This window comes from Styela clava, chromosome 5, assembly GCF_964204865.1.
Source record: "Styela clava chromosome 5, kaStyClav1.hap1.2, whole genome shotgun sequence".
In the NCBI taxonomy this organism is placed as follows: domain Eukaryota; kingdom Metazoa; phylum Chordata; class Ascidiacea; order Stolidobranchia; family Styelidae; genus Styela; species Styela clava.
In genome coordinates, this window is record NC_135254.1 from 15,049,680 (window position 1) to 15,178,122 (window position 128,443).

The window sequence follows — 128,443 nt, forward strand, 5'->3', positions numbered from 1 at the left end:
GCAAATGAAAGAGTTTCCCATCAGTTGTGAACGTGAACGAAAAAATGTGGATAATTTTGAATCTAGAATTCTTCAACTTGAAAACGAAGTGGGCAGTTTAAAAAAAGGTAGGTTATGATGTGGTTTACTTTCGAAACGATAATAAAAAACATCAAAATCTGTCTCAAAATTTACTTGCTGATTGAAACTTTTATTTTAATCGTAGAAATAAAACAATCGAATGCAGCTATGAAATTTGCACTTGCAGTAATTGCTGAGAGATTGAAATCAATATCACAACCCGCTTCTAGATTGCTTGTTGCGCGATCTGGAAAAAAGGAGAAGACAGGTATAAATATCGTGATCGTGTACATTAATTTGACGTTATGGTTTTATGATGAAGTGTAAAAAAAACAATGTCTGAATAGGCGTTTCCTAAATATGCAGTTTACTACCGCTGACAGCCAAATATTTCGTTGAATATAATTCTTTCGACCGGTTTTTCCCACATTAGTTAATCTTTAAAAAAGCGATATATGTTCAAACGATGGTTCAATGACAAATGGCAGTACCGGTAGCATTGAAACTTAAACTGTAAGGCACTGACTTTGCTTTGCTGTAAAGGCTGACAAACAAGTGCACGATAGAATAAAAACTGTTCGATTTTAATTTAAATACAAAATATTGATTGCAAAAATACCGAGTTCTATTAGACTCAGAAAGAAAATTTCGAAAAATCTATATATTTTTAAAATGACCTTCCAACGGTTAGACCATGTTTAATTAAGTTCTCGAAATTTGAAATCGATTTGTCCATTAGTCGCAGAAAAAGGAGAATTTCACCACCAACAACAATAATCCCAAAATTAACAACATCAACAATAATTTAGCAAAACGATCTATAGGTCTATTTCGTGTCCAATAAGTATATTTTTAGACATTTTGTTGTAATTACTGAATAATGACAATCATGAAACAAATGCCTCAGCATTTTTTTTCGCTTGTATAATATATTATCTTTTCAGGATGTGACCGTCCGCCTCCAATTCCATATGGGAAGTTAAATTGTACAGATAGAAGGTATTCCATTGGATCCAACTGCAGTGTTGCTTGTACACAAAATCATATCTTAGAGGTAGGATTTACAACATTCACGATTTTATCACAATCATTCACATCCCTGCCTGTATTATGGGTAGCGCGTCGCTCAAACTTCAAAAATGTTTATCCCCGAAACTTGTTTGGACTTAAAAGTATAATTCGAACTAGTTTTTTTTTATTATTATTATGTTTTACGCTTTATAAGAACTATTGTTAAAACTACTACCTACATTTCAACGACTTTGAATACAACCTTAACTGCTATAACTGTAGCAGATTCTAGCAGAGATGAGTTATGACTGCCGATTGATTCAATTGTTATAGTACAGGGATTATCGTGTCCCAGCAGATATCATCAGAGTCCATATGGAAAGCTCCAATCTCTCATTACCAACCATGAATTACATGGCTTGCGGAAAATCTCATTGATTAAATTTTATGACTCACATTTTACTTCCCCTAGATAAAAATATAGTTTTTGAACCGTTCATTAAAAAAAGGTGCGCCATCACTAGTATATATGGTAGTTTCTCAGACGTTAGTAAGTACTGATTGTCACCAAATTTGAAACAGTTGAAACGATATCGGTTATGGCGTCTGTAGTGAATATGACTTCATTGGTTATGAAATTTATGACGTTATTCAATAAAATATATATATATAATAGGGAGAAACTGATATCGTCTGTATGAACAATTCACAATGGTCAAGTGCATTTGGGAGATGCAATTGTCAAGAATGTGAAACGGGCGAATATTGCGAACAAACTACATCTTGGATTCAATTCAAATCGAGAATAATGCAAAAAGAAGGACAAATGACCGATGTTCAATTTCTGGTAAGTATAACAAAATTTGATCAAATATGTTTGTTCAAAATATTGTGAAATTGGTATATGAAAATTGCAAACGCACTCAAGTGTATAAAATAAAAACGCCAAATTCCAAGTAGTGCCCAGTGCTGGATTATTCATTAGACAAAATAAGCATATGCTTGGGAAATGCCATTTAAGTATTCAAGGACTGCCGATTTTTGACAGTAATACTGTTAGAAAGCGCCAGTCGTTAAACGTTCAAACAGCATTTCACCGTAACTTTTAACACTATTAAAAAGCGTCAGTCATTTAACGTTCAAATAGCATTTCATCGTAACTTCAATACTGTTAATATTCGATTTTACTGAAAGTATTATTTTGGGTTACAACGCGAGACTTGATCCATTTAGTCTAGCTCTAATATGCTGACGGATTTGTAGGTGTATAATAATGCAGGAATATTGTAGACAGGGCTAAAATAAGCATGTGCTCAGGTACCACGGAAAAGGGGACCACAGAAATTTTCATCGTCGGGTTTGAAATAGAGTCTCAGTGTTTAATGAAATGATTTGTCAAATTAGTCAGACGATTCAGACCTCAATAATGGTTCGGTTGAAATGAATTTTGATTGTTTCTCTACATCAAGTACCATCTTAAACCGCTATAAATGTTTATAGGCGTGAGAAATATTTTTAAAAAATATGTGAATTGATCATATTTCAGCTTTTGATTAGCAATGAATACTGAGACTTAATTTCAATTTCTAAGATTACGGAACACTTGTTACATTCATATTTCTATATTTTAAACAAGCTCGCGTATAGAGAACCAAAGTCTTCAGTACTTAGGGCCTCTAAAGGCCATGATCCAACGCTGCGGTAGTAGTAGTCTTTACGAGCAGATCATTCAAATCAAAAGACGATTGCGGAATATATTTTTGGAAGGAAAATATATATTTCAAATATTTTCGTTTTATTTAAAACGTGTATAAAAGAGCATATTACTGTTGATGTTAAAAATATGCCTAATTCAGTGTGTTGCTGTGAGTTATTCATCATCAAATGTCTAGTAGTGGATTTCAACTTTTTTTGAGCGGAACCCCAAGGAAACATTCCAGAGGATCGAGGATAGCGATGGAGTACGATAGTTCCATCGCATTTTATTGTCTGAATTGTATTACTCTCGAATTTGAGTGCAAATTTCCGGAATCCCAAGAGCTGGACTGTGATGGCGGGATTTCGATTTAAAATCACTGATCTAGAACAGGGCTACTCAACTGACGGGCCGCGGGTCGAATCCGGACCTTCCGAGTATTCGATTCGGACCGCGCCAAATTCTTTATTTTGGATCACTGGAGGTGAAGGTTTCTTTTCATTAAATTACTCATAGTTTTGAAGGTTATTACTTATCGATCTTAAGATCGGTAAGTATATTGATAGGTATTTGTCTGTATGTATGTCTGTCTGTATGTATGTATGTCTGTCTGTCTGTATGTATGTCTGTCTGTATGTATGTCTGTCTGTGCGTCTGTTAGATGCACGCGATATCTCACGAAAGCGAGATTGAATCTGCTCCAGATTTTGCATGTGCATTCATCTTATCTCGGACCAGAAGCCTATTGATTTTGGGCGAATTATGTCGTATAATTAGCGAGTTATCAATCAATTATTGATATAGTGATCTAGATTTTTGTAAAGCGAGAGAATTTTGAAACCCGCAGAGTGTGTGTGTGCAATGCGCAGTGCGCAAGTTACAAGAGCGGATGAATCGAAACTGCAGTTTCTCTTTTGGGGGATCCCCTAACTATCGATCGATAAGTCTTCGGTTTCCAACCGATATTCTCGTTTTATAATTTGCTCATATTTGCACCTATATATGAAAAGAACTTTAACGCCATAATAAACAATGCAAATAGCGCTATCTTGATCATTGATCGGCCGAAGTTCGTGTTTAAGGATGTATCAATATATTTTCTGTAGAGACCGGACCCCAGTAATTTTGAAGTTTTGTTCACGGATTTCTGGTAAAATAGTTGAATAGCTCAGATCTAGCCCAATATTGAAATTGATATGAAATGTAGCAACGAAATGCACTATATTTGGCGGAAAGTCCGAGCGTAAAAATAGTAATCCCTTTTATTTTCAATTCGTATGAAACGGCAATTTCCAAGTGGTTTCCCGGTTGATATTGGAAAGCTTGACTTGATCTGATTGCATACAAATGGAAACAGTCCTATTTCGACTTCGCATTTTCGATCACATGTGAGAGAAGAGGAAAGAAGTACAAATGAGAGAATAAAATATTCAAAATAAAATAAGGATCAAAACGTTCATAATGTAAATGCAAACCTCGTAAAAATGCGTGTTTTCCATGAGAACATTTTCGTCGATATACGTTTTTAAACGATCGAAACATTGTTGCGGCCATAATTGGAAGTTTGGCGAATGAAAACTTTCGGCAACATGTTTTAGTGTGTAATGTCTATATACATTCAAAGACAATTGAATTGTGATTGTTGATCAGATTACAAACGAAGTATTTTGTTCGTTGCACATGAGTAAACAATTCTGGTATAATGTTAAATTCAACATTTTCCAGGAATACTATGCCGAGCATCAGATAAATTGTTCGTCGTGGGATGCCTGGCACGATCGAAACTGCGGCTGCACGGACATGGAGACTGGGCATATAGTGACCTGTTTAGGATATTCAAGAAGAGAAGTTGCTTGTGAACATGCAAGTGCTGAAATGATTAGGCAAATGATAAAAAAGAACATATACCCAACACCGTGTGATCTACACAAGATGACGAAGGGATGCTAGTTAATATCATTATCGTTGCGATTTATTGATGTTTTTCTACACTAACCGAAAAACACTTATAATCTATGTATGTACGCATGAAATATAAACTAATTATTCACTAAGCGAATACTGTGTGGAAATATTGTTGTGTGCGCTTATGTTTATAATATCTTACTTGAATGTTGTTAGCGTTGTACCTGCTGTGTTGGCGACGCCGGTTCCCTTGGTGTCGCAGGGTGTAAAAAATTAGTAGGTAATGAATGTGTCCGTGGTGTCAAGGGATGTGAAAAATTGGTTAGGTAATGCGAAACTAGGAAAATTTCAAATTTCAGGACTTTGCTTCTTGCGTATTCAGTGGCTGCAATTAATGATCCTTGTTTATAAAGAGGATGTAAAAAAACTTGAAAAAATGTTCAACTGTCTCCTAGGTCCGGGACAAAACCCTGAATTTTATTCAAAACCCTGTTGTTCTAAATCTGTCGTTGAATTTTAAAACTGCTTTTTTGACCCTAATCCATAAAAAAAATTCCAAAGTTTCATTTTTGTTGATATGCAACAATTCAATAAAAATACCGTGGAAAAATGTAGACGTTAGAAAATTCAAAGAAGTTCCAAGTACGTAATTCGTTCATAAAAAAATTTATTTTTCCCAATGATGCCCAAACCTTAACTTCATTTTTCAAGTCCGTACGATATTTATTAATATTGAATGAATGTCCTGGAATTTTCACGTTCCAATTTTACGTAATAAGTAATAACAATATGTAATGAAACTGTCATTTGGGTAATCATTCAAATCGTTGATTACTTGAATGATTTCCTGTCTCGGACAATGCCGCCTATACTATTGTTCTGTACTGTAAACGATGAAAATGTTTATGCACCATTCTGCTTTGGTCGGTAACTGAATGAAGACAATATTATACGGTCAGGGAAACCAGTTGGAAAACTACCAAACAGGGGATAAACCATGTAAAAAACACCGCATGTAAATCTTGATATATATATATATGATCATGAATATATATGACTGATCATGAAACAGACTGCGGTAATTTAAATGAGTTATGCAAATCGCCTTATTGGAATAGAAAATCTTGCTTCTTAGAACAACATGAATTTGGTGACAAGATTTCTATACTTAACAATAGTTTTGAAATATTGTACTTGCTCGCCTGTAAAAGATCATGTTGGTAAAAATCGCTTTTCAAACAAAATGAATTTGAATTATCCTCTACGTGTAAAGAAGGTCATTCCGAGCAACAGAAAGTACAAATGTCCTTCGCCTGGCAATGGATATAATTTTAATATGAAAAGTACATCTCCGTGGGTGTTCGAAAAAAACATCGATCCAAACAGGTATTTCCTACTTCCTATTCAATTGATGTTATTTTTTGCGATCACGAACTTTATCAAAGCACTTGGCATATATATCAAACGTGTTTGTGGAATAAAAAAAGCATTTAGTGATATATATATATATATATCATTGATTATCGAGGTTCCGTTTTTAGATGCCGTGGGCAATAAACGCTGTCCATATTGTCTTGTTAGAGGTTTTTTGTTTAGTGGAAAAATTCAAGTGTTTTATTTGTTATCCCTAAACTAAAGTCCCCGTGGTTCACGTAATATTGTTGGGTCATTTTTTCTCAAATACAGATATTTTATTAAATTAGTGGAACATCACTGATATCAAATACAGGAGTCACAATCAAATGTTATGTTATTTAAAACAGATTACATTTTACAGACGCCCGAGGGTAATTTTAAGCGCAAAATGTCTCGCAAAGGCGCAAAGGATGTATAGATCCGGCAACTCGTCAAGAAGACTTAAGTCTAGCAAGTGTCCAAGTTAAGGTCTCGGTTCAAGTATATTTTCGGAAAAAGAAACGCTGGATTAGAGAGAAGGTGATAAATTCTACTGGATGCACTTGTGTTATGCCCAAATATAACAATTGAATAATGTAAGATGTTTTATTGGGGTGTTGTGAAACATTTTGCAATGACGACGTAATCTACGTTAAAGGACCATACGAAACAACGATGCAGATGAACTTAAAATATTAAAACTACCTAAAATGTAAATTCATTTCTCAGTGCTTGTAATATTTATTCAATTTATTCTGTAATACAAAAATATTTTATATATATTTAATTCTACATCTTTCTTGCTGTTTGCTTGATGTTTCCTATGTAGAAATAAAGCTCTTTAAATTCTCCTTGCGATTCAATTGCAGAATTATGGTGAAAAGTATTATGCATCACTGAGAGGAAATCATCTCAAGATCTATAAAGATGACGCCCGACGCGAAGTTTTCCGCCGCGAAGTATGGGGCAATGACTGCAAATGGCAGCCTATGCGAGTTTAATCTACATTAGTGTTTACAAATAAACATGGGTAGAAAAGATAAGTAGCATGAAGTATATTGTGTTCGGAAACACAAGCCGTTTTCTAGCAATGGGTATGCGGGAGTCATAACATAACCTATTACAGTGCATTAATTTATATTCAATTACATGTTCGTGATTACATGAGGTTCGTCAAGGCTCAGGAAAATTCCATATGATTACAAGATTATTAGGGTCCGGTATTTCTGTACCTACATGATATAGACCCCATTTCAGCATTTTCAGTTAATCATGATATATGTCAAATTGAATAGAGCAAATTATGGCCTACATCTGTCTGTCTGTACATTCTGACATTGTGTATTTGCTGTTAATTGATCAATTTGGAATATCCCAAATGAACTGTAGTCAGGTACGGTACCGCAGTGCATAGTCAGATAGTGGACAATTCCACACTACTAAGCCAAATTAGGCATGGCATTTAATACTCACCACCCTGCTGCCCTAACACAAATCCAAAATGACTACCGGTACCCACTTACAAAAACAACTTACAGGGCTACTCAACTGGCGGGCCGCGGGTCGAATCCGGACCTTCCGAGTATTCGATTCGGACCGCACCGAATGGAGGCGAAGGTTTCTTTTCATTAAATTACTCATAGTTTTGAAGGTTGTTTTATAATTTGCTCATATTTGCACTTATATATGACAAGAACTTTAACGCCATAATAAACAATGCAAATAGCGCTATCTTGATCATTAACGGCCGAAGAAGTTCGTGTTTAAGGATGTATCAATATATTTTCTGTAAAGACCGGACCCCAGTAATTTTGAAGTTTTGTTTACGGATTTCTGGTAAAATAGTTGAGTAGCTCAGATCTAGCCCAATATGGAAATTGATACTAAATGTAGCACCGAAATGCACTATATTTGGCGGAAAGTCCGAGCGTAAAAATAGTAATCCCTTTTATTTTCAATTCGTATGAAACGATGCAATTTTCAAGTGGTTTCCCTGTTGATATTGGAAAGCTTGACTTGATCTGATTGCATATAAATGGAAACAGTCCTATTTCGACTTCACATTTTCGATCACACGTGAGAGAAGAGGAAAGAAGTACAAATGAGAGAATAAAATATTCAAAATAAAATAAGGATCAAAACGTTCATAATGTGAATGCAAACCTCGAAAAGGCGTTTTAGTAATAATTTTTCAAAAAGAATCGAAAGGCAGGATAAAATTGAGATGGGGCGATAATTTGACACATAATTCTTGTTACCAGATTTATACACAGGTACTACTTTGGCAACCTTTAGATGGGATGGAAATATTCCTATAGTCATACGCAGTGGCGGCGCGTGGTCATTTTGACAACCGGGGCAAGCTACTGCGGGACCAAGTCACCCTCATCTACGGGGACAGGATGAGCGCTGTAAGTTCTCCCATCATTTTATGAGTATAAAAACCATTCCATCGGTAACAACCAATCGGCAAAAGCGACAATTTTTAACGATAGGAAAGTGTCTTTAAAACCGGTCCAAGTCAAGGGATTAATAAATATAGACATGGTTTATTTTGAAACCTCTTTTAAAAGGAAAGGCAATATTTACCCAGATAAATACAATGACATATTAACAGAAACTTCGGGAAAGCAGACAAAACCTAAAATAAGGTTTAAAACGTTACTATGAAGAAAGGAAAGTTATGGCAAAGATAAGGACATGCGTCGCTCACTCATAGATATATATGCTGCTAGACTTCTACTGCTTGAACATATATGCAACACGCCGCGGTTTCTTGGAAGCAAAATGCTCAATAACGCGCTGATTAAAGTCATGCATCCCAGAAATAACGTCTCTGTGAATGGATAAAACAGCCAAGGAATTTAATCTATCTTGCTTCATTGTGTTTCTGAGATACGTTTTAATACGCTTCAGCGTGCTGAATGTTCGCTCTGCGTCGGCGGAAGAAATAGGCGTCGTCAAAATGATGTCCAGAAATTTTGCAGACGCCGCAAAGGTAGTTACTAGAGTGTTATCTATGAGGAACCCATAGAGCGCGCAAGTTGATGTGATGTTCAAAAAAGTTTGATTGGTGTGTATACATCGCAATTCATTTTCCAATTTACCCACGTTTATCATGGGGTAAAATTTGGAGACAGTAGACAACAAATGGATGGAAAATTGACGTGCAAATTTTGAAAAATTTTTGGGGTTCATCAAAGACAACGCGGCAAGGTGTTCAGTGCGCAGACGATCGCCTATTTGATTCACCAGAATGTCACAGCATTCCTTTGCAGACAAAATGAATAGTACATCTCCGTGGGTTTTCGAAAAAAACATCGATCCAAACAGGTATCTCCTACTTCCTATTCAATTGATGTTTTTTTTTTGCGATCACGAACTTAATCAAAGCATTTGGCATATATATCAAACGTGTTTGTGTGATAAAAAAAAGCATTTAGTGATATATAATTGATTATCGAGTTCCCGTTTTTGGATGCCGTGGGCAATACACGCTGTCCATATTGTCTTGTCTAGGGGAAAAATTCAAGTGTTTTACTTGTTATCCCCAAACTAAAGTCCCCGTGATTCACGTAATATTATTGGGTCATTTTTAATCAAATACAGGTATTTTATATAATTAGTGGAACATCACTGATACCAAATACAGGAGTCAAAATCAAATGTTAGGTTATTTAAAACAAATTGCATTTTACAGACGCCCGAGGGTAATTTTAAGCGCAAAATGTCTCTGCAAGGGATGCATAGATCCGGCAACTCGCCAGGAAGACTTAAGTCTAGCAAGTGTCCAAATTAAGGTCCCGGTTCAAGTATATTTTCGGAAAAAGAAACGCTGGATTAGAGAGAAGGTGATAAATTCTACGGGATGCACTTGTATTATGCCCAAATATAACAATTGAATAATGTAAGATGTTTTATTGGGGTGTTGTGAAACATTTTGCAATGACGACGTAATCTACGTTAAAGGACCATACGAAACAACGATGCAGATGAACTTAAAATATTAAAACTACCTAAAATGTAAATTCATTTCTCAGTGCTTGTAATATTTATTCAATTTATTCTGTAATACAAAAATATTTTATATATATATATTTAATTCTACATCTTTCTTGCTGTTTGCTTGATGTTTCCTATGTAGAAATAAAGCTCTTTAAATTCTCCTTGCGATTCAATTGCAGAATTATGGTGAAAAGTATTATGCATCACTGAGAGGAAATCATCTCAAGATCTATAAAGATGACGCCCGACGCGAAGTTTTCCGCCGCGAAGTATGGGGCAATGACTGCAAATGGCAGCCTATGCGAGTTTAATCTACATTAGTGTTTACAAATAAACATGGGTAGAAAAGATAAGTAGCATGAGGTATACTGTGTTCGGAAACACAAGCCGTTTTCTAGCAATGGGTATGCGGGAGTCATAACATAACCTATTACAGTGCATTAATTTATATTCAATTACATGTTCGTGATTACATGAGGTTCGTCAAGGCTCAGGAAAATTCCATATGATTACAAGATTATTAGGGTCCGGTATTTCTGTAGCTACATGATATAGACCCCATTTCAGCATTTTCAGTTAATCATGATATATGTCAAATTGAATAGAGCAAATTATGGCCTACATCTGTCTGTCTGTACATTCTGACATTGTGTATTTGCTGTTAATTGATCAATTTGGAATATCCCAAATGAACTGTAGTCAGGTACGGTACCGCAGTGCATAGTCAGATAGTGGACAATTCCACACTACTAAGCCAAATTAGGCATGGCATTTAATACTCACCACCCTGCTGCCCTAACACAAATCCAAAATGACTACCGGTACCCACTTACAAAAACAACTTACAGGGCTACTCAACTGGCGGGCCGCGGGTCGAATCCGGACCTTCCGAGTATTCGATTCGGACCGCACCGAATGGAGGTGAAGGTTTCTTTTCATTAAATTACTCATAGTTTTGAAGGTTGTTTTATAATTTGCTCATATTTGCACTTATATATGACAAGAACTTTAACGCCATAATAAACAATGCAAATAGCGCTATCTTGATCATTAATCGGCCGAAGAAGTTCGTGTTTAAGGATGTATCAATATATTTTCTGTAAAGACCGGACCCCAGTAATTTTGAAGTTTTGTTTACGGATTTCTGGTAAAATAGTTGAGTAGCTCAGATCTAGCCCAATATGGAAATTGATACTAAATGTAGCACCGAAATGCACTATATTTGGCGGAAAGTCCGAGCGTAAAAATAGTAATCCCTTTTATTTTCAATTCGTATGAAACGATGCAATTTTCAAGTGGTTTCCCTGTTGATATTGGAAAGCTTGACTTGATCTGATTGCATATAAATGGAAACAGTCCTATTTCGACTTCACATTTTCGATCACACGTGAGAGAAGAGGAAAGAAGTACAAATGAGAGAATAAAATATTCAAAATAAAATAAGGATCAAAACGTTCATAATGTGAATGCAAACCTCGAAAAGGCGTTTTAGTAATAATTTTTCAAAAAGAATCGAAAGGCAGGATAAAATTGAGATGGGGCGATAATTTGACACATAATTCTTGTTACCAGATTTATACACAGGTACTACTTTGGCAACCTTTAGATGGGATGGAAATATTCCTATAGTCATACGCAGTGGCGGCGCGTGGTCATTTTGACAACCGGGGCAAGCTACTGCGGGACCAAGTCACCCTCATCTACGGGGACAGGATGAGCGCTGTAAGTTCTCCCATCATTTTATGAGTATAAAAACCATTCCATCGGTAACAACCAATCGGCAAAAGCGACAATTTTTAACGATAGGAAAGTGTCTTTAAAACCGGTCCAAGTCAAGGGATTAATAAATATAGACATGGTTTATTTTGAAACCTCTTTTAAAAGGAAAGGCAATATTTACCCAGATAAATACAATGACATATTAACAGAAACTTCGGGAAAGCAGACAAAACCTAAAATAAGGTTTAAAACGTTACTATGAAGAAAGGAAAGTTATGGCAAAGATAAGGACATGCGTCGCTCACTCATAGATATATATGCTGCTAGACTTCTACTGCTTGAACATATATGCAACACGCCGCGGTTTCTTGGAAGCAAAATGCTCAATAACGCGCTGATTAAAGTCATGCATCCCAGAAATAACGTCTCTGTGAATGGATAAAACAGCCAAGGAATTTAATCTATCTTGCTTCATTGTGTTTCTGAGATACGTTTTAATACGCTTCAGCGTGCTGAATGTTCGCTCTGCGTCGGCGGAAGAAATAGGCGTCGTCAAAATGATGTCCAGAAATTTTGCAGACGCCGCAAAGGTAGTTACTAGAGTGTTATCTATGAGGAACCCATAGAGCGCGCAAGTTGATGTGATGTTCAAAAAAGTTTGATTGGTGTGTATACATCGCAATTCATTTTCCAATTTACCCACGTTTATCATGGGGTAAAATTTGGAGACAGTAGACAACAAATGGATGGGAAATTGACGTGCAAATTTTGAAAAATTTTTGGGGTTCATCAAAGACAACGCGGCAAGGTGTTCAGTGCGCAGACGATCGCCTATTTGATTCACCAGAATGTCACAGCATTCCTTTGCAGACAAAATCAAACGCTGCGTTGTTTGCCCGCGGCGTAAAGAAGCACTCCATGTGTCGTCGTATTTTATTGTTTCCCGGATACGAGATACAGCATCGCAGAAGTCTGAAATACACGACTGCACAGACGCTCCATCCATTAGCCTTGACTGCGCCGTATAATACATCCACGTGATAGAATATTGTGGAGAAAAAAGCGAGAAAAAATGAAAACTCACCATCTTCCAGCAGACGCTTTAGACCTGCCGCCTCCCTCACAGAGCGTTCGTCCCAAACCAGAGAGCTCTGAATGCCATTGAAACACTCAATGAGCTCAGACCTAATTTTAGACACGCCCTGCACCACGCGTGATTGGAAGTTCCAACGTGTTGGTGCACAAGCTGGGAGACGGCGGCTACATATCTGGCGAAGGAGGTCAGAGCGCTTCGGCGAAACGGAAAAAAATGAAGAAAACCCCGAAACATTTGCAAAAAATATACGGACGAGAGGGGTATCAAGACACATATTTTTAATAACGAGGTTAAATTGGTGTGCATAACAATGTAAAAAATGCGCATGAGGAAAATCTTCTTTTATATAAACTTGAACACCATGTTTCGACCCACTCATGACTGCCGCGCCGTCATAAGTTTGAGCTATCAATTTTGACTTCGCGTTGTAAGGCTGTAACACTTCTTTCAGTACAGCCGATATCCCGCAAGCCGTGCGATCAACGATTGGTACAAAGCTATGAAATCTCTCGGTGGGTTTACCATCTTTCACAAACCGAAAAATCACAGCCAGTTGGGAAACGCACGTGATGTCAGTTGTCTCGTCAGACTGAATCGAAAGGAACTGGCAATTCTCAATTTCCAGAGCCAAATGTTGTAAATAAATTTTATACATTGAGTCGAGCAAATCATTTTGGATATCCTTAGATGTCCCTTTCGAAACAGTTGCGGCATCAAGATGTTCTCTCAATACTGTATCTAGGGATGCGGTGTATTCCACCATATCCAAAAATACCCCTCTATTAGAAGAGCCAGCCCGTTCATCGTGCCCACGGAGGGACAGCTCGTGACAACCAATGAACTTCAAAACATCTATCAATCGACCGAGAACATGGCGGTTTTTCTCGACGTTTTGGTTGTGCCGACGAATAGAAACCGCGCGTCCTTCATCCAACTGTGCTGCAATATTAACATTTCCGAATGTTCGGTATTTTACTGCATTGTCCAGATGCTCCATAGAAGATTGATGATCCCTGACACGCTCGGAAAGATGTTTAAGATCTCTAAAACCAAATTTACACCAACGTGAGTCACGGGCGGTAGCAAAAAGTAGGCAATAAAAACAAAAAAGTGCATTTTTGTCCTCGCTGTAACACAATCATTCGTGTTTTTTATACCAAGTTTCTGCGCAGAATGTACGCCGACGCTTTCCTCCGTCATGGGATTGTTCCAGTGAACAATTTTTTGGTTGATAAGGCCCAAGACGTTGTACCTCTAATTTTTGTTCCAGCGGCAGCTGTGAAAACGGAGTGCGAAGTAGTGCATCAACCTTATTCATTATGAGGTCTAAGGCTAAGAAATGCGAAGCCGGAAAGAAGTGAGGAGCTCAAAAGGAATGTGGAAAATCGAAAGCAAATGGACTAAAGGTCTCTAACTGATTCAAATAGCGAAACAAGCGACAAAAACGAAGGCGAGGAAACTATCAACTCTTCAAGGAACCAACGAACGAGAAGGAATGCGAGAATATGTCAACACGTTGTTGTAAGAAACGTCGGCATTGTGTCGTCATAATTTCGGGGCTAGCCCCGATCGGCCCCGATGATTTAGTAAAAGAAACAGAAAACAGACGAGACAAACGCGGCGAGTGGAAGATAAAAGAGAGAATACGATATACAATGAGCAACCGGGGCAAAATCGGCGTCGCCCCGTCGACGTTCGGCGAAGGCTTTGCGAGCGAAAATGAACCATGTCGGGAGAATATGGCTAGTGTAGACAGTCTGTGCAACCGATATTGAGGTATTTTTCGAATATTTTTTATTATACCGAAAAAACAACCGGGGCATTGCCCCGTTGGCCCTATTGACGCGCCGCCACTGAGTCATAGAGGTATTGAAAAATCTACATAAAATTGGACTGACAATAGTTTTTAACATTTTGAGTAAGTATATGGAGATATGGTCATGTCCCTCAGCTTTTCCAGTTTGAAGAGAATTAAAAACAGCTTCAATCTCAGAAGGGGTGGTGTCCTCCAAGAACATAGATGATCTATTAGGGGGATTCAAATACTTAAAAAACTCATGTTTGTTATTATTGGAGAATAAGGAGGCAAGAGAAGGACCAATTTGAGAAAAATATCTATTAAAAAGGTTACACATGTCATTTGGATCTTGAATGGATTTATTTCGATTCACATCATATAACGAGTTAGGATGGGATTTATTACTTTTTTGATTGATAATAGAGTTTATGGTATTCCAGGTCATTTTAGAGTCATTCTTATGTTTGTCAAAACATTTAGCATAATAATTATCTTTGGCTCTATTTTCAATATGAGACAGGGTATTGGAGTATTTTTTATACTGTCGCTTTTCAACATCAGTGCCATTTATGAACAAAGATTTGTGCATTTTGACTCGAATTTTAGCAGATCGTAAAATCCCAGGAGTGATCCACGGTTTTTGCATCAAGTGCCGTTTTTTTCGATTTAATTTTTTTAATGGGGTATGTTTGTCAAATAAATATACGAGTTTGTTGATGAATTCATCAAATAATGTGTTAAAATTATCAGCTCCAATTGGTGGGGAAGAGATTTCATTATCAACTACGGTTTGAGCTTCGTTCACAAAATTTTCAGGATTGAACTGTTTCATATCTCGCCTACTCTCTTGGACCCGCTTGGGAGGTATATGTTCTACTTCAGTGTGGCAGAATATGGGATAGTGATCAGTTAAATTATCAACTAACACAATTGGCTTCATAGTCTTATCATATATATTAGTGTATATATGATCGAGTAAGGTTGCAGAACTGCTAGTAACTCTGGTTGGGTGTGTGATTAATGGAATTGTGGCATGGGACCGAAGATTCAGGGATTTAAACTCGGCAGCTCTGTATGTCATATATTAGCACATGGTGACTCCCTGAATAGTCACCCGCTAAGGGAAACACACTAATAGTATATATCTAACGTATAGAAATGGTAGACTTACCTTTATTAGCCATAATAGCCACTTATTATATAATAACTCCAGCTCGTGAGTCCGATGCGACCAACTGATATGGTGAAACTGCAGCAAAAAGCTGGGAACTCGAGTGGGCGTTAACGAATCCAGGGGAGGTCGCTTCGCTACCCGCGAGGGGAAATGTAAAAAAAGGATTTCAGTAGTAAAAAAGTGGATGTTTGATTATGAGTTTGATGGTTGCACAAGGCTCGTTGCGCCGGACGAATGGCATACATAACACGTCAAAAACTGATCATTTCTGATGGAAGTCGATTTCTATCAATTTTAGGGTCCGTGTCCACTCAACCGTGACGAATTTTTTTCGTCATGAACTTCACTTTAATTACCTTGTATAGCCCAAATATAACATCTCTATCTATTACCATTCTCGACATATGACCTAAAATCACTGGAGCGTGACTGAGATGTGAGAGGGAAAAAAAAAACCCGATTCTGAAACTGATTCAAATAATTTTTCTAGTCACGCCTCTGCCTTCAGATTATTCACAAGACCTTTCAGAGGCCTGCAATAGGCCGAAATCACTGTAGCGGGGGTAGAAAAAAAATTCCATCCAAAACGTATTCAAATAATTTTTCGATTTATGCCCATGTCTTAAGATTCTTTATAAGACCTTTCATATTGACGCAATAGGCCAAAATCCCTGTAGCGTGACTGGGGGGTGGGTGAAAACTGGGTGGGGTGTAGAACCTAAGTGGGCGTGGCTTTGCACGAGTTTTCTCACCACAGAGGGCGCCAAAAGTACTTGAAAAAATTCCCAATACTCGGGCAAACGCTTTCTGGCCCCGGAAACAAAGGTAAACGGCCTCCAAACCGCAATGGAGCGTATCGCGTCAGACACTCCTCATTGGCTAAGGCTTTAGTTGCGCATCATGGTATGTTAGGCGTTGGTATGTACGCATGATATATATTAGTTAATTATTCACTAAACGAATACTGTGTGGAAATATTGTTGTGTGGTTAGCTTTGTACCTAGCTGCGTTGGCGACGCCGGTTCCCGTGGTGTCGCAGGGTGTAAAAAATTAGTAAGTAATGAATGTGTCCGTGGTGTCAAGGGATGTAAAAAAATGGTTAGGTAATGCGAAACTAGGGAAATTTCAGAATTTTGCTTCTTGCGTATTTAGTGGCTGCAATTAATGACCCTCGTTAAAAAGAGGATGTAAAAAACTCATAAAAATGTTCAACTGTTTCATAGGTCCGGAACAAAACCACGTTCCAATTTTACGTAAAAAGTAATAACAATATGTAATGAAACTGTCATTTGGGTAATCATTCAAATCGTTGATTACTTGAATGATTTCCTGTCTCGGACAATGCCGCCTATACTATTGTTCTATATTGTAAACGATGAAAATGTTTATGCACCATTCGGCTTTGGTCGGTAACTGAATAAAGACAATATTATACGGTCAGGGAAACCAGTTGGAAAACTACCAAACAGGGGATAAACCATGTAAAAAACACCGCATGTAAATCTTGATATATATATATATATATGATCATGAATATATATGACTGAGCATGAAACAGACTGCGGTAATTTAAATGAGTTATGCAAATCGCCTTATTGAAATAAAAAAATCTTTCTTCTTAGAACAACATGGATTTGGTGACAAGATTTCTATACTTAATAATAGTTTTGAAATATTGTACTTGCTCGCCTGTAAAAGATCATGTTGGTGAAAATCGCTTTTCAAACAAAATGAATTTGAATTATCCTCTACGTGTAAAGAAAGTCATTCCGGGCAACAGAAAGTACAAATGTCCTTCGCCTGGCAATGGATATAAATTTAATATGAAAAGTACATCTCCGTGGGTGTTCGAAAAAAACATCGATCCAAACAGGTATTTCCTACTTCTTATTCAATTGATGTTATTTTTTGCGATCACGAACTTTATCAAAGCACTTGGCATATATATATCAAACGTGTTTGTGGAATAAAAAAAGCATTTAGTGATATATATATATATATATCATTGATTATCGAGGTTCCGTTTTTAGATGCCGTGGGCAATAAACGCTGTCCATATTGTCTTGTTAGAGGTTTTTTGTTTAGTGGAAAAATTCAAGTGTTTTACTTGTTATCCCTAAACTAAAGTCCCCGTGGTTCACGTAATATTATTGGGTCATTTTTAATCAGATACAGATATTTTATTAAATTAGTGGAACATCACTGATATCAAATACAGGAGTCACAATCAAATGTTATGTTATTTAAAACAGATTACATTTTACAGACGCCCGAGGGTAATTTTAAGCGCAAAATGTCTCTGCAAAGGATGCATAGATCCGGCAACTCGTCAAGAAGACTTAAGTCTAGCAAGTGTCCAAGTTAAGGTCTCGGTTCAAGTATATTTCCGGAAAAAGAAACGCTGGATTAGAGAGACGGTGATAAATTCTACAGGATGCACTTGTGTTATGCCCAAATATAACAATTGAATAATGTAAGATGTTTTATTGGGGTGTTGTGAAACATTTTGCAATGACGACGTAATCTACGTTAAAGGACCATACGAAACAACGATGCAGATGAACTTAAAATATTAAAACTACCTAAAATGTAAATTCATTTCTCAGTGCTTGTAATATTTATTCAATTTATTCTGTAATACAAAAATATTTTATATATATATATTTAATTCTACATCTTTCTTGCTGTTTCCTATGTAGAAATAAAGCTCTTTAAATTCTCCTTGCGATTCAATTGCAGAATTATGGTGAAAAGTATTATGCATCACTGAGAGGAAATCATCTCAAGATCTATAAAGATGACGCCCGGCGCGAAGTTTGCCGCCGCGAAGTATGGGGCAATGGCTGCAAATGGCAGCCTATGCGAGTTTAATCTACATTAGTGTTTACAAATAAACATGGGTAGAAAAGTTAGCAGCATGAGGTATATTGTGTTCAAAAATGCAAGCCGTTTTCTAGCAATGGGTATGCGGGAGTCGTAACATATTACCGTGCATTCATTTTATATTCAATTACATGTTCGTGATTACATGAGGTTTGTCAAGGCTCAAGAAAATTCCATATGATTACAAGATTATTAGGGTCCGGTATTTCTGTACCTACATGATATAGACCACATTTCAGCATTTTCAGTTAAATCATGAAAAATGTCAAATTGAATAGAGCAAATTATGGCCTACATCTGTCTGCCTGTACATTCTGACATTGTGGATTTGCTGTTCATTGATCAATTTGGAATATCCCAAATGAACTGTAGTCAGGTACGGTACCTTAGTGCATAGTCAGATAGTGGACAATTCCACACTACTAAGCCAAATTAGGCATGGCATTTAATACTCACCACCCTGCTGCCCTAACACAAATCCAAAATGGCTACCGGTGCCCACTTACAAAAACAACTTACAGGGCTACTCAACTGGCGGGCCGCGGGTCGAATCCGGACCTTCCGAGTATTCGATTCGGACCGCACCGAATGGAGGTGAAGATTTCTTTTCATTAAATTACTCATAGTTTTGAAGGTTGTTTAATAATTTGCTCATATTTGCACCTATATATGACAAGAACTTTAACGCCATAATAAACAATGCAAATAGCGCTATCTTGATCATTAATCGGCCGAAGAAGTTCGTGTTTAAGGATGTATCAATATATTTTCTGTAAAGACCGGACCCCAGTAATTTTGAAGTTTTGTTTACGGATTTCTGGTAAAATAGTTGAGTAGCTCAGATCTAGCCCAATATGGAAATTGATACGAAATGTAGCACCGAAATGCACTATATTTGGCGGAAAGTCCGAGCGTAAAAATAGTAATCCCTTTTATTTTCAATTCGTATGAAACGATGCAATTTTCAAGTGGTTTCCCTGTTGATATTGGAAAGCTTGACTTGATCTGATTGCATATAAATGGAAACTGTCCTATTTCGACTTCACATTTTCGATCACACGTGAGAGAAGAGGAAAGAAGTACAAATGAGAGAATAAAATATTCAAAATAAAATAAGGATCAAAACGTTCATAATGTGAATGCAAACCTCGAAAAGGCGTTTTAGTAATAATTTTTCAAAAGGAATCGAAAGGCAGGATAAAATTGAGATGGGGCGATAATTTGACACATAATTCTTGTTACCAGATTTATACACAGGTACTACTTTGGCAACCTTTAGATGGGATGGAAATATTCCTATAGTCATACGCAGTGGCGGCGCGTGGTCATTTTGACAACCGGGGCAAGCTACTGCGGGACCAAGTCACCCCCATCTACGGGGACAGGATGAGCGCTGTAAGTTCTCCCATCATTTTATGAGTATAAAAACCATTCCATCGGTAACAACCAATCGGCAAAAGCGACAATTTTTAACGATAAGAAAGTGTCTTTAAAACCGGTCCAAGTCAAGGGATTAATAAATATAGACATAGTTTGTTTTGAAACCTCTTTTAAAAGGAAAGGCAATATTTACCCAGATAAATACAATGACATATTAACAGAAACTTCGGGAAAGCAGACAAAACCTAAAATAAGGTTTAAAACGTTACTATGAAGAAAGGAAAGTTATGGCAAAGATAAGGACATGCGTCGCTCACTCATAGATATATATGCTGCTAGACTTCTACTGCTTGAACATATATGCAACACGCCGCGGTTTCTTGGAAGCAAAATGCTCAATAACGCGCTGATTAAAGTCATGCATCCCAGAAATAACGTCTCTGTGAATGGATAAAACAGCCAAGAAATTTAATCTATCTTGCTTCATTGTGTTTCTGAGATACGTTTTAATACGCTTCAGCGTGCTGAATGTTCGCTCTGCGTCGGCGGAAGAAATAGGCGTCGTCAAAATGATGTCCAGAAATTTTGCAGACGCCGCAAAAGTAGTTACTAGAGTGTTATCTATGAGGAACCCATAGAGCGCGCAAGTTGATGTGATGTTCAAAAAAGTTTGATTGGTGTGTATATATCGCAATTCATTTTCCAATTTACCCACGTTTATCATGGGGTAAAATTTGGAGACAGTAGACAACAAATGGATGGGAAATTGACGTGCAAATTTTGAAAAATTTTTGGGGTTCATCAAAGACAACGCGGCAAGGTGTTCAGTGCGCAGACGATCGCCTATTTGATTCACCAGAATGTCACAGCATTCCTTTGCAGACAAAATCAAACGCTGCGTTGTTTGCCCGCGGCGTAAAGAAGCACTCCATGTGTCGTCGTATTTTATTGTTTCCCGGATACGAGATACAGCATCGCAGAAGTCTGAAATACACGACTGCATAGACGCTCCATCCATTAGCCTTGACTGCGCCGTATAATACATCCACGTGATAGAATATTGTGGAGAAAAAAGCGAGAAAAAATGAAAACTCACCATCTTCCAGCAGACGCTTTAGACCTGCCGCCTCCCTCACAGAGCGTTCGTCCCAAACCAGAGAGCTCTGAATGCCATTGAAACACTCAATGAGCTCAGACCTAATTTTGGACACGCCCTGCACCACGCGTGATTGGAAGTTCCAACGTGTTGGTGCACAAGCTGGGAGACGGCGGCTACATATCTGGCGAAGGAGGTCAGAGCGCTTCGGCGAAACGGAAAAAAATGAAGAAAACCCCGAAACATTTGCAAAAAATATACGGACGAGAGGGGTATCAAGACACATATTTTTAATAACGAGGTTAAATTGGTGTGCATAACAATGTAAAAAATGCGCATGAGGAAAATCTTCTTTTATATAAACTTGAACACCATGTTTCGACCCACTCATGACTGCCGCGCCGTCATAAGTTTGAGCTATCAATTTTGACTTCGCGTTGTAAGGCTGTAACACTTCTTTCAGTACAGCCGATATCCCGCAAGCCGTGCGATCAACGATTGGTACAAAGCTATGAAATCTCTCGGTAGGTTTACCATCTTTCACAAACCGAAAAATCACAGCCAGTTGGGAAACGCACGTGATGTCAGTTGTCTCGTCAGACTGAATCGAAAGGAACTGGCAATTCTCAATTTCCAGAGCCAAATGTTGTAAATAAATTTTATACATTGAGTCGAGCAAATCATTTTGGATATCCTTAGATGTCCCTTTCGAAACAGTTGCGGCATCAAGATGTTCTCTCAATACTGTATCTAGGGATGCGGTGTATTCCACCATATCCAAAAATACCCCTCTATTAAAAGAGCCAGCCCGTTCATCGTGCCCACGGAGGGACAGCTCGTGACAACAAATGAACTTCAAAACATCTATCAATCGACCGAGAACATGGCGGTTTTTCTCGACGTTTTGGTTGTGCCGTCGAATAGAAACCGCGCGTCCTTCATCCAACTGTGCTGCAATATTAACATTTCCGAATGTTCGGTATTTTACTGCATTGTCCAGATGCTCCATTGAAGATTGATGATCCCTGGCACGCTCGGAAAGATGTTTAAGATCTCTAAAACCAAATTTACACCAACGTGGCAATAAGTAGGCAATAAAAACAAAAAAGTGCATTTTTGTCCTCGCTGTAACACAACCATTCGTGTTTTTTATACCAAGTTTCTGCGCAGAATGTACGCCGACGCTTTCCTCCGTCATGGGATTGTTCCAGTGAACAATTTTTTGGTTGATAAGGCCCAAGACGTTGTACCTCTAATTTTTGTTCCAGCGGCAGCTGTGAAAACGGAGTGCGAAGTAGTGCATCAACCTTATTCATTATGAGGTCTAAGGCTAAGAAATGCGAAGCCGGAAAGAAGTGAGGAGCTCAAAAGGAATGTGGAAAATCGAAAGCAAATGGACTAAAGGTCTCTAACTGATTCAAATAGCGAAACAAGCGACAAAAACGAAGGCGAGGAAACTATCAACTCTTCAAGGAACCAACGAACGAGAAGGAATGCGAGAATATGTCAACACGTTGTTGTAAGAAACGTCGGCATTGTGTCGTCATAATTTCGGGGCTAGCCCCGATGATTTAGTAAAAGAAACAGAAAACAAACGAGACAAACGCGGCGAGTGGAAGATAAAAGAGAGAATACGATATACAATGAGCAACCGGGGCAAAATCGGCGTCGCCCCGTCGACGTTCGGCGAAGGCTTTGCGAGCGAAAAATGAACCATGTCTGGAGAATATGGCTAGTGTAGACAGTCTGTGCAACCGATATTGAGGTATTTTTCGAATATTTTTTATTATACCGAAAAACAACCGGGGCATTGCCCCGTTGGCCCTATTGACGCGCCGCCACTGAGTCATAGAGGTATTGAAAAATCTACATAAAATTGGACTAACAATAGTTTTTAACATTTTGAGTAAGTATATGGAGATATGGTCATGTTCCTCAGCTTTTCCAGTTTGAAGAGAATTAATAACAGCTTCAATCTCAGAAGGGGTGGTGTCCTCCAAGAACATAGATGATCTATTAGGGGGATTCAAATACTTAAAAAACTCATGTTTGTTATTATTGGAGAATAAGGAGGCAAGAGAAGGACCAATTTGAGAAAAATATCTATTAAAAAGGTTACACATGTCATTTGGATCTTGAATGGATTTATTTCGATTCACATCATATAACGAGTTAGGATGGGATTTATTACTTTTTTGATTGATAATAGAGTTTATGGTATTCCAGGTCATTTTAGAGTCATTCTTATGTTTGTCAAAACATTTAGCATAATAATTATCTTTGGCTCTATTTTCAATATGAGACAGGGTATTGGAGTATTTTTTATACTGTCGCTTTTCAACATCAGTGCCATTTATGAATAAAGATTTGTGCATTTTGACTCGAATTTTAGCAGATCGTAAAATCCCAGGAGTGATCCACGGTTTTTGCATCAAGCGCCGTTTTTTTCGACTTAATTTTTTTAATGGGGTATGTTTGTCAATTAAATATACGAGTTTGTTGATGAATTCATCAAATAATGTGTTAAAATTATCAGCTCCAATTGGTGGGGAAGAGATTTCATTATCAAGTACGGTTTGAGCTTCGTTCACAAAATTTTCAGGATTGAACTGTTTCATATCTCGCCTACTCTCTTGGACCCGCTTGGAAGGTATATGTTCTACTTCAGTGTGGCAGAATATGGGATAGTGATCAGTTAAATTATCAACTAACACAATTGGCTTCATAGTCTTATCATATATATTAGTGTATATATGATCGAGTAAGGTTGCAGAACTGCTAGTAACTCTGGTTGGGTGTGTGATTAATGGAATTGTGGCATGGGACCGAAGATTCAGGGATTTAAACTCGGCAGCTCTGTATGTCATATATTAGCACATGGTGACTCCCTGAATAGTCACCCGCTAAGGGAAACACACTAATAGTATATATCTAACGTATAGAAATGGTAGACTTACCTTTATTAGCCATAATAGCCACTTATTATATAATAACTCCAGCTCGTGAGTCCGATGCGACCAACAGATATGGTGAAACTGCAGCAAAAAGCTGGGAACTCGAGTGGGCGTTAACGAATCCAGGGGAGGTCGCTTCGCTACCCGCGAGGGGAAATGTAAAAAAAGGATTTCAGTAGTAAAAAAGTGGATGTTTGATTATGAGTTTGATGGTTGCACAAGGCTCGTTGCGCCGGACGAATGGCATACATAACACGTCAAAAACTGATCTTTTCTGATGGAAGTCGATTTCTATCAATTTTAGGGTCCGTGTCCACTCAACCGTGACGAATTTTTTTCTTCATGAACTTCACTTTAATTACCTTGTATAGCCCAAATATAACATCTCTATCTATTACCATTCTCGACATATGACCTAAAATCACTGGAGCGTGACTGAGATGTGAGAGAAAAAAATTCCACCTGAAACTGATTCAAATAATTTTTCTAGTCACGCCTCTGCCTTCAGATTATTCACAAGACCTTTCAGAGGCCTGCAATAGGCCGAAATCACTGTAGCGTGACTTGGGGGGGGGGTAGAAAAAAAATTCCATCCAAAACGTATTCAAATAATTTTTCGATTTATGCCCATGTCTTAAGATTCTTTATAAGACCTTTCATATTGACGCAATAGGCCAAAATCCCTGTAGCGTGACTGGGGGGTGGGTGAAAACTGGGTGGGGTGTAGAACCTAAGTGGGCGTGGCTTTTCACGAGTTTTCTCACCACAGAGGGCGCCAAAAGTACTTGAAAAAATTCCCAATACTCGGGCAAACGCTTTCTGGCCCCGGAAACAAAGGTAAACGGCCTCCAAACCGCAATGGAGCGTATCGCGTCAGACACTCCTCATTGGCTAAGGCTTTAGTTGCGCATCGTGGTATGTTAGTCGTTGGTATGTACGCTTGATATATATTAGTTAATTATTCACTAAACGAATACTGTGTGGAAATATTGTTGTGTGGTTAGCTTTGTACCTAGCTGCGTTGGCGACGCCGGTTCCCGTGGTGTCGCAGGGTGTAAAAAATTAGTAAGTAATGAATGTGTCCGTGGTGTCAAGGGATGTAAAAAAATGGTTAGGTAATGCAAAACTAGGGAAATTTCAGGACCTTGCTTCTTGCGTATTTAGTGGCTGCAATTAATGACCCTCGTTAAAATGAGGATGTAAAAAACTCATAAAAATGTTCAACTGTCTCATAGGTCCGGAACAAAACCACGTTCCAATTTTACGTAAAAAGTAATAACAATATGTAATGAAACTGTCTCGGACAATGCCGCCTATACTATTGTTCTGTATTGTAAACGATGAAAATGTTTATGCACCATTCGGCTTTGGTCGGTAACTGAATAAAGACAATATTATACGGTCAGGGAAACCAGTTGGAAAACTACCAAACAGGGGATAAACCATGTAAAAAACACCGCATGTAAATCTTGATATATATATATGATCATGAATATATATGACTGAGCATGAAACAGACTGCGGTAATTTAAATGAGTTATGCAAATCGCCTTATTGAAATAAAAAAATCTTTCTTCTTAGAACAACATGAATTTGGTGACAAGATTTCTATACTTAATAATAGTTTTGAAATATTGTACTTGCTCGCCTGTAAAAGATCATGTTGGTGAAAATCGCTTTTCAAACAAAATGAATTTGAATTATCCTCTACGTGTAAAGAAAGTCATTCCGAGCAACAGAAAGTACAAATGTCCTTCGCCTGGCAATGGATATAAATTTAATATGAAAAGTACATCTCCGTGGGTGATCGAAAAAAACATCGATCCAAACAGGTATTTCCTACTTCTTATTCAACTGATGTTATTTTTTGCGATCACGAACTTTATCAAAGCACTTGGCATATATATCAAACGTGTTTGTGTAATAAAAAAGCATTTAGTGATATATATATATTTGATTATCGAGGTTCCGTTTTTAGATGCCGTGGGCAATACACGCTGTTCATATTGTCTTGTTAGAGGTTTTTTGTTTAGTGGAACAATTCAAGTGTTTTACTTGTTACCCCTAAACTAAAGTCCCCGTGGTTCACGTAATATTTATTATTGGGTCATTTTTAATCAAATACAGGTATTTTATTAAATTAGTGAAACATCACCGATAGCAAATACAGGAGTCACAATCAAATGTTATTTTATTTAAAACAAATTACATTTTACAGACGCCCGAGGGTAATTTTAAGCGCAAAATGTCTCTGCAAGGGATGCATAGATCCGGCAACTCGCCAAGAAAATTTAAGTCTAGCAAGTGTCCAAGTTAAGGCCCCGGTTCAAGTATATTTTCGGAAAAAGAGACGCTGGATTAGAGAGACGGTGATGAATTCTACAGGATGCACTTGTGTTATGCCCAAGTAAAACAATTGAATGATGTAAGATGTTTTATTGTGATGTTGTGGAACGTTTTGCAATGACGAAGTAATCCAATCCAATTCTTGCTGTTTGCTTGATGTTTCCTACGTAGAAATAAAGCTCTTCAAATTCTCCCTGCGATTCAATTGCAAAATTATGGTGAAAAGAATTTCTAGATGCAACAGCAATGATGCATCACTGAGAGGAAATCATCCCAAGATCTATAAAGATGACGCCCTGCGCGAAGTTTGCCGCCGCGAAAGATGGGGCAATGGCAGCCTATGCGAGTTTAATCTACATTAGTGTTTACAAATAAACATGGGTAGAAAAGTTAGCAGCATGAGGTATATTGTGTTCAAAAACACAAGCCGTTTTCTAGCAATGGGTATGCGGGAGTCGTAACATATTACCGTGCATTCATTTTATATTCAATTACATGTTCGTGATTACATGAGGTTCGTCAAGGCTCAAGAAAATTCCATATGATTACAAGATTATTAGGGTCGGGTATTTCTGTACCTACATGATAAAGGCCACATTTCAGCATTTTCAGTTAAATCATGAAATATGTCAAATTGAATAGAGCAAATTATGGCCTACATCTGTCTGTTTGTACATTCTGACATTGTGGATTTGCTGTTGATTGATCAATTTGGAATATCCCAAATGAACTGTAGTCAGGTACGGTACCGTAGTGCATAGTCAGATAGGGGACAATTCCACACTACCAAGTCAAATTAGTCATGGCATTTAATACTCACCACCCTGCTGCCCCAACACAATTCCAAAATGACTACCGGTACCCACTTACAAAAACCACTTACAGACTTCTAACTCTGTAACTACAAGTCCAGCAAGTGCAAAAACTGGAAGTCAGAAAGGGCTGAATTCAAAAAGGATTCTCAAAACAATCATTCAATTAATACTCACATATTTGAATTCCAAAATGAATTTAAAAGTGGTAAATTCCTAACTCAACGGACTTTTTAATTGTTCATGATAATAAAATCCTTCACAAATTATACCAAAACACAAGAATGAAGCTTGTTCCCTTGCTTCAATAGCAAAACCATGACGAATCCTTCGGCGCTCAAGCGTAGCAAAGCCTTCCTGAAATGTTCGAAATAAAAAACGTGTGCCGCTATTTTTCTTGTGATCACCAATTCGCACGAGCCGCGAGGTCCGGTGTCCAAGCATAGATCGCTGTGAAACTAGGCAGATCTGGTTGTGACATGTAGACGAAGTAGGATCTTCCTTCACTCCCGCCGATGCTCAGCGCTCGGACGAAGCCTCCACTTCACCTCCTCCAAGATTCTTCCAGTGAAGTTAGTTATTGTTATAAATCTAACCTTCCAGTCGTTGTTGTCTTGTCCGTTATCAGATTCAGAATTCGGATGAAGTGTAGAAGCCCAAAGACGAAGATCCACCTCGCTGGCGCATCCATGTATCGGCACTGCAAGGGGCAGTATGCCATTACTTAAAAAAAACGAATCTCTTGAAGTCCACAGAAAATTTTGAAATGAATAAAAATAATAGCCTTCTGGAGAAAAATTCTATCTTTAACCACTGAAAATTGGCAACCGAAGCAATTGATCCAGTAATCAAAAAGAAAAGCGATTTCTTCAAAACGTGTCAAAGAACAACAAAACGATTGTTATGTCCACTACGTGTCCAATAACGCCAAAACCATCGCTTTGTCCACTCCGTGTTCAACAAAATAATATTGAAATGATCGTTATGTCCATTACCGTGTCCCATAAGGCTTGGGTCCCTTGGGCTCCTGCCTATCTTGCCGAATGAGAATTTCTCTATGGACCTTTCCCCGCCTTTAACCCCCAGAAAATTCTTCCTATACTTTACCATTACAAAATTTTCGGGGCTATTTTAAGAGTGCTTTTGCATGTTGGCGTCTGTAAAATAGGGTATATGTTTCAAACCATCATTGTGATTTATTGCATACAACAATCTGTTTTTTAAAGGTACCGGTAAAGAATTTCACAGCTATTTCTACACTAATTTTTCTTACTGCAATTAAATTAAAACTCCTAGGAAGACAGAGTGATCATTGAATTATCTGATTTATATATAAGTTTCCAAAACACAACTGAAAACTAACGAATAGAGTTCAAAAACGCGGAAACGAAGTAATGTTTACAACCACGATTGAAAATCTGTCTGAGTGAAAAAAGTGTCTGAGCAGATGCGAAAGGGGGGCATTGTTACGTCACTTTTTGCATTTTGCTGATTGGCCTATGTCACGAAGTAAACAAGAAAGTCTATGCTCGGGGAAAGGTCCATTGCCCTGCCTAATGGTAAATCTGGTCCCTGATGTACGGGTTTTTCACCTTCGTGTTCAGAAATTTGAGCGTTTTTTATTTTATATATAAATATATTATATATATATTTACATAACTTGTGCCATCCAATTTGACAAATCAAGTCCACTGTTCTCTTCCGGTGCCTGGACGGCGCTTTTTAAAACGGCCGTCGCAGTTGCTATGGTGATCGGTTGTTGTCATTCCAGGCTGGCAATCTGTGATTTTATGCTAGCTTCACGGAGGTCTGGAGGGACCCTACTAAAAAGGTAGGTATCATAGGTATCACTCCATAAAAAGATAGGTATCAGTAGTAAATGACTAAAAAGGTAGGTATCAGTAGTGGATGACTAAAAAGGTAGGTATCAGTAGTAAATAACTAAAAAGGTAGGTATCAGTAGTAAATGACTAAAAAGGTACCGTAGGTATCAGTAGTAAATAACTAAAAAGGTACCGTAGGTATCAGTAGTAAATGACTAAAAAGGTAGGTATCAGTAGTAGATGACTAAAAAGGTAGGTATCAGTAGTAAATGACTAAAAAGGTAGGTATCAGTAGTAAATGACTAAAAAGGTAGGTATCAGTAGTAAATAACTAAAAAGATAGGTATCAGTAGTAAATGACTAAAAAGATAGGTATCATCAGTGAATGACTAAAAAGGTAGGTATCAGTAGTAAATGACCAAAAAGGTAGGTATCAGTAGTAAATGACTAAAAAGGTAGGTATCAGTAGTAAATGACTAAAAAGGTAGGTATCAGTAGTAAATGACTAAAAAGATAGGTATCAGTAGTAAATGACTAAAAAGGTAGGTATCAGTAGTAAATGACTAAAAAGGTAGGTATCAGTAGTAAATAACTAAAAAGGTAGGTATCAGTAGTAAATGACTAAAAAGGTAGGTATCAGTAGTAGATGACTAAAAAGGTAGGTATCAGTAGTAAATAACTAAAAAGGGAGGCGCAGTTCTTACCACTTCATGGCAGCTCCTGCCACGAACGTACCACGCCGTCTCCTGCCATGGTTTTATGGCGCTATTACCGGTATATTTACAAATTTATGTACCATATTTTAGTTTATCATGCGAAATTATATCTACTCAAACTCTAACCCTAACCCCAAATCCATCCAAACTGTATCCATAAGAAAAACATTCCAACTCACCAAATATTTATCACCATCAGCATATTAGGGGCAGCCCTGCTATTACAGCCGACCTGCCGTGGTTACGGCAGTAAAATTGGTGGTATTCGATTTGCTGCCGTAACCACGGCAGCTCGCTATTGGTTTGTGGCAGCTAAAAAGTCAGTCGCCGTGGGTTTGGTCTTAGTGGCCGTGGTTTGGAAATCCCGCCATGGTTTTGCGGCAGCTGTAGACGCCACAAAATACTTGAAACTGCACTTGTAAAAAGGTAGGTATCAGTAGTAAATGACTAAAAAGGTAGGTATCAGTAGTAGATGACTAAAAAGGTAGGTATCAGTAGTAAATAACTAAAAAGGTAGGTATCAGTAGTAGATGACTAAAAAGGGGGCTCCCGAAGTATGCGAACCAAGATGGCGGACATCGGAATGTAATATGTGTACTAGGTTAGGGTTAGGCCATAATTTTAGGTATAAATACTACGGGAGGCTCTTGGCTAGTCTTCGAACTGATAATAGGACTAAAATAAGGAAAATTGACTACTGATACCTACCGTACCTTTTTAGTGAGTGATACCTGTGATACCTATGATACCTACCTTTTTAGTAGGGCCCGTCTGGAGGTGTGGTGAGACGTTGTGCTAGTTATAAGTACCGGTATAGGATAGGATTTACATATTTATCCCGGGGGAGAGGAAAGCCGATAAGACGGCTTATCCATATGGCGAACCACGGCCTCTCGTCCGGTTACCATTTCAAGTCGGGTATGGGATTAGTTTTACTGTATTGTTTGTTTTCGAAAGCATGGACTTGGTGGTGGAGGAAGCCGTAACCGACCAGCGGTTAACGTGAACCACCCAGCGACGGCGAGGAGTCCAGCAATCCTCTCGCACATAACCATCCCTGCATGGGATTCGAACCTGCGAACCCACGCAGAGTAGTTAGAGGTGCGGTGGCGAGCGTATTCCTAACGCTTAGCCCGTTGAGCCACACCGCCGCGCCATAAGTTTATTTCAACTTATATATAATTGATAAAAACAAAACCCTAAGTAAGGTTTAAAACGAACAGCTGGCTCGGCGGTGTGGCGCATCGTGCTAAGCGTTGGGAATACGCTCGCCACCGCATCTCTGATTACCGGTACCCTTCGCGACCTAGACTGGTACCGGTAGCGTACCGTAACCGGACGAGAGGCCGTGATTCGCCATATGATTAAGCCGTCTTATCGAATTTCGACTCCCCCGGGATAAATATGTAAATCCTATCCTATCCTAGATTTTAGATTGAAAGGTGTTGTCAAAAGAAGTGGTACGGTACCGGTATCAAACCGGGGTCTCGTGTAGTTTCGTACCTAACGTACTTCTAGTGGGCGTAGCAGGACAACTTTTCGATGTCAATCCTAACCCCTATCTGACTAAGTCATCCAAAAATTACCGCACAAAACTCTGACATAATATTTGTATAACCGCATGAATAGAAATTGTACAAATGGAAAGATCAAATGAATATCAAATAAAAATTACGAATGGTATGTTTGTGTACTTTTATTTAATTTACCATTGTCATAATCAAATGAGTGACGCGATCCCCAAATTTCCATCCGCCAATGATGGAGAAATATTGTAAAACATGTTTTATTTTTCGAGTAAATATTTCATGACGATATTGTCTTCAACGATGCCGGGATAACGATAGAATTCGCAACTGATACTAAATAATATTAAAAAGGTTCATTATTATGCTCTAAATTGTAACAACTGAAAAAATTACTCCTGTTATGTTAAGTCCTGTAAGTCACTATCGAAATTGAGAATGGAAACAATTAATAACAACACAATTTGCTTTTAGTTTTATTGCCGATGCGGCGCAAACTATCTCGACTAAATTGAAATATACGATAATAAGTGTAAAATATTTTCGATCAAAATCATCCTCAACGTGAACTTCAAGGCGGCGCTAATTGAAACCCTTTCATGTCGACTATAATTTATCACTGTAGTGAACAACTCTGCGTTTGATTGCGACAAAAAGTAGAACGAGAATATCGGTTGAAAACCGAAGACTTATCGATAGTTAGGGGATCCCCCAAAACAGAAACTGCAGTTTCGATTCATCCGCTCTTGTAACTTGCGCACTGCGCATCGCACACACACACTCGGCGGGTTTCAAAATTCTCTCGCTTTACAAAAATCTAGATCACTATATCAATAATTGATTGATAACTCGCTAATTAATCAATAGGGATCTGGTCCGAGATAAGATGAATGCACATGCAAAATCTGGAGCAGATTTAATCTCGCTTTCGTGAGATATCGCGTGCATCTAATAGACACACACACAGACACACAGACAGACATACATACAGACAAATACCTATCAATATACTTACCGATCTTAAGATCGATAAGTAATAATTGTAAAATGTTTCAAATTAAAACGTGGATGGCGGCGCTAGAACTTGTGCGCTATATTCGGTATTGTTATAAAAACGAAAAACGATATACGATAGTCGCGAAATTCGAATTGGACATCCCCGCTTCAATCACTCTATTAAATTGACCTGAAAAGAACAAATATCACTACACCCGTTTTTTATTTTTGGTTTTCGGTCTTTCGTATGTAGAAAATCTTACGTTAGTCGAAGCAATATGTTCACCTAAAGAATTTTCGCAAGTTGGATTTTTTGTATCCAGAGCCCTTCGTAGGTAGAGTTTCCACTGTATTCTCATTTGTCGCATCTATTTTTCATAAAAGTTGTTTGTTCATTAATTAAAGAGTACCGGTATTAAAATGAATTGGGTAAGTAAACTTATGCCTGTATGTGATGGATCACATGCTCAGAGCAAAGAATATACAAAAATTTCCGGTCTATGTGAGTAAACGGCATAAGCTAACTGCTCCAAACAAAAATGTGATGTGAAAATACAGCCCAAGTTTTTTAAATAAAAGTGTGTCTTGCGCTGAACGCTATCCCCTTTTAGCCATGAGGCATGTCTGCTTAGTTGAAAATTGAGTAAGTTTGATTTAAACTATACGCGTCTGTCAAAAAAATTTTATTCCGCATCAAACTTTTTCTTTTAAAAACATAAAATTTCCACATAAAATTTGGTAGAATAGAAATCAAAATACTGTGTGGTGACTGAACACGTTGAATATTTGCGTAAAATAATGTAGTTGTTTGAGATGACTGGCTCTAAGTTTGAATTTGGGTTAATTTCAGAATTGTGAGATTCTATTGAAGGCTTCAAATGAAACGAGTAATATTTCTTTTGATCTATGTGCTAGCCTAGAATGCACCTGGGCATTATTGTTATTATTCATTACTAAGGGTGTGTATTATGCAAGAGAAACACTGTAGTAGGCTATATTAGGTAGTTTTGGCTATCACTGCATACTGGACCTTCACTGGCAACCAGACGAGGGGATGTGGGTTGCCAATGCCGGCATATAAAAAGCTAAAACTGAATGTATATTTTATACACTGTATGCATAATGCAGGGGGCGGTCGATAAATATGATCACTGCCAGATTTTGTCTTTCTCTTTCAACCATTTTTATATATTGAAATATGTTGAACTGACTAGCTATTGTTTTAAGCCATCTTGTCAGGTTTGTTCTAGCAGGTATTACTATGGTTCCTATTTTATTGAAAGGTCTGTTTGAAATTACATTTCTTCATTTTCTGTATTTTTTAGTTTATTAAATACTTAATAAAATGAGTGTATATCTGAGCCATAAAAACAGACATGTCGCGTGACGTGAGAAAGAATTATATATTCAATTTGATTGAAAATCACTTTGGTGATGTTTCTGATACAGCAAAACAGTTTGGGAATGTTGCGGAATTGAATTCATTTTTGGATGATGGGAATACTACCGTCCTTACCGTTATACAAAATGCACCAAAAAGTATTGTCTTTACAAACAATCTCAATGGAGATTCCAAACAGCAAAATTTACTTGTGTTTTACAAGTCACGACCAGAGCCAATCACAGATGATAATATTCGCACAAATATTATGATGTCTACTATGTCTGATCCAGTGAATGGATTCTATCAAAGTTTACAGAGGGTGTTTGGTCCTGTTTTGCTTCAAAATACAAGAAACCTAGACCCAAAATTGCAGCAATTACTAGAAGATTTGGAACGTGGATTAGGAAATCATATCAGGAAAGGTGATGCTTCCAGTAACTCAAAATCTGCCAGAGACTCTGATATATCGGATATTCTCGTCCCGATGGACGAAGTTAAATATTGGGAAGATCTGGCTATGACTGGATTACGTTTAGAGATTAAAGAGCGTGCACAAAGTTTTGTTGAGATTTTGCAACCTCTAGCAAAGTTATACTCAAATATTGACAGTCATAGTCTGAACGATGGGCCAGAGTTAATTGCGCAGACGCAAGATGCACTGGATGAAATATGGAAACAGACCGATGTTAATGCTTATCCTGAGCCTAGAATGGTTCACTTTTTGGAAATAATTGGTAGTGAGTTGTGTCGCTTCATACAAAGACGCTTGGCTACTTTGTTTAAATCAGTTTGGTCAGATTCATACCCAAATGTGAAAGATGCTTTACGACAATCAATAACAATGGGCGAACGTTGGTGCTCAACAGTTGATATCCTCACTGACCACATGTGGAAACAATATCCACCTCACCCTTGGCAGTCGGGGAAATTAAGACTTCCATATGTTGAAAATGTCGTTGCAAGACTCATTTCCATCAGTGAGATAAGAACTGTCAATGAGCAGTTGATGCAGCTTTTGTCTCCGATGGAAAGAGAGCGACTTTCGGTTTCTGACCAGTTAGAGGATTCTTTTAAAGATGTTTCTTCTTTGTATTACAATGCTTATACAGAGCCTGCTTACAAAGCTGCTATTGCAAATTATCATCGTGATATGCGGCCTGCAGAAGACGCTGTAGCAAATAAGTTACGTCTTCGGTTAAAAAACACAACAGGACAAGTTCATCAATTGCTGCGAGAGTTCCAACAATTCAGAGAATTGATAAAACGACCAAATATAAGTCAAGCACTTACTGCTGAACGAGAAACTCTCCTTGGACAATTGATGGACTATATCAAAACTTTGAAAAGTGATTTTAAATCGAAATCTAAAAATTCAAGTGATCTTCCGAAAGGTAAAAACCTTCCTGAAGTTGTCAACAGTATAGTTTGGATTCAGCAGCAAGAATCAAAAGTTAAGGAATTGATGAAGGCATCTTCAGAACTTCTTGGATCATTACCAGGATTTGAAAAACTAAAACAAGCTTGTGAAAAGCTTCAAGAGGACATGGACGCTTACAAACAAGACCGATATCAAGGCTGGTGTGAAGAAATGTTGTTTTCACTCAATGATCCAAACGACCCAGTAAGCATAAGAAGTTCAAGTCGCGTAATGGAATTGGATCACAGGGATGGAAAACTGCATGTTCATTACAGTGAACGACTCGTTGGATTGCTTCGTGAGGTTCGGCAATTAGCGGCGTTCGGTTTTCGTGTACCAGGAAAGATACAGACTGCTGTATCATATGCACAACGATTTTACAAGCACGCTGTTATTCTCAAACAAGTTGCACATTTTTACAATACAATTGACCAACAAATGATTCCAAGTCAGCGACCCATGATGCTCGATTCTGCTCTCAATTTTGAGAGAATTATTAAGAAACCGAAGGCTGCTAGTAAGACAACACAGGAAGGAAAATTGCATATTACATGGGATAAACCAGAAGAATTGGAAGAATATATCAAAAAACTGCAATCTGCAGCACAGAAATTGACAATGGAAAACCGACAATATCGTAGACAACACAGCATAATATGTGACAAAGTTGTAGCTTTGATGACAATCGATTTATTGCAAAACCAACCGAAATGGAAAGAATCATTATCTGAAATGCGGCGGTCAATCGGCGATATTCAACAAAAAAACAATATCAATCCTTCAAGTATGAAGCCCTGGAAAGCACACTGGAATCGGCAACTATACAAAGCTTTGGAACATCAATATCAAATGGGTTTAGAAGCATTAAATCAGAATTTACCAGAGTTCAAGGTAGATCTGGTTTTCAGACAAGAAATGTTGCAATTTAAGCCTCCATTTGAGGAGATCCGATCACGATTTTATAAAGAAATGAAAAAGTTCATCAACATTCCGAACATTTTTCGTGGAATGACAGAAACTGGTGAAGATCCTGTAACAACTGGCCAAGCCGTATTTCCATTAATGATAGATCGAAACGCTGAAGGTTTTTCTACTATATATTCAAAAGCAGAAGATTTGTTCAAGCGCCTCATCAAAGTCAAAGAACAGTTTACAGATTTGGTTATTATCGGACAAGTTCGGGTTGAGGAACTCGTAAAAAAACATTGCAACACATATGAAGAATACGAAAAAAATTTCAGGATGGTTAAACTGAAAGGAAAGGAGGTTGAAAAATTGCCCACTTCGTTCAAAGTGGATTGTATATCGGTTTCTGCAACACCAGTCAAAACATCTATTGATGACCAACTTCAACGTTTGTTCGACGCACTGCTTGATGGATTGAGAGAAACTGTGACATTGACTGTAAAAGAAATTGAAGCATTTGTAAATGATGCGTCGGAATCATTAAATAAAATGCCTCAGACAGTTGAGGAAATTGGAGAAGCAAACGAAAAGCATACAAAATTGAGAAACGACCTTCCAACAATGCAAGCTAAATATGAAAAAGCAGAAAAATTCAACACTCTTTTGCGTAAAATGTGTGGTGAAGGAGTAGGACAAGCATTGGCATCTTTGAGATCAAAATGGGATACCTTGGACGTGATGATGGAGTCACACCACGAAGTTATCCAGGGTCAAATTGCCGTAATGAAAGCTGGAATTGAGACCAAAGTCCAAGTATATTGTACAGATCTAGAAAAGTTTTCTCAACGTTGGAAACAACTCAAACCAGGTGATGATATTATCGAATCTGGAGATAGATCAAAGTTCACCGCTGCAATTGATGATATAAAAAGTCGAAAGGAAGAATTCACCGATTTACAGAATCGAAAAGAGAAATTGATTCAAGAGTGTCAACATTTTGACATTTCGCCACCAGATTTATCTGAAGTCGATGAACTTCGTGTTGACATAGAAGGGTGTGAGGCCATTTGGTTATTATATGAAGATTTTAGTAACGGACTTGAAGAAATGTCGAAACAGGACTGGATCTCATTCAGAAGTAAATCTCACATGCTTGATGATTTTTTGACCAGTTGGGATGATAGACTACGTCAAGATCCGTCAACAATGACTATTAAAATACAAGAGGAAGTTGCTACGTACAAAGAATTGGTGCCTGCCTTAAAATATGTTCGTGGCGAACATTTATCACAAGACCATTGGATTGATTTATTTCAAATTATTGGTTTACCCCGAGGAACTACATTAGAAAAATTACTTTTCAAGAATATTTTATCTGTAGCAAAAAATATCATTTCGAAAGTATCTGAATTGAAAGAGTTGAACAGCAGAGCACAGGGAGAGGTTTCAATTCGAGAAGCTCTGAGAGATCTTGATAAATGGGGTGCGTCTGCTGTTTTCACTCTCACTGATTACCAAGATTGTGAAGGTAAAAGTTTACGAATTATTAAAGATTGGAAGGAAATTGTAAACGAGGTCGGAGATAACCAATGCTTATTGCAATCGCTGAAAGATTCACCTTATTTTAAAGGCTTTGAAGATCGTGCCACTAGCTGGGAAACTAAGCTCGCACAATTAGATGAGTTTTTGCATAAACTAAACTCAATACAACGCAAGTGGGTTTATCTGGAACCGATTTTTGGGCATGGTGCTCTACCACAAGAGCAGAGCAGATTTGGACGAGTAGATCAAGAGTTTCGTGCTATTATGTCTGATATATCTCGAGACAATCGTGTTGTATCTCTAGTTGGGCGTTCGGGAATGCAATCTCAATTGACAACAATGTTAGATCAGTTGCAAAGATGCCAAAGGTCATTAAACGAATACCTTGAGGAGAAAAGAGATTCATTCCCTAGATTCTATTTCATTGGTGATGATGATTTGTTGGAAATACTTGGTCAGTCAACAAAACCAACTGTGATACAATCCCATCTCAAAAAACTTTTTGCTGGTATCCATCGTGTTGTGTTTGACGATAATCAGCAAAACATAAAATCAATGTGCAGTCTTGATGGTGAAATTGTCGACATGAAATCAGCAATAAGACTCACTACTAACGTTGAAGAATGGTTGGAAGATCTATCAAAAGGAATGAAAGACACTTTACATGATTTGCTGTACAAGTGTATTGGAATTTTACTTGGCAATAAAGGAAATTTAGATCCATCACAATTTCCGTCACAAGTGTTATGCATTGCCGAACAAGTGCGCTTTACGGAACGCTGTGAGTCAGCTCTGAGTAATCGTGAACTACCAAATTTCAAAAATGAACTTAACAAGCAATTGCAATCCTACACATCTGTATTTGTAAGCTCACAAGACCAAGATGACGATTCCCAAGTATTAAAATTGAAGCTCAAAGCTTTAATTCTTGATATTATTCATTGCATAGATGTTGTTTCACAGCTAATAGAAGGGAACATCAGCTCAACATCTGAATGGATGTGGCAAAAGCAACTTCGCTATTACATAAAATCAAAAGCTGGTATTATGCGAATGGTCGATGCCGAATTCGCATACACATATGAATACCAAGGTAACGCACCTAAATTGGTCCATACCCCATTGACTGATAAATGCTATTTGACTTTAACACAAGGAATGCGACTGGGCCTTGGTGGAAACCCATATGGCCCTGCTGGAACTGGAAAAACTGAATCGGTGAAAGCTCTTGGTGGACTGTTTGGACGACAAGTTCTTGTATTCAATTGTGATGAAGGTATTGATGTGAAATCTATGGGTAGAATTTTTGTCGGACTGGTAAAATGTGGAGCTTGGGGATGTTTTGATGAATTTAACCGATTAGAAGAAGCTGTACTTTCAGCTGTTTCTATGGACATTCAAGTTATACAAGCTGCATTGAAAAAAAAAGCACAGGTTGTGGAACTACTTGGCAGAAAGGTTGATATCGACCCAAATTCTGGTATTTTCATCACTATGAACCCGGCTGGTAAAGGATATGGAGGACGTCAAAAACTTCCTGACAATTTAAAGCAACTATTTCGTCCTGTAGCAATGTCTAGGCCAGATAATGAGCTAATCGCAGAAGTCATTCTATTCTCTGAAGGATTTCAGGAGGCAAAAGCATTAGGAAGGAAACTTGTAGCGGTTTTCAATCTCTCACGTGAACTTTTGACCTCACAACAGCACTATGATTGGGGTCTCCGAGCTTTGAAAACTGTACTCAGAGGAAGTGGACAAATGTTGCAAACATTGAGAACTGAAAACGGTCAAGGCGAGGGTGGAGCATTGGATATAGAAAAAGAAAGCCTAGCTGTCGTACAAGCACTGCGTTTAAATACTATTTCAAAACTGACGTTTTCAGACAGTGAGCGCTTTGATGCGTTGGTAAAAGATGTTTTTAAGGGTGTGCCTTTTGTGGGCGTGTCTCAAGAACAACTCAAGGATGCAATTAAGCTCACTTGTGAAGAAATGAAATTATCATTACAAGAACGACAAGTTAAGAAAACGTTGGAACTTTATGAGCAATTGAAACAGAGAATGGGAGTAGTTGTTGTCGGTCCGAGTGGCTCCGGAAAATCAACTTTGTGGCAAATATTGCAAGGCGCCTCAGCAAAACTGGGACAAGTCATCAAACTTCACACTGTCAATCCTAAAGCAATGCCACGTACACAATTACTTGGACAAATCGATATTGATACCAGAGAATGGTCAGACGGTGTTTTGACCAACAGTGCAAGAGAAGTGATTCGTGAAGATAGTGATGTGCATTCATGGATCATCTGTGATGGTGATATTGACCCTGAGTGGATCGAGTCTCTGAATTCTGTTTTAGATGACAATAGGTTATTGACTATGCCATCGGGAGAGAGGATCCAATTTGGACCGAACATAAATTTTTTATTTGAAACTCATGACTTGAGCAGTGCATCGCCAGCTACAATTTCTCGAATGGGAATGATCTTTTTAAGTGATGAAGACGCAGATGTCAAAGCACTTGTTCATACTTGGATGCAAAAACAACCAGAACATCTTCATATCAAACTTGAATCGTGGTTTGAAGATTTCTTTTATCGAGCTCTTGACTGGGTTCGAAGGTCAAATGATATGGTTGTTGAATCTAGTTTAGTTGGTAGCGTCCTAAATGGTCTTTCCCATTTGCATGGTGTAAAAACTAAAACTGGATTTTTGGTTGCATTATTGAAAGGACTAGGTGGAAATTTAAGCACATCTGCCAGGGAAGATTTTGCGAAGGAAATATTTCAATGGGGTCATGAGAATTTACCAGATCAAAGACACCCACTGAATGCCTACTATAATGAAGATCTTGATACTTTGGATTGCTTTAAAGTTGATTTATCTCAGGCTGAATCTTTTGCCAGTGACATTCAAAACATGGAGGAATTGCCTGTTGTGAAAACTGTCGAAATGCAAAGAAATATTGACTATGTTCTTCCATGGTTACAAAGCGGAAATCGACAACCTTTTATGGTCGTCGGACCTGATGGATGTGGCAAGTCTATGCTTTTGAAGGAATGTTTTTCACGAATTCGGTCAACTCAAGTTGCCATGATTCACTGTAATGCACAAACATCTCCTGTTCATTTAGTTCAAAAACTGCAACAAGCTTGTATGACTATAAGTGGCGGAGCTTCTGGAGGTCGTACTTTGCGTCCCAGGGACTGTGAAAACCTAGTACTCTATTTAAAAGATATCAATCTACCGAAACCTGACAAGTGGGGCACAAGCCAACTTATTGCATTTCTGCAACAGATTTTAACATATCATGGATTTTACGATGAGACGAATGAGTGGGTCGGTCTGGATGGAATACAAATCGTTGCATCTATGAATGCTGCAAGTACCTTAGGTAGGCATAAGCTTACCTCACGTTTCACATCTCGTGTGAGAATCATTAGTGTTGACTATCCGGGGAGTGATGAATTGTCACTAATTTATGGTGCCTATTTAGGACCGATCTTACATCATGATGCAGTGTTGAGGCAGCATCCTGTTTGGGGATCAAGAGCAAAAATCCAACAACTTGCATCGTCTATGATTCGAATTTATGAAGAAGTGAGATCAAATTTTTTGGCAGATGATCATGGTCATTATGTTTTTACTCCGAGAGATCTATCTCAGTGGTGTACATCTTTGCTGCGTTATGATGATAACAGCGTGAGTGGTTCGGATAGCAGAAGCGCCGATGCTCTACTTAGAGTTTGGGCATATGAGGGCGCTAGACTTTTCCGTGATCGAATTGTAGACACAAGAGGACGTCATCGTTTTGATTCTATAATTTCTGGGATATTAATGAACGATTGGTCTTCGAATGTTTATGAAAACATGAATAAGAGTTACTATGTGACTTGGGGTGCCAGACAAGAATCACACAGTGATAAATTTCTTCCCAAACATGGAAAACAACTTGGAAACCTCGCAGTGTCTGATTTGAAAGACATAATATCTAAAGGCATTGCTACATACAAGCGAGATGTACGAGAAATTGATATTCTGGTTTTTGAAGAGGTTTTGGAGTACATGGCACGAGTTGATCGTATTTTGACTCGCCCTGGAGGCAGTTTTCTTCTAGCTGGTAGAACAGGCGTCGGTCGTCGAACTGCTATCTCTGTTGTCGCCAACATGCACCAAATGACTGTCTTTACTCCTAAAGTGACCCGGATATATGGCATGAAGCAATTTAAAGCTGATATTAAAAGTCTAATGCAACTTGCAGCCATTGAGGGAGAGCAAGTCGTTCTTATACTAGAAGATTTTCAACTGGTTGATCCTGCTTTTCTAGAACTTATCAACAGCTTGCTATCGGCAGGTGAGGTCCCTGGTTTGTATGCCTCTGAGGAGTTGGACCCGCTTCTTTCCCCATTACGAGATGAAGCATCACAAGATGGACATCGTGGACCAATGTATAACTATTTTGCAAAACGTGTGATGAGTAACCTTCATATTGCTTTAATAATGGATGTTGATTGTGAAAGTTTTGCGATCAATTGTGAAAGCAATCCTGCGTTGTATAAGAAGTGTACTGTGCAGTGGATGGAAGGATGGGGAAAAACAAGTATGGAACAGTTACCAGAAATGTTACTCAGCCATGAACTACCAGCAGATTCGAAACTGAACAAAAGTTTGGTTCAAAATTTTGTGAAAATTCATAACTCGACCAAGCGCCAAAATCAATATTCGACTCCTCGAAGGTACATGACATTCTTACGTACTTACCAAAGTGTGTATTTAGAGAAGAAACGTTCACTCCAGAAAAAGCAATCCCATCTTCAAGCTGGTTTGTCCAAATTGAACGAAGCAGCATCTCATGTGGATAGCTTGAAGCAGAAGGCCGCAGATCAAAGTCGTCTTCTTGCAGAGAAACAAAATGAAGCAGATACTGCACTTAGAGACATCACAGTGAAAATGGATAACGCTAGCGGACAAAAAAGTGAAATGGAAGTTTTAAAACAAAAAGCAGCAGAGGAGAGAATGAATATTGACAAGAGGAAAAAGGCGATTGATATTGAATTACGTGAAGTGCAACCACTTATCGAATCTGCTAAAAAAGCTGTTGGCAATATTAATCCCACCACTCTTGCAGAAATCCGAGCTCTGAGAATGCCACCTGATACCATCAGAGATATTTTAGAGGGAGTTTTACGTCTCATGGGTATTTTTGATACTTCTTGGGTTAGTATGAAGAGTTTTCTTGCAAAACGTGGAGTGAAAGAAGATATCATGTCTTTTGATGCTCGCAGAATAACTCCTGAAATTCGTGAATCAGTTGATGAGTTACTGGATCGAAATAAAGCAAGCTTTGAGACAAAAAATGCAAAGCGTGCATCTACTGCTGCTTTACCACTCGCTGAATGGGTCAAGGCAAATATAAAATTCTCAAAAGTACTTGAAAGAATTGAACCACTTGAAAAAGAGCAAGAAAAGCTGCAGAAAAGTCTGGAAAAAGCAGAGTCGCGCACAAGAAAATTGGCAGAAAAACTAAAAGTTGTGAACCAGGAAGTGCAGGAATTGAAAGATCGTTTCGAACGTGGAACTATGGAAGCTGCTAAACTAAAAGTGGATCTGGATGAAGCAAACAAAACTATTACAGCTGCAGAAACACTCGTAAGTAAATTATCTGGCGAAAGAGATCGTTGGAACATACAAGTTAAAGCTCTTTCATTTGAGCTTGAAACTTTGCCTGCACGGGTACAACTTGCTGCTGCATTTATCAACTATTTGGCAGCTGCACCAGAAGATGTTCGTAGAGAACGGCTGGCTGATTGGCAAGAAATTACTGGTATGCAAGGGTTTGATGTTCGACGATTTATGAGCACTGAAAGCCAGCAGTTGGAATGGAAATCTGAAGGTTTGCCATCAGATAACCTATCACTCGAGAATGCTCTTGTTATATTACATGGAAAACTCCAACCGTTTTTGATTGACCCTTCATCCAGAGCAACCGAATGGTTGAAAATTCACCTTAAAGATACAAGACTTGAAGTTATCAATCAGCAAGATGCAAATTTTGCTAATGCTTTGGAATTGGCTGTTAGATTTGGCAAGACACTCATTATTCAGGAAATGGATCAAGTAGAACCTATTTTGTATCCGTTGTTGAGGAAAGATTTAGTCAGTATGGGACCACGATATGTTGTCCAGTTGGGAGAAAAAACTGTTGATTATAATGAAGATTTCAGGCTTTTCATGACAACAAGAAATCCTCTTCCTGATATTGCTCCTGATGCTGCAAGCATCATCTCAGCGATCAATTTTACGACTACAAGAGCAGGATTGACGAGCCAACTTTTAACGCTAACACTTCAACATGAAAAACCTGAGTTAGAGCATAAGAAAACAAAACTTTTGGCAAATGAAGAAAGACTGAAAATTGAACTTTCAAAGTTGGAGGAAAGCCTATTGGAACAACTTGCTGAAGCACAGGGAAATATTCTTGAAAATAAAACACTACTTGATAGTTTGAATCAGACGAAAAGCAGTAGCAACACGATCACAGAGTCTCTTAAAGATTCACAGGAAATGGAAGTATCTTTAGACCAAGAAAGAAATGCATTTTTGCCTGTCGCTGAAGCAGGAAGCAAAATGTTTTTTGTTATCATCGATTTATCAAAAATTAATAACATGTATCGTTTTAGTCTGTCTTCATTTTTACGACTCTTTGAGAAAACTCTCGAGTTGAAATCTGACTTTGAAAATACTGAAGCAAGGATTAAATCACTCAGCAATCGTTTGCAATCTTTGGTTTATGAAAGTATATCCCAGTCACTTTTTAAAGCTGACAGATTGATGTTTGCATTGCATTTAGTTCGAGGAACAAAACCAGGACTTTTCAAAGACAAGGAATGGGAACATTTCCTAGGGCTGCTTGTTTCTGGTAGGGAAATGAATGGAGAAAACAAGAAGAAGGTGCAGGGTGAAATACCTATATGGATTGACCAGGAGAGGCATCGTGCAGTTTCTCAACTGAAAGCAAATTTTCCTTCCCTCTATCAAACTATGAATTTGCAAGACAGTGGATTGTGGATGACATTTTCTCGTAGTTCAAAATGTGAGCAAGAGATACCGACAAGTGTTGCGACCAAGACATCAAATTTTCAACATTTGTTGATGGTGCAAGCATTGCGTTCTGATAGACTGCAAAGTGCTATGTCACTTTTTGCATCTCAAGCCCTTGGTGTTCGTGAGCTTTCATCACCAGGCGGTAGTCTTAAACAGATATATGATGATACATTACCAACTGAACCAGTTTTAATTGTGATATCTCCAGGAGCAGATCCTTCTCAAGAACTACAAGAATTAGCTGCTGCCACTATAGGTGCAGAAAATTATTTCCAGGTCGCCATGGGCCAGGGACAAGCTGACATAGCCAAACAACTCCTCAAAGAAGCAGCGAGAAGTGGTCACTGGTTATGCCTGAAGAATTTACATTTAGTAACATCTTGGCTGCCTTTGCTTGAAAAGGAGTTGAATTCCTTAAAACCTCATGATAATTTCAGATTATGGCTCACTTCAGAAGTTCATCCTAAATTTCCAACAATTTTACTTCAATCCAGTTTCAAAGTTACATATGAGTCGCCTCCTGGAATCAAAAAGAATTTGTTGAGGACGTATGATAGCTGGAGCTCTGATTTTGTTAACGGAACATCAGGAAAATCATCAATAGTTCGATCACAAGCATTATTTGCTCTTGCTTGGCTTCATGCAGTCGTTCAAGAGCGTAGAAATTTCATTCCACAAGGCTGGACCAAATTTTATGAGTTTTCTCTTGGTGATTTGCGGGTAGCTGCGGATGCTGTCGACAGGCTTTGCAGTGGACAGAAAGTGCATTGGGATTTCATGCACGGGTTGATGGAAAATGCAATCTATGGTGGACGTGTGGATAATAATTTTGACATGCGTGTGCTCTCTTCTTACTTGCGTAAGTACTTTGATTCTGGATTGCTTTCTGGCGGACAGAGCAGGCGGAAATTGGTAGGAAATGTATCACTACCTTCATCCACAAATATCCGAGACTATATTGAAACTATAGAATCATTGCCTGATGATGACCAACCCAATAATTTTGGTCTTCCTGCAAATATTGAAAGATCAGCGCAAACGGTTGTCTCACAGCGAGTTATCTCGCAACTAAAAATTATGATGCGATCTGTTGAAGTTGGTGGAAAATTTGATCGTGAGGCATGGAGCAATGAATTGAGTCCTGTTTTAGGTATGTGGAAAAAGCTTAACCAGGGAACTTCACCAAATTTAGTTCATCAAAAAGTAGAAGCACCGTCCGGTGCCAAAAATGATTCTCCTGTGTTGGCCTTCATATTACTTGAACGTTACAATGCCATTCAGCTTGTTCAAACAGTTCATCAATCCTTATCTGCCTTAAGCAAGGTAATAAGAGGAAGTCAATTGTTGTCAACAGATGTGCAAAAAATGGCTAATTCTCTATTATTGCAAGAAACACCTTTGAAATGGCAAGCTGGGTGGGAAGGCCCAGATGACCCTATGCAGTACATGCATACGATTATTGCAAAGGCTATGGCTATTCAAGGATGGGTATCTAAGGCTGAACGTGGTACTATTTTAAAAGAAGACCTAGACCTCGCAGATTTGTTTCATCCGAACACATTTTTGAATGCTTTGAGGCAACAAGCAGCTCGTGATTCTAAAACATCAATGGATGAACTAAAGTTTGTGTGTTCATGGAAAGGCAGCCTTACAGGAGCAAAAAATCCAGTACGTATTGGGGGACTTCAGCTAGAAGGTTGTACTTTCGATGGAAATCGTTTATCAGAAAATCAACGTGATTCACCGACTGTTTCATCAATTCCACCATGTCATGTGGCATGGATTCCAAAGCAGTCTCCTGCACCATACCCCGAATCGGATGTAATTTCCTTACCCGTATACACATCTTCTACCCGTGAAAGTATTGTAACTTGTCTTGATGTCCCTTGTGGAGGCAACACAACTACTTGGGTTCAGTCTGGTGCAGCATTGTTTTTAAAACAGCGCTAGCAATATCATAAGAAACTCCTATTTATATTTAAGTTTGGCCTGCTTGGAAAAATTTATCGCAAGTTTATTTGTTTCACAACTACATACAGATGTTATAAAAATAACAATACCCTATTATTCACAAAATGTTCTGATAGAAGGTTCCTTAGAATTTATTGTTAAATCATAAAACATTTTTGCTATAAAAAGTATGTTTAAATAGTATTGTTTTGTACAATACATTTTGTTTGATTGTGCATCGTCAAGAAATGATTATGTTGTCTGCTGTTATCTGTTTGTATAATTTCCAGTGTGTCCGTTCTAAAACACATTCGTCACAAGCATGATCAATATTTATATTAGCTTCAGTGTTTCAAATGTGTTGTATTATGTAGAATTTTTGTATATTTTGTTCACCTTGCTACCATTTAAATGCTGTAATTTCAATTTGTGAAGTAGGAAATTCTAACTTGTTTTTTGGTAGGCATGAAATAGCATAGATCGTCATGTCCTTTGTCCCAAACTCGTTAAATAAGGCAGTTGTGTGGTTGAAAAATGAAAGATATGATAAATGTTTAGGCTAATAACCAAGCTATACTGTATTGTATGCTATATATCTAACAATTGTATACTCATTGAATGTGTCACTGACTTTTCAAAATAAATTCTAATTAAATTTTTGCACTTTTCTAGTTAACATTTAGTTGATATGTCAAGTCCATGCATCCAAAACAAATAACTGGCTGATTAATCCTGTCCCCAACATAGACTGATAACTTTGGGATAAATATGTAAATCCCATCCTTTTTTGTAACATATATTTTTTCTCATATGTAATCTTTTCAAAAGTACATAATAGTCATATATGGTAATACTTAAATATATATAAATACATGTGAAATATATTTTCATATTCTATATTTTTGGAAAAACCCAATTTTTTTTATGTATGCGTGCATTTATATGCTGTTGATCAACAATACCAGTTTCCAATCAATTGTTACTGAATAGTTCAGAAATAAAGGAATTTAAAGATGTGTATTTTGGGAACCATCATACAAGCAAGTTTTAGGATGATTGTTTAGATTTGTATCTGATATTGTTGATTACATATCATATACTATAGAATTGTTCTGCTCTCTTCAATTTCGATTCAAATTTATTAGTATTCATTAATTCATATGGATTGAAACTTATATCATATTTCTCTTATTTGAATCAGTTATAATTTTGTTATACTTATCTACAATTAAAGTCAAATATTTTAAAGGGATTTTGTTTGGTGAAAACATACTCATGAATTATAATAATTTTATTTAAATTTCGGAATTTACAAAAATAAACAATTTCAATTATGTGAATTTCCAAAATGGTGAATTTCCCAATATTAATATTTTTAAATTTAGCTTAAATGGAATTTTTAATGAACACTATTGTCGGCAACTGCTGGTGAATATACTGCATTTCTTGCATACATGCGCAAGTAAATCTAACGCTCAATTTTAAATGGTACCATACATTCACGAAGTTCACTCAAACTTTTTTTTATAGATTAGTTGTACTTCGTTTAAAATACTATTCTGTAATATAGTGTGAAATAGTATAGTCGTGCTGGTGTAATAAAATTAGCCTTTCATCATGTTGTATATTATTGCGGAGATTAACATTGTTAAGGTGATGTGGAAACATGGCACCGAAACCGCGATGCAGTTATTGGGTATGACATACGAGGGGATATCACGGCCCATGCAATGGTGCGGGCAGTCCACAAGAAGCTTGTGCATACATACGTTATATCGGTATTATAGTGTACCAGATGGAGATGTATATATCTATACAGATCCGATACCAAAAAACTCCGATATTTTGGAAATCCGATATTCCGATACTATGTAATTATTACTTTGGGTGTGCAGGGTTGACGGATTAAAACAATAGTCTGGGAGTGTTATTCACGGTGCACATTATTTCGGCTTAAAAAAAAATTTCAGAACGTAAACTAGGTGTTCAGTTAGAAAACTCATAAAGATAGATGGTAAAGTTAATAAATGTTTACTTATCCTATCAAACTGTTTAATTGAGTTGCCTATGCGGGATTTTGTGCTAATGATCCGTCGTATTTTACAAATTAAAAATTATTCGATTTATGTTTCTTCATAATTACCATGTCATATTAAAATGTCAATATAATATTAATATAATAAAATTTGGAAGCGAAAATGCCAAATTAGTTGAGCTAGGTTGACTGAATAATAGCTAAATCCGAATCCTGTTCCCTTTTCTACTCGCGGGGATTAGAGTTAACGAGGCAAATACCGCGAACATGATCCCTCTACAGCAGGCCTGGGCAAGTTGCGGCCCGCGGGCCACATCCGGCCCGCGGCAACGTTTCATCCGGCCCGCGAGCAGGTTTCTAGATGTGGACACTTTCTTTTTAATTTCATATAAAGTATACTTTAACTGTGAACAAAATTTTGTTTAGGAAAATGAAAAAGTCGGCAATACCATTCGACTAATTTTTTTTTAAATGACCGATTGTTTTCGTCAGCTCGAGATGTTATTTAGACAGTAAACACCTTTACGTCGGTGATTATAATCACAAATTTCCTTCAACCTCCATATATATATATATATATATGTCTTGCATACGGAACTGTGAAACCATTGAGAGAAAAGAGTCATTATATAATAATGCTAAAGATAAAAGAGTGCATCTGCAAGCAACCTAAATCGAGATTTCAGAGCGGCAATATAAAATACTAAAAACTGGACACATACAAGATTGATGTAGAAGGCTTGCGACAGATTAAAAACGCTGTTGTAGAAATTGGAAACTGAAAAATTTCTGGTGCCCATGGCACAAAGTAAAGTAAATTCAACCGATTTTCATGGTACTAAATTGAATTTAACTCGGTGTGGTTTTATTGCAGACGTAGGGATTTTTCTATTGGTGAAATCTGTAAAATAGAGACAAGTCATTGTTGCAAGAACAAATCACATTTGTTGATTTCACGAAATCGCAAAACACGAATAAAAGTAATCTGGCACTTTATTTCACATTTTTAGATCCGCGGCATGGGGTGGTATTTAAGAGTACTAATGATTATATTTTGCCAAAGCAATCGCGGGTTAAGTTTAAAACAACAAAGCAAGACATTTAAATGTGCCCATACCAATGCATTTCAAATATACCCGTATCGCAAAAATAGGTATCAAAATTAAGTATATTCCGGCACTTTATTTAACATTTTTATATACGCAGACGTTGTATTTTAGAGCAGTGCATTCCATACTTTTAAACTCGCAACGCCTCTCAATGCGTTACAATTTTCCACGACCCCTGTTTACGTTAAAAATGCTATGGTGACAACAAAGTTATATGAATCACGAATGTTTGGCCATCGAAGGCATGGTCTTAATTCCGCATAGTTACTCACTCTTTAGCATTAATGATAAAATTCAGCATTGTTTTGCAAGCGTGACGTTTCTCTGATCATATGTATTGTCTCGAAATCGCGATATTTATGTTTTAAACTAGTTTTAATAACTGTGTTTTAAATAAAAATAAGGGAGTACAATAGTACTTTGTTTTATTTAAATGTGTACTGAAATGCGTTAAAAACGCACAATTGGCTTTACTTAATCCGGCCCGCCACTGCATTTGGAATATTCAATGTGGCCCGATAGCAAAAATAATTGCCCAGCCCTGCTCTACGGTCTACACAAAAACAAATTTAGCATCTGTATTCTAATTTAATTTTTAAAACATGCTGGATCAGATTAAAAAGCTAAATATATCGCAAATATCGGTCTACATTTGGGCGATACCGAAAAAATGACCGATATCGATACATTTCTAGTACCAGTACGACGAGAATTTGGCTGGGCAGTTCGGATTTCTTTCTCTATGGTGTAATATTCAGCAATAGAGCAAGACTAAATAGAGTTTGTCTCGGTTTGTAGCCCAAACTAATACCTTCAGTGAAATCGAACATTAACAGTATCGAAGTTACGATGAAATGCTATTTAAACGTTGAACGACTGGCGCTTTGTAACAGTATTGAAGTTACGGTAAAATGCTATTTGAACCTCAAGTAACTGACGACAGTATTTCAGACTTTCGATTGTTATGATCGACGTAAAGACTTTTTCCAATAATTCAAAACAAAAATAAGTTGATGAAACGCATCTAACGGTTAATCAAAAATTCTTGCATGCGCCTCAGTTTTTACACCAAAACTTGTTTTTCTGGGGAGTTCGAAGCTCGAGTCAAAGTGCAAGTTTTTATATTAATATTACATATGATTAAACAGGACATGCCTTCGATCTAGTCCAACGCAAATTACTGGCGGAATCAATTTTTCTCATTCTAATTTCAGATTCTGAATGAAACTTCGTAGTCTAAATTTGAGTAATTACATCATGAATGAAATATTGTTAACTAACTTATTTAGTAGTTAGCACGTGCTTCACTACCTGTTAACCATATGCGTGTATTGCTTATTAAGCTGTAAAACTTACCAAGCTCTGAGAGCACATGTAGTGTTAAAGCCCTAATCAGTCACAAAAACACACTTTTTAAAATGATTGTTTTATTTGTCTTTGCATCTTTTTAAATTCTTCGTCACCAATCCAAAGTCAAAAGTTAATATTTGTCAAGTGTGGATCACAGATATAATAAACTTGTTGAATTTTATCTAATGTTCGAACTTGATTGAAATAATTAACTCTTGACTGGGTGACCAATCACGTGATCAAGTTCTGTTTACCAATCCAACTGGTTGCACAACCTTAGGTTCCTGTACCTCATTCCTGGCCGCACCTTTTCGATCCAATCCTGGAAAACATCACAGGTTCTCAATACTTCATTATGGTGGTATTTCAAATGTTAATAAGTGCGACATAGATTGCAAAATATGAAAAAACGCGTAAAATGATATATATATAATATTGTGAAAAGGGGGAAGAAATACCACTGTCACAAAAACGCCTGACATAATTATATATATAAATAACGCAATGTAACAACGTGTGAGGAGAATATTCTATAGTCGAAGTAACTTCTCATAATTTGTGGATCACTTAAAAAACATTTAACAAATTCTCGCGATAGAATAGAATAAACCATTGCTTCCAAAATATTTTTCATTAGTAATATCGAAACCTGAAACATTGTTCTAAATATTGACACTTAATAAATATTACGTCATGATAATTCATTATATCATAGTTTATACTAACGGTGCTTAATCCCGATGAACAGTAAAATCCTGTTACACCATAGTATTTTCTTGATGTGTCCACGGAGACGGTTTGGCAACATACATCGAACTGAGGACCGCAGAAATCTGCACCGCACGCTTTTCCACGTATACTACAAATAGAGCAGAAAGAAATTTTTTGTTAATAATTGGAATTTCTCAAAAATTCGTAAAACCCCCACAGAAATATTACTTTGGCCCGAACATTCATTGTATAAGCAATACCAAAGGGCCATCGGAGGTTTCCACATTAAAATCAATACTGAAAGGGAAAAATCGAGTTGGATTTTAAAAAAATTTACTTACGCCGCATACGATGCACAGACGCATAAAAGTAATAGAAAGAAGATCTTCATTTTTCTTTTGTTGATTTTAAAGTTAAGACTCGGCTTACTAATCTGAACTGATAATAAGGAAAACAAGGATTTGTGGAATTTAATTTTTCTCTCCCTCTCATTATTAGATGCACAATTTTACTGATCTGATTATCCACATTCTTATATATATATATATTTGTGCAGTGCGGGTATCATGCAATATACAATGTTGTCAAGTGATAATTAACTTGGTTTTCAAAAATAGTAAAATGATTGAGCATGTTATTTGAAGTTTGCGCAAACTCGAATAAAGACGATGTTTTCGGTCGTTGAGTTTTCGCAGTTGCTTTTAAAAGAACTATCCTTGTGAATGATGAGCAAAGCAATGAATGAATGTCTTTTTATGGGCTTTCATAATAGGTTTAGCTCCTTTTTTCTCAAATTATTGCGCTGCGAAAAAAAAACTATACACACCAGCCAAACATGATTCGTTTTCAAGTGTGATTTGGTTTTGATTTTCTAGTCTTTTTACGTTTTGCAACTTTTTTTTTCTAGGATTAGAATGGTTTTATCCGCTTTTGCTAAAAACAGTTACTTTTTGAGTATTCTACGCCTACTGAACAAGTTGAAATTCATAGGAAACATAACCTGGCTGAAACCAAACAACGGTTGCGAAAAATCTTAAACAATACCTAGAAATATGACGCGTGAAGCCCAAAATTTTGCTCAAATCAAAGTTGTAATCGCTTAATTAACCTAAAGCGAAAGCGTACTTTGTATAACTGTTTTATATCGACAGCTAATACTTGTTCAGCACACTATGCAGTTGGATATCCTAAATCTAGTGTCCACGATAATTTTTTTAAGAATTTACAACATCATTGTAGCTTTTCACTAATGCACGATTCCTGGATATCCAACCTCATCTTTCGCATACGAAATCAAACTTTAAACACTTGGTCTCAAGCGTGAAAATACTGCACTAATATACTAGTTATTTTTTGTATTCCGTTTCATTAGAAAATCAATATTATGCATGGCCTCGTATGTCTCCCTTATCAGCAGGGATGGTTGACTATAAAGGTAGCTAGCCAACTTGAATTTATGAGATGAAAGCCTATTATTCCCAGTGTGAACGTAGCACTTTGTCGTGTTTGTGTTTGTCATTCGGGGTTATTCTGTGATTTCTAATGTCATGTACTTCACTGGAATTTCTCTGTACTTCGAATTGCTATATTGCGTGACTGCTTTCTTGATTTTCAAGGAAGACGATGGGAAGAATAAGTATAGACTTTCGTTAATTGAATTTGTTTTCTTTTTACTTCGAATAATTCCCCACTCGCATTAAATATGTTCAAAAACAAAATGAATGTCAACGGGTGCCCTATGAATGCTTTAGTCAGGACCAATTACAAGAATACTAAGATCCATATCACATATTTACCCATGTGTAAAACGTTGTTATTGGGGTGTGGCAATATAATTACATAATATACCTTCAAGCGGGATGATTTGTACATTTTAACAACGTCCATCTCTTCTTGTATAATTCACTTATTATAAATGGATATGACTATTATTTCTGCCTTAAAAATATTTTTATTGTATATATATAATATTGTATTTGGTGAGTAATTTCTTGCTTTGATTGCGTCTTCGCTCACAAAAAACGATCCCCATAGACCCCACAGAAATTTTCAAAATAATCAAAAATGTAAATAGCCTGCTATATCGAAAAATGCAAACTGTAACCACTGACTAGGGCGACCCTATTTCCAAACCCTAAAAAGAGGACACATCGTTTGGTAGAACCATATTTCACCTGTGCCTGATATATACATTATATATCTACTAGATTCTTTAGGGTGAAATATAGAAGTGACAATAGGCGAAGTGTGCTGCACGACTTAAATTATTCTGTTCATCTTTCATGTGCTAGCATGAGTTTACAGTAGGGAACTGAATTGGATTAAACTTGCTTACAAACATAAGTTCTAGAAGTAGTCGAACAACTTGGCTTCAATGCATTGCTTGTATTATGTATAATGATAATTACAATTACTTATCTACTTACCTCAAATTTTCTTAACGCTTCAAAAACTGTTGATTTCTATTTTAAAGATTCAATCCCGTGAAAAGGAGGACATTTTTGCATTTTAGAGCGTTCTCGGAGGACGTAAGATTTTTAACGAAAGAAAGAGGACAAATCCTCCAAAAGGAGGTTGTATGGTCACTCTACCACTGACGATATAGTTAATGAAAAAAGCGATTTTTTTCACAAGATAAGAAAAGGAATACAATATTCAAAAACTGATCAAGTAACAACATATTAACAAAATGATTCATATATATGTACAATTCGTGTCCAGGAACAAACTCAGTAAAAATAACATCAAAGTTTAGATACCATTGTGAGGTAACAAGCAGATAAGGTAACAGGCGAGGTGGGTAACAACATTTTCGATGCCACGGGCTCTCGTTTTTACCTTCTTGTACAAGGGGTACAATATTTAACCACAGTACGTATGCGACTCACACAAAAAATGTGGCTGAGCAGCAAGTTACAAAAATTGAAACAATTTGATATAAAACAGCTCATTTTCAGGTGAAATATGGGATCTCGAACGAAACAGTAGGAATTTGAAAATGGTCTCGATTAGCGATGTAACACGTGTTCACCAAAGCTAGTGTTTCCGAGACTAATATAGAGGAAATGGTAATTTGGAATACACCCCTTCTTTAATTAAAATTGTAATATTGCGTGACTTCTTTTGACGTTCGCAGAAGTCGGAAGGAGTATTATAAATTCAGACATTTGTCAAAGGTTAAACCCGTTTTCTTCAAATAATTCCCACACCCATTCGTGTCAAAACCTAGAAATAGCAAATTAATAACGTTTGCAATAACTGTTAATTTAAAAATAATCCCAAGAAAATCCGAAATTTTTGAAGAATTTTTTGTAGAAGTTTTATGCAATGAGATTGTTATTTTCTTGTTACTCACACATATCGTCAGCCCACGCCGAATAATACATATTCAAAACAAGCCTGGCCATGTGGTGAATATGACCTCTAGATAGCAATTACAAAACGAATTTCGAAGAACGAAAAGGGGCGCAACGGCGCTAGTCACGTGCCCTTAATTCTATAATCTTGGTGTCACAATTTATCGATTTCAATAATCCTAATTTGATTACTCTTATATAATTCATGCAAACGATCTGCCAATGAAAAGTTGGTCGGAGAATGAGCAAACAGACTCAATTCCGGAGTAAACTAAGAGTTGAATTAAAAACCATGCTGTTCTCGATATAATACGTTTATACGTAATAATATAAAAATATTCTGTATGGTTTCACCGTGATCTTTTTATTTTAGCATGTCATTTCTATTTTAGTATGCCAGTGTAGTTTAGTATACACTCGTGGTCTATGAGCGGACCAAGGTATGCCCGCAACCCATATGGCGATCGGACTTCATACAAGATCATTTTCAATTTATTAGGTCTCTGCCTCATATTATGTCCATCATAAGATTGTTGCATTGGGTTATAACCAGTGATGAGCTGGAAAAATCGTAAGAACCGAAACGCAGCTCATTCTTGAAAATGTACATTGCGACCGTGGATGCTCACAAATATTTTTGTCTTCCTAAGATAGAGCCAAGCTGGTGACACCTTATCAATATTTAAAATAAGCATAAAAAATAATATAATGGTATGGTATAAGACGAAATATTTTGGGGTCAAAGGTCAGACAAACATCCAATACCCTATATACCAGACCTGCCCAACCTTTTTCCTCTCTCGGGCCGCTTTCACATGACGAAATTCGTTGCGGGCCGCAAATGCTTGTACCAAACTTCAATACCAGCTAATTCCCGATTCCGGTATAATTTACATGATACGTAAAATGCAAGTTTATTAACAAAAAATCAATCAGGTCAATAATTATTTACTGGTTACTGATTAGGAATGGCGAAATATTCAAATATCAAGTCGAATATTAGAATAGCAGTTTACTATTCGATATCTGGTAGCATGGGGTGTGGGCATGACACTCGCGGGTCGCCGAATTAAAGAATCAATCATTACACAACACACTTGCGGATTTCTGACGACCACACAAGAATCCACACACAGTTTTCACTAACAAACATAGACGTCAGAATTGAATGTTATATTTTTGGTCTTATAGTGTTTTTATTCATTCATTTTCAGTGGCTATGATACTGTCTCAATGTTTAAATAAAGCATAATGTGCGCCCATGTCGCCGGAATATCAAGTTTTGGTGGAGAACCGTTTTGTAAAATTCGAAGCATCAATACAAGTATTTATTGAAGTAACATTAAAAAGATTTCTGGACGAGTATATATTTATATTTACTAATTTGAATATGTAGCAATGCCATTAAGTCAATTTTATCAGAATTATTGAGGGAAACACAGGCTTGTCGAAGGGAGTGGCATTCCCATGGGATGGGACAGCACACATTTGTATTTCCCATGGGTCACGTGGGACGCGAAAACCGTATGATTTTCGATGGAAATGATGGTAAAACATTTCGTTATAGACTTCGTGTCCATATATTTGAGCATAGCTCTCTTGTTAGTTATAAAGAGCAAAATATATTCAACATTAACAGTATACTTCGTGATGGGGCTGATGGACACATGCATAATAGTTATGGATATAAAGTTAACGAAGTCCGTAGATTTTGTTGTTTTGCATGTCTATTCGTAAATGTAGTCCTACTTAGTGGACGTTAAACCTAATTTTAACAATTTTTATTGAATTTTATTCCAATGGGAATCCCAGGCATAATTGCTATCGGATGGTAATGGGGCAGAAAAATATGTCCAATGGACAGTACCACGGAAATTGTTGACATTTTATTTTGCGTTGGCGATAAAGACGATCAAAGCCGACACGAAAGAAAGCAATCAGAATGAAATTAATTTGCAAATTTCGGCTTCAAAGTCATTCTTATGTTTGCGCTCAGCGTCACACCAAAATAACGAAACATACTTAAACCTATATATAACATAGTAAAAATTTAAAAAGTCTCCTTACAAACTTTAAAGGTCAGGTCGCAAAATACAGTCTAGCGGGCCGCGGGTTGGGCAGCCTTGCGTTATATTGAAAAGAGTAAATTAAAATGAAACAGCTACATTTTAGGTTTTTGTAGTTGAACAAATCTGAACTCATTAAGCAGATGGGGCTTTGGAATACACCCGTTATTTAATAAAAATTGTAAAATTGCGTGACTTCTTTCAACGTTCGCAGAAGTCGGAAGGTATATTGAAAATTGCGCCATTTGTCGAAGGTTAAACCCGTTTTATTCAAGTAATTTCCACAGCATTTCGTGTCAAAACGTAAAATGGCAAATTAGTAACGTTTGCAATGACTGTTCATTCAAAAACAGTTTCAAAGAAAATCGTGGAATAGCGAAATTTTCGAAGATTTTTTTCGTAGAAGTTTCGTGCATCGAGACTGCTCATTTCCCTTGTTAATTGCACATACCGTCAGCCTACGGTGAATAATACATATTCAAAACAAGCAATTACAAAACGCACCTCGAAGAAAGAATAGGGACGCAACGGCTCTTATTCACGTGACCTATAATCTTGGTGTCACAATTCATCGTTTTCAATAATCTTAATTTGGTTACTCCAATATAAATCATGCGAACAATCTGCAAATGAAAAGGTAATGAGATAATAAGCATAACATACTAAATTCTGGAGTAAAATAAGAATTTAAATTATGCTGTTCTCGATATAATACATTTATACGTAATAATATAACATATTCTTTATGGTTTTACCATGATCTTTTTATTTTAGCATGTCTATTCATTTCAGTGCAGTTTCGAACGCAGTGTATAGTATTTTTATCGAAAACAACTACACAGTCTTTTCGAAATCGTGGGCGCCGTTCAAATAAGAAAGTGGATGATAGCAGTCGATGCCCGCAACCCATATGGCGATTAGCCTTCATATAAGATAATTTTCTATTTATTACGTCTATGCTTTAATATCTTTCAGTATTAAATTTTAGCAATGTATTTCGCTGTTGTGCCTCATATCAAGTTCAACATTAGCCTGATATCAGTCTTTGGGTCTTACCCAGTGATGAGCTGGAAAATGTGTTATGCCCGGGGCGGCACCTCATTCGCGGAAATGTATTATATTTACAACACGTCCGCGAACACTAACAGAAATTTTTGACTTTTAGATCCGATGAAATATATATATCTGTGTAAAATGACAAGTATATTTATAGCAATTAAATATAATATTAGTTCAAAAATACTTGCGATTATTTTATTAAAATTTAAAATAAGCTTGAGAAATATTCTAATAGTAAGGTATAAAATGAAATTTTCTGGGTCAAAAGGTCGGGCAAACATCAATTTCTAGGGCTGGGAATTTCAGGGAAAACACTTCAATCATTAACCGGGTCAAAGTAACCGGTTAACCGCAGCGTGACGTTTGACATAATAATTTGTTGGTGGTTTTATCCTGGTATCGCTCAAAATTATTCACGAATGGAGACAGTTAGTGATATATAAAACGGGTAACCGATTAACCATTCCCAGCCCTATCCATTTCACGTTACGCATGTGCTAATTATTTGTTTGCTGAGATGTAGAATCAATTTATGAAGTAACAAAACGTAAATTATTAAGTGAACAGGAGAAACTTAACTTTCTATGGCATACTTTTATTTCAACAACAGGAACGTAAATGCAATATAATAGTTAACAACCGGAACGGCGTTAAATGAAAAAGCTACTATGAAAAACATCGGTGCTATTTTTTAACCAGAGATATCCTTGGACGCCATAATTTAACATTTTGTCTTAATTTGACCTCGTGGTAACGACAAAATATTATTATTATGATTGTTGCTGTTTGTAATTGATCACAAACATAACTGTGTCTGTTCTTATTACTAACTCCCACCCCCGATAGAGCACCATCACCAAATGTCCTCATATTGCATTTTTTGTTAAAGAAATGAAATTTATCATCACTTTCAATCATAATAGTCGACTGTTTACAAGTTGATTAATTAAAAATAAACAACAAATTCTGGTTATAATTCTTGTATTTCATTGGAATCAACAGTATGCACCCAAAGTCAAAATACGATATAATTATTGAAACACATAATACACTTTTAAATGTTCTAGTCAATCTTTAATAGCTGTTCGTTCTTTAGATTTCTTTATTTCTTCGTCTTAACGTCGACATTTCCAAACATAGAATAATAACAATAACTGGTGGAGAACAGAAACTTACTTATTATATGCAACATTGTATTTTGAGACAATAAAAAATAATTTTCCTTGGCAATTAGTTTATTACTGATGAGTGGTATCAAATTAAGACTCTGATTGCAATGATAATGTTGATCACTATTGAATTACGAAGTAAAACGAATGTTGCAGAGCCTCAAGTAGTGCTTGTTTGTTCTGTAGCCCTGTAAAAAAGAATTATAGTCAGAATACAAAACAGGTATTTTTACAAAATATAGTTTAAGGGGAAAATTGTAATATCTTGTCAGAAGCTTACAAAATTTCAATAACACGATTTTCATTGAAAACTTTTGCTCACTAATTGGCTGTTAAAGGTAGTGAATATTTGGTATAGCGGTCACATCTCAATTTCTGGTAACCAAGTGGTGCTGGTAAAGAACTAATGGAAGATTATTTTACTTTGGCGGAATGTAAAGCAAAATGTGCTTATAATATATATATATATATACGCTGCCATAACATGAAACGTATATTTTAAGATCAATATACTAACATTATCGTTTCTGTATCCACAGAACGGGGGGTCGGTTTGTCCAGGATCGTCAAGATATATATCTTGACAGCAAGCATCGTGCGCAGAGTCACATAGTTTATTTCCACAGAATCTACCTCCGATTTGCCTAAAAAATTTCGAATTTAAACTGATCAATCATACTTTGAAAACATTGTATGTAACCAATGCAATTATTTGTAATTCAAAAATAAGTACGTATCTCTATTATTTATACGGTCAATAATAATATCGAATATTCGTCTTGTCTAAAATATTTTTCATATTGTATCCATTTATATATTTGTTCAGTGTTATTATGTTAAATCCTCTTATAATAAACAATTGACATTAATATACTTACGCTGCCGCAAGGCTTATGCAAAGAAGAGAGATGAGTAGAATCTTCATTTTGATGAATTTCTGATTTGATTTCAACTTTATTATGTGTTAACGACTGTAAAAACAACGCTTGTAATTGAATGTTTGTTTGCAAATTATCATTCACCAAATCGTTATGAAGTTTTTATAGTTAGTTATATGCTTTTCTTAGGTTTCACTAGGTTTGTGATCGCTGCAAATTATTTTAATATACACGTCTTTCTGATATGTCTGCGTACTAATAATGTGAGCAAGAATTCCTAAACTCTGCCTTTTTATTGAAAAGTATGCATGATATGAATTTTGACTGCGTTTTTCTTTCCATTTTTTTTGTACATATTAATGTTACAGTGCTATTTGTGGGCTATGCCTGGTAACATGGTATATATACATAACATGGTTGAGGCAGTGATTCCGTTTGAATGCTTTTTTTACAAAATGCGTAATAGAAGTTCGTCTTTTTTTTCTGTTTGAAGTTTTCTCGAAATTTTCACCATCGTTGATAATAACGCTATTTCATCGTTTGTATGCATTGACAGTGCTTGAAAATTGTTAGCGGTTATGTTAAAAACAGAAAATTTGAAAAATTAACATTTTAAATTATATAATCAAAATTCACTCAATATTGGATGAGTTTTCATGTCACGGAGCTTATCTTACACAACTCCACCAACGATATACAGCACAGTATATTTATAGGCTTATCATACGTCCCGCTTTAGGCGAGACAGTCCCGCCTTTTAGCGTTTTGTCCCGCCGTCCCGACAAGTCAGCCAAAAGTCCCGCTTTTGCGTTCAGCCATTCAGCATATTACAAATTCACATGTTATTGTTGTCGCTGTGTAGCGCAGGCTAGCCTATTTACTTTATTTTGTTTGTTTCGTTGTTTCCCGCTAGCATTGTTAGCCAACGTATAACATGTAAAATCAATACTAATTGGTCCTGTTCTGAGGTTTACGTGAATGTGACATTGAACAACGTTTTTTTTTAAAAAGGTGTTATCTACAGAAAAGCATGCTTGGGCGTAGAGGAAAATCCCAATGCTTAGAAACGACAGGCTATTTCATTATTCTTTATTCCTTTTGCTGTACATAAAAAATCTGAATTAGGAATATTAGTATCGTTAACGGCAAGTCTTTTCTATTTTTCGAACTGAACCTGATATTTGGACAGAGAATATGCGCATGAACTCTCGATGACACTACTATGATCAACGAAGACAGTCGGGATGGCTTTAAATGTAGGCCCATGTAGTAAAATCGGAAAGTCACAAAAATATGGTAACCCTATGTGTATATATATATTTATATATTGGTATTTGATCCGTGAATAGTAAACCGCTGAATATTTATATATCAGACATTCGCAATACTTGTTTGCCGCTTGGTCATTATCGATATACCGGTACGTCTAGGCGGCCTGGATGCTACCCGCCAATGGTGCGCCAATGATGCTACCCGCCAATGGTGCGGGCAGTCCGCAAGAAGCTTGTGCATACATACATACGTTATATCGGTATTTTAGTTTACCAGTTAGAAATGTATATATCGATGCAGATCCGATACCAAAAAAAAATCCGATATTTTGAAAATCCGATATTCTGATAATATATAATTATTACTCTAGGTGTGCAGGGTTGACGGATTAAAACAATAGTCTGGGAGTATTTATTATTCACGTTGTACATTATTTCGGCTTGGAAAAAATATTCCAAAACGTAAACTAGGTGTTCAGTTAGAAAACTCATAAAGCCCGCAATAGAGGGTAAGGTAAATGTATGTTCACTTATCCTATCAAACTGATACATTGAGTTGCCTATGCCGGATTTTGTGCTGATATATATATATATATATATATATATACCGTCGTATTTTACACATTAAATTTTATTTGATTTATATGTTTCTTTATAACAACCATGTTATATTAAAATGTCAATATAAAATACAATAATAATATAATAAAATTTGGCAACGAAAATGCCAAATTGGTTGAGCTAGGTGGACTGATAAATAGCTAAATCCGAATCCTCTTCCCTTTTCTACTCGCGGGGCTTAGAGTTAACGAGGCAAATACCGCGAACATGATCCCTCTACGTCTACAGTCTATACAAAAAAAATTTAGCATCTGTATTTTAACTTAATTTTTAAAACATGCTGGATCAGATCAAAAAGCGGAATATATCGCAAATATCGGTCTACATTTGGGCAATACCGAAAAATGACCGATATCGATACATTTCTACTACCAGTACGACGAGAATTTGGCTGGGCAGTTCGTATTTCTTTTTCTATGGTACTCAGTAATATTCAGCAATAGAGCAAGACTAAATAGAGTTTGTCTCGGTTTGTAGCCCTAACTAATACCTTCAGTGAACTCTAATATTAACAGTATTGAAGTTACGATGAAATGCTATTTAAACGTTGAACGACTGGCGCTTTGTAACAGTATTGAAGTTACGGTTAAAGGCTATTTGAACCTCAAATAACTGACGCTTTTCGACAGTATTTCAGACTTTCGATTGTTATGATCGACGTAAAGACTTTTTCCAATAATTCAAAACAAAAATAAGTTGATGAAACGCATCTAACGGTTAATCAAAAATTCTTGCATGCGCCTCAGTTTTTACACCAAAACTTGTTTTTCTGGGGAGTTCGAAGCTCGAGTCAAAGTGCAAATTTTTATATTAATATTACATATGATTAAACAGGACATGCCTTCGATCTAGTCTAACGCAAATTACTGGCGGAATCAATTTTTCTCATTCTAATTTCAGATTCTGAATGAAACTTCGTAGTCTAAATTTGAGTAATTACATCATGAATGAAATATTGTTAACTAACTTATTTAGTAGTTAGCACGTGCTTCACTACCTGTTAACCATATGTTTGTATTGCTTATTAAGCTGTAAAACTTATCAAGCTCTGAGAGTACATGTAGTGTTAAAGCCCTAATCAGTCACAAAAACACACTTTTTAAAATGATTGTTTTATTTGTCTTTGCATCTTTTTAAATTCTTCATCACCAATCCAAAGTCAAAAGTTAATATTTGTCAAGTGTGGATCACAGATATAATAAACTTGTTAAATTTTATCTAATGTTCGAACTTGATTGAAATAATTAACTCTTGACTGGGTGACCAATCACGTGATCAAGTTCTGTTTACCAATCCAACTGGTTGCACAACCTTAGGTTCCTGTACCTCATTCCTGGCCGCACCTTTTCGGTCCAATCCTGGAAAACATCACAGGTTCTCAATACTTCATTATGGTGGTATTTCAAATGTTAATAAGTGCGACATAGATTGCAAAATATGAAAAAACGCGTAAAATGATATATATATAATATTGTGAAAAGGAGGAAGAAATACCACTGTCACAAAAACGCCTGACATAATTATATAAATAACGCAATGTAACAACGTGTGAGAAGAATATTCTATAGTCGAAGTAACTTCTCATAATTTGTGGCTCACTTAAAAAACATTTAACAAATTCTCGCGATAGAATAGAATAATCCATTGCTTCCAAAACATTTTTCATTAGTAATATCGAAACCTGAAACATTCTTCTAAATATTTACACTGATAAAATATTACGTCATGATAATTTATTATATCATAGTTTATACTAACGGTTCTTAATCCCGATGAACAGTAAAATCCTGTTAAACCATAATATTTTCTTGATGTGTCCACGGAGACGGTTTGGCAACATACATCGAACTGAGGACCGCAGAAATCTGCACCGCACGCTTTTCCACGTATACTACAAATAGAGCAGGAAGGAATTTTTTGTTAATAATTGGAATTTCTCAAAAATTCGTAAAACCCCCACAGAAATATTACTTTGGCCCGAACATTCATTGTATAAGCAATACCAAAGGGCCATCGGAGGTTTCCACATTAAAATCAATACTGAAAGGGGAAAATCGAGTTGGATTTAAAAAAAATTTACTTACGCCGCATACGATGCACAGACGCATAAAAGTAATAGAAAGAAGATCTTCATTTTTCTTTTGCTGATTTTAAAGTTAAGACTCGGCTTACTAATCTGAACTGATAATAAGGAAAACAAGGATTTGTGGAATTACATTTTTCTCTCCCTCTCATTATTAGATGCACAATTTTACTGATCTGATTATCCACATTCTTATATAAATATATATATTTGTGCAGTACGTGTATCATGCAATATACAATGTTGTCAAGTGATAATTAACTTGGTTTTCAAAAATGGTAAAATGATTGAGTATGTTATTTGAAATTTGTGCAAACTCGAATAAAAACTTGATGTTTTCGATCGTTGAGTTTTCGCAGTTCCTTTTAAAAGAACTATCCTTGTGAATGATGAGCAAGGCAATGAATGAATGTCTTTTTATGGGTTTCCATGAAAGGTTTAGCTCCCTTTTTTCTCAAAACATTGCGATGCGAAAAAAAAACTCTACACACCAGCCAGACATGATTCGTCGTCATTTCATATTTCATCATTTTCAAGCGTGATTTAATTTTGATTTTCCAGTCTCTCTTCGTTTTGCATTTTTTATTCTTGGATTGGAATGGTTTTATCCGCTTTTGCAAATAACGGTTACTTTTTGAGTATTCTCCGCCTACTGAACAAGTTAAAAATCATACGCAGCATAAGCTCACTGAAACCAAACAACGGTTGCGAAAAATCTTAAACAATACCTAGAAATATGATGCGCGAAGCACAAAAATTTGCTCAAATCAAGGTTGTAATCGCTTAATTAACCTAAAGCGAAAACGTACTTTGTATAACTGTTTTATATCGACAGCTAATACTTTTTCAGCACACTATTCAGTCGGATATCTTAAATCTAGTGTTCACGATAATTGTTTTAAGAATTTACAACATCATTGTAGCTTATAAAATGCACGGTTTCTGGATATCCAACCTCATCTTTCGCATACGAAATCAAACTTTAAACACTTGGTCTCAAGCGTGAAAATACTGCACTAATATCCTAGTTAATTTTTGTATTCCGTTTCATTAGAAAATCAATATTATGCATGGCCTCGTATGTCTCCCTTATCAGCAGGGATGGTTGACTATGAAGGTAGCTAGCCTACTTGAATTTATGAGATGAAAGCCTATTATTCCCAGTGTGAACGTAGCGCTTTGTCGTATTTGTGTTTGTCATTAGGGGTTATTCTGTGACTTCTAATGTCATGTACTTCACTGGAATTTCTCTGTACTTCGAAATGCTATATTGCGTGTGTGCTTTACTTGATTTTCAAGGAAGTCGATGGGAAGAAGAGGTATAGACTTTCGTTAATTGAATTTGTTTTCTTTTTACTTCGAATAATTCCCCACTCGCATTAAATATGTTCGAAAACAAAATGAATGTCAACGGGTGCACTATGAATGCTTTAGTCAGGACCAATTACAAGAATACTAAGATTCATATCACATATTACCCATGTGTAAAACGTTGTTATTAGGGTGTGGCAATATAATTACATAATATACCTTCTAGCGGGGTGATTTGTACCTTTTAACAATGTCCATCTCTTCTTGTATAATTCACTTCGAATTATAAATGGATATGACTATTATTTCTGCCTTAAAAATATTTTTAATATATATATTATTATATTTGGTGCGCAATTTTCAGCCTTGATGGCGTCTTCGCTCCCAAAAAACGATCCCCATAGACCCCACAGCAATTTTCAAAATAATCGAAAATGTAAATAGCCTGCTATATCGAAAAATACAAACTGTAACCACTGGCTAGGGTGACCCTATTCCCAAACCCTAAAAGGAGGACACATCGTTTGGTAGCACCATATTTCACATGTGCCTGATTTATACATTATATATCTACTATATTCTTTAGGGTGAAATATAGAAGTGACAATAGGCGAAGTGTGCTGCAGGACTTAAATTATTCTGTTCATCTTTCATGTGCCATGAGTTTACAGTAGGGAACTAAATTGGATTAAACTTGCTTACAAACATAAGTTCTAGAAGTAGTCGAACAACTTGGCTTCAATGCATTGCTTGTATTATGTATAATGATAATTACAATTATCTACTTACCCACAAATTTTCTTAACGCTTCAAAAACTGTTGATTATATCATACAAAAATTTTAAAGATTCAACCCCGTGAAAAGGAGGACATTTTTGCATTTTAGAGCGTTCTCGGAGGACGTAAGATTTTTAACGAAAAAAAAGAGGACAAATCCTCCAAAATCAGGACGTATGGTCACTCTACCAAAGCGATTTTTTTTACAAGATAAGAAAAGAAATACAATTTTCGAAAACTGATCAAGTAACAACATATTAACAAAATGATTCAAGTATATGTACAATTCGTGTCCAGGAACAAACTCAGTAAAAATAACATCAAAGTTTAGATACCATTGTGAGGTAACAAGCAGGTAAGGTAACAGGCAAGGTGGGTAACAACATTTTCGATGCCACGGGCTCTCGTTTTTACCTTCTTGTACAAGGGGTACAATATTTAACCACAGTACGTATGCGACTCACACAAAAAATGTGGCTGAGCAGCAAGTTACAAAAATTGAAACAATGGTCATCGACGACGCATAAAAAGAGTAAATTAATATAAAACAGCCAATTTTTAGGTGAAATATGGGATCTCATACAAAACAGAAGGAATTTTAAAATGGCCTCGATTAGCGATGTAACACGTGTTCACCAAAGCTAGTGTTTCCGAGACTAATATAGAGGAAATGGTAATTTGGAATACACCCCTTCTTTAATTAAAATTGTAATATTGCGTTGTAATATTATAAATTCAGACATTTGTCAAAGGTTGAACCCGTTTTCTTCAAATAATTTCCACACCCATTCGTGTCAAAACCTAGAAATAGCAAATTAATAACATTTGCAATATCTGGTAATTCAAAAACAATCCCAAGAAAATCCGAAATTTGTGAAGAATTTTTTGTAGAAGTTTTATGCAATGAGATTGTTATTTTCCAGTTATTCACACATATCGTCAGCCCACGCCGAATAATACATATTCAAAACAAGCCTGGCCATGTGGTAAATATGACCTCTTGATAGCAATTACAAAACGAATTTCGAAGAACGAATAGGGGCGCAACGGCGCTAGTCACGTGCCCTTAATTCTATAATCTTGGTGTCACAATTTATCGATTTCAATAATCCTAATTTGGTTACTCTTATATAATTCATGCAAACGATCTGCCAATGAAAAGTTAGTCGGAGAATGAGCAAACAGACTCAATTCCGGAGTAAAATAAGAGTTGAATTAAAAACCATAATGTTCTCGATATAATACGTTTATACGTAATAATATAAAAATATTCTGTATGGTTTCACCGTGATCTTTTTATTTTAGCATGTCATTTCTATTTTAGTATGCTAGTGTAGTTTAGTATACACTCGTGGTCTATGAGCGGACCAAGGTATGCCCGCAACCCATATGGCGATCGGCCTTCATACAAGATCATTTTCAATTTATTAGGGTCTGCCTCGTATTATGTTCAACATAAGATTGTTGCATTGGGTTATAACCAGTGATGAGCTGGAAAAATCGTAAGAACCGAAACGCAGCTCATTCTTGAAAATGTACATTGCGACCGTGGATGCTCACAAATATTTTTGTCTTCCTAAGATAGAGCCAAGCTGGTGACACCTTATCAATATTTAAAATAAGCATAAAAAATAATATAATGGTATGGTATAGGACGAAATATTTTGGGGTCAAAGGTCAGACAAACATCCAATACCCTATATACCAGACCTGCCCAACCTTTTTCCTCTCTCGGGCCGCTTTCACATGACGAAATTCGTTGCGGGCCTCAAATGCTTGTACCAAACTTCAATACCAGCTAATTCCCGATTCCGGTATAATTTACATGATACGTAAAATGCAAGTTTATTAACAAAAAATCAATCAGGTCAATAATTATTTACTGGTTACTGATTAGGAATGGCGAAATATTCAAATATCAAGTCGAATATTAGAATAGCAGTTTACTATTCGAAATCTGGTAGCATGGGGTGTGGACATGACACTCGCGGGTCGCCGAATTAAAGAATCAATCATTACACAACACACTTGCGGATTTCTGACGACCACACAAGAATCCACACACAGTTTTCACTAACAAACATAGACGTCAGAATTGAATGTTATATTTGGGTTATAGTGTTTTTATTCATTCATTTTCAGTGGCTATGATACTGTCTCAATGTTTAAATAAAGCATAATGTGCGCCCATGTCGCCGGAATATCAAGTTTTGGTGGAGAACCGTTTTGTAAAATTCGAAGCATCAATACAAGTATTTATTGAAGTAACATTAAAAAGATTTCTGGACGAGTATATATATATATATTTATATTTACTAATTTGAATATGTAGCAATGCCATTAAGTCAATTTTGTCAGAATTATTGAGGGAAACACAGGCATGTCGAAGGGAATGGCATTGCCATGGGATGGGACAGCACACATTTGTATTTCCCATGGGTCACGTGGGACGCAAAAACCGTATGATTTTCGATGGAAATGATGGTAAACATTTCGTTATAGACTTCGTGTCCATATATTTGAGCATAGCTCTCATGTTAGTTATGAAGAGCAAAATATATTCAGCATTGAAAATATACTTCGTGATGGAGCTGATGGACACATGTATAATAGTTATGGATATAAAGTTACCGAAGTCCGTATATTTTGTTGTTTTGCATGTCTATTCGTACATGTAGTCCTATTTAGTAGACGCTAAACCTAATTTTAACAATTTTTATTGAATTTTATTCCAATGGGAATCCCATGGAATGGGATGGGACATGCATAATTGCTATAGGATGGGAATGGGGCAGAAAAACATGTCCCGTGGACAAGCCCGCGGATAAGCAGTGACAACATTTTCGAAATCGTATATAACGCAAAAATAACATAAACAAAAATACAAAATAAAAGAACACGGAGTCACATTTCAATTTAAGCTTTAAAGACAATCTTATAATTGCGCTCAGCGTCACACCCAAATAATGAAACATACTCAAATCTCTATATAACATAGTAAAAATTTTAAAAAGTCTGCTTACAAACTTTATAGGGCAGGTCGCAAAATACAGTCCAGCGGGCCGCGGGTTGGGCAGCCTTGCTTTATACTAAAAAGAGTAAATTTAAATGAAACGGCTACATTTTAGGTTTTCGTAGGTGAACAAATCTGAACTCATTAAGCAGATGGTGCTTTGGAATACACCCGCTATTTAATTAAAATTGTAATATTGCGTGACTTCTCTCAACGTTCGCAGAAGTCGGAAGGAATATTAAAAATTGCGCCATTTGTCGAAGGTTAAACCCGTTTTATTCAAGTAATTTCCACAGCATTTCGTGTCAAAACGTAAATTGGCAAATTAGTAACGTTTGCAATGACTGTTCATTCAAAAACAGTTTTCAAGAAAATTCTGGAATACCGAAATTTTCGACGAAAAATTTCGTAAAAATTTTGTGCATTGAGACTGCTCATTTCCCTCGTTATTCGCACATATCGTCAGCCCACAGTAAAGAATACATATTCAAAACATGCCTGATCATATAGTAAATATGACCTCTTCTACATTTAGTGATGGTTGCAATTAGAAAACTCATCTTGAGGAAAGAATAGGGACGCAACGGCTCTTATTCACGTGACCTATAATCTTGGTGTCACAATTCATCGTTTTCAATAATCTTAATTTGGTTACTCCAATATAAATCATGCGAACAATCTGCAAATGAAAAGGTAATGGGATAATAAGCATAACATACTAAATTCTGGAGTAAAATAAGAATTGAAATTATGCTGTTCTCGATATAATACATTTATACGTAATAATATAACATATTCTTTATGGTTTTACCGTGATCTTTTTATTTTAGCATGTCTATTCATTTCAGTGCAGTTTCGAACGCAGTGTATAGTATTTTTATCGAAAACAACTACACAGCCTTTTTCGAAAACGAGGGCTCAGTTCAAATAAGAAAGTGGATGATAGCAGTCGATGCCCGCAACCCATATGGCGATCAGCCTTCATATAAGATAATTTTCAATTTATTACGTCTATGCCTCAATATCTTTTAGTATTAAATTTTGGCAATGTATTTCGCTGTTGTGCCTCATATCAAGTTCAACATTAGCCTGATATCATTCTTTGGGTTTTACCCAGTGATGAGCTGAAAAATTTGTTATGCCCAGGGCGGCACCTCATTCGCGGAAATATATCTGTGTAAAATAACAAGTATATTTATAGCAATTAAATATATTATTAGTTTAAAAATACTTGCGATTATCTTATTATATATAATTTAAAATAAGCTTGAGAAATATTCCAATAGTAAGGTATAAAAGAAATTTCCTGGGGTCAAAAAGTTGGGCAAACATCCATTTCTAGGGCTGGGAATTTCCGGGACAACCCTTTAACCGATAACCGGGTAAAAGTAACCGGTTAACCGCAGCGTGACGTTTGACATAATAATTTGTTACGTCACAATGGTTACAAAGCAATTTCTGGTTATTTTATCCTGATATATTTTTTGCATCATTCATTATTTTACTGGTTGGAAAAAATAAAATTGACTATGACTATGACTATCGCTCAATTCTTCACGAATAGAGACAGTTTCATGATCACTATCCATTACACGTGACGCATGTGCTAATCATTTGTTTGCTGAGATGTAAAATCAATTTATGAAGTAACAAAACGTAAATTATTAAGTGTACAGGAGAAACTTAACTTTCTATGGCATACTTTTATTTCAACAACAGGAACGTAAATCAACCGGAACGGCGTTAAATGAAAAAGCTACTATGAAAAACATCGGTGCTCTTTTTTAACCAGAGATATCCTTGGACGCCATAATTTAACATTTTGTCTTAATTTGACCTCGTGGTAACGACAAAATATTATTATTATGATTGTTGCTGTTTGTAATTGATCACAAACATAACTGTGTCTGTTCTTATTACTAACTCCCACCCCCGATAGAGCACCATCACCAAATGTCCTCAGATGGCATTTTTTGTTAAAGAAATGAAATTTATCATCACTTTCAATCATTATAGTCGACTGTTTACAAGTTGATTAATTAAAAATAAACAACAAATTCTGGTTATAATTCTTGTATTTCATTGGAATCAACAGTATGCACCCAAAGTCAAAATACGATATAATTATTGAAACACATAATACACTTTTAAATGTTCTAGTCAATCTTTAATAGCTGTTCGTTCTTTAGGTTTCTTTATTTCTTCGTCTTAACGTCGACATTTCCAAACATAGAATAATAACAATAACTGGTGGAGAACAGAAACTTACTTATTATATGCAACATTGTATTTTGAGACAATAAAAAATAATTTTTCTTGGCAATTAGTTTATTACTGATGAGTGGTATCAAATTAAGACTCTGATTGCAATGATAATGTTGATCACTATTGAATTACGAAGTAAAACGGATGTTGCAGAGCCTCAAGTAGTGCTTGTTTGTTCTGAAGCCCTGTAAAAAGAATTATAGTCAGAATACAAAACAGGTATTTTTACAAAATATAGTTTAAGGGGAAAATTGTAATATCTTGTCAGAAGCTTACAAAATTTCAATAACACGATTTTCATTGAAAACTTTTGCTCACTAATTGGCTGTTAAAGGTAGTGAATATTTGGTATAGCGGTCACATCTCAATTTCTGGTAACCAAGTGGTGCTGGTAAAGAACTAATGGAAGATTATTTTACTTTGGCGGAATGTAAAGCAAAATGTGCTTATAATATATATATATACGCTGCCATAACATGAAACGTATATTTTAAGATCAATATACTAACATTATCGTTTCTGTATCCACAGAACGGGGGGTCGGTTTGTCCAGGATCGTCAAGATATATATCTTGACAGCAAGCATCGTGCGCAGAGTCACATAGTTTATTTCCACAGAATCTACCTCCGATTTGCCTAAAAAATTTCGAATTTAAACTGATCAATCTTACTTTGAAAACATTGTATGTAACCAATGCAATTATTTGTAATTCAAAAATAAGTACGTATCTCTATTATTTATACGGTCAATAATAATATCGAATATTCGTCTTGTCTAAAATATTAAATCGAATTATTCTGATTTTTTTTTCATATTGTCTCCATTTATATATTTGTTCAGTGTTATTATGTTAAATCCTTTTATAATAAACAATTGACATTAATATACTTACGCTGCCGCAAGGCTTATGCAAAGAAGAGAGATGAGTAGAATCTTCATTTTGATGAATTTCTGATTTGATTTCAACTTTATTATGTGTTAACGACTGAAAAAACAACGCTTGTAATTGAATGTTTGTTTGCAAATTATCATTCACCAAATCGTTGGGAAATTTTATAGTTAGTTATATGTTTTTCTTAGGTTTCACTATTTATTTGTGATTGCTGCAAATTATTTTAATATACACGTCTTTCTGATATGTCTGCGTACTAATAATGTGAGCAAGAATTCCTAAACTCTGCCTTTTTATTGAAAAGTATGCATGGTATGAATTTTGACTGCGTTTTTCTTTCTATTTTTTTGAACATATTAATGTTACAGTGCTATTTGTGGGCTATGCCTGGTAACATTGTATATATACATAACATGGTTGAGGCAGTGATTCCGTTTGAATGCTTTTTTTTTTACAAATTGCGTAATAGAATGTTCGTCTCTTTTTCTGTTTGAAGTTTTCTCGAAATTTTCACCATCGTTGATAATAACGCTATTTCATCGTTTGTATGCATTGACAGTGCTTGTAAATTGTTAGCGGGTATGTTACAAACAAAAAATTTGGAAAATTAACATTTTAAATTATATAATCAAAATTCACTCAATATTGGATGAGTTTTCATGTCACGAAGCTTATCTTACACAACTCCACCAACGATATACAGCACAGTATATATATAGGCTTATCATACGTCCCGCTTTAGGCGAGACAGTCCCGCCTTTTAGCGTTTTGTCCCGCCGTCCCGACAAGTCAGCCAAAAGTCCCGCTTTTGCGTTCAGCCATTCAGCATATTACAAATTAACATGTTATTGTTGTCGCTGTGTAGCGCAGGCTAGCCTATTTACTTTATTTTGTTTGTTTCGTTGTTTCCCGCTAGCATTGTTAGCCAACGTATAACATGTAAAATCAATACTAATTGGTCCTGTTCTGAGGTTTACGTGAATGTGACATTGAACAACGTTTTTTTTTAAAAAGGTGTTATCTACAGAAAAGCATGCTTGGGCGTAGAGGAAAATCCCAATGCTTAGAAACGACAGGCTATTTCATTATTCTTTATTCCTTTTGCTGTACATAAAAAATCTGAATTAGGAATATTAGTATCGTTAACGGCAAGTCTTTTCTATTTTTCGAACTGAACCTGATATTTGGACAGAGAATATGCGCATGAACTCTCGATGACACTACTATGATCAACGAAGACAGTCGGGATGGCTTTAAATGTAGGCCCATGTAGTAAAATCGGAAAGTCACAAAAATATGGTAACCCTATGTGTATATATATATTTATATATTGGTATTTGATCCGTGAATAGTAAACCGCTGAATATTTATATATCAGACATTCGCAATACTTGTTTGCCGCTTGGTCATTATCGATATACCGGTACGTCTAGGCGGCCTGGATGCTACCCGCCAATGGTGCGCCAATGATGCTACCCGCCAATGGTGCGGGCAGTCCGCAAGAAGCTTGTGCATACATACATACGTTATATCGGTATTGTAGTTTACCAGTTAGAAATGTATATATCGATGCAGATCCGATACCAAAAAAAAAAATCCGATATTTTGAAAATCCGATATTCTGATAATATATAATTATTACTCTAGGTGTGCAGGGTTGACGGATTAAAACAATAGTCTGGGAGTATTTATTATTCACGTTGTACATTATTTCGGCTTGGAAAAAATATTCCAAAACGTCCGCAATAGAGGGTAAGGTAAATGTATGTTCACTTATCCTATCAAACTCATACATTGAGTTGCCTATGCCGGATTTTGTGCTGATATATATATATATATATATATATATACCGTCGTATTTTACACATTAAATTTTATTTGATTTATATGTTTCTTTATAACAACCATGTTATGTTAAAATGTCAATATAAAATACAATAATAATATAATAAAATTTGGCAACGAAAATGCCAAATTGGTTGAGCTAGGTGGACTGATAAATAGCTAAATCCGAATCCTCTTCCCTTTTCTACTCGCGGGGCTTAGAGTTAACGAGGCAAATACCGTGAACATGATCCCTCTACAGCAGGGGTGGGCAACTTCTCTATTCGGCGGGCCAGATGTAGGAAAATGAAGTCCTCGGCGGGCCGGATTATTACAAAAATACTTCGGTATCCAATCTTTGTTAAATGCTCGACACTCTCTTTCTGTCAACTTTACGTTTCTTGGGATATTCCATAGTTAATAAAACTTTATATAAAATCCAATTTCTAAAATCTATTTATATTTAGAATATAAATATAACTGATACCAGTAGTGGGGTATGTTCACAACGTTCCTGCTTTGACCTTATATTATTTGTTTGACAAGTGTGCTAACGCAATTGTTTGTTCACTAAGACAATGTTTCCCAAACTGTGTTCCGTCTCCGAAGTGTTCCGTGGAAAAGAAATCGAAAATACGTCCAAAATGATCGTCATAGCGATCTATGGAACGTGAAGTACCGGTAGTCGCCCAACTGACCGTTCGATATCGCGTCACCGTCGGCCTAAAGCGGACTAGCTATAGGGTAGGGTAGTGGCATTTTCGTTAACCGTCGGCCTAGCTATTTGACTGTTTAAGTTCGTTATCAAGTTTACAATAATCTTTTAGATTGTCATAGCCAAATGAGTAGGTCTAAAGAATGAAGGCAAAAGGTCAAATTTTCTTCCTTCATCTCTGCCTGGTTTTACTTTGAAATGCTGAAAAAATTACAAAGCTGCAGGTCTGCAGCTCATGAAATTGCGACAAGTACTTCTATCTCCATTAGACGCAAACTGAGAGGCAAACACTAAGTAATGGAAAGTAAACGACATATAATTGTAAAATGGATGAATTGATTAATATACACAGCATTTAAATTATGAAACAATAAAAAATTTGGTATATATAATAAATGCAATATGTAGAATATTCAATCATATTTTAGGTATATTTAACATAATTCTGTTAGTTTTCGCAGCGCATTTGGCAACTCGTCACGACAAACCCATTAGGAACCGCTACATTACACAATTTTTCTTTTTCAATTTTACCCTTACATTTTTTGGTGTTCCACGAGGCGAGATAAAAGTGTAAGTGTTCCGTTTGGGAAACGCTGCCCTAAGACAATTGGTTATTTCCCCAGGTTGCACTGACAGTGCGGTGAGAGTATAGCAATCGGCAACTTTCAGGAATGATGCGTCGGACCACATTACAGAGTGTGGTTGGATACAGTCAGCGGGCCGGTCAAAATCTCGTCGCGGGCCGGAACCGGCCCGCGGGCCGTATGTTGCCCACCCCTGCTCTACAGTCTATACAAAAAATAATTCAGCATCTGTATTTTAACTTAATTTTTAAAACATGCTGGATCAGATTAAAAAGCGGAATATATCGCAAATATCGGTCTACATTTGGGCAATACCGAAAAATGACCGATATCGATACATTTCTACTACCAGTACGACGAGAATTTGACTGGGCAGTTCGTATTTCTTTCTCTATGGTACTCAGTAATATTCAGCAATAGAGCAAGACTAAATAGAGTCTGTCTCGGTTTGTAGCCCTAACTAATACCTTTAGTGAAATCGAACATTAACAGTATTGAAGTTACGATGAAATGCTATTTAAACGTTGAACGACTGGCGCTTTGTAACAGTATTGAAGTTACGGTAAAAGGCTATTTGAACCTCAAATAACTGACACTTTTTGACAGTATTTCAGACTTTCGATTGTTATGATCGACGTAAAGACTTTTTCCAGTAATTCAAAACAACATTAAGTTGATGAAACGCATCTAATGGTTTATCAAAAATTCTTGCATGCTCCTCAGTTTTTACACCAAAACTTGTTTTTCTGGGGAGTTCGATGCTCGAGTCAAAGTGCAAATTTTATCTGGAATTTCGTCGACTCATTTTACTAACTGTCGCGAAGTTTTTATTATATATATTAATATTACATACGATTAAACAGGACATGCCTTCGATCTAGTCTAACGCAAATTACTGGCGGAATCAATTTTTCTCATTCTAATTTCAGATTCTGAATGAAACTTCGTAGTCTGAATTTGAGTAATTACATCATGAATGAAATATTGTTAACTAACTTATTTAGTAGTTAGCACGTGCTTCACTACCTGTCAACCATATGTGTGTATTGCTTATTGAGCTGTAAAACTTACCATGCTCTGAGAGTACATGTAGTGTTAAAGCCCTAATCAGTCACAAAAACACACTTTTTAAAATTATTGTTTTATTTGTCTTTGCATCTTTTTAAATTCTTCGTCACCAATCCAAAGTCAAAAGTTAATATTTGTCAAGTGTGGATCACAGATATAATAAACTTGTTAAATTTTATCTAATGTTCGAACTTGATTGAAATAATAATTAACTCTTGACTGGGTGACCAATCACGTGAACAAGTTCTGTTTACCAATCCAACTGGTTGCACAACCTTAGGTTCCTGTACCTCATTCCTGGCCGCACCTTTTCGAGCCATTCCTGGAAAACATCACAGGTTCTCAATACTTCATTATGGTGGTATTCCAAATGTTAATAAGTGCGACATAGATTGCAAAATATGAAAAAACGCGTAAAATGATATATATATAATATTGTGAAAAGGAGGAAGAAATACCACTGTCACAAAAACGCCTGACATAATTATATAAATAACGCAATGTAACAACGTGTGAGGAGAATATTCTATAGTCGAAGTAACTTTTCATAATTTGTGGCTCACTTAAAAAACATTTAACAAATTCTCGCGATAGAATAGAATAATCCATTGCTTCCAAAACATTTTTCATTAGTAATATCGAAACCTGAAACATTCTTCTAAATATTGACACTGATAAAATATTACGCCATGATAATTTATTATATCATAGTTTATACTAACGGTGCTTAATCCCGATGAACAGTAAAATCCTGTTACACCATAATATTTTCTTGATGTGTCCACGGAGACGGTTTGGCAACATACATCAAACTGAGGACCGCAGAAATCTTCACCGCACGCTTTTCCACGTATACTACAAATAGAGCAGGAAGGAATTTTTTGTTAATAATTGGAATTTTTCAAAAGTTCGTAAAACCCCCACAAATTGGCCCGAACATTCATTGTATAAGCAATACCAAAGGGCCATCGGAGGTTTCCACATTAAATTCAATACTGAACGGGAAAAATCGAGTTGGATTTAAAATAAAATTTACTTACGCCGCATACGATGCACAGACGCATAAAAGTAATAGAAAGAAGATCTTCATTTTTCTTTTGTTGATTTTAAAGTTAAGACTCGGCTTACTAATCTGAACTGATAATAAGGAAAACAAGGATTTGTAGAATTTAATTTTTCTCTCCCTCTCATTATTAGATGCACAATTTTACTGATCTGATTATCCACATTCTTATATATATATATATATTTGTGCAGTGCGGGTATCATGCAATATACAATGTTGTCAAGTGATAATTAACTTGGTTTTCAAAAATGATAACATGATTGAGTATGTTATTTGAAATTTGCGCAAACTCGAATAAAGACTTGATGTTTTCGATCGTTGAGTTTTCGCAGTTCCTTTTAAAAGAACTATCCTGTGAATGATGAGCAAGGCAATGAATGAATGTCTTTTTATGGGCTTCCATGACAGGTTTAGCTCCCCTTTTTTCTCAAAAATTGCGCTGCGAAAAAAAGACTCTACACACCAGCCAAACATGATTCGTCGTCATTTTATCATTTTCAAGCGTGATTTAGTTTTGATTTTCCAGTCTCTCTACGTTTTGCATTTTTTTTCTTGGATTGGAATGGTTTTATCCGCTTTTGCAAAAAACGTTTTGAGTATTCTCCGCCTACTGAACGAGTTGAAAATCATACGAAGCATAAGCTCACTGAAACCAAACAACGGTTGCGAAAAATCTTAAACAATACCTAGAAATATGATGCGTGAAGCTTAAAATTTTGCTCAAATCAAAGTTGTAATCGCTTACTTAACCTAAAGCGAAAGCGTACTTTGTATAACTGTTTTATATCGACAGCTAATACTTGTTCAGCACACTATGCAGTTGGATATCCTAAATCTAGTGTCCACGATAATTGTTTTAAGAATTTACAACATCATTGTAGCTTTTCACTAATGCACGATTTCTGGATATCCAACCTCATCTTTCGCACACGAAATCAAACTTTAAACACTTGGTCTCAAGCGTGAAAATACTGCACTAATATCCTAGTTAATTTTTGTATTCCGTTTCATTAGAAAATCAATATTATGCATGGCCTCGTATGTCTCCCTTATCAGCAGGGATGGTTGACTATGAAGGTAGCTAGCCTACTTGAATTTATGAGATGAAAGCCTATTATTCCCAGTGTGAACGTAGCACTTTGTCGTTTTTGTGTTTGTCATTCGGGGTTATTCTGTGATTTCTAATGTCATGTACTTCACTGAAATTTCTCTGTACTTCGAATTGCTATATTGCGTGTGTGCTTTACTTGATTTTCAAGGAAGTCGATGGGAAGAATAAGTATAGACTTTCGTTAATTGAATTTGTTTTCTTTTTACTTCGAATAATTCCCCACTCGCATTAAATATGTTCGAAAACAAAATGAATGTCAACGGGTGCACTATGAATGCTTTAGTCAGGACCAATTACAAGAATACTAAGATCCATATCACATATTTACTCATGTGTGAAACGTTGTTATTAGGGTGTGGTAATATAATTATATAATATACCTTCAAGCGGGATGATTTGTACATTTTAACAATGTCCATCTCTTCTTGTATAATTCACTTCGAATTATAAATGGATATGACTATTATTTCTGCCTTAAAAATATTTTTATTGTATATATATATATATATTATTATATTTGGTGCGCAATTTCCAGCTTTGATGGCGTCTTCGCTCACAAAAAACGATCCCCATAGACCCCACAGCAATTTTCAAAATTATCGAAAATGTAAATAGCCTGCTATATCGAAAAATACGAACTGTAAGCACTGACTAGGGTGACCCTATTCCCAAACCCTAAAAGGAGGACACATCGTTTGGTAGCACCATATTTCACCTGTGCCTGATTTATACATTATATATCTACTATATTTTTTAAGGTGAAATATAGAAGTAACAATAGGCGAAGTGTGCTGCAGGACTTAAATTATTCTGTTCATCTTTCATGTGCCATGAATTTACAGTAGGAAACTGAATTGGATTAAACTTGCTTACAAACATAGGTTCTAGAAGTAGTCGAACAACTTGGCTTCAATGCATTGCTTGTATTATGTATAATGATAATTACAGTTATCTACTTACCTCAAATTTTCTTAACGCTTCAAAAACTGTTGATTATATCATACAAAAATTTTAAAGATTCAACCCCGTGAAAAAGAGGACATTTTTGCATTTTAGAGCGTTCTCGGAGGACGTAAGATTTTTAACGAAAAAAAGAGGACAAATCCTCCAAAATCAGGACGTATGGTCACTCTACCACTCTACCACTCTACCAAAGCGATTTTTTTCACAAGATTAGAAAAGGAATACAATATTCAAAAACTGATCAAGTAACAACATATTAACAAAATGATTCATATATATGTACAATTCGTGTCCAGGAACAAACTCAGTAAAAATAACATCAAAGTTTAGATACCATTGTGAGGTAACAAGCAGGTAAGGTAACAGGCAAGGTGGGTGACAACATTTTCGATGCCACGGGCTCTCGTTTTTACCTTCTTGTACAAGGGGTACAATATTTAACCACAGTACGTATGCGACTCACACAAAAGATGTGGCTGAGCAGCAAGTTACAAAAATTGAAACAATGGTCATCGACGACGCATAAAAAGAGTAAATTAATATAAAACAGCTAATTTTTAGGTGAAATATGGGATCTCATACGAAACAGAAGGAATTTTAAAATGGCCTCGATTAGCGATGTAACACGTGTTCACCAAAGCTAGTGTTTCCGAGACTAATATAGAGGAAATGGTAATTTGGAATACACCCCTTCTTTAATTAAAATTGTAATATTGCGTGACTTCTTTTGACGTTCGCAGAAGTCGGAAGGAGTATTATAAATTCAGACATTTGTCAAAGGTTGAACCCGTTCTCTTCAAATAATTCCCACACCCATTCGTGTCAAAACCTAGAAATAGCAAATTAATAACGTTTGCAATAACTGTTAATTTAAAAATAATCCCAAGAAAATCCGAAATTTTTGAAGAAGTTATTTTCTTGTTACTCACACATATCGTCAGCCCACGCCGAATAATACATATTCAAAACAAGCCTGGCCATGTGGTGAATATGACCTCTTGATAGCAATTACAAAACGAATTTCGAAGAACGAAAAGGGGCGCAACGGCGCTAGTCACGTGCCCTTAATTCTATAATCTTGGTGTCACAATTTATCGATTTCAATAATCCTAATTTGGTTACTCTTATATAATTCATGCAAACGATCTGCCAATGAAAAGTTGGTCGGAGAATGAGCAAACAGACTCAATTCCGGAGTAAAATAAGAGTTGAATTAAAAACCATGCTGTTCTCGATATAATACGTTTATACGTAATAATATAAAAATATTCTGTATGGTTTCACCGTGATCTTTTTATTTTAGCATGTCATTTTTATTTTAGTATGCTAGTGTAGTTTAGTATACACTCGTGGTCTATGAGCGGACCAAGGTATGCCCGCAACCCATATAGCGATCGGCCTTCATACAAGATCATTTTCAATTTATTAGGTCTCTGCCTAATATTATGTTCAACATAAGATTGTTGCATTGGGTTATAACCAGTGATGAGCTGGAAAAATCTTAAGAACCGAAACGCACCTCATTCTTGAAAATGTACATTGCGACCGTGGATGCTCACAAATATTTTTGTCTTCCTAAGATAGAGCCAAGCTGGTGACACCTTATCAATATTTAAAATAAGCATAAAAAATAATATAATGGTATGGTATAAGACGAAATATTTTGGGGTCAAAGGTCAGACAAACATCCAATACCCTATATACCAGACCTGCCCAACCTTTTTCCTCTCTCGGGCCGCTTTCACATGACGAAATTCGTTGCGGGCCTCAAATGCTTGTACCAAACTTCAATACCAGCTAATTACCGATTCCGGTATAATTTACATGATACGTAAAATGCAAGTTTATTAACAAAAAATCAATCAGGTCAATAATTATTTACTGGTTACTGATTAGGAATGGCGAAATATTCAAATATCAAGTCGAATATTAGAATAGCAGTTTACTATTCGATATCTGGTAGCATGGGGTGTGGACATGACACTCGCGGGTCGCCGAATTAAAGAATCAATCATTACACAACACACTTGCGGATTTCTGACGACCACACAAGAATCCACACACAGTTTTCACTAACAAACATAGACGTCAGAATTGAATGTTATATTTGGGTTATAGTGTTTTTATTCATTCATTTTCAGTGGCTATGATACTGTCTCAATGTTTAAATAAAGCATAATGTGCGCCCATGTCGCCGGAATATCAAGTTTTGGTGGAGAACAGTTTTGTAAAATTCGAAGCATCAATACAAGTATTTATTGAAGTAACATTAAAAAGATTTCTGGACGAGTATATATATATATATTTATATTTACTAATTTGAATATGTAGCAATGCCATTAAGTCAATTTTATCAGAATTATTGAGGGAAACACAGGCTTGTCGAAGGGAGTGGCATTCCCATGGGATTGGACAGCACACATTTGTATTTCCCATGGGTCACGTGGGACGCGAAAACCGTATGATTTTCGATGGAAATGATAACATTTCGTTATAGACTTCGTGTCCATATATTTGAGCATAGCTCTCTTGTTAGCTATAAAGAGCAAAATATATTCAACATTAACAGTATACTTCGTGATGGGGCTGATAGACACATGTATAATAGTTATGAATATAAAGTTAACGAAGTCCGTAGATTTTGTTGTTTTGCATGTCTATTCGTACATGTAGTCCTACTTAGTGGACGTTGAACCTAATTTTAACAATTTTTATTGAATTTTATTCCAATGGGAATCCCATGGGATGGGACAGGCATAATTGCTATGGGATGGGAATGGGGCAGAAAAATATGTCCAATGGACAGTACCACGGAAATTGTTGACTTTTTATTTCACGTTGGCGATAAAGACGATCAAAGCCGACACGAAAGAAAGCAATCAGAATGAAATTAATTTGCAAATTTAGGCTTTAAAGTCATTCTAATAATTGCGCTCAGCGTCACACCCAAATAACAAAATATACTTAAACCTATATATAACATAGTAAAAATTTAAAAAGTCTCCTTACAAACTTTAAAGGACAGGTCGCCAAATACAGTCTAGCGGGACGCGGGTTGGGCAGCCTTGCGTTATACTCAAAAGAGTAAATTAAAATGAAACAGCTACATTTTAGGTTTTTGTAGTTGAACAAATCTGAACTCATTAAGCAGATGGGGCTTTGGAATACACCCGTTATTTAATTGAAATTGTGATATTGCGTGACTTCTTTCAACGTTCGCAGAAGTCGGAAGGAATATTAAAAATTGCGCCATTTGTCGAAGGTTAAACCCGTTTTATTCAAGTAATTTCCACAGCATTTCGTGTCAAAACGTAAAATGGCAAATTAGTAACGTTTGCAATGACTGTTCATTCAAAAACAGTTTTCAAGAAAATCCTGGAATAGCGAAATTTTCGACGAATAATTTCGTAAAAATTTTGTGCATTGAGACTGCTCATTTCCCTTGTTATTCGCACATATCGTCAGCCTACGGTAAAGAATACATATTCAAAACATGCCTGATCATATAGTAAATATGACCTCTTCTACATTTAGTGATGGTTGCAATTAGAAAACTCATCTCGAGGAAAGAATAGGGACGCAACGGTTCTTATTCACGTGACCTATAATCTTGGTGTCACAATTTTATCGTTTTCAATAATCTTACTTCGGTTACTCCAATATAAATCATGAAAACAATCTGCAAATGAAAAGGTAATGGGATAATAGGCATAACATACTAAATTCCGGAGTAAAATAAGAATTGAAATTATGTTGCTCTCGATAAACGACATTTATACGTAATAATATAACATATTCTTTATGGTTTTACCATGATCTTTTTATTTTAGCATGTCTATTCATTTCAGTGCAGTTTTGAACGCAGCGTATAGTATTTTTATCGAAAACAACTACACAGCCTTTTCGAAAACGTGGGCGCCGTTCAAATAAGAAAGTGGATGATAGCAGTCGATGCCCGCAACCCATATGGCGATCAGCCTTCATATAAGATAATTTTCTATTTATTACGTCTATGCCTCAATATCTTTTAGTATTAAATTTTGGCAATGTATTTCGCTGTTGTGCCTCATATCAAGTTCAACATTAGCCTGATATCAGTCTTTGGGTCTTACCCAGTGATGAGCTGGAAAATGTGTTATGCCCGGGGCGGCACCTCATTCGCGGAAATGTATTATATTTACAACACGTCCGCGAACACTAACAGAAATTTTTGACTTTTAGATCCGAAGAAATATATCTGTGTAAAATGACAAGTATATTCATAGCAATTAAATATAATATTAGTTCAAAAATACTTGCGATTATTTTATTAAAATATAAAATAAGCTTGAGAAATATTCTAATAGTAAGGTATAAAATGAAATTTTCTGGGTCAAAAGGTCGGGCAAACATCAATTTCTAGGGCTGGGAATTTCAGGGAAAACACTTCAATCATTAACCGGGTCAAAGTAACCGGTTAACCGCAGCGTGACGTTTGACATAATAATTTGTTGGTGGTTTTATCCTTGTATCGCTCAAAATTATTCACGAATGGAGACAGTTAGTGGTATATAAAAAGGGTAACCGATTAACCATTCCCAGCCCTATCCATTACACGTTACGCATGTGCTAATTATTTGTTTGCTGAGATGTAGAATCAATTTATGAAGTAACAAAACGTAAATTATTAAGTGTACAGGAGAAACTTAACTTTCTATGGCATACTTTTATTTCAACAACAGGAACGTAAATGCAATAAAATAGTTAACAACCGGAACGGCGTTAAATGAAAAAGCTACTATGAAAAACATCGGTGCTATTTTTTAACCAGAGATATCCTTGGACGCCATAATTTAACATTTTGTCTTAATTTGACCTCGTGGTAACGACAAAATATTATTATTATGATTGTTGCTGTTTGTAATTGATCACAAACATAACTGTGTCTGTTCTTATTACTAACTCCCACCCCCGATAGAGCACCATCACCAAATGTCCTCATATTGCATTTTTTGTTAAAGAAATGAAATTTATCATCACTTTCAATCATAATAGTCGACTGTTTACAAGTTGATTAATTAAAAATAAACAACAAATTCTGGTTATAATTCTTGTATTTCATTGGAATCAACAGTATGCACCCAAAGTCAAAATACGATATAATTATTGAAACACATAATACACTTTTAAATGTTCTAGTCAATCTTTAATAGCTGTTCGTTCTTTAGATTTCTTTATTTCTTCGTCTTAACGTCGACATTTCCAAACATAGAATAATAACAATAACTGGTGGAGAACAGAAACTTACTTATTATATGCAACATTGTATTTTGAGACAATAAAAAATGATTTTTCTTGGCAATTAGTTTATTACTGATGAGTGGTATCAAATTAAGACTCTGATTGCAATGATAATGTTGATCACTATTGAATTACGAAGTAAAACGGATGTTGCAGAGCCTCAAGTAGTGCTTGTTTGTTCTGTAGCCCTGTAAAAAAGAATTATAGTCAGAATACAAAACAGGTATTTTTACAAAATATAGTTTAAGGGGGAAATTGTAATATCTTGTCAGAAGCTTACAAAATTTCAATAACACGATTTTCATTGAAAACTTTTGCTCACTAATTGGCTGTTAAAGGTAGTGAATATTTGGTATAGCAGTCACATCTCCATTTCTGGTAACCAAGTGGTGCTGGTAAAGAACTAATGGAAGATTATTTTACTTTGGCGGAATGTAAAGCAAAATGTGCTTATAATATATATATATACGCTGCCATAACATGAAACGTATATTTTAAGATCAATATACTAACATTATCGTTTCTGTATCCACAGAACGGGGGGTCGCTTACTCCAGGATCTTCAAGATATATATCTTGACAGCAAGCATCGTGCGCAGAGTCACATAGTTTATTTCCACAGAATCTACCTCCGATTTGCCTAAAAAATTTCGAATTTAAACTGATCAATCTAACTTTGAAAACATTGTATGTAACCAATGCAATTATTTGTAATTCAAAAATAAGTACGTATCTCTATTATTTATACGGTCAATAATAATATCGAATATTCGTCTTGTCTAAAATATTAAATCGAATAATTCTGATTTTTTTTTTATATTGTCTCCATTTATATATTTGTTCAGTGTTATTATGTTAAATCCTTTTATAATAAACAATTGACATTAATATACTTACGCTGCCGCAAGGCTTATGCAAAGAAGAGAGATGAGTAGAATCTTCATTTTGATGAATTTCTGATTTGATTTCAACTTTATTATGTGTTAACGACTGTAAAAACAACGCTTGTAATTGAATGTTTGTTTGCAAATTATCATTCACCAAATCGTTGGGAAATTTTTATAGTTAGTTATATGCTTTTCTTAGGTTTCATTATTTATTTGTGATCGCTGCAAATTATTTTAATATACACGTCTTTCTGATATGTCTGCGTACTAATAATGTGAGCAAGAATTCCTAAACTCTGCCTTTTTATTGAAAAGTATGCATGATATAAATTTTGACTGCGTTTTTCTTTCTATTTTTTTGTACATATTAATGTTACAGGGCTATTTGTGGGCTATGCCTGGTAACATGGTATATATACATAACATGGTTGAGGCAGTGATTCCGTTTGAATGCTTTTTTTTTCACAAATTACGTAATAGAATGTTCGTCTCTTTTTCTGTTTGAAGTTTTCTCGAAATTTCCACCATCGTTGATAATGACGCTATTTCGTCGTCTGTATGCATTGACAGTGCTTGAAAATTGTTAGCGGTTATGTTACAAACAGAAAATCTGGAAAATTAACATTTTAAATTATATAATTAAAATTCACTCAATATTGGATGAGTTTTCACGTCACGAAGCTAATCTTACACAACTCCACCAACGACATACAGTATATATATATATATATATATTTGAATAAGTATTTGATCCGTGAATAGTAAACCGGTTGGATAATTATATATCAGACTTTCGCAATACTTGTTTGCCGCTTGGTCCTTATCGATACCGGTACGTCGAGGCGGCCTGGATATCCAGAAGACGCCCAATTGAAATAGAAACAAATAACCAATACGAAGTACGAACCCCCATCATGCGAGTAACCATGGAAACAGCAGCGAAAGTCAGACAGCAACGGGATACATATATCACCCCGGCATGCTGTCAATAGAATGGGATTTTATCCAGTGAGGAGAAGCTGTTAAGACAGCTTAATCATATTAGATAACGTTGGTTTGTTCGTCGGTGTTGGAAATGAAAGTGGACGGAGACAAGTGCCGGAGTTATCGATTGGTGAAAGGCATGACGTTAGCAGGTAAAAATTGAAATCTAAGAATGACACATGGATGAAATAACTACCGGAATAAAACAATAATGTATATATATGGAATAAACACAGATTTATTAAAACGCAATATCAGTAAAACTTAGAAATTGATAAGTATACTGGCACTTTACAGAATACATAAAAGCTATAAGTCCGTACTTGATCAGAGACTAATATCATGGAGCATGAGCGAAGTGAGACACCGTAGCCCAAGGGTCGGCAAACTTTTGTCGTTCGCGGGCCAAAATTAAAGGTAGCAAGTCATTGGCGGGCGCACATATTTTTAGAAAGTTAAAAACCGAGGGAATGGCCAATGAATCACTTTTTTCTTAGAAAGATTTCAGTTATATTTCAAGCAGCGCGCGAAAACTGATAATTTGAATATTTTCTGCGCCATTAAATCATTTGCACTCAGCATCAAAATTTGTCTAATTATAATCAATTTATAGGCTCATTAAACGAGTGATTGTAAATTATATACTTGTTAGGTTATAATATAATTTAGTGTCTCAAAACAAATTCTGTTTCGTAAAGAATATAATCGTCAATACAGTTGTTTTGTTATTATAATTCAGTGAAGCGTAGCGGGCCGGATTATATTGTTTCGCGGGTCGGATCTGGCCCGCGGGCCGCAGTTTGCCGACCCCTGCCGTAGCCTATATGTTTGGGCTCCAAGATTAGCCTATCCGCCCTTTATAACGTTTATGAAATAATAATTAAACGTTTATGACATAATAATAAATTGATTGGAATATTGTTGAAAGACACATGGCTTTATGGCATATGTATAACGCAGGGCATACAATGGCGTGATTCAGTTACTGCGTACCTACTCTTAATTAAGGGACTGTGAATGAAATCAAGTATTGAGCCGACAATGACGAGGAATATCATATCCTTTCCTGGGAATAGTTGTCTTGTTACTCTTTTTCATATTTACTGAGGACACAGCCGGTTGTATTCGAAGTTCGGGGAAAATATATGCGACCTCTCAAGATTCCGCAGTATTTTCTGCATGTACTCTGTAATAGTGCCATGGAAAATCAGGAAATATATTCACATTCACAACGCAGAAATTGCTATGGCGCTTCTATTCTGTACCAAGCGCAATATACTTGTCGAAAGTAATAAACAATCATGTCAATAATTATTAAATATATACATAACGTTTAATTCAATTCAAAAGTCTTACTGTACAGTGTACACTAACACAAAAAATACCTTTGTTTGATTCAAATAGAATATTTATCTTTATTCTCGCTATGGACCTTTCCCCGACCTTTGACCCCCGAAAAATTCTCCCTATACTTTACCATTGCAAAATTTTCGGGGATATTTTAAGTGCTTTCGCGAGTTGGCGCCTGTAAAATGGGGTATGTGTTTTAAACCATCATTATGATTCATCACATACAACAATCTGTTTTTTAAAAGTACCGGTAAAGAATTTTAGCCTAGTCTATGATAACTATTTATACACTAATTTTTTATTACTGAAATTAAATTAAAACTCCTAGGAAGACAGAGTGATCATTGAATTATCTGATTCATATTTAAGTTTCCGAAACACAACAGAAAATTAACGAATAGAGTCCAAAAAATCGAAAACGAGGTAATGTTTACGACCACGCTTGAAAATCTGTCTGAGTGAGAAAAGTGTCTGAGCTGATGCGAAATTGTTACGTCACTTTTTGCATCTTGCTGATTGGCCAATGTCACGAAGTAAACAAGGAAGTCGATGCTCGGGGAAAGGTCCATAGCATCCTTGCGTTACACGCATACGGATCCTCTACGGAATACGGAAACATAAAGCAAGGAAACGTAGCTAGTCTCGTGTAACCCCAACTGTTAGAGTTAGACATATAATGTTATTGTTTCTTTATAATTGATGACCGTGAAACAGCGTGGCCACCTGCTTTCGACCGCGATCAACTAAAATTTTCAAAATAGCTCGAGATCGAGTGATCGGTAAAGATTCCATAAACAAAAATGCGTGAATACTGAATACGTTGATAACTGCACACACGTATACAAAATTTCCACTGTTGCCAATACGCTCGACTCTGCGGGCGCATTCTCAATGAAATTGCCTCAAAAATTGGCATTTTTTATATTCCATTCAATTTGTTAATTTGAATATTGTGACCTCGATCAAGCCAAACGTTGTATCTTGAAACGACAAAACAAAATTCCCTATTGTTGTATACCATGAGGTGGGTTGGCTTGGATATTTATATTCTTTACGTTTCAAAATTATAATGAGATGTTATCTGTGAAGTATCATTTACCAAGTGTGCTAGTATATTCATTGACTGATGTTTTTAACGCGTGATATATTCTTTCATTAGCAGCATAAAAGTTTCATCATTCCATTGGACAGGATTATTTTGACATACTGTCTTTCTGCATTTTTACATTATTATGATGTAAGCAAGTATTGCTAAAATCTGCGTTTATTTGTGAGGAATATTCTGTATTTCGAATGCAATTTTTGTTACCATTTATTACAATGTATACCAGAATAGCATAATAAAAGCTCAATTCGTAAGAATTGCTCATTTTGCTTAGTGGTTAATTCATCCCTGACTACAAATTTGTCAGCATAATAGAGGAGGAAAGAATAGAGTCGGTATATTGGATTGTGAACCAAACTAATACCTTCAGTAAAATCGAATATGAATAGTATACGGTGAAATGCTACGCAAACATGAACGTAACTATCTGTCGGGGATGCGCGAGACTACCTTTCCTTGCGTTATGCATTTGCGCAAGAGGATCCGTATGCCGTATGCGTGTAACGCAAGGAAACTGTGGCAAGAATAAAAATGACTATACTATTTGATTCGCTTTTTAACAGTATTGAAGTTACGGTGAAATGCCATTTAAACGTTAAGTGAATGTCGCTTTTTAACAGTGTTGGAGTTACGGTGAAATGCTGTTTAAACGTTCAACAACTCGCGCTTTGTAAGAGTATTACTGTAAAAAAACGTCAGTCGTTACATGTTTTGAGTAGCATTTTACCGTAATTTCAATACTGTTGAAAGGCGTAAGTCGTGGATGTCTCACTTCCCAGGACGGGGGAAAGAATATTTACTCGAATTTTTGTGGTGGAAGCTTTCTCTTTCTAGTGTGAACTTAGTGATTCGCCGCAGGGGCCTAACCAGGAGGGCGGAGAAGTTGATGTCGGCACCCATCCCCCCTTTGTAACATACATAACAAGTTTTGCAGCTTGAAACTCTTTTTAAACCTTCAAAAATTTTGAAACCCCGTTTTCCGACCTCCGAACCCAATAGCTGTTACGGTTTAACTTGGTAATTACAAATTTCATACCCCCTACAGCGGGACATAGTGTTGGAAATTTCATTTTCTCTCAAGTCCTTTTCGCGAATACGATCTACGTGCTTTGGAACCAGTCTAGGCATGAGATACTTAAAATGCAGTATATACGTCATAGCATTGGATGATTGGCATGTATATTGATTGCAATGTCTAGCTTTTCTCGAAAAGTCTATCTTGAAAATGAATTTTATAGCTACTTTTACCAGAAAATTCTTTATATTCATTAAATCAATATTTATGGGTTGAATGAACAAGATTTCTGACAATCGTTTTAGGTTAGACACAGAATGTTATTAGTGACCAACTACTATGTCTTTCAACGTTAGCGCATTGTCAAGCACGTAGAAAGGTACTCCCGTAGTATGTGTAGTTACGGTTGGGTCATGATTTTATTACGATTTTCGTTATTTTAGTTATATTACGAGTTCGGGGACTGCCTGCGTTAGCCAAGTGAATATACCCCCTGCCCATAGGTTTCAGTCCCTTTACACAACTTGTTATAAAAATGGTGTAACAAAATTAGTTACCTCCATATTGGTACACATATTTTTGGAGCGCCGGAAAACCGAACTCTACAGAAAGTTTGGTTGAAAGATATCCCTGAATAAAACTGCCTTGTGTGAGGTCTAGTCTAATTGCATATTACAGATTACGAACGAAATCCTTTCCCCCGGTCCTAGATGTCCAAAATGATCCAACAAATCCACTTTTATAGTTTACCACAACAATATATTCGATGGAAAAAGTTTAAAAAAAAAACGATATGAATATACATAATCTTAAGAGACAAGTGACAAAAAAGCTCGTTGGTATCGAGGCAAGATAATCCATCAACGGAAGGCAAGACTTTTTTTATTACTCAGGCAAGAAATTCGAAATGCTGACGGAAGCGTGGATAAATTATAGTAAATATATATGCATGTTGGTCATTTTTAGAAAAGGCATCCATCAAATGACTTCTTCCTTGAACCTGGGACAAGATCGATGACGAGAGATTCCAGATCTAATTGACTGGTCGAGGTTGAGAGTAACTGGAAATAGTGCGGTTACTTTCCGTCTTGTGAGGGAAGGACTTCCTCGGAGGAAACTGCGCAGCAATGCAGGGTCTTCGTCTAATGTTAACATAGAAACACTACCTCCGTCTGCAATTTCCTGTTCAACGTAATTTCTAAACAGAGAAGGTTGTTTTAAACACCCAAATCGTGGACGATGCCAAACTATTTAGAGTTTCTATGTTTGCTAGCCTCAGTCCAGGACAAAATCACACTGATATCGAGTAGAAACAACAGGAAAATCAGGCAGACGAGAAATTATAATGGTATCATTCGACAAAATCTAAACCTCCTCAAAGAGATGTATGTAGGTACATAGAAAAAAAATGTCTTACAGAATTTAGCTTTAGGTACAGAGGGTATATTTCTCAGCTATTCAGTTTAATAATGTAGAAGATACTCATGACTCATGAGTAGGCCTATATGAACGTTAAGCTTACTCGTATATGTCACTGAGTTTTGCATCTAATTCAATTTTTCTGTTCGTCATTTTAGCCATCCTTCTCTGATCCGAATCGTCAATCACTTGCAAGATATAACTAACTCTGTAAGGCCACTGATCTGTCAATACGATCCAGCGAACGAGATCTTCAGCCTCAGCACGAGTCCATTTAAACAGAGGTTCTGTCAATAGTAAACATATATTTAAAATATTGGAATTGAAAAGTGTTACGGAAGAATCAAACTACTGTATATGAATATAATGACATGCGAGTATGGATTAAGTTGAAGGCAGTTTAAACTAGCTAAGTCAGATTCCAGCACAACTAGGAAAACGAATTTTCATGAGTGATCAACTCGTTCCGAGTAAGAACATACATTTTTCCCTTCTAGAATCGTAAAAAATACGAAAAAATACTTATTTCTTATAAACCAATATCGAATATTTCCGAAGTAGAAATGCGCAAAGATAAAATATACAATCAAACTAGTTTATATATCTTAAAGTTACTAGTAACGTAACTATACTTTGCAGATAGCATTGAGACAAACCTCAGACTATCGCACCAAAGTCAGTCGAAATTAAAAATATTTACCGTTATCTTCTGGCGCTAAATTGCTGTTAAAGACCGACGTTCTTCTGTCCGATCTGTAGTGAGATTGATTTGAATTTTTTGAATGAATTGCAACATATTTCCGACGCATTCTCTGTAAAATTGTATAGCATTGAATTAAAATATGAACAAAAAAGTCGTCAGTTAGTTCAGGGTTTAATGTGAAATAGTGTAAGTTTTGTCTAATTGAAAACATTCCAGTTTAACATACTCATTCAGGTGTCTAAGTGCCTGATTGCATTGAGAGCAATGACATGGATCATCTCATAAAATACGCTATGCGACCCCATTAAACATCACCAGGCAGTAATTTATGTGATATCTGGCAACTAATCAATTTATACACTTTTACAATGAATAAACGCGATATTCAAAAATTTAGCCGAAACCTTGTATAACCAACTACTTACCGTATATTCAATTTCAATGATGTTTTCTTAATCTACATTAGTTACGATATAATACTTATTGTTGGTTAATCATTTGCAGGTTGGACCAAATTGTATTAAATGGCTGGAAATGGGTTTCAATTCCATTACACACTCATAGCGTTATGAACAATAAAAAATGAAATTGAACCCGAACATCTCTTATAGAATAGAACATATACCAAACGAAAGCGCGACTGTTATGCATAGTACATAATGAGCGATCGAGGCGAATGAAATTCCTAATTTGCAATTCATTCGAAACTAGCCAGCACCCATCCCCCAAGCATCCCGCCGAGCGTCATCCCAAATTAGGTGTTCAAGTTGCTCAGGAGAATGATGTATGCCAAAATATGATATACATGAGATCATAATGGAACGGCTTTAGAATTTCCATCACGTTCCCACTGATGTTAGTAGGCTATATATAAAAGCAATTATTTGCACATCGGAGAAGAAATAAATTGAAAATGAATATTATTAAATGGGAATTTACCCGTTCTTCCATGCATCTCATAAGCTGAGTTGTGAGTGATAGAACGTTGAATATTCTTTTCATATTTCTTGGATTCCCACAAATATGTTGACGGATAAATCCGCTTGTTGATATCTGACCGTGTTTGTCTGACCAAGCAGATTCCAAAGCTTCCCTAAATCGCGGTATGTATACGTATATTATTGGTTAGGCAACAATGCTAAGACTGAAAAGTAGTGTATAAAATATAAAAAAAAAAACAGGTTAGGTATTTGGTTTTAATTTCAACGCATAATCAAATCAAATTTTGATAACACCGGTGTTCTAATAAATAGACAAGATAGCATGTAAGGTTAAAGATCATATAAAGTTTCCATATGATTTAAAAAGTGTTCCTATGGGTTACATAAAAAGCAAAATGTCGGATGAAATATCGGGTGCCACTGGACTCACGCGAATTAAAAAAATAAAACTAATAGCCTTCTAGCGACATTTGAGAACGATTGGTACTCTTGTTGTGGAAAAAGGCGAATTTTCCCAGCAAAAACAACTTGGCAAAACGATCCCTAATTTACCCTTCGTGTCTAAAATATCTCACGTATATATGTATATTAAAATGTTATAAAATTTCTTTTTTTGCTTCACATTTTTATACTGAAGAAACTTAAATTTAGTTTTAGGATTCTGAAAAACGATTACACAACTTCGAATTCTATTTACCAACAAGATTCAAATCTATAGTTATCGCGCAAAAGTACTGTTGTCTCTTAAACATTGCAGATAAATTAGATTATGAAATTCACCCCAAACCTAAAATATTCCTTGTCGTTCATGAGTATGGACCAAACAAACCTGCATTTGAAAAGAAATCTTGAAAACTGGTTTTCTTCTGTGTTATCATTGTTTTCTTGAGCAGTTGGCAAAGTTACGGAAGGATGAGCTTTTCCTTTGCCGTCAACGGAAGTTGTACTACCACCATCTTCATCATCATGCTCGGAAACCGAACTGAAAAAAAGAATAGGTTGTTACTTGTGACAACAAACGGATTCGATTCAGCTGTCTTCCGTTGTTCAAGTTTTCATGCGCTACAAAAGTATATTTTTCGTTTCGGGAAGTCTTTGGTACAAATTATGCGAAGATATATATAATAAAGAACAAATACATACGCGTACGGTATTTATTATGAATATCTCATCAAAAAATAGATTACAAATACAGGCAGAACGTTTCGAATTAATATCCTGAAAATAAAACGTACACACGCAGATGACATTGGATACAGTCTCCATCCGCGAATTGTAGTACAAAAATCATATGGCACAAAAAGTGATGAAAACTATACCCACATATGAAGAAGCACATATCGTTAATACATTGAAAAATTCAATTTACTATGGGAAATTGTAAAGCTAACCTATAAGATAGCATTTCAGATAGGTAATTCTCACTAATTTTGTTTTCCTGGAATCGGAGTGACATGGATATATCAGGGAAACAAACCTGTGGTCTTCAATCTCCAATTTGCGAGTATTGTTCCCAACAACATCACCTGGGATTTTAATTCTTGATTCGGCTTTGTCTTCATCTGTGGCAATTGAATGATGTTTCTTGATTCCAATAGAATCTAACTGATCACCTTTGCTGGAAGGGTGGTGATCAGAGTCCGCACCAGATGATCCGGCCTGATTAATATCCAGAACTGGGAAACGTCCCAACATAGTTTCGTCAGCAATGTCCATAATACCAGCGAAGTACTTTCTTTTTGCATTTCCTGCAACCTGTAAATAATGAGCTGAAATGGGTTTATGCAAAAACATATTTGAAACAGATAACGTTGAAATACATAGCAATTCAACGTGACAACGGTGATCAACTAAAATTGTAATCAGCGCTCTCCAACTCCACGTCTAATCTAAATATACTACAATGTAAATATTAATAGATTTTGAGTTTTTTTTTTTTTTCGGAAAAACGCAATAGGTATGAGAAGTAAAATAAATAAAATAATTGAATAAATAAAAATAAATTCTTTATTTGAAGCCTTCTAACCTGGGATAGGTATAAAATTCTGACAAAAGGCAACCAATTAAGATGTTACTATGATACTTTGTAGTAAATGCATCGTTGCATCAACTTTTTGCTTGAGAAATATGAAGTCATGCATTTGGATAGTTCTCAAAACACGGTGCACGTGAGAATTTGACCATCGGATGAAGCTTTAAGGGTCAAAGAAGGTATTACTTCACAATAAATGAACTATATAAGGCCAGTCGTAAAGTCAAGGGTGCCTATAGTTATCAGATCTCACGATTGAGAAATGATGTCGTCATGATTTGCATCCCAGTTTAATTTCGTGTGGTGATGTGAACATATCGCCAACACGTGCATTTTGTGTGAGTATTTCTTTAAAATCCAGGTTCATAACCAATAGTATACACAAGAGAATCAAGCCATTACCTCCGGCAAACAAAATGGCAAATTTATGATTTTCTTCAGATATTCGTGTCCTGTTAAGTTCGCCTTCAACATAACTTCACCCATATCCTGCTCGATACATTTCACAGCTACCCTGGAATCAACCGCTATAAGACATAGGAAGGGTGACGATTTATCACTCAACAGGATGCTTACAGCTTCCAGGACAGACTTGACCTGTATGATTGGTGTAAAATATCAGCAATGTAACGCTTGCACTCAAAATACTTATTATATTCACTCAAATGCCTATATTATTAGACGCAAATAGACGAACAATAATAGTGCAGTAAAAAATGAGCAAAAAATTTGAATAAAATACGGTACATTGATAGTTGATTATTAATAAAGTTTTTCTCGATATCAGTAATGATTGAGGAATAGATAGAGTGCCAAAAACTTATGGCAGAATGCACAAACACGATAAATGAGTATAAAAAAACGACATTTTGAGTGTTGCCAGAAAAATAAAGGGTCTATTGAATTAACATGTACTTGGTGTCACAATCGCAAGTAACTTAGCGGCTGCAAGTGCATTTAAATGGCTCTTCATGAACTAATGATACGAATACAAATTTACATATAGAAGTAGGCAGTATTTTTCTAAAATTATGTACCAGTTGAGTCAATTGTCTTGATCACATGACTCACCTTATCGTTAGGACATCGGTCAAGATCATCAATAGTGATAACAATTTTATAATTTATACGATGAGTAAATCTTATGCAGTTGATCAATTGAGTCATAAGCATTACCTATGAATAAGTATAAGAAATTATAGGTGCAATACACATCAATACGTAATTTCTTTATACGGAAATTTCGAGAAATTAGATAGCTAAGGAGCTGTGCGAATAAAAACAGGGAATTTTCTTCTAACTCAGTGATATTAAATAACCATTGTTAGATGTATTCAATAGAGAATAGATGGTGGTTTCGGGTTGCGTAGAATCATTCCGAAACTGAACAAATTTTTTCCAAATCGATTGCTCTATTGAATTGCACTAATTGCATTGGTGGACCACAAACTAATTGACATATTCAAAGTATATTAAATGTAATGGACACCGTATGTGAAAAGGTGGATATGCAGTGTAAATATCAGGAACTAAATAAAAAAAATTATCATTGGGAAGGTGACAAATGCGCATTTAGGATCGTTTTAAAATACACCTGACTCAAAAATTATACAAATGGAAAATTTAAGATCTATTTCTACGTCTAGTGAACTATGTGCACTAATTTCCATCTGAGTTGATTCCCGAAATAAATTTGAGCACGTTTTTTTACTGAGAAAATGCGTGTGATGTTTCGTTATAATGATGGAGAATCAACATAAATCGGAAATTAAGAATAGTATCAACATCCGCTTTTTGAGCAAATTTTATTTTTAGTTTGTTTTTCAATATACACTTGTGGGCGACAGTGTTAAAAATAACCTGTAATAAATACCTCCGTTTTCACATCATTCATAAATCCGAGAGCGGTTCCCATACTTCCTTCTGTACCGGCCAACGCCTTTCTTATTCTTTCTGTTTGAGAATTGCACATCGCCCAACAAAACCGGAACGCAACAACCATGACGCCGACCACTGCAGGAAGCCAAGAAAATATTTGAACCTCAATCGGAATGGTTCTGGTACTCTGAAATGAAATTTTACACATCATTGATAGCATAGCCTAAGTGTGTGCAATCATTAATAATTTTTTTAAGATTTTCTACTACCCGGAGTCAATTCAAAATTTTTTATAATCCGGAGTTGGGAGTCGAAGTCGACAGTAAATTTCCACCGACTCCACAACCCTATTCGAGTAACTGGATACTTTTTCTAGAAAATGCTTTCTTGAAGAAATAATTCTTTTTATTTTCATCATTTATTATTAATTAGGCAAAAATCAGTTGTAAGATACTGACCTTGATCTATTTATTGTTTAAAAAGCTATGTCTCTCGTTTCTCTTTATGCCCAATAAGGTGGCTTAAAACGATCTAACTTCATAGTCAGAATCATGAGCAAAACTAATTGCTCGTTTTTTTTTTGTTAAATGACAGTAACAAGAGAGCAATGCTCAAATATTTGGACGATAAAGTTGCGCATCGGTACCGGTATGGCAAGGCCTTAGTTAATACCGAATTTGCTGGAACGATCGGCGGAAAAGCGTGATGGAATTAAGTGTTCACCTTCAGGTAAAATAAAGTAACAATATTTCGACAAAATGTCGGGCCCAACAGGACTAGTTTGAAAATTAAAAAAATAAACAAAGTGAAATAGCCGTCCAGCGGCTTCGTCCATCTTTAAGTACTGAAGATTTGAGATCGAGGGGTGAGTTAGCTGTGGAGGAAGGGGACTTATTTCCGCGATAACATGAATTTTTCAGAAGAACATAAATATGTGTACTTCGCGTACAATAACATATTCAAATTACATTACCTTTAGCACGTTTAATTCCAGCGTATTGGCGACAATCAAAAGGGTGATAGGAAACAGAATTGCAGCAACGACAAAGACGACACAGCAGTAAAGAAATGGGCACCCACAACAGACGGTCTTTGGATGTCTTTGAAAATGAGAGAAACTTCTGCAGCAGGAAACTGGCGAACAACATCGAGGTTTGTCAGCTTCGTCCGCCGTCGTTCTCTGTGATGCCGCAGTTGGAAACTCTTGCTCTGTACATCCGCTAGGTCGAGGTGGTTGAACTGGCGATAAATTTTGTAAAGGTATGCCTTTGCCTCGATCTCCTTGACAGTTGTTTTCAGATGAATTACGGACCAGTCTCGTATTGGGTGCCGCTTCTTCTTGATCGATATCAGCTGAATTCGCGTTGTCGGTTGCTACATTTTGACTATTATGGCATTTTTTCGGACGTTGCTTTTGAACGTCAAAGTTATCTAATTGTAAAGCCTTGAGCGCAAAATTCGCCTCTTTGTCGTTGCAAAAGCGGACATACCACCAGTCTTCACGATATATACAGCATTGTGTTACGACACCATATTCTTTCATCATAAGTAGAATCCTATCGTGTTTTTGGCCTACGTCTTCGTCAAAATTTGCAGTAAAGTGAAACCTCACATAAATTGCCCTGGGATCTTCCTTTTTCCACAAAGATGCTTTCAGAGGTCCAGATTTAGAAGGTCGTTCAACCTGTTCAAATAATACAAACTTTATAGTACTATTTATATAAAACGAATTTACGAGTATAAAAATAACATTTTTAAACATTTTTAAAAAAACTCGTATCGTCGACGTGTAACGTAAAAACTCCACTGTCTGCTTTTCATTGGCATTGACATGTGAATTAGACAAATTAAGGAGATAAATAAAGTTGTTATTCGAGAGAAAATATTGCGATATTTCTTTATCAGTCTGCTATAGTTCAGGTATCCTTCTGTCAACTGGTTCAAATGTACCCGAGGTAGTAAACAAATAGAAAGGCCAAGTTTACAAGTTTAATACACAATATCACTCAAAATACCCCCCAATTATGGGGAGAAATTCAAATAAAAACATATAATATTATAGTATGGCTAGTATAAGCCACTGACAAATCTCGATGTCGAAGCACGAATTATGTATGAGAAATGCCACGTCAACAAGTTTCGAAATGACACTGACTATCTAATAAGCATAACTCGGTAAATTTACTGGTAAGTAACGCGTAAAAACAGATTTGGACAATTTTATTTTTATTCAAATCGCGTTTTACTGCTATGGCTGTTGGTCGATTTTCATCAGAAAATGGACAAACAATCAATGATTTTTTTTTCTTTACAAAAAAGCATTTGTTGATATTTAAAAAAATTACTTCCCAGAACTTCATAAATATTAACCACTGGCGAAATTTTTTCATACCCTAGATTTTCACTTGATACAAAGATAAAAAAAAAATTGTACCTGTATCATTCGAAAAAGTCGAGTACAAACTGCGCCAAATTCGTTCTCAATAGCTTGAGCAAGATTTGTTACAATTCCCGCCCATAGTACATCGCTTCCAGCATACTGCCATGCATGATAGTTAACGAAAATATATCGAACAGGCATGCTGTAAAACAAGAACAGTGTTTCATAGATGATTGCGTGTTAAACGGTTGGATTATAATCTATTCTGAGCACGGGTAGCATTAATGATAACTAAGTCAAAATAAAATAGTTAAGTACTAGTTAATAAACCATCAGTATTTCAGTATTTTTAATATAAATTGGTCCGATGTATCAAGCTTAAGCTTTCTTTTTTAGTTTTGTTCCCTGTGTCATTTCGTCCGAGTTGTGAATATAAAATTGTCGATGAAAAATATGAATTACGACAAAGACAGGTAGGGATTCCGTGAGGATGTGTGGCATGTATTGGTAAAGAATTACAAAGCGTTAATAAAACAACCTCGTCGTTTAGGTATTTCGATTGGCCCTGAAATTTTCGAATAATGATGCTAGAACAAAGATACTTGGAAATCCGACAAAAAAGTTTCGAGAGCATTAGGATCGATTATATATTTATTCCATATCGCAATGAAGGCTATTAAACTATCCCGTAGTGTAGACATTCGCAGTTTATATTTCAGGCAGCTACACGGAGCTGTGTGCCGCCAATCAAGTCCAAATTAATCCGTTTCATTACTAGGTAAAAAAGATTGTCAAATTGCGCCACAAGTCTTTTTCTGGAACAAATGACCTACATATTACTGAATGTATTGAGAATCGAAGACTCCGTTACAAAAGAAGCGAAGTACTATGACATCACAGTTCAGTTTAGTCACACCACTACTCTATCTATCAAGTATACTTGTAAACCCACGATCGCAACTTACTATTATCTTTATCAGATTTTACCAATGGTAAAATAACAAGCTGATACTTGGTCACGCTATATTCAAATGAAGTTTGCTGTAGGGTTAGAATTATAACCTACGTTATTGAAAAATTCCCTAACGTGGAATTGTTATTCTTCTTGGCGCCTATATGACTCCAATACTGGAATAAAATTCCACTTGCCAGTTTCCAGCAAGACATTTGGTAGCTAACGTTTTTAATTCGTCAATTTCACAAAACGTTTGTTAAGATGTTTTAAATAGGTAATCTCGATAAAGATTAATTTAGCAATAATGACTAATTGACAACAAAAAATGTTTTCCCATTTGATTCCAACAGCACAACAAAGGAATGCAAATGATCACAAATAATACACAGTGAGAAGTATTGACACCGAAACATGAAAAATGCTATGACATAAATTAGCGCTAAATCGCATTAATGAATACATTGGCGCATGAACAATTTCAAGCTTTACCAATAAATTCATTAATTATTGAAAATGTGTCTGAATTTGCGCCGTTGTCAAATCAGTTTTTAGTTGAAATTGATTTTTTCCCAACTAGAATACACATCAAGGCCATATGAATAGAGCAATGCTCCTGGCTGTTATTTTCAATAGGCCATCCATCGAAACAAATCTTTTGCTGTATTGACATTTGGATATATGAAATCGTTTGTGAGTAACTTAAACATTTGGACTATTTTGAATGTTTATAATACTTTCATACAACTTTTAACTTGGCGCTTGCTAGTAATATGGCATAGCATCGTTTGGCCTTGCACTCAACATCTACGAATGAATACGTGCTTACCGTTTTACCCCGAAAATAAGACCTAGACTGAATTTTAAAAATGATTTTAATAAAGCTCTCCCCTTAAATAAGACCTAGTCGATAGCGCGAATTTTTTTTGACTTAGTCGATAGCAACAGATTTTTCCTACTCGTTTTAGGTGATTAATAATCTATGTTTAGCGGTTATGTTATAAGTAAATGGATATCGGTTTTCATATTTTATATATTTGGGAATCTCGTAATTCTATACTTTTAATTTTGTTTTTGATAAATGAAAATAAAAGACATCTCACCAAAATAAGCCCTAGTGTTATTTTTCATAGGAAAATTGAAATAGGACACTGTCCTATTTTCGGGGAAACACGGTAGATATGCAAATTACTCAGCGTTATTTTTATTTTTAACTTCAATTGGTCAAGATAGTGTCCCGGTCTTTTAGGCCGGTAAAATTGCAAACCCACCGCATATTCCATTTTTGCAAGGTTCTTCCAATACTCGATTCTGACTATGACGTAATTCAATGAATTATTACGTCACCTCAGATTATACAAAAAAAACAATGCGATGACGCATCCTAAACCGAAAGTGGTAAGTCCCGAATCCAATGATACAGGGAATTGGGAAGTCGATTGTATTCAAAAAATAGACGTTTAGCAATTCCATAACTTAAAGTACAGTTGACGCATGGAAGTGCTGCTTACTAACAACCGAGAGATAATGAAAATTCGCAAGAAATATAACTCTATTCAAGCATGAATCATCTCAAGCAATAAAAAATCGAAGAAAGTTTTGGTAGACATGTGCGATTTTGCCGAAACACTTTCATGATTAAAATTTAGCATATGCCATCCATACCACCTATCGAGAAGCAGAGTTGGAGCGTAATTGGGAAAAGACAACTTGAGAATTGTTAAGTACTAAGATATTTTAACGATCTGAACGAACAGACTGCAAGGAACTTCGAGTGTTTGTTAAAATGACTTTAGTAGCTTGGTGTGATTACAAAAATAGACACATTTCCATATATCACTCACAATTTCACATTAAATCATTACCTTGATATGTCATTTGAATTCAGTTTTATTCCTTCAATATTTCCAGCATCGTCTTCTGGGTTGAGATATCGCAGTCGGGCTTTTTCGTCATTCATGTTTACTACCATGTAAGGATTATTCGCTTCCATCCAGTCCGTGTCTGGAGAGACTAAATGTTTTATCTCAGTAGTGCCATGTTTCAAGTAAAGCCAATTACTGTAGGGCCTAATTAATAAACTACATGGCAATTTTGTAGTAATTGGAAACGTTATTTTCTTAATTTCTAAATCGACTATTCAACCGCTCAAAGGACGATCGGGAGATAAAATAAATAAAAAAAATGAAATTTTGTTGCGTATGCCTTTTTAATAGTCTGGTAAGATGATATCATGATATACAGAGGGGATTACTTATTTTATCACCAGTCAAATTCTGACACCGACTCTCGGGAATTCAGAATTTCGAGAAAATACGATAACGGTTCCTAATCCAGTAAACACATGACGATATGGCTAGAGTTAGAATTATACAAGAAGTTGGTGAGAAATTCAATGAAATTATATTTTCTTTGTCGCTTATATAGCTTTCATACTGGACTACAAGTTCACTTGACATGCAGTTTTCAACAACCAAGGTTGAAAATTTGTCCTAATCTGCGCTTTCGGAAATATATCGATATGGGATCGGTTCTTAGTTGAAATTTTATTTTTCATCTAACCAGAAAACATTTAAATAGCAGATGTGGATAGAGCAATAATCCTGGCTGTTATCTTCAATAACGCAAGCGCAACGCAATAACGTAGAAACATAACGATAGACTCGTATTTGAGTCAACAACAACAGTCAGCGTTATAAATTTCAACACTTCAATTTCCGATTCTACCACGCGGAAGTAAGGAAACACATACAAGGTTTACTTGAGTGTGTTCTCACAATAAAATTTAATAAGGAAACAACCATTATTATCAAATTTCATTGTGTTTCATATTGGTATAAATATATTTGCCCAATGTACAAGAAACAAATAACTTACCGTTTACGGATGGCAGTCTCGTAAAGGCAGCATAAAAAATTAAACTGTAATGTCTTAAAAATCGTGGCCAACACTTGGAGTTTGTGCTCGCAATACAGCAGCAAAACACCACGAATACCATCCCTGCAAATTGGAATGAAGATAATTTATTTCAGAGTTCTTCTTGAGTGGCTGTTTGTGAATAATTAAATAAAAAAAAGTACAATTGTCATGGGAAAGTGAAATATAAAGTCAAATACGTGGCACTTTATGAGCAATAAACTTGCGCTACAGGATACATACTTCATGTTATATTTTCCCCTTCGATTGGTATCGAATTCGGGAATGTCCGCATGAAACATTGTACTTTAACAGTGAATGGTGGTGAATATGAATATTTTCTACCAAAGGGAATATTCCACTGAATATACAAAATCAATTTACTAATGAAAACGTTCATATGCGATTTCAAACTTCAGCTTTTCTGTTGTCTTTTATCGTGAAGATTTAATATCAATAAAATGTTTTTATATTAATTTAAATATTTCATTCGAATCTTATACAGGAAATGAAAACGGCAGAGTGAAGAAATATTATTGTAATATGAATCGAATATTCCACAAAATCTAACCACCAGAAACGTTTTTAGTATTTTACTCAATTCAATTCTGGTACTCAGCCTTTAAAACAATCTATACATATTTACCTATGAATATTATCGAAAATAGAACCAAGTACAAACGCAAATTCGTTTGAATTGTTCCTTTATCATCATCATCATCGTCCTTGGAATTCGAGGAAGTAGAACTTTCGATTATTGTCGCTGCAGTTGTCCTCGCATCTGCTTCAAAGCAAACACACATAATTTGTCGACTATCCGTTTAGACAATTAACAAAATGTGGAAATTAATCATAAAATCTTTAAATTGGGATGGGCAATTAGGAATAGTAGACTATTCTAGAGTCCAGTGATTCCCAACCGCCGGTCCGCGGACCGCTGCCGGTCCGCGAAGCTTTTTTGCCGGTCCGCGAAAAATTTCGTTGTTTTGTTGTTTTTATGCCGTCTCAATCGCTTTACCGTAGACAAAGTTGCGTTGGCTCATTACGCAATTCTCTTCCTCCCTCATATTGCGACGTCTTTCGCGACATGTTGGCGCCGTCTTACGCGACATCTTGGCGCCGATCATTTACACTTTTCGCTTTTTCGGCTCCGATTCATCGCGAATGCGCTCCATCAAATCTCGCAAAACTAAGAAGCCTAAAAATCGGCTCGCGTGCTTTTTCTGTTCTGCGTGCCTTTCCTGATTAATATGACCATCCATATAAAACGTAATGCATATCTCCTTGTTTGAACCAGAAAACTGTCAAGAACAGTATAATATTCCAGTAAGATATGAACTTGTTGCGACCCCACAGGTGGTCGAACCGCGCAAAAAGCATGGGCCGCAGAGATTTTTTCCAGACACAGTAAGATTTTGAGCCTGTTGCCAAGTTATCGATGACTTTGTCATTGTAATGTAAATTCATTTCGTTTGAGGCGTCGATCAACTGCAGTGGGATTAATAAGATGGACCCAATGAAAAAGAAATGGCTTGATTAAAATGGCGATTCTACTTTACAGTCCAGATTAAAAAAGTATTACTTGTCACAATTTTAGATGATAACGAATACCCATCGCCTAGTAATCGACCAATCAAACTGTTGTCCGTCTTTTCAGCCAGTTACTGCGTTACGCGAAAAAACATTTTCGCTAGAATTATCACTAGATTCAATTAAAACGAAGAATATAAATTGGATGCACGCGGCTGCAGAGCTGCGTGTTGCAAAAACTTCTTTGAGGCCTCGTTTGCAACTTTACATTGGAAACGAAACAGCAGCAAAATTCTCACAGGAGTTAATTGTGAGTGTATTGAATGTGAGATTTTTTTCTAGCGCATAATGGGTGCCCAGCACTGCATTTCATTACGCAAATATAGGGTATTATTTTATGCTCCACTCATTTTTAATTTTTGGTCGGCACATTATTTGATAGTTTTTCTCCGTGTGGAATGTTTTTCAGTGTGCTTTTTTGTCTAGAAGCATATTGAGTGCCCGACATTGCATTATATTACGCAAATATATATATGTTATTCTTTTTTGTTTCGGCCATTTCGATTTTTTGCCGGTCCGCGAGTATATTTAATCTGATTTTACCGGTCGGCCAGGGTAGAAAGGTTGGGAACCGCTGTTCTAGACTACTCAAATAGGATTCATAATATTGAATCCTATTTTTATATCATTTACAATGACTTATTAAGTTGCTGTATTTCCTTAAAGACACAAGACACAGGAAATGTTTGTTATTATTAAGGTGCTAATTTCCACAAAATTGATGTAACTTACCATCAACCGAGCCGGGTGCAGATTCATTCAAACCTATAAAAAAAAAACATCGTTAACAAATATATTTAGCGATATGTATTTCTCCACCGAGTTGGCTACTAAAGTTATTATCATCTATTATGTGTAACTTCCTCAACAATAAATACCGGTATATATAATTTGTAAAATTAAGAAGCAAGAATAGAACAGTTGAAACTGGGAACCCATTCTAGATATTGTTGCTATATTGAAATAAAGTACAAGAACAAGTACCAATGGACGCGCGACCATAATATTCCGTGTGCACATTGTCCAATAGTAGATTAAATAATATTTTGGTGAATAAATGTGACCGTTCCAAATACTTGATTTTGAAAGTTTACGATTATCTTCTTGTTCCGTATATCGATTTATATAATATATATCATGCGGAAAATCAACCTATGTTAAAACCATTTTCCGAATTGATAAAACTAGTTTGTGACAGGGAAAACTATTAGAATCACAGCCGTTACCACGCCAAGGCCCTTCCACTATAAGTTTTACTGTTTACTGCTTACCAAATACTCCTGATCGTCCAGATGGTATCCGTTTGTTGCCAGTAATTGTTTCAATGGTATCCATGTCGGGAAAATGCACGGTTGTGTTATATGGTCTCAGCGATGGTATGAGAACCATGATTAATAATGTGCAAAGAGCAGCAACAACTAATAAAGTGAGTAAGGTGCAACCGACACAAATACACGTACGACGCCTGTTCGTTTTATGAGTTCTGTAGCGTGGTTTTTTGGTAGCTTTCTCGGCTGATACGCTTGTATCTGTCTGTTCTAGATTTGCTGCAAAGCTTTTATTTCGAGGGATTCCCGCTGCCATTTTCGCCTCTTCTTCTGCGTCACATCGCTGTTGCAGCTCATACTTTCGAAGTAATCCTGCGAAATAGAATTGCCGGGTTAGTTAGTGTGTGGCAGCAAAGTATACTACGCTATATGGACTGCACGTCTGACAACCAATCTTAATGCCCAGATTTCTGCAACCTAAATAGTATTGCGTCGGTGTTGAGGTTAAGACATGGGGCTGAACATGCTGAAAATGACATGGCGCATTAGAGCATAAGACTTGTAGAATATTTTGTCTTAGTTTAATGTTTGTTACAACATTTTTAATGTAGTGGCAAAACAAGAGGAATGTGACTTTGTATGTAGGCTAGTCGTTATTTCGCTTTTTGTTTCAGACAGACTCTAAAATCATTCCCTTGTAGTTTCTCTGTGCTATTCTGGGTATTTTAACCAGCGTAACAATAGATTTATTTTATGGTCACTTGTTCGATGTGCACAACGCACATATTTTACAAACCTTGAACGTGCTTGAGCAGGAAAGTTTTCCCGATACCCCAGGGACCAAATATTCCCACAGTCAATGGAGGACGGCAACTGTGTAATAGTTTCGCCAAAGCTTGAGCGTATACCAAATATCCCAATTGGTCGACACCAGTATCGTTGTCATTCAACAGTTTTCCTGTTAATTAAAGAAAGTGAAAATTGAACGAAAAATCTGCAACGTGTATTGAGCCATGGATCGGTCTCTATGAGGGTAAAATTGATTGTAATTAGAAATAGTGGAAATTCGCGAGTTACTGCTATGAATTTATTCTTTGGGTACTAAATAATTCGAATTGAAATAACTTCAAAAATCAAAATTAGAAACTAAGTAAATCTTCTATTGATTTAAAAAGTCAATGATGAAATGTTAACAATCAATGTTTAAATATCGTATCTAATTAAACTCATAAACAGCCTTTTATGGCCCATTAACAATATGGCGAAATACAACGAAAACCTGGAAACAAAACGTTTGCGCGACTGATGATTTGCTCACCCGTCCCCTAAAAATCAACCCCACTTTTAATGAGGTCGCCAAATATGCCTGTAGAGTCAATAAAATGTAGATGGAAACATCTGTATTTTCAAATCCAGAAAAAGGCAGTCAAGATTATGAAACCAGTAGGAATATCCAGTAGTAGCAAGCGACCAAGACGACATGGCGCATATCGTTATAAAATATTCACAAAGCTATCGTATTATTATTCTTCGCTTTTGATATTGTATCTGGCTTTCGGAGGGGCCAACTGCCAAACACACACACATTCTTAGAAACGGATATCTATAATCCTGAGTGGGGATATGTAACGATGGTATATAATTGATGGGAAATGCGTGAGCGATTTCAATTCGGTTAAAAAAATTTTGGACTTTTTGCCAATATTCAAACGAAATTAATAGTTGTAATGATTTGGTTTCTGCGAGACTAACTACTTATCCTGTTTCTATGCTTTTGTTCCGGTGGATCCGTATGTATATATTGCAAGGATGCTGTAGCAAGAGTAAAGATAACTAACCTAAGTGAACTATGTATGTCTGAAGAAATCTGACCTTTGCAGACGAAACGTTATAGAAATATATTTGTGGTATTGTGCAGCAAGACTTGAATTACTAAAATTAATAATGTTACTAAACAGCATCTTGCATTTTATCCAATGGCAATTTGCTTGTTTTCTTTTCACCAAGCCGCCCCATTTTAGACTCACAGGGAAATAGAAAGATAAAACTCAGCTGAAAAAGTTTTAATAAAAAATAATGCTATTACGTACCGAGAGGCAGTACTCTTCTTTCTAGGTCAGTGTTGAAGTGGGTCATTATTCCCTTCCTTAGCCTATAACATTAAAACTCAATAGAAAACATACTACAACTACGCTGACTATTCGGGAAATTCTAACAATATTTTGAATATAGTCATTGCACTCCCTACACTACGTAATTGACATGCGAGGTATCTTCCGAAACTAGCTTTGCATATTAGGCTTTTGTTTATACGGACTCACGGTCGAATCGACAACAGCTGAGCGCAGCTTATCGATTCCGCAATAGGCTTACGCCCTAGGCCTATCACTCCATGCGGAGTTCCCACCTCGATTGAATCGTTTGAGTGGCGTGCGCAGTGCGCACATTCAATATCGACGAAGAGAGAGAGCCATCGTCCAAACGCTATACAAAAGGCGGATACTCAGCTCATGATACGTTTACATTTCACACTTCTTTTAAAACTCTACGGCAAGATATTTTGGTAAATGATGTCGTGTCAACTTCTACAATCAACATGATTGTTACGACACAAAGCTCATGCTGGCTCTATGAAAAGAACTATTGTCATGAAGCGATCATTAAAAATCAAATCTTTGTAGGTCATTACCGGAACACCATTTTATTTATTTATGATTCTACGATCGATTCCATTCCCAGCTTCATAAGACGAATTCCACTGAAACAATAGAATGCTTTGGTATTCAAATATTGTACTATTTCGACTAGAGTGGGCAACCTTTGTATGCTAAAAGTGGTTTAATTCAGTAACGAAATTTGAGAGGACCGTGATATTTTTAAAAGCATATTTAAAAACCTTGAATGAAGGATAAAAATTCCTCCAAACAGTGAAAACACAATATAACCAAGACTAAATTTATTCAACTTTGAACAAATTCTTTGCTTCTTTCAAAGAAAAGCATGCACAATATTAAACTTTTTAAGCAGGTATTAAGTTTGTTTTCAAGAAAATATCAGTCCGGCAAGAAAGATTTTAATACTTTTTTATACTATATCAGTGAGGCTCCTGCATTTCCGCTGACAGAGGTTTTATATCAGGCTTATATTTTGTGACCATATCAGAGAAATACACGAATTACTTGTTTTATCAGTAATGCCATTCTCCATTACAAGACTTAAAAAAGTTTGAAACTGAGAACAGAGATTCACAAGCATACGTAGATAAAACATGCGGAGAGTAATTCAGTTGTAACGTTATTAAGCACGAACAATTTCCAGGAATGGCATTCCAAGCCGGCAATAGTTCGTTTTCAGCACTTCGCTCTTGTATTACCTTCTCTAATCTGTACTATTTGATTTTTTTTGTAATAAATAGGTTGAGAAAAATGGATGAAAGAACTTGCCAAGCGCTCCTTATTTGCAATAAATCCGTCAAAACGCCACAAATATCGATAGAGGCTCACACACACCTTCTCAAGCTGTATAGTTCAGTGGTTTGCGCAGTAAGATGCAACTGATAAGCCATTACGTGAACGACCCTGCTACGACAGCGGCGAAACCACCTTGCGAAAATTGAAATGCGATCGCATAAAGAAGTTTATATTACCTTGAAAAACTCTTATCACTTCAACCTTAAAAAACAAAGTATGCTAAGCATAAACTAACCGAACAGTATCAACCGTAATAATAATGTCTTTATTTTATATTTTATGAGAAAAATGCCAATAAATCAACTCGAAATCCATATTATGGCTTTGCTTCATAACAGATTAGTTGTGGCGTCTTTGCATCACAGGACTCTTACAATTAGCATAGGCTATGCTAGGGTGTCTCATCGTTTATATCAGTAGATTGCCGCCGATGTAACCATATTCTTCATTATCGCAACCCACTCGTGTTGCCGAAGGCTGCTCTCGATCTAATTGCTTTTGTAGTAGGCTCGTGTGCTAATTTTCATGATTTTTCTTACTCAATACGTCTCTCTGATAAACATTCCGGTTGAAATCTTATGACTTTGGCGGAGATATAAAAGTGGCAATGAATGTACTCAATAGAAGTAAAAGTCAAAATAAGAATTTTTACTTACATTTTTGAAATTATAATTCCGGCTGCGTGAGCAGCTGCCAGAATGCAACGTTTTGGTGTATAGTTTCGCGGCGATGCAAGGGGTATTGCAATGAAAAATACAGAAAAAAAAATTTATTCAAAACAAGCCCTTGTTTTAAAACACGATGTTTTTTTTTAAATACATAAAAAAAAAGCCTATCTATTTGTCGGTATTGTTAATTAATATTGTTTTATTTCAGAAAAATCCAATAAAAAAATTTATGTGCATGCCGCTCTGCCTACTTTGGTTAGTCGTTTGTTTTCATATAATATACATTTGAACATTGCACTCATGTTTCGGATCATTTGAGAATAGCAAATAGAGGAAGTGATTGAATTCTTATTTGATAAGTAGGCAAATACAGCAAAAAAATATATATAAACATTAATTGCATTACTGTAACTGAACTTGACCCCTCTCGTCTATCCTTAAATGGAATGCTCGGGAACGTATCCACCAAATGGATACAATATTGGTGATTTAAATCAAAATTACGCATCTAACAGTTGATATTTGATAAGCCGCCCAAGCATAATCAGGCTTTCAAGCACGAATATAAATAATAACTAGTCTTTCATGATTTCAGCAACTCTTGGAAATCTTTTTCAATATTCAGGTGCAAAGCAAATAACTCAGCGAGCATTTGCCACCTGAGGAGTTTTAGTGTAGTTGCAGTTAAGCACAAAACGCACTGAAAAAATTAAGATAAGCTTCATGAAATGTGAAACTCAACCCCATTTTTACTTTCCACAGAAAGGTATTACAGTATTGGTCTTAGTGAAACCAAATTAAATGCGTTTAAAGCTATAAAATAGCTTGAAGCGTTTATCAATCGAATGTACCAATATAATCATGGTCTAAGTCTCTAAGATTATTTAAAGGATTGTAACATTGTGTGTTCTCACAGCAGCCTTATGGCATCAGAGATCACATTACTAACCCATACGAGGGCTAAAATATAGACACATGTTGTACATGTACCTCGGCAATGTCTTGCGCATAATCTGGAAAACTAAGACAACGTGTACAAGACAACGAACCAGGGTTGCCATATTGGCTTTTTTAACGCCAAATTTGCCATTTTTGGCTTTTTTCAAACGCGTTTGGCATCAGAATTTCCGTTTGGCTTTTTGGCGTTTTTTTGGCTTTTTTCAAGTCTATTCTAGTGTCTATTATTAAAATCATATGAAATACAATATTTAGTGTGTAACAACTGAACAATAGCCTATTACCTGTACTTATTAGCTACTTTAAAACTTGGAAAGCCGGGCGAATATAATCCCTACTGAGAAGATACATACAAACTTGAATCAAAACGATGCTGTTGGATATAGGCTAGTACCGAAACGATAAGGATCAGTTCACATCAGATCATGCTGCCTGCGTGGAGTTTATCATGGAGAACGAAGCTGGGAATAACACGAACAGTCAAATGTAACGGATATTTGATGATGGATTTCATAAAAAAGACTAGCCTACTTACACAAAGCCCATGAATTTTGATTAAAACTAAAGTTGGAACGCCAGGGCATGGAATGCTCTTGTCGTGTTTAACTTGGTTTGTTGTTGTTTACTTTTACGCTGCTTTTATTATGGTTGTTTATCGTCCGGTAGACTATTAGTTGAGTGCATTTGTAATCAAATTAATTTTATCACATATTGCGCACCGCTTGTTTGTTTGTTGTGTTCTACAATTCTCGCTAGTCCCTTGTACAGATATAGTGGAAATTACACTCCATGTTGAAACTCCACATCCACAGTCAAGTATTTACGCCTGGATTATTTTTCGTGTCTCTCTTTTTTCAATTTACTCCAATGTGTTGTTTGCTGTGTGGGGTAAGTGGGCACGTGCACCAGCACGTCTTAAATCTTTTTTAGATTTTGCCCACTTTCCTGATTTTCTGTACATTTGTTTGTTTTGCCATGTATTGCCTATTTGTTTTGTTGTAACGGAAAATCACTGAATTAGATATCAGTGGTCCACCTGTGAGCGGTAAGATAATTTTTTTAAAAAATTGATGGTTTATAAATTTTAAAAGTAAAAGTTTTTTCGGTATAATAAAAAATAATCGAAAAATACCTCAATATCGGTTGCACAGACTGTCTAAACTAGCCATATTCTCCCGACATGGTTCATTTTTCGCTCGCAAAGCACGCCGATTTTGCCCCGGTTGCTCATTGTATATCGTATTCTCTCTTTTATCTTCCACTCGCCGCGTTTGTTTTCTGTTTCTTTTACTAAATCATCGGGGCTAGCCCCGAAATTATGACGACACAATGCCGACGTTTCTTACAACAACGTGTTGACATATTCACGCATTCCTTCTCGTTCGTTGGTTGCTTGAAGAGTTGATAGTTTGTTTCCTCGCCTTCGTTTTTGTCGCTTGTTTCGCTATTTGAATCAGTTAGAGACCTTTAGTCCATTTGCTTTCGATTTTCCACATTCCTTTTGAGCTCCTCACTTCTTTCCGGCTTCGCATTTCTTAGCCTTAGACCTCATAATGAATAAGGTTGATGCACTACTTCGCACTCCGTTTTCGCAGCTGCCGCTGGAACAAAAATTAGAGGTACAACGTCTTGGGCCCTATCAACCAAAAAATTGTTCACTGGAACAATCCCATGACGGAGGAAAGCGTCGGCGTACATTCTGCGCAGAAACTTGGTATAAAAAACACGAATGGTTGTGTTACAGCGAGGACAAAAATGCACTTTTTTTTTTATTGCCTACTTTTTGCTACTGCCCGTGACTCACGTTGGTGTAAATTTGGTTTTAGAGATCTTAAACATCTTTCCGAGCGTGCCAGGGATCATCAATCTTCTATGGAGCATCTGGACAATGCAGTAAAATACCGAACATTCGGAAATGTTAATATTGCAGCACAGTTGGATGAAAGACGCGCGGTTTCTATTCGTCGGCACAACCAAATCGTCGAGAAAAACCGCCATGTTCTCGGTCGATTGAAAGATGTTTTGAAGTTCATTGGTTGTCCCGAGCTGTCCCTCCGTGGGCACGATGAACGGGCTGGCTCTTCTAATAGAGGGGTATTTTTGGATATGGTGGAATACACCGCATCCCTAGATACAGTATTGAGAGATCATCTTGATGCCGCAACTGTTTCGAAAGGGACATCTAAGGATATCCAAAATGATTTGCTCGACTCAATGTATAAAATTTATTTACAACATTTGGCTCTGGAAATTGAGAATTGCCAGTTCCTTTCGATTCAGTCTGACGAGACAACTGACATCACGTCCGTTTCCCAACTGGCTGTGATTTTTCGGTTTGTGAAAGATGGTGAACCTACCGAGAGATTTCACAGCTTTGTACCAATCGTTGATCGCATGGCTGGCGGGATATCGGCTGTACTGAAGGAAGTGTTACAGCCTTACAACGCGAAGTCAAAATTGATAGCTCAAACTTATGACGGCGCGGCAGTCATGAGTGGGTCGAAACATGGTGTTCAAGTTTATATAAAAGAAGATTTTCCTCATGCGCATTTTTTACATACATTGTTATGCACACCAATTTAACCTCGTTATTAAAAATAAGTGTCTTGATACCCCTCTCGTCCGTATATTTTTTGCAAATGTTTCGGGGTTTTCTTCATTTTTTACCGTTTCGCCGAAGCGCTCTGACCTCCTTCGCCAGATATGTAGCCGCCGTCTCCCAGCTTGTGCACCAACACGTTGGAACTTCCAATCACGCGTGGTGCAGGGCGTGTCCGAATATAGGTCTGAGCTCATTGAGTGTTTCAATGGCATTCAGAGCTCTCCGGTTTGGGACGAACGCTCTGTGAGGGAGGCGGCAGGTCTAAAGCGTCTGCTAGAAGATGGTGATTTTTCATTTTTTCTCGCTTTTTTCTTCACAATATTCTATCACGTGGATGTATTATACGGCGCATTGCAGTCAAGGCTAATGGATGGAGCGTCTGTGCAGTCGTGTATTTCAGACTTCTGCGATGCTGTATCTCGTATCCAGGAAACAATAAAATACGACGACACATGGAGTGCTTCTTTACGCCGCGGGCAAACAACGCAGCGTTTGATTTTGTCTGCAAAGGAATGCTGTGACATTCTGGTGAATCAAATAGGCGATCGTCTGCGCACTGAACACCTTGCCGCGTTCTCTTTGATGAACCCCAAAAATTTTTCAAAATTTACACGTCAATATCCCATCCATTTGTTGGCTACTGTCTCCAAATTTTACCCCATGATAAACGTGGGTAAATTGGAAAATGAATTGCGATGTATATACACCAATCAAACTTTTTTGAACATCACATCAACTTGCGCGCTCTATGGGTTCCTCATAGATAACACTCTAGTAACTACCTTTGCGGCGTCTGCAAAATTTCTGGACATCATTTTTACGACGCCTATTTCTTCCGCCGACGCAGAGCGAACATTCAGCACGCTGAAGCGTATTAAAACGTATCTCAGAAACACAATGAAGCAAGATAGATTAAATTCCTTGGCTGTTTTATCCATTCACAGAGACGTTATTGCCCCGGTTGTCAAAATGACCACACGCCGCCACTGAGAAACATGTAGGTATATTACATACTGACAGACTGAAGCGGCACCCTGTATTGTATATATTGAATGGTAAAATAATGCTGTCCGCTTGATATTTATTTTACTTTTTACAGTTCTATAGGAACTTTAATTTCTATTTTGAGTGCCTCACTGAATGAACTGATGGCTGTACACCATCATCAGTACGTTGCCGAGGGCTTAAATTCTGACAAATCATGGGGCTTTTGTACTAGTAAAATTGTTGGCTTTTTTTATGTCTTGATTTGGCTTTTTTTGATCTGGCAACCCTGCAACGAACAACACTTGCCATTTTTGGGTGTATCAAAGGTTCAGTCAGCCGAAATATACAAATATTGAAATTAGTCTTGAAGGTTTGCAAATATTTTACGGGAATACGCATGTAATGGCTTCCAAAGATATACGCGATCCACGCATAATCGAAATACAGATGTAGAAGAACGAGAACCGTTGTAGCGGCCATCTTTACCCCTCCATACAAAGGCTTCCTTTAATTTTCCCCTAGGCCTCAGCAGGAAGCTCCCATGCGTTCTTTTTTTCACTTGGATATACCCAGTGGGGGATTCGAATTTTTTGTGAGCCGGTTCTAACACAAAAGTCATATTTTTCAGCCGGTTCTGTTACAAAAAGTCATGTTTTCTTCAGTAATGCTAACCGGTTCGCTGATCTCGTAAAATTACGTGAGACGGTTCTATACTCTATACCAGTGGTCTTCAAACTTTTTGAGACACGACCCCATCTACAATATTATTACGTATGATAAGCACTCGCGACCCCAAGTTATATACATATATATATGTTCACTTACAGACACGAAAAATATATTTATCAAATTCGGAAATTTATTAAAAGAACTCAACAACAACCATTTTAATCATTGTGTAGAATGCGACTGCTTCCTTCCAACGAGATCTTGCATTCGTGGCTTAATGTTGCTTAAGCTCAAACGCAAATTGTGTTCTAGCCTACGTCTAATCGATTTCGGTGCTGTGATTTTAGCAGACTCATAGCACTAAAAGTCAAGCTTTCAAAAAAATTGATCATACGATATTTTTCTTTTATGTTGATCAGCCATTTAATAAACTGTAATTATCAATATGACGGTAGCCTGGAAAATGAGGCTTTGCAGTAAAAGCAACGGCCACTGTACAGTACATTTAAGACACAATAACGATTTACTTTGAAATATAAATTACTGTCGTTACGCAATAGCCTTATTATAAAAGAAGTCACTCCAATTCGAAACTTGCTAGCCTATGTAGCGTTACTCAACTTAACAGTGCAGACTGCACACTGTTGTGTATTTGTGTCATAAAACGCTGTTTTTCACACGGACCACTATTTGTGATTATGATGTCATAATTGATTTATCGTAATTGCTCTTGATATTACCTGTCTGCGTGCTTGTTATTCATTCTTTTTTTGAAGTATCTAGCGTTAAGCCGAGAAGTCACACACATAATAAAAATAGTAAAAGAAAAAACAACGATGGGCACTCGGCGACCCCAGAAATATTTAAGGCGACCCCACTTGGAGTCGCGACCCACACTTTGGTGACCACTGCTCTATACAACCGGTGCGAACCGGCTGAATCCCACCACTGGATATACCGTCTTATGACATCCAAATTAAATTCAAATTTGACAAAATTTTAAATAGCTTTCTGGCGGTTTCAACCGCATAATAACGAAATATAAACACAGGGGAACAACAACAAGAAAATTACAAAATGACCCACATGTACATTCCGTGTCTAGCATGCTTACATATACGGATAAGAACACAAATGAAATGTCCAACGCAATGTCAGTAGTGCGCAAATGGTTTAAAAAAACAATACCGAAAGAACTATAGTGGCATAATCATGTAGCAAAACACAACACATGGAATCGAACTCATATACAGCTTGCCACTTTCAAGTCAGATTTGGGGAGATTTCTTTATATTGCATTTATATTGATTGATTGACTGACTGACTGGTCCCATCGGCGCGATGATCTCAGCTAACAAAGGTTGCTGTTTGCAGTGTCATTGCTGAAAAAGTGTAGTATAAGGCGATTGAACCAAATTGTGATGAGCAATAATAAACTTATTATTTATATTATTATAAGTAAATTAATATTGTTTATATTGCAATATATATTTAAGGAACGAATTTTTATTTCTCCCCACCCACCTCTGAAAAAAAATTGCCATTTACAATGATTTAAATCGATGATCCCATACATCTCCAATCAATAAGGACTGCAACCATTCAAGAATCGAAATACATACATTTAGTATTTGAAAATATGACCATTCAAAGTAGAAAATTATTCTTGGTAGGATTAAAAGTCACACATGCTTACACGAACAGCCAGCCATAATGAGACCGTGGTAAACTCTAGCGTGACCTATTCCAGATTTTCACCACAGTGCTCCAAAGCTCACTTCCTGTTGGCGGTGCATGCGGCTAGGGGAGGAAATTGTAATACAAAAAACAGGAAGGCAAAAAAAACTTTTCACGCTTGTAAGAGTCAATATGTAAACAGTGATAATACTAAAACTCATTTTTTTTAATTCGCTTTCAGGATAAAACTTTACATTCATCAATAGATGAACAACTGATGATGCGCAGAAGAAAATTGCAGTTGATATTAGTAGAAAATGTACTTGGTACTAGAATGAAATGATTGGGGGCATTATCATTAAACTGAAATGAAACCAGAGAACTTCTATTTTGTGAATATTCATACTCTGGTTTCGTGCTAAAAATTGAATTTAGTGAATTTATTTGTTGAAGAGATAAGCGACAAGATGGCTTTGAATCAGCATTGAAAATATGTAAACCTATTGCTTGTTCAAGAAATTTTCGTTTACTGGAGTTTCTCTTGGATACCTGAAATAAAGTTACATGTAGAATACCATGAATATTAGAATTGTTTTTTAATGATATATAGATTTGAGGATTTTCATGAAAAGTGTTTGATTGTCTGGTACCGCCACTTGTACATAAAGCCCTCCACTCACCGTATACCAGCTTTTCAGAAATAAAATTCTGGTAAATCAATTGATTGGAAACATTCAAAATACAATTTAAATCAGTTGTTGTATATGTTACCCTTGGTCTAAATTCAATAAGATCTTCCAAGAAAACATTGACACAAGAGTTTGAAGATTTGGCTCCAGATGAGCTCTGCCAAGGATTCCATATTTTAACTTTAATGCTGCCAATATTGGTATCATCTAGTTCTACCAAAGCATAGCAATGCAATTCTTGTGTCAAAATATTTTTGGTATCAGTTGTAAGCGCTTTGTCGCAACTAACAAAAACATTTGAATCCTGAGTACCATACTTGTTTCTTGATTTATTTATTAATTTAATTCTTGCTAATAAATATTCCATCTTTGTTATACCATTTGATACCTCCTCACACCAAGTATATCCACCAGTTACAAGTAAAAAACCTTCAGACACTCGTCCTGATATCAATGATTCATAGCAACCATAAAGTTTCGCACAGGCTTTTTCCAGCAAAGGTGCCCAAAACTGTGATGAATCATTGCAACTTCCATTTATTAGTTTATATTGACCATCTTTATATATTGTAGGCAGTCTGTCATCAATAGTAATTTTCTCCCAAACACCATTCACCCACAATTGAATGATAATCTTCCCCTTATAATCACTGTTGGAAATATCGAATTCACAAAATTCAAACACTTTGTTCCACACAGTCTCTGATTTTGCGAGAGCATAGAATGCACAAATCAACCAGCAGTTTCCCAAATTTCCCTGCATTGGTAAGGAATAATTATCCATCTTTGCTAGTACTGAATTTGTAGACAAGTCCTGTGGTCTTTTCCAGTGAATTTCTTCTTCAAGTTCCTTTGCGTCAAAAAACATACTTGAAGTTGTTGCGGGAAAAGTATCATCCACCCACATTTTTATATTTAATAGCAGATCAAATACAGTGTTTGTTCAAACACCTATAATGCCAATATTATGCTCTAAAAAATTTAGTTGGTATGCACATTTAGTTATAATAAGCATTTATAATAGGAAGCAATTAGCACAAAAGTCACAAAAATTAACCTCATCCACCAAAAATCCCAGTACTGTGTTAATTATGAATTTATAAATTGGAGTCATTAGTCATATAGAATTAAATAGTTGGTAAGGTGAAACAAGTTTGCCCAAGAATCATCAACTTAACTTGCACAGAAAAAACCAAGCATTCTAACTGTTCTAATGGGCATGAAGCCTGCAGATAATTACCCGTACCATACTGTCATACTAATTTGGTAACGTACTGGTACCAATATTTACAGTGGTAAAGGTTTGGAGGAAGATCTCTGAATAGGATAATCGTATCATTCTATAATAATTGACAGATTGATGATAACTCGTCTACATGGACAATTCACCAGAGAGAACTCGCCTAATTACACAGGGGTTGGTTTTTTTGTCTATTCACATTTTCTATGGCAAAGTTTTAAGATTATATAAGTGTAATTTCAATATTTCCAAGGCTCCAATAGCAAGAAAACACTTCGATATTCTCATTTTGACTGGTATTGCCTCCTTACCGGTACCGGCATTATGGTACCGTACTGGTACGTAGCACTAGCCTGGCCTACCTGGAAATAATTCAATATGCTCCATAGAAATTAAGTACCAAATAAGACTGCTTGATTGTCCATTTCATTGTTGTAAACTGCTTGTCTGAGAAAGTCTGACTTTCTTCTGACTTTGATCGGATGAAACGTTACAGAAATACATTTGGGTTAGTGTGCAGCTGGACTCTTTAAATGAAATAATTCATTAGGATAGGATTTACATATTTATCCCGGGGGAGAGGAAAGCCGATAAGACGGCTTATCCATATGGCGAACCACGGCCTCTCGTCCGGTTACCATTCCAAGTCGGGTATGGGATTAGTTTTACTGTATTGCTGTATTGTTTGTTTTCGGAAGCATGGACTTGGTAGTAGAGAAAGCCGTAACCGACCAGCGGTTACGTGAACCACCCAACGACGGCGAGGAGTCCAGCAATCCTCTCGCACATAACCATCCCTGCATGGGATTCGAACCTGCGAACCCATGCAGAGTAATTAGAGGTGCGGTGGCGAGCGTACCGGTATTCCTAACGCTTAGCCCGTTGAGCCACACCTTCGCGTCATTGTTGCCATTTACAAACTTGCATGTTTCACGAAGAAGACACTTACCTTATAGTTACGAGAAATACGAGTTACCACATTTGCGCTGCCGGTATATGCGCTGCTTCCAATAAATGAGGTGAAAATCCAAATTTTACCAGCTGTAGGGGAATTCCCATGGTCAGATAATCTCAGTTTATGTTTATGAATAGTTCTCGCTTTTGCGAAAATGATATTTTCATGTTAATATGAGAGTATTGTGGTAAATTTAATAACGATTCTTCAGAATTGAGCCAATTTCTATATGCAGCAAGTTTGACCCAGATAATAAGACCGTCATTCAACTTGGCAAGTGCAGTTTCAAATATTTTGTAGCGTCTGAACTGAACTCTGAGGCTGCCGCAAAACCAATGGACCTTTACCCGAGCATCGACTTCCTTGTTTACCTCGTGACATTGGCCAATCAGCAAGATGCAAAAAGTGACATAACAAAGCTCCATTTTCGTATCCGCTCAGACAGATTTTCAGCCGTGATCGTAAACATTACTTCATTTTCGCGTTTTTGAACTTTATTCGTTAGTTTTCAGTTGTGTTTCGGAAATTTAAATATAAATCAGATAATTCAATGATCACTCTGTCTTCCTATGAGGTTTAATTTAATTGCAGTAATAAAAAAATAGTGTAGAAATAGCTGTGATAGACCAGGCAAGCGGTTCCCAAACTAAGGGTCGCGACCCACTGGTGGGTCGCAAAAGAAATCTTAGTGGGTTGTGAAAAGATGTAGAAAGCTTTGATTAAATATACTGGTTATTAGGATCGTTGGCGACTCGAATACGTAAATCTTCAAAAAGCCAAATTAAATTGAAATTCTAATCTGTGAAAGTTTCCTTTTCACGATCTTCTCAAAGGAACCCAAATTTGCTACACAAAAAATTACCATGTGGCTTTTTTACGCATAGCAGTTTTGTTCACTGTACAGCACTTCTTACCGTGTTTCCCCAAAATTTAGACAGGATTTAGATTTATTTTCTTTTGAAGAATAACACTATGATTATTTTTAGAAGAGGTCTTCTGTGTTCATTTTTCAAAAATAAAATTACATTGTAGAAAATCACGAGATTTTTTGATAAAAAATTATATAAAAACGGACATCAGTGGTTTTATTTGTATTTCCTATACAAAAATCAAGTGACAAATATCATAATTGTGACATCAGACAATCTTGAACAGTGGTGTGATCTTCACCTTACCTCAGGTCATTGAACCTTTCCTCTCCCACACATTTTAAATTTATTTTAAGAGTAGGGTTTAATTAAAATCATTTTTAAAATTCAAATTAAGTCTTATTTTCAGGCCAGGTCTTATTTTCGAGAAAACACGGTAGTTTTGCGTTGATTAGCCATTGCTGTGTTCTGTGCTATGTCATAAAAAGTTAAATGGGACGCCATAAGCTGTGATAATAAACAGTGGGTCCCAACTCTAAAAAGTTTGGGAACAACTGGACTAGGCTAAAAAATTTTATTGGTACTTTTAAAAAACAGATTGTTGTATGCGATGAATAATAATGATGGTTTGAAACAAATACCCCATTTTACAGGCGCCAACTCGCGAAACGACTCTTAAAATAGAGGACTTGCACGGGTCACGTGACCTTGTTTACTGGACGGCAATAAAACAAAAACGTCCATTTGGCTCCTGTCAGTTGCAAGTCGTATTATACGTTTCCGTTTTGTTTGGCTGTTGAAAATGGTTATTTCGTATTGTTCCGTTGGCTGTACGTATAGTATAGACAACGAAATTGATCTTCAGTTATATTCTACTGTTTCCAAAAGATCCGGAACGTCGCGCAATGTGGATATCATCTATTGGCAGGACTGCTTGGTGTCAAGTCCAGAAGCCATCTCACTCGTGTTTCACTGTTTGCGGACAGCACTTCGTTGATGGTGAGTGATAATGTGCCGTTATCAATTTTTTAAATATTCATAAGTTCCCTCATTTCAATGGAAAGCAGATGACAAACTACTGTTATTGGTAGGCCTACTTGCAGACTTGACTCGTGTAAGGTATTAATCAATAATTGCCATAGGGTATTGTTTCCCTAGTTACAGGTAATCCATTAGTAAGTGTGAAAAGTTGAATAGATAACTGAAGTTTAACACCAGTGCTAATGCAAAAAACAACCAGAATTCAATTGAATTCTCCATCTAAGAATACGCTCGCCACCGCATCTCTGATCCCCCTGGGAGTTTCACAGGTTCCAATCCCATGCGGGGATAGTTATGTGCGAGGGGATTGCAGCTCTCCTCCCACTGAGGGTGGTTCACACGACCGCTGGTCGATTACGACATACCCCACCATCAAGTCCATGCTTCTAAAACAAATAACTGGCTAACTAATCCCGACATAGAATGGTAATCGTACGATGTTGCACTTTGCAATCTGTCCCCAACCACAGATAAATTCTACCCTAAAAACTACCCACATTGGTAGGCATAGTTGCGTTTTGAATTGAAAAAAATCTTCATTAATGGTCAAAAAGTGTTGTCTGATTGTTTTGTTAGTTTACAGGTAATTTATTACTGATCTGATACACAAACTTGGCACTGTCAAATGATGATTAGTGTTTAATTTATTTTCAGAAAAAAGGGAAGATAACCCATTATCAGCTGGTTATATGTCCCATCGATATTTGAATTTTCGCCATCCCCATAGAGGGGGATTTTGAAGAAAGGAAAAAGGCAGGATCATTTCAACAAATTCTGTTAACTTGTATGCGTTGCAATATTAATTTGCAGTTGTTAGCATAAACATTTAATGTGCCTTTCGACTAGACCTACCACACTTTAAAAAAGCCGCCTACACCCCTTTTCACTAGAACCATAATACTGTAAAATATTTGATAGAAATTACCCCCGAGGCATCATATCTTCCATTTGAAAGGGCTATGGAGGAAGATACATTTTTTACTATAAATTATGGAATGTTACTTCCAGGTTATCTTATCCTTGCTTATAGATGTCTTGAGGTTAGTGACTCCAACTGACCCATGCATGCCACACTGAAAATTCTCTTGTGTAGGCTACCCATAAAATAAGGCTGTTGGAGCCTTATCTGAGCACAATGGATTCATGTGAAACACGTAATATGCATTTAGAGGCAAAAATACCCCATCCTGAGCAGCACCGATCCACAACCTCTTGCCTATGGAACCAAAACATTAGACAAATTGGTGTACTGTGCGCATTCACAAATCTTTGCGAATCAAGTGTGCCTTTTGACTAAAGAAAATTTAGCATTGAAATGGTCAATCTCAATATCAACCTAGTATCTGCAGATAAAACCAATTGTTTTTTAAAAATACATTTTTGATGTGCCTCATTTTTCAAATATAATTTATAATAACTGTAAAGTGTGATATATTTGGTACCATGAATACCATTTGCAAATTAGCTTGGGTTACACTCCTCTCAAATAAAAGTTTAGACTCTTAAGTCATATCTCATAATATTCTTTAAACAAAAGGTTGCGGCTAGCCGGCTACCCATCAGAATTTCCTTTCAGGTCACAAAGTCGCAATATTACGCCTCGCTAAGTTTCATTGGCGACTGTATCTGGTTGTAGTATCGGTGTCCAACTTTAGACTGAAACCTTCACTACCAGACCCACCGAAACAATTTTTTTTCTTGATAGGGTCGTCTTGAAGTTGCTTTCGTTAAAGCACAATGGACACTTTATCTCCACCAATCCACAGTAATCACAAGTTACTTTGTCATTACGATAATCATCAATAAATTGATACTGAGGATGTATTATCAAGTCACGCAAGCTGAGGTCTGTGCCACTGTGGTCTTGTTGCAACTAATACTTTGCCATCCATCTATTCCATGGTCTCACCCATATATGTAAGATAATGGATACAGATAGAGTTTTCATAAAATCTTACGATCAAGGAGTGTGAAATTTAGGTCCATATCCCACCACAGCCACTAGTCGTAAATAAATTTGATTCCGGGTAGATTATCTTTTTTACCAATGACAATAAAAAGACATTTTAGATCAGTTGTACAAGCACCATTAGGATAGGATTTATCTGGCTTCTGTTTTCAAAAGCATGAACTTGGATGGTGGGGAATGGTCGTAACCGATCAGCGGTCATGTGAACCACCCTCGGTGGGAGTAGAGCTGCAATCCTCTCTGAGATTGAAACCTGTGAAACTACCAGGGTGATCAGAGATGCGGTGGCGAGTGTATTCCTAGATGGCGAATTCAATTGAATTCTGGTTATTTTTTGCATGACCACTGGTGTTAAACTTTAGTTAGCTATTCAACCTTTCACACTTAGTAATAGATTACCTGCTAATTAGGGAAAATATACCTTATATCAATTGATTATTAATTCCTTACTGTCTTACACAAGTCAAGTCTGCAACTGCAAGTAGGCCCACGCCTAGCCCTACTAATAACAGTAGTTTGTCATCTGCTTTCCATTGAAATGAGGGAGCTTGTGAATATTTAAAGAAATTGATAACAGCACACTATCACTCACCATCAACGAAGTGCTGTCCGCAAACAGTGAAACACAAGTAAGATGGTTTCTGGACTTGACACCAAGCAGCTCTGCCAATAGATGATATCCACATTGCGCGACGTTCCGGGTCTTTTGAAATCAGTGGAATATAACTGAAGATCCATATCGTTGTCTAAACCAGTGATTCCCAAAGTGGGCGATATCGCCCCCCAGTGGGCGAAAACGATACAGGGGGGGGCGAAAAAGTCTAAGGGGGCGATAGGGGGGCGATTTCGCGAAAGCTGTTTTATGTTCGGCGCACTTAATTCTGTACTCTGTGTGCATTCGCAGGCTTGAAACGTGTGGGCGATATTCACACGCGAAAGAATTTCTGGTCTCGTCTTTGCAGTAAGGTAAGGTAGTTTGCGTATCCCAGTGGCCGGCAAAATACTGCCGAAGTAAAATAATCTGGCCCGGGACCATTCACTGAATGGACCTTTCCCCGACCTTTGACCGCGGAAAATTCTTTCCATACTTTACCATTTTAAAATTTTCGGTGCTTATTTTAAGAGTGGTTTCGCGAGCTGTGGCCTGTAAAACGGGGTATTTGATTCAAACTATCATTCTAATACACACCATTTAACAATCTGTTTTTTAAAAGTACCGATAAAGATTTTTAGCCTAGTCTATCATAGCTATTTCTACACTAATTTTTGATTGCTGTATTTAAACTGAAACTCATAGAAAGACAAAGTAATCATTGACTTATTTGATTTATATTCAAATTCCCGAAAAACAACTAAATACTAACGAATATAATTCAAAAACGCGAAAATGAGGTAGTGCTCACGACCACCCCTGAAAATCTGTCCGAGTGAGAGTGTCTGAGCGCCTGCGAAAGGGGGCATTGTTACGTTTTTTGCATCTTGCTGATTGGCCAATGTCACGAAGTAAACATGGAAGTCTATGCCCGGGGAAATATCCAAACGGCGGGTTGGACGATGAAAATTTTTTATTTATAATCTACGCTCGAGGAGTAAATTACATTTTTTTACGTAACAGAATTTATCGTGAGACACGTTTAGAGTAAATTATACTATATCCTAACAATTTAGTGAACAGCCACTCGTTTAACGAGCCTACAATTTAATTATAATTAGACAAATGGAAACACGCAGAAAAGTTGATGCTGAGTGCAGGGGTTCAATAGCGCAGTAAATATTCGAATATATTGCAAAGTAATAAGGAAATAAAATTCATATTCATATTCGGGAGATTCATCACTGCTTATATATATATTTATCAAAATTTCACAAATCGTGCGAAAATATTCACTTCGATGTTTGGAAGTACATATTTGTGCAAACCATTATTTTCGAAAATGCACATTACAAAGAACAAGCAAAGAAGTGGGTTTGGTGATGCCCATTTAGAAATTTTTTCAATCTTGGCGTCGTAAAGCTATTCAGCGCGATGCAGCAACAAGACAGTGTCACATTAAATGTTATTGTAATATTTTTTTAATAAGACGACTGAGTTGAGTTCACGATTGTCGCAGTTTTCGCGTGTGTTCCGTTTTTAACTCTCAAAAAATATATGCTCCCCGCAAAAGACTAGCAATCCTGAATTTTGTCCTGCGAGCGACATAAAATTTACCGACCCCTGGGCCGTAGCCGATAGTCAGTCACGGCTTCTTCCACATCCGAGTCCATGAATCCAAAAAAAATGGCTGGGTAATTATGGACTGGAGGCCGCGATAGGATGAGGAATCGGGGATGGATTTTTTCGAAGTATTTTGGTGCAGGTCATCAGGCTGTACGAATGAATGAAATGTACGAAAATCATTATTATAAGTTTGGGAAAATTATTTTTGTTCTTATTATTTTAATGTGAAATGGGGTGAATTTAGGAAGTGAAATGCTATAAGGCAAGAGTACACGGCGGTTTTTGAGGAGGTAGGACCCTGGATTCTTTCATTTCCGACCTATTATATGGTGAAAAAGAGGTTTTCAGCCGTGCTACTATTGCTATTAGAACAATAAAATCACCTTTCCATCAGTAAATGGGGTAATTTTAGATATAATAAAAACCTCGCTGAAGAACACCAAGCTCATCTATCTCATTAAAAAACACTATAAACTATGATTTGTCTTCTTATTTGGTCTGTAATAAATTCGTTTCTGACTTTATATTTTTTTGTAGTGCAGGGGGGCGATGAAGTTGTATAAACTACTTTAGGGGGGCGATGGTCAAAAAAGTTTGGGAACCACTGGTCTATACTATACGTACAGCCAACGGAACAATACGAAATAACCATTTTCAACAACCAAACAAAACGGAAACGTATAATCCGACTTGCAACTGACAGGATCCAAATGGACGTTTTTGTTTTATTGCCGTCCAGTAACCAAGTCACGTGACCCGTGCAAGTCCTCTATAAGCCCCGAAAATTTCGCAATGGTAAAGTATAGGAAGAAATTCGGAAGGGTCAAAGGACTGGAAAGGTCCATTGTTTGTCTATTCCAGGGTGGTCCGAGGTTGTCGGCCTCGTGGGCCACTCTAATATTTTTGTATTGTTCGCGGGCCACAATAGTGCCAAGAATAGATAAACAGTACAATACAATATATATATGTGCAATACAAAAAAACTTTTTTAATGTCCAGACACCTTGATCATTATTTGTCATTTATCGAGCTAAAACATTCAAAAACTACCGAAAAACTCAACGAAACGAGCAAAAATCTCACTATATGTACATTTAGTGTATGATTTCAAACTCTTCCTAACAGAAAAAGTGCCATAAGTCGCCGACACAACTTGCAGACATATTAAGCAAGCATTGTGGTATTTTCCCGGTCATATTCAGTCTCAAAATCTGTTTGAATTGGTTAGCTTTCTTTTCAAACTCATGTTTAAAAAATACCTTACAAATAACTGCAGAGATTCATTGATTACCGATTTTTACCAAATTTGAGATATAGGAGGGTAATCACTGAGTTTTCTGACATATGGGCAGCATTTAATGTAATACTATTTGGGCTGGTTGCAATAAAACATCCGGCGGGAATTATATTGTTCACTCATTACATTAATATTTAGTTATCAGGCATAGCCAACCTAGGCTAATGAATGAATTCCTCATTCGATTTTTAGATTTCTATAAAGCTTATATTGTTAGCATATATTCCCGACCAAAAAAATAGAAAGTCAGTTAACAATTCAGACTAGCCAAGAAAATTAATCAACTTCGCAAGTTGCCTCAGCTAACCATAACACTAGTCAATTCAGTGACATTAGTGATATAACAATATGTCAAAAGATTTTTCTGGTTATTTTTATGACAAAACAACATGCGTTTTTTTGTTTACCCTCGCGCAAGTTTGACGCGGGCCACAGGTAATGAAGCG

General features: G+C 36.4%; 5 protein-coding genes and 7 long non-coding RNA genes across 14 annotated transcripts; 3 read left to right on the forward strand and 9 right to left on the reverse strand.

The window, feature by feature from the left end:
- The first annotated feature begins 200 nt into the window (after window positions 1–200).
- Window positions 201–4,777, forward strand: LOC120344837 (uncharacterized). Its single transcript, XM_039414152.2, has 4 exons — window positions 201–328; window positions 1,005–1,114; window positions 1,748–1,918; window positions 4,493–4,777. The coding sequence occupies exons 1-4, from the start codon at window positions 229–231 to the stop codon at window positions 4,715–4,717; spliced, it is 606 nt and encodes a 201-aa protein (XP_039270086.2). The 5' UTR covers window positions 201–228; the 3' UTR covers window positions 4,718–4,777.
- A 20,984-nt stretch (window positions 4,778–25,761) lies between these two features.
- On the forward strand, window positions 25,762–26,583 carry LOC120344704 (interleukin-17B-like). Its single transcript, XM_039414014.2, has 2 exons — window positions 25,762–26,004; window positions 26,391–26,583. Exons 1-2 carry the CDS (start codon window positions 25,862–25,864, stop codon window positions 26,581–26,583), a joined length of 336 nt encoding a protein of 111 aa, XP_039269948.1. The 5' UTR covers window positions 25,762–25,861.
- Window positions 26,304–28,531, reverse strand: LOC120344705 (uncharacterized). Its single transcript, XR_005569779.2, has 2 exons — window positions 27,508–28,531; window positions 26,304–26,712 (listed from the first exon to the last, which is right to left on the reverse strand). It is a non-coding gene; the product is annotated as an uncharacterized LOC120344705 (long non-coding RNA).
- Window positions 28,532–33,717: 5,186 nt separating this feature from the next.
- LOC120344253 (cytoplasmic dynein 2 heavy chain 1-like) lies at window positions 33,718–48,297 on the forward strand. Its single transcript, XM_039413373.2, has one exon. It carries the CDS (start codon window positions 33,768–33,770, stop codon window positions 46,686–46,688), a length of 12,921 nt encoding a protein of 4,306 aa, XP_039269307.2. The 5' UTR covers window positions 33,718–33,767; the 3' UTR covers window positions 46,689–48,297.
- A 2,945-nt stretch (window positions 48,298–51,242) lies between these two features.
- Window positions 51,243–52,393, reverse strand: LOC120345107 (uncharacterized). The gene is made up of 3 exons (XR_005569825.2): window positions 52,235–52,393; window positions 51,909–52,041; window positions 51,243–51,504 (listed from the first exon to the last, which is right to left on the reverse strand). It is a non-coding gene; the product is annotated as an uncharacterized LOC120345107 (long non-coding RNA).
- A 6,945-nt stretch (window positions 52,394–59,338) lies between these two features.
- Window positions 59,339–60,571, reverse strand: LOC144422962 (uncharacterized). The gene is made up of 3 exons (XR_013475491.1): window positions 60,422–60,571; window positions 60,061–60,187; window positions 59,339–59,731 (listed from the first exon to the last, which is right to left on the reverse strand). It is a non-coding gene; the product is annotated as an uncharacterized LOC144422962 (long non-coding RNA).
- A 2,838-nt stretch (window positions 60,572–63,409) lies between these two features.
- On the reverse strand, window positions 63,410–64,509 carry LOC144423033 (uncharacterized). The gene is made up of 3 exons (XR_013475524.1): window positions 64,398–64,509; window positions 64,072–64,204; window positions 63,410–63,671 (listed from the first exon to the last, which is right to left on the reverse strand). It is a non-coding gene; the product is annotated as an uncharacterized LOC144423033 (long non-coding RNA).
- A 7,045-nt stretch (window positions 64,510–71,554) lies between these two features.
- Window positions 71,555–72,815, reverse strand: LOC144422942 (uncharacterized). The gene is made up of 3 exons (XR_013475464.1): window positions 72,656–72,815; window positions 72,272–72,398; window positions 71,555–71,947 (listed from the first exon to the last, which is right to left on the reverse strand). It is a non-coding gene; the product is annotated as an uncharacterized LOC144422942 (long non-coding RNA).
- Window positions 72,816–76,906: 4,091 nt separating this feature from the next.
- On the reverse strand, window positions 76,907–78,048 carry LOC144422987 (uncharacterized). The gene is made up of 3 exons (XR_013475511.1): window positions 77,890–78,048; window positions 77,572–77,704; window positions 76,907–77,171 (listed from the first exon to the last, which is right to left on the reverse strand). It is a non-coding gene; the product is annotated as an uncharacterized LOC144422987 (long non-coding RNA).
- Window positions 78,049–85,064: 7,016 nt separating this feature from the next.
- LOC144422964 (uncharacterized) lies at window positions 85,065–86,385 on the reverse strand. Its single transcript, XR_013475492.1, has 3 exons — window positions 86,167–86,385; window positions 85,783–85,909; window positions 85,065–85,457 (listed from the first exon to the last, which is right to left on the reverse strand). It is a non-coding gene; the product is annotated as an uncharacterized LOC144422964 (long non-coding RNA).
- Window positions 86,386–91,333: 4,948 nt separating this feature from the next.
- Window positions 91,334–109,465, reverse strand: LOC120344859 (uncharacterized). 3 transcript variants are annotated; one of them, XM_078112764.1, is made up of 19 exons: window positions 109,097–109,465; window positions 108,780–108,841; window positions 107,486–107,647; window positions 106,693–107,061; window positions 106,154–106,186; window positions 104,478–104,615; window positions 103,793–103,915; window positions 102,781–102,928; window positions 100,018–100,165; window positions 98,557–99,267; window positions 97,579–97,770; window positions 96,777–96,881; window positions 96,108–96,302; window positions 95,151–95,428; window positions 94,503–94,655; window positions 93,672–93,825; window positions 92,730–92,841; window positions 92,133–92,316; window positions 91,334–91,808 (listed from the first exon to the last, which is right to left on the reverse strand). In XM_078112764.1, exons 2-19 carry the CDS (start codon window positions 108,823–108,825, stop codon window positions 91,589–91,591), a joined length of 3,471 nt encoding a protein of 1,156 aa, XP_077968890.1. In that variant the 5' UTR covers window positions 108,826–108,841; window positions 109,097–109,465; the 3' UTR covers window positions 91,334–91,588. The 3 variants fall into 3 exon arrangements, with proteins under 3 accessions (XP_077968890.1, XP_039270114.2, XP_039270112.2); XM_039414180.2 differs by lacking the exon at window positions 109,097–109,465 and having other exon boundaries at window positions 102,781–102,919; window positions 108,780–109,090; XM_039414178.2 differs by lacking the exon at window positions 109,097–109,465 and having other exon boundaries at window positions 91,335–91,808; window positions 104,478–104,612; window positions 108,780–109,090.
- A 6,798-nt stretch (window positions 109,466–116,263) lies between these two features.
- Window positions 116,264–119,409, reverse strand: LOC120345026 (calpain-10-like). The gene has a single exon (XM_039414396.2). The coding sequence runs from the start codon at window positions 119,313–119,315 to the stop codon at window positions 117,957–117,959; it is 1,359 nt and encodes a 452-aa protein (XP_039270330.2). The 5' UTR covers window positions 119,316–119,409; the 3' UTR covers window positions 116,264–117,956.
- Between the last annotated feature and the right edge of the window lie 9,034 nt (window positions 119,410–128,443).

What these genes read in the sequence shown, in the direction of transcription:
- LOC120344837 (XM_039414152.2), top strand. Translation starts at nt 229, where the DNA reads ATGAAATTTGCACTTGCAGTAATTGCTGAGAGATTGAAATCAATATCA. An exon ending in CACAAAATCATATCTTAGAG is followed by an intron (nt 1,115 to 1,747) that starts GTAGGATTTACA and finishes TATATATAATAG; the next exon opens with GGAGAAACTGATATCGTCTG. An exon ending in TGACCGATGTTCAATTTCTG is followed by an intron (nt 1,919 to 4,492) that starts GTAAGTATAACA and finishes AACATTTTCCAG; the next exon opens with GAATACTATGCCGAGCATCA.
- LOC120344704 (XM_039414014.2), top strand. Translation starts at nt 25,862, where the DNA reads ATGAATTTGAATTATCCTCTACGTGTAAAGAAAGTCATTCCGAGCAAC. An exon ending in AAAAACATCGATCCAAACAG is followed by an intron (nt 26,005 to 26,390) that starts GTATTTCCTACT and finishes TACATTTTACAG; the next exon opens with ACGCCCGAGGGTAATTTTAA.
- LOC120344253 (XM_039413373.2), top strand. Translation starts at nt 33,768, where the DNA reads ATGTCGCGTGACGTGAGAAAGAATTATATATTCAATTTGATTGAAAAT.
- LOC120344859 (XM_078112764.1), bottom strand. Translation starts at nt 108,825, where the DNA reads ATGACCCACTTCAACACTGACCTAGAAAGAAGAGTACTGCCTCTCG. An exon ending in AAGAAGAGTACTGCCTCTCG is followed by an intron (nt 107,648 to 108,779) that starts GTACGTAATAGC and finishes TTTAATTAACAG; the next exon opens with GAAAACTGTTGAATGACAAC. An exon ending in CCTGCTCAAGCACGTTCAAG is followed by an intron (nt 107,062 to 107,485) that starts GTTTGTAAAATA and finishes TCTATTTCGCAG; the next exon opens with GATTACTTCGAAAGTATGAG.
- LOC120345026 (XM_039414396.2), bottom strand. Translation starts at nt 119,315, where the DNA reads ATGTGGGTGGATGATACTTTTCCCGCAACAACTTCAAGTATGTTTTTT.